The sequence below is a fragment of the Polypterus senegalus genome, chromosome 5, assembly GCF_016835505.1.
Source record: "Polypterus senegalus isolate Bchr_013 chromosome 5, ASM1683550v1, whole genome shotgun sequence".
NCBI lineage: Eukaryota > Metazoa > Chordata > Cladistia > Polypteriformes > Polypteridae > Polypterus > Polypterus senegalus.
The window spans coordinates 199,758,034-199,902,212 of NC_053158.1; the positions used below are offsets into that span (position 1 = coordinate 199,758,034).

At 37.6% G+C, this 144,179-nt stretch overlaps 1 long non-coding RNA gene across 3 annotated transcripts; it reads left to right on the top strand.

Moving 5' to 3' along the window:
• The first annotated feature begins 13,819 nt into the window (after positions 1-13,819).
• On the top strand, positions 13,820-118,353 carry LOC120529803. Of its 3 annotated transcripts, none has more exons than XR_005633808.1 (6): positions 13,820-13,996; positions 80,966-81,131; positions 83,955-84,066; positions 85,282-85,455; positions 116,108-116,207; positions 118,194-118,353. It is a non-coding gene; the product is annotated as an uncharacterized LOC120529803 (long non-coding RNA). The 3 variants fall into 3 exon arrangements; XR_005633807.1 differs by lacking the exon at positions 80,966-81,131 and adding an exon at positions 101,690-101,759 and having other exon boundaries at positions 13,821-13,996; positions 118,194-118,350; XR_005633806.1 differs by lacking the exon at positions 80,966-81,131 and having other exon boundaries at positions 13,823-13,996; positions 118,194-118,346.
• The last annotated feature ends 25,826 nt before the right edge of the window (positions 118,354-144,179 follow it).

The following is a 144,179-nucleotide window of genomic DNA, read 5'->3' on the forward strand; positions in this document are numbered from 1 at the left end:
TTGGTCTGGGTGTGAAGGGGGAATGTACACATTTATATATATATAGTAATATAGAGAGAAATTTTAAGAGTGTGCCGTATTTCTAATTTTCTAATCTGGCAACCCTAGCTCAAATACATCAAAAACTTAGTAGAAAGTAATTGTAGAACCACAGCCAGATAGTAGAAAAGGAGACAGACAAGCCAGACACAGTCAGAGTAGTGGACACCTCGGCCAACAAGCCGCCTCCCCTCTATTGGCCAATCTACAGCTGAGTCAGCTGGAGTCAGTGCTGGGCCGGCCAATCAGATGAAAGGACCCTTCTACTAGATAAGTGTGCAAGGGGAGGTGTGAAATGCTGATAAGGCAGGGCAAGTATAAATGCAGATATTGGCAGTGGGATTTCTTTCTACATAAGCAATGCAGATTTTAAACTTAGGAAACAATCAAAATGTAAACATAGAGGTGCAGACTTAGGGGATCTTGCCTTGCACCCACTGCTTGGTGGGATAGGCACCAACTTCCACGCAACCCAGCTCAGGATAAGCAGGTTTGAAAATGGATGGATGGACTTTCAGGAGCATGAGTGATGCAAAAGAAAGGTTCCAGGAAATCTCCCACATCGTAATTTCTAAAGGAGCGTTTCTGGCTTAGCAAGAAAAGGGTGCATACGAGTTTTACCCTGAGTTGTATTACATATGGCATTGGGACAGGCTCAGTGAAAATGGAACATTCACTACAGCTATAAATAACTGAGATTAGAAAGTTGTGTCGTGAGGCGACAGAGGCTGAGACAGTTTTAGTATATGGGGGAAAGGGCAGACAATGACTAGCTGGAGAGTTACACTATGATAGATTCTGAGGAGGGAAAATCATTAAGAAAGCAGAATCAAATGTCAAAGGAATTGATTGCAGATGTAATGAAAAGAATATGTCTCACCCTTATGCATTCCCAAGAACTGAGGAAAAAAGGGCAATTTTGGTGTTATGGAGTTTGATTTTTTTAATATTCTATATTTACAGTTAATACTGTATTACAGGGTGGCGCAGTGGTACCGCTGCTGCCTCGCAGTAGGGAGACCTGGGTTCGCTTCCCGGGTCCTCCCTGCGTGGAGTTTGCATGTTCTCCCAGTGTCTGCGTGGGTTTCCTCCCAAAGTCCAAAGACATGCAGGTTAGGTGCATTGGCGATCCTAAATTGTGCCTAGTGTACGCTTGGTGTATGTGTGTGTGTGTGTGCCCTGCCCGGGATTTGTTCCTGCCTTGCGCCCTGTGTTGGCTGGGATTGGCTCCAGCAGACCCCCGTCATCCTGTAGTTAGGATATAGCGGGTTATATAATGGATTGATTTTAAGACTCTTTTTCTCTTTGATTACAATTGCTCCGTATGATTTAAATGTTTGTATTTTAGTTTTGTTTATAACTAGTGGGCTCCGCCCCCCGGTTTGCTTCGCTCGCCCACCCCCAGGTTTGGTTTCCCGGATATACAATTTAAAGAGATTGTTAGTTTCATGGGAATTGTTACATATCCATTATTTTCACTTTTATTTTAAAACTTTTGTAAAAACAATACTTTATTTCCAGCTCCGGGCGTGGTTACATCTGCTTCTCGCAGGACGTATAACGCTGGTCGCGTTGTGAAGGGGGTGCGGCTGAACGCACGCTAAGGAGTTGCCGTCGGATCATCTGCTGTCTTTCTATGGCTGGCGAGCTGCCTGTTCTGCTTGTCTCGCTGCCCGATCATTTTAAAGCCTGTACAGCAGCTGTCCTTTTGCCAATTCGCATCTTTTTTGCTATCGTCGTTTGGGGGGGGCGAGGGTTAGTTTGGCTGAACACACACTAAGGAGAAGCAGTCTGATCATCTGCAGGCTTTTTGCTGCTGGCGAGCTGCCTCTTTTGCTTGTTGCTTGTCGTTGTTTTAAGAGCTGGGAGCACATGAAGCGTGTCTGCCAACAGCAATCCAACAACTGCTAGGTTAGATGTCTGTGGACTTGTTTTAAATGATGTTAAATGACGGTAGGGACTTTCAAAACTCGACTTGATGTTTTCTTGGAGGATACAAGTGGATAGGACTGGCGAGCTTTGTTGGGCTGAATGGCCTGTTCTCGTCTAGATTGTTCTAATGTTCTAATTTGATGTCAGGTGCCTAATTCCAAAATCCATGTTTTTGGATTTTGATGGTTTCCCCACCATACCTTTATGATATTAGTGCCTTACTATCTCTTTCTGGTGTGGCTGACTCTTTAAGTGAACACCCTTGAATCTCATTACACTAGTTGAAGCTGCTATGTGGCAAACATCTAATGTAAAGAATCAGAAATGTGTATTTACTTACATGGAATTAACTTAACATCAAATTACAGCAGCTCATAACTGACAGATATCACTTTTGTATACTTTGTATGTCTCACTGCCTTGTCTCGCGTGACGTTGTAAAAACAACACTTGTCCTTTATTTCCGGCCCGGGGCGTGGTTAAATCTCAGGACGTAAAATGCTGCTGGCGTTGTCGGGAAGGGGGGGTGAGGTAAACACATGCTAAGGAGGTGCCGTCGGATCATCTGTTGTCGCGCTGCTGCTGTCGCGCTGCTATCAGTCTTCCGTGCTGTACTCTGCCTCCCTTAATCGGACCTCACAGTCACTTAAAATAAACCTGGCTGGGAAGCTACAATACTTTCGAATTTTACTGCTTTCATATTCTTTACCTTTCTCTGCATGTGTATCGTGCCATCATCTGTTTGAGCCTTTCGAATTCCACTGCTTATCTTCCTTTTTTTTTCTCTCCAACGCTTTTGAGTCTCTTTTCTCTGCGCTGCTTTTTCTTCTTTGCTTAGTCGTTGACATTTCATCTAGAACGTATCGTCCTCATGCGCTTTATATGTGCTGAGAGCACAGGATCTGTGTGTGCTACATGCCTTTACACGATTGAGTGTTATTTGATATTGTGTGCGTCTCGAGGGTCTTTTAAGTGTCTTCCGAGAACTTCCGAGAAGATCACGTGTCGTCTCCCTCCTGGATTTGTTTTTATTATAGAGAGAAGAGATGTGTGTTTCATCTACACTGAAAAAAGTATAACATTGATGTTGTTCATTCAATGTAAATTTTCTCTTTCAAGCAACTTAAGATTAGTCATTTAGTGTTGCAGCTTGAAATATTTGGTTTCAGATCTCAATCAAAGTAAAAAAAATTGTACCAAATTAAGTTATGGTGGAGGGAATAAACGTAAAAATCCTATTTCATTTAACTTAATATTTTAGGTTGTTCATGTGCTGTGTTTGAGGGGCCGTTCTGTATATTCTTTTGGTCGAAATTTCCAGTTTGATGGCTTTCCAACTGCCAAAAATGAAGAACTTAAAAAATAGATTTACTTCAGTAAAAAAAAAAACCAAGTGAATCGCACCCAATCACTGTAAATGATTTGCCTCAACTTAAAAATTGTGGGATCAATAAGCTAAAAAGAATTATATTGGGTTCAGATTGAAAATATTAAGTGTGAATTATCACATTTTTTTTTTCAGTGTATTGTTCGGTGTCCTTGAGTGTTTAGAAAGGCGCCTACGAATAAATAAAATGTCTTATTATTATTATTATTATTAGTTTTATTATTATGAAAACTATATAAATGTCTTTGTCATACAGAATATGGTACAGAACACTACACATATATTTTTCTTCCTGCTCCACATAAGCGCTATCTTTTTCTACTTTTAAAAATATCTTTCACTTTAATGTGTTTTATGTAGCGCTATAACATTTTTCATTGAAGTCTGTATTTTAAACACTGGCAGCTAAAATTAAAATTGGAAAATACAGTATGACCCAGAAGACTAAAATGTTAACAGCTGCACATTTTGGCTTTAGCTTCCATGAAAATATCTTGACTCACTACATGTGTCAACTGCAGTCTGTCTGGTTACTTAAAGTTATTTAAAGAAGGAAATTTACATGTCCAAAGTTGAGAAGGAAATGACCAATGATTCAAAACAAGCCACTGACACATTTACATTTTTCTGTTAACACTATTATAAACCTTTATAACCCAATAGTACTATGAAAAAGCGGCAGCTAACTGTTACTTGCATTGGACTTGTGAGTGCCAGCGCTCTAAAATGCACAATGATTCTGTAAAGAATCAAAAATAAGATGCTTTATCATTCACAGCAACTCAGCCACTCATGACTCATTTGTGTCAAAGGACTGAAATGCAGTTTCTCCTGAGAAAGTGGCAGCATCCTCATTTTCGCTGTACTTGGTCTATGACCTGAGATTTTTCCAGTTAGGAGGTAATGAAGTTACACTCCCTAATCACGGCACTGGAGAGCAGGACTTGCTGCTAGTTGGTTTGCACATGAATGAACAATTTCACTGTACTCTACATTTGTGAAAATAATGACCAAATAAAGCTATAATACAGAATGATTGTATAAAGAGGTGCATTGTTTATACATTTAAAAATTACAAAAATATGTATGTATTTCCTCCTAACATTTAACTTGGGTGTTATGATGTGACTTATGTATCTCAACCATCCTTACAGCTATTTGAAAATACCGTATGTCATCTTGAAAGGATGACGTTACGGGAAAGATTAGTGGAAGCTCGGTTAAGAAGCTCGGTGATGATTAGTGAGCAGCAAGATGGTGTCATGCCAAGAAAGAGCACCACAGATGCCATGTTTGCTCTGAGGGTGTTGATGGAGAAGTATAGAGAAGGCCAGAAGGAGTTGCATTGTGTCTTTGTGGACCTGGAGAAAGCATATGACAGGGAGTCGGGAGTGGCAGAGAAGTATGTAAGAGTTGTACAGGGTATGTACGAGGGAAGTGTGACCATGAAGAGGTCTGTGGTAGGAGTGACGGATGCATTCAAGGTGTAGGTGAAATTACATCAGGGTTTGGCTCTGAACCCTTTATTATTTGCAATGGTGACGGGTTGACAAGTGAGATTAGACAGGAGTCCCCGTGGACTGTGATGTTTACTGATGACATTGTGATCCTGGAGAGGTGGAGATCTGCTCTAGAGAGGACAGGAATAAAGATCAGCAGGACCACCAAGACAGAATACATGTCTGTAAATGAGAGGGAGGTCAGTGGAATGGTGAGGATGCAGGGAGTAGAGTTGGCGAAGGTGGTTGAGTTTAGATACTTGGGATCAACAGTACAGAGTAACAGGGATTGTGGAAGAGAAGGTGAAAAAGAGTGCAGGCAGGGTGGAGTGGGTGGAGAAGAGTGTCAGGAGTGATTTGTGACAGACTGGTATCAGTAAGAGTGAAAGGGAAGGTCTACAGGATGGTAGTGAGACCAGCTAATGTTATATGGGTTGGAGACGGTGGCACTGACCAGAAAGCAGGAGACAGAGCTGGAGGTGGCAGAGTTAAAGATGTTAAGTTTTGCATTGGGTGCGACGAGGATAGACAGGAATAGAAATGAGGAGGCTCTGCTCGGGTGGGAGACAAAGTCAGAAAGGCGAGATTGTGTTGGTTTGGATATGTGCAGAGGAGAGATGCTGGGTATATTGGGAGAAGGGTGCTAAGGATAGAGCTGCCAGGTAAGAGGAAAAGAGGAAGGCCTAAGTGGAGGTTTATGGATGTGGTGAGAGAAGACATGCAGGTGATGGGGGTAATAGAACAAAATGATGAGGACAGGAAGATAGGGAACAAAATGATCTGCTGTGGTGACCTATAACAGAAGCAGCTGAAAAAAGAAAAGATTTACCATATATACCATAAGTCGGTTCTTGAAAATCGATCATAAAATCAGACCCCGACTTATACACCCGTTGAAAAATGCGACACTTACATTTTTTGAACGGTTGTAGATATAGCTTATGATTTTCCAATGGCAGCCATGAGGCAATGCCAGTTCGCAGAGCACACTTTGCCTCTTGCTTCCTCCAATCTCGCACCAGTTTTTCAGACGCATCGAATTTTGTTTGCAGCGGTGCAGTTACCAATTTCTTTCGCCATTTCAATGACTTTTAATTTAAAACCAGCTTCATATTTTCTTCTGATCGGACGATCCACCGTAGATAAGGGATGCTCTTACGATAAAGGTGTATGAGGGTGTGAGATATCAAAAACACAAAACAGTGCAAACATGGCTTCGGAATAGTTTGGGTATTACCGTGTGGTCACGTAGGCACAATACATAGAAGAAAAGGCCGTGTGCTCCATGGTTACTCTCTCAGGTGGGCGTTAGCATATCATAATCCCTTGGACCAATAGCGTGAGTTTTCCATGTTCGACTTATACAACTGACATTATAAAATACCGGAAATTATATGGTAAAATCGAGCCCTGACTTATACGCTGGAGAACTTACACATGAGTATACCCGGTAATAAAGAGGATGAGGCCAGTCAAGAAAAAGATTAAAAATGGTCTTCATGATAGTTTAGTTAAAATGATAAAAAGGATATTGTGATCCATTCCTGGAGCCAGCCGAAGAATAATGTTCACTAGTGAGTGTCTGGTAGTCAGGTGATTCATGTAGGTCAGTTTGGCTCAGTCCAAAAAACCTCCATGGTACTATGATATAACTCACCACCCACAAAGTAAGGGAGGTGTCATGCAAGACTAAAATGGACCCAGGCATGCCAGACCTTGGTGATGGAAGACTGGTTCTTGGTATGTGGAATGCAACTTCTCTGGTGGGTTGGGAAGCAGACCTTGTGCAGAAGGTTGAAAAATAATGGCTAGATGTGGTATGTACAGCACTGACTTGGTAACCAGATTTGATCAAGCACAGGCTTTCTCTTACTCTGGAACTGTCCGACAAGAGTCCAACAGGTAGATCTGGCTGGCTACCACACAGCTGGAGTTTGTTCCAGTAGTTGAAGGAAAACTTTAACTGTTATTTGAATGCTTGCATCAAACAACTTTTGAACTTGAGACCTGAGCTTTCCGAAATGGGGATCGTAACACCTTGGGGTGTCACAATATAGCCTGAGGGGTGTTGCAATTGTAATTTTGTAATTTGTTATAAATGTTGTATTTCAATTTCAACATTCAATGTATAACAAAACAAATCAGCAGTAGTGATGTCAAATTAGCAGAAAATTAAGATATGAATACTCATTTAAAAAATACAACTGGTGGATTACGTGTGTGGGACCAAGCATGGCTTAAAACTTTGCAGCATTGGATGCCAGTTTAGTGCTGCAGGCAGGGACCACCAGTCAATAAATGACATGCAGGGTTAACATTAACTTGGAACCCTTTTTGTCCTCTTTGACAGTGACAGTTAAAATGTAATTCAGGTGAGCTTAATATTTATTCTTCTGTTATAACAACAAAATATGAAAAATATGGTATTGTATGCAGACAATTAAACACAGAAAGATTAACAATTGTTTAAAGAAGAAATACAAGTTAACTTTCTTTAAAAATGTGTTCATAAATTTCAACATGGAGTTTGTTTCTCTCCACTTTCCTTTCAAAATCTAGGTACATATGTAAATATACGTGGATATTATACTGGGGTGTTGAGCAGAAACCTTGGAGGCCACCATGTAAAAAACTCAGAAAGTACTGACTTTGAGCGTTCGGCTTCCTTAGGGACATTAGAGAGGGGGCAAATTCCACTTTTACATCATAGGAACACTGGATTTGAACTCAGGATGCCAGATTTGTGAGGAAGCTGCAGTATTCACTAAAGGAAAAAGGTAAAGGTTAATTGAATGTTACACGGGTGAAATGCTGAGTCTCCAGCTCTCTTTTCTGTTTTTTCAGCATTGGAATGACTTTTACCTTTTTCTTTTTGCAGATACAGCCCTGAACTAGTGCTGTCCAGTCAATACACCATCTAGCTGCCAGAAATCAGAAATACAAATATTATATCATCTCTCTTTCACAATGGCTTATTACCTTCAGTCTGCTGCCATGTCACATACAGATAGGGGTGGTCTGACACCCAGGCAATGCATGCTTCACACCTGAACCCAGTGTTGTCACAACAGGCTCCAGCTGGATGTGCTGGTGAATGGGACATGCCTGTCATTGGAATTCAGTCTGGTGTCATTCCAGCCATCAAGACTGGAATGCAGAGCCACCAGAAATCTGAAATAAAAGAGAGATTGGACTGGACTGCCAATACTGATGCTCTGTGCAAGAGAGGACAGAGCCGACTATACTTCATTAGAAGGCTGGCGTCCTTCAACATCTACAATAAGATGCTGCAGAGGTTCTATCAGATGGTTGGGGTGAGTGCCCTCTTCTACGCGGTGGTGTGCTGGGGAGGCAGCATAAAGAAGAAGGACGCCTCACGCCTGGACAAACTGGTGAGGAAGGCAGGGAGCTGGACAGTTTGACATCCGTGGCAGAGCGACGGGCACTGAGCAGACTCCTGTCAATCATGGAGAATCCACTGCATCCACTGAACAGGATCATCTCCAGACAGAGGAGCAGCTTCAGAGACAGACTGCTGTCACCATCCTGCTCCACTAACAGACTGAGGAGACCCCACACTATGCGACTCTTCAATTCCACCTGGGGGGGTTAAACGTTAACATAATACAAAGTTATTGTCTGTTATACCTGCATTGTTATCACTCTTTAATATTGTTTTTTATCAATATGCTGCTACTGGAGTATGTGAATTTCCCCTTGGGATTAATAAAATATCTATCTATCTATCTATCTATCTATCTATCTATCTATCTATCTATCTAAAAGTGTCAAACCCAGAGCTCACTTGGCAGGGAAAGGTACAACATGAAATGACGATGGAGCCCACCTGACCTCTGGTCCACTGTTATGGCCACAAACAGCATCTGAAGATGGTGACACCAACAAGTGGCCTGCACAGTTCACAGCGCTCAATCCGGTATAGCGCCTTTAGGAGAACAGTGGACAAAGATAGATAGATAGATAGATTGAGTCTCCATTGGCAGGGGAGGAATAGAAACATCAATAAGGATGATGCAACTTATTTCTTTGGACAAATAACATGGATGAATTCCAATGGTCAGATTTCAATACCTGAATTACAATTTTTAATTTTAACTGTAATATGCTTCCATTTACACCTGAGGTGTCAAACTCCAGTCCTGGAGGGCCACGGTGGCTGCAGGTTTTCATTTTAACCATCTTCTTAATTACTGACCAGTTTTTTTTTTCTGTTAATTAACTTCTTTTGCTTTAGTTTTAATTAACTTGACTCTGGCCTCTTAGTTGTTTCGTTTTCCTTAATTAGCAACCAAACAATAATGAGACACAAAACAAACTGCCACATGACCAGCTCACCTGTGCCCATTACACAATATCTGAAAATAAAGAAAGGTGATTGTCTCTGTAAGGCTGATCTCTCAAGTCACCAAAACATTTTGACGGTGTTCTTAGTTAAAACAGAAAATCAACAGTTTTGGAAATGTCTACTGTGGCAGAATGAGAGCAGCAACAAGCTATGGATAATTAAATAATGAGTTTAATTCCCAGCAAGAATTGGCTTCTCATTAAGAAACTGGTTGGAGTGAAATTGGTTGGAGTTTAGCCCCAATTTAGCTGGTCATCTGTTGGCTTGTTTCACGTCTCCTTTCGGTTTGGCTGTCATTTAATAAAGAAAAGAATCAACTCAGAGGACTAAATCCTTAAAAACAGGGCTAAAATGAAGGGAAAATGAGTTAATTAGCAGTAAAACTTGATTAGGAAAAGGGTTAGAATGAAAACCTGTAGCCACTGTGGCCCACCAGGCCCGGAGTTTGACACCCATGAATACCATTCTTTATTTAAACAGATGATCAAACAACCTCCTGTCTTTTTTCCATGCTGTAGTGCATCTCTATCTGCTAAAATAAGATTAACTAACTCCATCAAGTATTAAAAGAGTGTCATGTATATTAGGTTTAAGCCATCTCCCTGTAATACATAAAATATTTTACTATTTATGTAAATGATATGTGTTCAATGAGCACATTATTAGGAATATGTATACACCTGCTTATCCATGCAATTATCTAATGTGGCAGCAGAGCAATGCCTAAAATCCTGCAGATACAGGTCAGGAGCTTCAGTTAATACTAACATTAAATACCAGAATAGGGAAAAATGTGATCTTAGTGATTTCAACCATGGCAGTGATTGTTGATGCTAGACAGGTTGGTTTGAGTATTTCTGTAAGTATTGAGTCTGTAAAGTTTACTCAGAATGATGAGAAAAAAAATTCAGTGAGTGGTTGTTCTGTGGACAGAAACATTTTGTTGATATGAGAGGTCAAAGAAGAACAGTGAGACTGATTTGAGCTACAACAACAACAACAACAACATTTATTTCTATAGCACATTTTCATACAAACAGTAGCTCAAAGTGCTTTACATATTAAAGAATAAAAAAATGAAAGACACAAATATAAAACAAAATAAATCAACAATAATTAACATCGAATAAGAGTAAGGTTCAATGGCCAGGGGGGACAGAAAAAACAAAAGAACTCCAGACGGCTGGAGAAAAAATAAAATCTGTAGGGATTCCAGACCATGAGACCACCCAGTCCCCTCTGGGCATTCTACCTAACATAAATGAAACAGTCCTCTTTGTATTTAGGGTTCTCACGGAAGGGCTTGATGATGATGATGGTCACGTAGACTTTTGCCTTTTAATCCGTCCATCATTGTTGGAGCATCATGAAGCTTTGAGTAGGTGGTGGTGGCGCAGGCCACCACCACAAAGAAACCGGAAAAAGAAACAGAAAAGAGAGTAGGGGTCAGTACGGATTTTAGAGCCACCATGAATAGTTGTTATGATGAATTGAACATATAGAGTATCGGGATTAAGTTAAATTAAGATTAAATTGAAGTTATAGAAAAGCCATGTTAAAGTAATGTGTTTTCAGCAGTGTTTTAAAGTGCTCTACTGTATCAGCCTGATGAATTCCTATTGACAGGCTATTTCAGATTTTAGGTGCATAGCAGCAGAAGGCCGCCTCACCACTTCTTTTAAGTTTTATTCTTGGAATTCTAAGGAGACACTCATTTGAGGATCTGAGGTTACGATTTGAAATATAGGCTGTCAGACATTCTGATATATAAGATGGGGCGAGATTATTTAAGGCTTTATAAACCATAAGCAGAATTTTAAAGTCAATTCTGAATGACACAGGTAACCAGTGTAGTGACATTAAAACTGGAGAAATGTTTTCGGATTTTCTTTTCCTAGTTAGGATTCTAGCAGCTGCATTCTGCACTAGTTGCAAACGATTGATGTCTTTTTTGGGTAGTCCTGAGAAGAGTGTTTTGCAGTAATCTAGTCGACTGAAAACAAACGCGTGAACTAGCTGACAGAAGGGCTAGAATAACTCAGAGAACCACTTTCTACAACTGTAAGGAGCAGAAATCTCAGAATTCACCGCATGTCAAGCCATGAGGCGGATGGGCTACAAGAGCAGAGGACCATGTCAGGTTCTACACCAGTAAGCCAAAAACAGAAAGGTGAGGTTGAAGTGGAAACAGGCTTACCAAAACTGAGGAACTAATGAGGAACACAGATGGTAGGTTCTGAATTTGGTGCCAACAACATGAATCCATGCATCCAAACTATCTTGTGTCAACAGTCCAGGCTGGTGGTGGTGGTGGTGGTAGTGTAATGGTGTAAAAAATGTTTTGTTTTCTTGGCACAGTAATGCCAATCAATCATCACTTGAATGCCAAGATCTATTCGAGCATTGTTACTGACCATGGACATCCCTTTATGGCCACAGTTTACCCATCTAGTGAGCACAGACATGAACCCTTGACACATATTTCGAGGACGTCACAGGGGACTGGGGAGATTCCGAAGGATTGGAAGGTGGCAAATATCATCTCATTATATAAAAATGGTGACTGGGCAGATCCAAGCAACTATAGGCCAGTAGGTGTAAGGTGCACCACAGTAAAATTAATGGAAGGAATTACAGTATTAAGGATAAGATTGAGCAGCACGTAGCAAGGACAGGTGTTTAACTGAACAGTCAGCATATTTTACTGACATGCTGGAGTTCTACGAGGAAGCAACAAAAGTTTATGATGTATATATAGAGAAACGCCAAGCAAAATGTATATACAGTATACTGTATATATATATATATATATACTGTATATATATATACTGTATATATATATATATAATTAAGCGAGATTAGAATATGAATGGATGGAGAGATGGATATAGTAATATAGTATAGCAGTATTACAGTTTTTCTCAGTTGCTTTGGTGCATTTCTCACAACAGACTTAACATTTGCATAACAGCGAGTGCATTACTCAAAACACTTAGTGCAAATGGCAAAACATCATGGATGACCAGCAAAAGCAGGTAACCTCTTCAAAATCCTTAATCCATGCCTCAAAAGCAAGTATTTACATCGCTGAATATGTCAGTGCCATCAAAATGCCAAGTCCATGAATCATCGTCCACGGACATGGCAGCCAAAATGTAAAGTCATGTTATCAATATAAAATTGGCACAATCTAAACATTTTCTGATGCACAAAACATCTGAATGACAAGGGCAAGAAATATAAAAATACAAAACACCGATTGCGGGAGACTGATTCAAGAAGAATATTTTTTTGATTGCACAGGTACTGTATATGGTGACATACCATGCACTGCACTTGGAGTCTAGCAAAAAAATGCATTTCAATACTTTATGCATAACATATGAAATAAAGGAAAGAAAATTACAACATCGAAAACAATATATACATACTGAAACTCTAAATGCTCTCTACAATTGCTGCTTATCCTGTATATTGGGCCACATGTTCTCATCCACATCACAACGGATATCTTCCTTTGCAGTGCAGCGTGGAAAGAACCTCCTAGAATGTCTTATCCAGCCTCTGCAGGCATCTGCTGTTGTATCCCCACACGCAGCTTCCATGGAAGCAAGCAGTGTCATTTGTGTATGTGAGTTACGCTCATATACCTTCCACCTCCAAGCTGAGAAGAACTCTTCAATTGGGTTGAGGAATGGGGAATATGGAGGTAGGAATTCCATCAGCATCCTGGGGTTCTTGGCAAACCATTGTCTGATTAGGTTGGAGTGATGGAAACTCACATTATCACAAATGATCACATACTGTGGTACATTTTCTTGACCAATCTCCTCTTCGGGAATGAGATCCCTGTAGAGGGTGTTCAAGAAGGTCAGCAGATGTTGGGTGTTGTATGGCCCCCACAAGAGGAATATGAGTGTGGACCCCATTGTCCGAAATAGCCTCACACATAGTGATGTTCCCACCCTGCTGGCCTGGCCAAAAAAAGTTTTGTAGAAACCTATAAAATACACTTGACAGCCAATGATATCTTGTTGAAAACTTTTGACTGCAATGACATACACAATGAAAAAATGACAAGCTTGTCTGGAGTGTAACACTATGCAAAAGCGGGCTACACAATGCATTTTGATCATCATGACAAGCAACCGCTGATGCATGATATAGCTGAGCATTGCACATAAGCATCTGCCTGAGTGAACTAAAGCAATTGCAAAATGACGAAAACACCCAGAAATTGCTGTTATAATGTGCACAACTGACTAAAGGTTGTGGGAATTGAACGAGCAGTTTTGAGAACTGCAATTCTGTTGTGAGAAATGCACCAAAGCAATTGAGAAAAACTGTAATATAACGTTTCTTTTGAACAAAACAATGTCTTTCTTTTTGTCAGTTAAAAGTCAAACACGTCACAGTACCTTTCTGTTGTATTTCCAGTCAAAACTCACATCATAATTAGCAAATAAAATTCGTCTCCAGTGTTAAGGTGCCATTGGACGTAAACTCCACGAAACAGCAACTGTAACTTCGGCAGTCGGCACCGCCCCGTCTAACTCCAGTGCGCGCGCGGTAAGCAGCCTCGGGCCGCGCGACTGTGACGTCACTATTGTGATTGACGCCAAGAGAAGCAGCGCGTGCTTCGAGCACATGGAAGAAACAAACGGATGCACGCAATTCCTTTCCACTCGCAATGGGATTTTAAAAATTCTCTTTTCGAAAAAATGGAATATAGGTACTGTATATGGAAACCAGGGTACGGAGGTATAGGAAAAGGTAAGCCGTTTATGTTGATTTTCGTTTCTTTTATTTTATTTATTTATTTTCCAAGAAGTTGCGTACCCCAATGCAGGAGAGCAGGCTTCAGAGTGAGATTTTTTTTTAGATGTGGAACAATAGTTTGCCTCGCACGGTCGAATTTAAACTTCTTTTTTTAGGAGTATATGGTAATTTAATGTTGAGAACACTTTGTCCGTGTGAAAATGGCGCAGAATCGGTGTCTTAACACAATATAACGCAAGGAGCTGTTCGAGTTTGGTGCTGCTCTCCATATTCAGGGTTCATGCTTGCGAGGGAGCCTTGCGTGCATTTATTAATTTTTGGCCTTGGGTTTTTGATACCACCTACACTGCTAAGCGTTCACTTTTCTGATTCGTTTCGTATACGTTCTCCCAACCAGATAATTTTATTTTAAGTTTTCCGAGTATTTTTGTGCAGTTCTGGTGAATATTTTTGACTAATATTTGCCATATCCTCAATACTTAAACCCCATTGATTGTAGTTTTTTATGTAAAATAGCAAGGTGGTTATGATATTCCTGAATCTTAGCAGAAACTAACAACTGTCAACTTATTTATCTAAATCTTGTCAGGCGCAGGCGCAAACGTTTCTCTCTCTGTCTTGTCAATAGCAGAGGAAAAGGCAGATGTGGCCCTGAATTGTGACAGTGGCTGCAGATTTGTTTTGGAACGAGTGTCTTCATGTTGTTAATATACACATTTGCTCAAATTGACAAACACTGTTTTTGATGGCCAAGAAAAAGGCAAGCAGAATGACACCATTTATTGGCTAAATGAGCAGATTACAACATGCAAGCTTTCAAGGCAGCTAAGGCCCTTTCTTTAGGCAAGATAAAGAATCAATAAACAACGTTTCACAGATTCCACTGCCTAAAATCAACATATTTTTGACATTAGCTAGTTCTAATTTACAATTATTGGCAAATAAAAATGTATATAGCTAACTTGCCTGCTGAAGTGTTTGTATGCAGCTTCAGTAGTCTGTCTTAAGGTTAGTAGAGACCATTTTAAAAGTACACTGTGTCCGAAGTTCTAGATTAATAAACAACTACAGAAATGTAGCTTTCAAATAATCTGTGGTAATATTATTTTATGACCATAAAGTATGTGTTATTTTGAATTGAGGCTGTGTCTGTCTGTAATGAGGCCAATTTGTTGACAAACGTCTGGGGCTGTGTGTTACTTTTTATGCTTTGAACAAGTGACGTAAATGGTGCTCCGGCCAAACCACTTTAAAAAAATCCCCTAGAGTTGCACATATACTCACATATGGGGATGGATATTTGAGGAGTAAACCGCAAGACAAGGATTATCCATCCATCCATCCATTATCCAACCCGCTATATCCTAACTACAGGGTCACGGGTGTCTGCCGGAGCCAATCCCAGCCAACACTGGGCGGAAGGCAGGAAACAAACCCCGGGCAGGGCACCGCAGAAGAAAAGAATTATATTTTTATATTATGTACATTAAAGAATCATCAACATCAAATCAAGTTAATGATATACTGAACAATTACTATAAGTAAAGTTGAATAAATCAGACTCAGCAGCTGCATGAATAAAGAATAAGTGCCACTTCCGGTTAGCGGAAATAGCCCAAAAATTGATATAAATACTTTTTTTTTTATGCAAAATTTGGTTGAACCAAGTGAAAGGGTACTCGGGTTATTGTGTTTACATATGGGCACACAGACATCCATCCATCCATTTTCTAACCCGCTGAATCCGAATACAGGGTCACGGGGGTCTGCTGGAGCCAATCCCAGCCAACACAGGGTACAAGGCAGGAACCAATCCTGGGTAGGGTGCCATCCCACCGCAGGACACACACAAACACACCCACACACCAAGCACACACTAGGGCCAATTTAGAAACGCCAATCCACCTAACCTGCATGTCTTTGGATTGTGGGAGGAAACCGGAGCGCCTGGAGGAAACCCACACAGAAACATGCAAACTCCACGCAGGGAGGACCCGGGAAGCGAACCCGGGTCTCCTAACTGCGAGGCAGCAGCGCAACCACTGCGCCACCGACACACAGACATAATTACAAAAAATTGTATTTTAGGACCTGGGGAGGTCTAAAACGTTGCGATTCATTAAAATCTCGAAATGGAAGTTTTGGAGGTTTCCAATACTTTCCCTATACTTTGTATACGAGAAAGTAAAAAGTTCCTGTTAATTTTGTTAGTGCTTGTGTGCACCGTGTAGTGTCGCATCATCTTGCAGCAATGGATGGATGGAAACTTCGATATGTGGGAGTATTTCTGCATATATAGTAGCAGGCACTAACAAAATGATCTGCTGTTGGCACAGAGGTCAGAGTCCAAATAATCTGCCGTCTTCTTAAAACGTAAAATCAAAGCAGAAGGGAGGGGAAATCTATTACAGTGGCATCATGCAGTGGTATGAGCAGTGTTGGCAGCTGCCAGTCTTGAGCATTTGTGGTGGATCGGTTTGTTGAGTTTTGGTCAACCAATTGAAAAGTGAATTTCCATCTCGGGAGAACATAGGATGCAATCTTGACTTGTAGAGTCCACCTCTCAAAGATGTATGTTATCTGAGCAAGACGCAGGTCATAAAGTGGTGAAGAAAAGTTGGATTAAAAAAGTCTAGGAAGCTTTACTAGTGTGGGAGCTGGACTTTATCAGCAGTGTGAATGAGACACTCACTTACTAAAGAAAATGATTAGTTGATCCGTAATGACATTGATGAAGCTGTTATGTAACAGTGTATAATGTGTGTGGTCGTATATATTATGTAAATACACTCACCTAAAGGATTATTAGGAACACCTGTTCAATTTCTCATTAATGCAATTATCTAATCAACCAATCACATGGCAGTTGCTTCAATGCATTTAGGGGTGTGTTCCTGGTCAAGACAATCTCCTGAACTCCAAACTGAATGTCAGAATGGCAAAGAAAGGGGATTTAAGCAATTTTGAGCGTGACATGGTTGTTGGTGCCAGACGGGCCGGTCTGAGTATTTCACAATCTGCTCAGTTACTGGGATTTTCATGCACAACCATTTATAGGGTTTACAAAGAATGGTGTGAAAAGGGAAAAACATCCAGTATGCGGCAGTCCTGTGGGCGACAATGCCTTGTTGATGCTAGAGGTCAGAGGAGAATGAATGGGCCGACTGATTCAAGCTGATAGAAGAGCAACTTTGACTGAAATAACCACTCGTTACAACCGAGGTATGCAGCAAAGCATTTGTGAAGCCACAACACACACAACCTTGAGGTGGATGGGCTACAACAGCAGAAGACCCCACCGGGTACCACTCATCTCCACTACAAATAGGAAAAAGAGGCTACAATTTGCACAAGCTCACCAAAATTGGACAGTTGAAGACTGGAAAAATGTTGCCTGGTCTGATGAGTCTCGATTTCTGTTGAGACATTCAAATGGTAGAGTCAGAATTTGACATAAACAGAATGAGAACATGGATCCATCATGCCTTGTTACCACTGTGCAGGCTGGTGGTGGTGGTGTAATGGTGTGGGGATGTTTTCTTGGCACACTTTAGGCCCCTTAGTGCCAATTGGGCATCGCTTAAATGCCACGGGCTACCTGAGCATTGTTTCTGACCATGTCCATCCCTTCATGACCACCATGTACCCATCCTCTGGCTACTTCCAGCAGGATAATGCACCATGTCACAAAGCTCGAATCATTTCAAATTGGTTTCTTGAACATGACAATGAGTTCACTGTACTAAAATGGCCCCCACAGTCACCAGATCTCAACCCAATAGAGCATCTTTGGGATGTGGTGGAACAGGAGCTTCGTGCCCTGGATGTGCATCCCACAAATCTCCATCAACTGCAAGATGCTATCCTATCAATACGGGCCAACATTTCTAAAGAATGCTTTCAGCACCTTGTTGAATCAATGGCACGTACAATTAAGGCAGTTCTGAAGGCGAAAGGGGTCAAACACCGTATTAGTATGGTGGTCCTAATAATCCTTTAGGTGAGTGTATATGTGTGTGTGTGTGTGTTCATATATATATATATATATATATATATATATATATATATATATATATATATAATTTGACATCACGTGAGACAACATTTAAAACAAGTTCACAGACATCTAACCTAGCAGTTGTTGAAATGATTTTGGAAGACATGCTTCATGTGCTCCCAGCTCTTAAAACAACAACAAACAATAAGCAGAAGACGCAGCATGCCAGCAAATGATCTGACTACTACTCCTTAGCATGCGTTCAGCCAAACACCCCCAACCCAAAAAAAGCGAGCGGCACAGACGCAAAGTGGCAAAAGGACAAGCAAAATATGCAGCTTGCCAGCAGATGATACAACCGCTTCTCCTTAGCGTGCGTTCAGCTGCCCCCCCCTTCACAACACAAGCGGTGTTATACGTCCTGTGAGAAAGAGATTTAACCAGGCCCAGGGCCAGAAATAATGGTCAAGTATTATTTTTACAAAAGTTTTAAAGTAAAAGTGAAAATAATGCATATGCAACATTTCCCATGAAAATAACCATCTCTTTAAATTGTATATCCAGTAAACCAAACCTGGGGGTGGGTGAGTGAAGCCCCCTAGTGTGTGTGTGTGTAATATACTGGTAGTCCACAAGTTACGGGCATCGGACCTACAACTTACAAACGGGGCCGCAGCTGCGACGCATGCGCCTCAGTAACTGCCGCTCCGCCATCTTCGGCCTGGGGACGCTGCAAGCGTAGGCTGGAGGGGGGCGATTTCGCTGCTCGCGCAGTATAATGTCCCTTTGGGCGGCTCCTGCCGGCAAGCGGTGACTCATGGTCCATAGTCACCGGGCCCAGAGCTATTGCTCGTGTGCAGGACGGAGGCTTGATGGGGCGGTTCGCTGCCCGCCCACCATGCCACTGCAGCTACTGCTCCTGACTGGACACGGTGTGGATGGAGTGGAGGGGGGCGTTTCACTGCCCGCCCACCACACATGGCTGCCCCGTTCATTCTCTGGTGACCCGGTTGTGGCTAAACGGAGGCCATTGTGGGTGAACGGAGGGGCGGGGAGTAGCATTGTAGTGTGCCTTGGATGGCTGCCATTTGAATGGGGGTGGTGGTGGGCGATTCACTATCCGCCTTTGGCCGCACCATGTTCGTTCTCGGTGGGCGGACGCTGCAGGCAGCATACTGTAGTGGAGGTGACTGTGTGGTGGGCAGGTGGTGAACCGCCCCTTGCCGCTCCCATTCATTCTCAATAACAAGCATGCTTATACTGTTATGCACATAGCAGCAGAGACGCAAAGTAGCAAAAGGACCGCTTCTGTACAAGCTTTTAAGTGATTGATGCAAAGCGCGACAAGCACAACACACAGCTGGCCAGCAGCAGCAGCAAGACACCAGCTGAACCAATCGTATGAATAAATCCGTGATGTAGCGGGGCCGCAATAGCTGAACTGCGATATAGTGTGGGATCACTGTAAGGGCTCATTTATACTTCACGCTCAGAACGCGTATGCGCCCGCATCATGGCTGCCACGTGTTCCCAGCGTTCATTTCACGCGTCCTCTGAGGCAGGTCCTCAGAAATTAACGTGACGCGTGTGTGAGTTGCAGTACCAGCAAAAAGTCGGGGGGCGCAGTGTGCTAAAAGTCGGAACGTGACGTCAGAGTCTCTGTTTACTATCTACATGTGACAGCAAGCCTCTATGGAGATCCTTCGGGATCGATGCGCGACTTTGCTGTTTGATGAATGGCTCAAATACAGCGCTATACATTATGTTGCCGATGTGAAGTTGCAAAAAAAAATAGACGGCACAAAAGATGGTATGTGAGACTTTTAAAATGTATCGTGTCATTTATATACAGTATGTCTTTTTTACTTTTTAATTTTTGCAACTTAACAACAGCAACATAATGTATAGCGTTATATTTGAGCCACTGAGAAAAAAATAAAGGACACGGTGAAAACGTGTACTTTGTGATTAAAGTGGAAATTTCGGCTTTAATCTCGAAATTTCTACTTTAACCTCGTAGTCTACTTTATCATTAAAGCAGACGGTCGTAAACATCCCAGTTTTTAATCGCTACGAGCTTCTTGGACCTGACAGCAGGTAAAGTAAAATAATAAAAAATAGACGGCACAAAAGATGGTATATGAGACTTTTAAAATGTATCGTGTCATTACGATCGGGAATATGCAACGCTTGAATATAAAAGCACCACGAATGCATCTGTATGTCGGCATTTTGCTTCAGCAGCGGAAAGCAGCTAAAGATCGCCAAACAGAACAAATTAAATGTGTGATATTCCAACTCTCTGCACATTTAGAATCTTTAGATTTATACTTGATATCACTTTCATGATGAAATGCATTAAAATGTGTATGTTACATTTTACATATAATTTCATTTAAATAATGAATACTGTTAATAAATACACACATGGGGGAATAATTACACACATGGGGGTGTCACGGTGGCGGAGCGATAGCACTGCTGTCTCGCAGGGAGTTATGTTGCTGGTATTCCACACTGTGCTCCGGTTTCCTTCCAAAGATATGCAGATTTGGGGATTTTGTGCCGCTAAAATGACGCTAGTGTATGCGAGTGCTTGTATTCACTTTGCGATGAGCTGAGGCCTCGTCAAGGGACTGTTTCTCACTCGTGCCCAATGCTTCCTGGAATGGACACATACATCCCTGGATTTAATCAATAAACATCCTTTTCAGAGATATTGCGGTAAGGTGTTATCGGAATTTAATAGGTGTTCTAGGCAATTCACAAAACAGAGAAGCCGAACATGTTCTCACCACGATAATATCTTGCACTGCCACCTGGTAGATTCCTCCAAATTTACGTAAAGAACGCGAGCAAGTATAAACAATACAACGCTTGCGTAGCGGGAGCGTCCGCTGCAGCATGCGTCGCGTCGCGTGAAGTATAACTCCGGCCTAATGATCATTCCAAATTGGCCTTTTGCGAGTTAGCAGATATGAGTATGTGGGACCTGCTTTAGACTGGTGTCTTAGTAAAGTTCTATCTATCCGTCAATCTGCCTAGAGCAGCTTTTCTTCTGGGATAGGCTTCCACACTTGTCCCTAAATTGGATTATGCAGTTTTGAGATTATTTTTGTTTTGTGGGATTGACATTTTAATGTTCTTTAATCGCATAGATGCATTTAGAAATAAGAAAAATACTAATCTTATATATAAATGTCTACATGTGGAAGTAAAGTGTGTGTGTGTTTGTGTCTGTTTGTCCGGCCCAGAAGTGCAAGGCTACAGCATGAAGCTCAAAGAAAGCCACTCTGTCACCAAAGTAAACCGCCAAGAAAAGAGCGAAACCTAGTTAGCCACTAATACACAAGCAAGATGAGCACATCGGCAAAACGGTATACCTTTTAGTTCTTCTCCCGCTGCTAATACACAAGCTAGGCGAGCATATCGGAAAAAGAAAACTCTGAAGAAAGAGATGCTCGCTTAGCTGCTAATACACAAGCGAGGCAACCATGTCAGCAAAACGAAACCTACTAGGAGAGAGATGCCCAGAGTAGTTCCTTTCAGTTACCTGACATCTCTACATTTCAGTTATTTTTTCTGATGATTTCAATAGTTTCTAGGACCCTGTGCTTTTTACAGCACGGGCTTACACAGCTAGTATTTTATAACAGGATGTTTTTGAGAGTGTAGGGTGTCCTTGTGTTTAGCTGCCACGAAATGAAACAGTACTAATGATCTTGGCCAGGGGTCCTCGGTCACGGTCCTGGAGGGCCACAGTGGCTGCAGGTTTTTGCTCCAACCCAGTTGCTTAATAAAAAGCACATATTGCTCAAGTAACACTTCTGCTTCACTTTAGTTGTCTTGCTCATTAAGATTTTGAATCCTTATTTCTTATTTGAGTCTTAAACAGCTGTATTATTGGTTTTTAATTTTTCCTAATTAGCAGTAACATGCAAATGACAAAAGACCAGCATTTCTCCATTTATCTTGTTACCTTTTTCACCTGTTTATTCATCATGCACTATTGGGTTTAATTAAATACTTGGAAGGAAAGTGAAGAGAAAAAGGTGAAGGACTGAGAATTACTCATCCATTTTAGCCTTCAAATTATTTGGATGATATCCTTAGAAAGGGGAAGAAAAGCCAGGATATGAGAATTACCTGACGTAGCAGAGTTAAAGCACTAACAAGCCATCCATCCATCCATCCATCCATCCATTTTCTAACCCGCTGAATCCGAATAGGGTCACGGGGGTCTGCTGGAGCCAATCCCAGCCAACACAGGGCACAAGGCAGGAACCAATCCTGGGCAGGTTGCCAACCCACCGCAGGACACACACAAACACACCCACACACCAAGCACACACTAGGGCCAATTTAGAATCGCCAATCCACCTAACCGGCATGTCTTTGGATTGTGGGAGGAAACCGGAGCGCCCGGAGGAAATCCACGCAGACACGGGGAGAACATGCAAACTCCACGCAGGGAGGACCCGGGAAGCGAACCCGGGTCTCCTAACTGCGAGGCAGCAACGCTAACACTGCGCCACCGTGCTGCCCTGCACTAACAAGCCATGAAATTAAATTATTGGCAAGGATTGGTTCCTAATTAAGCAACCGGGTTGAGGACCCCTGATCTAGGCTGTCGACTTCAGTTTCAAACTTTCCCTATCATCTGGTTTTCCCTACCCTTCGTGTTATTTTTTAAAGCACTATGTGTTCCGAAAGTCTCAACAATTAAGACGTCTTTCAAGCACTTTTATAAAATTATGAAAACCCAATCCTTTCTCTCCTCATCTGATACAGAAATGCTTTGTCACACCTTCATCGCCTTGTAACTGCGTTACTCCAACTCGCGTTCCGATGGTTTCACTGCTACAAGTATCAATATATACATAATATGTATGTGTGTGTATAATTTATGTACCGTATGTAATGAGTACATCACAGTCACTCTTCTGCTATCCTGCTTTTCTTCACAGTGTGTTATTATATTAAAAATAGTCCAACTGACTTACAAAGCTGCTACATTTATCAAACCAGGTTTCTTGTTTCTTTGTGCCTAAATTGTACCAACCAGCTAGACAACTGAGATTTTTTGAGGACAACCTTTTGGTTTTTACATAAATCGTAAAACAAAGAATATATATTGTGATGACTTATGGAGAAAGGATGCATGTCAAATCATTTTATTGATGAACCCAATGCCTTTATTGCTGATAGGTTAAGTTAAGTTAGGAGCACACACTGATACAGCGCATTGCCGCCCCCACCACATGACAAACCAACCCAGAATCCATATTAGGACCTGAGTGCAGCCATGCAATGGGTGACACCTCAGAACCACACTAGTTCAGATTGAATGGAACAATGTGACGTTTTTTTATGGTGGCTGGAGTACCAATTCTGCCACCAACCCCCAGACTTTTCTGATACAGAGAAATTAATTCATACATACAGTATGTAGATGCCTGCTTTAGAAATTATCTTAACTAACCTGAACTCTAGTCACATTAAATGCAAAAAAATGCTTGTACTGTAAAGGCAAGAGGCTCTATAATATACATAAACTTAATTGCAGATATACTTGTCACAACCACTTCACTATGCACTTCTATTTAAGGAAATACATGCAAAGTGTAATACATACCTTCTCAAAGACTGTTTAAGCAGCTCTTAGTGAAAACTATGCCACAGCTTTGTTCTCCCACTTTCTGGAACTCTCTCCTTTGGTCTGTTTGTGAAGCACCATTAGTGGAATCATTCATATATTTTTTTTAAAATGACATCACATTTCTGGAATGATCTGTTTTACCTGGCTATGTCTTCTGTACTGAGATCCTTATTTAACAACTTTATTTATGATTTTTGACTATTTTTATAAAGTATTTTCTGTTTAGTTCATTTAACTTATTCACAATTAAATTAGTTTAAACTAATTTTGAATAATATTGAAACTTCTTGTATTTTCTGTTTCCACTTTAAAATGTGTACTTGTTTGATTTAAACTGCTTGTTTTTAAGCAGTGTAGAACAGTGATTTCAGCAGTATTTTAACCATTTCATGCACTTACTAATAAACTCTCAAAAAATCTGAACTAATTGGCCATTTCTGCATCATGAAGTCAAAAACCAACTTCCATATCATTGAAAGTTTTTATGTCCCAAAGGAATGTCTATTGACAATAAGTTAAATTCAAAAAGCCAAACTTCCTTTTCAATAATTACAATTACTATGGGATAGTAGTTCCAAGATAGCAGTTGGAGGCGATCCGTCCTGAATGTGTGTAGTATCCTCTCTGCAGGCTCAGCCCAGTAGTCTTCCTGTTGAAAAGAACTGTCAAAATCCTCAGTAAATGGATACCATCACAACTGCTCCCTTTTGATGTGGACCTGTATCTGCTTTATATAGTTCCTTTTTAAATTGTTAATGTGCTGAGCCTGTTGTTTGAGAATAAGCCCATAAACCCTGTGGACGAGCCTCACGTACATACAGGTTTATTCTTTGAATTACTTTCTAATGCACAGAATAGGGGATTTGGCATCAGCATCACAAGTTGGTCAATCATGCAGCCGCCTTTTCCCTCAGTCATGAACAGGTCTCTAGGGTGTTTTCATTGTGCCTGTTGGGGCAGACAATTCATCTTGTATGCAGAGAGCAAGCAACTCTTCTCTATAAGAAAACTACATCCTAGAAAGTAGTTAGACGAAGCCATAACAACTCAAGTAAAACTCTGGCCAACACCTATTCTAACACATATTTCAAGTGTACTGGTCCCAGGCAGGAGGAGCTTCACCATGCTTATACCTTCCCTTATCCCCTAGTAGGTCAGCCCAGTTAAAGGTAATAATTATAACCAGCCCTCCCTAACGTAAATCTTATTTATTCTGGCCCATACCATTAGCATTAAGTTCTCAGCACAAAGATTCATCAAGCACATAATGGCACGATTTAAAGGAAATTCCTGTAAAGGTGAGAAAAAAGGTGCATGTAAACTTGTAAGGGCAGCAGAGCTGTTTTAAAGACTCTTAGAAACCAGCAGACCATGGTGAGGGCCATACTGTAATTTCCAAATGGGAAACATTTGGAAAAGTAGTGGATCTTTCCAGGAATTGTTGGTCAGCCAAAACAGACACAACCTGTCTGTGAAATCTCAAAAGAACCTAAATAACTACTGGCCTTGCCTCAAATAAAGTCAGAGTCTAAAATTCACAGTCAGCAAGACACTAAGAAAGTGAGTTTTATTAGAGAGTAGTGATGCAGAAGAGTCTGTGAACTTGGGCTGACAGATCATAGTACATGTACAGATGCATGTACATAATTTTCTTGTCTGTAACAGCGCATATGATCTGTGCAGGTACTCATTTTATAACATCCACCATCATAACAAGTATTGTATTTGTGGCTAGGGATCCAGTGTTCTTAACAGCTTTTTGAATCCTTCTTTCTCTGTGGTATAGATAGATACTTTACACTGCTGTCTCCAGGAAATAATTTGCAAAGGACCAGTTGAAATTCTTAGGAGGTTGCTGATTTTTGGGGTAAACTGAGCCATTTCAAATACCCATTGAAACTTTACTTTCATTTTCAATCCCAACAAACACTACAATAACAGACTTATATTTCATTAGTTGATATTTTATTATCCTGTTACTAACCTATGCTCACAAAGTAGTATGATTGTATATTCTACTTCCTCAAAAAATCTTAACTGATTGAAAGTTTACCAGGACAACGTATTTATAATTGTTAATGCAACAATAATGTGTTATACATTGAATATCCAATCGGTATGCTTAATTCATCCGTTAAACAAAATAACAGACTCAAAATGAAAATAAAATGGCCAGTAATGCAGTTTATGCCATATTTGAACATATAATTTATGCAAAAGAAAACTACGAAACATAGCACTCCCACAGTATAAACATCATTCCAACAGTTAAACGTATTATTGATGTGATGGTGTGGGAATGTTGTGCTGCTTTAAGAACTGGAATACTTGCTGTAATTGAAGGAACCAAGCATAAACTCTGCTATGAATCAGAAAATTCCTAAGGAGAATATTGTTTGATTATTATATGTAGTATATAGTATGTTATATTTGTAATTATAGTATTTTCCTTGTATAATGAACTCTGAAAAATGCCAAAAATTGTATTTAGCTTTTAGTTCTTTTTTACTTTGATGGCAGTTCCATGATAAAATGTCTGAAATTTTTAACTTAGTTCTTGTTTACCCTATTTTTATCGTTAAACATTATAATTCATGTTTGTGCTTTTTGTCATAGTAAAAAGATGATCAAAGAAAGTGACATAAATATACAGGTGCCGGTCATAAAATTAGAATATCCTGACAAATTTGATTTATTTCAGTAATTCCATTCAAAAAATGAAACATGTATATTAGATTCATTCATTACACACAGACTGATGTATTTCAAATGTTTATTTCTTTTAATTTTGATGATTATAACTGACAACTAATGAAAGACCCAAATTCAGTATCTCAGAAAATTTGAATATTGTGAAAAGGTTCAATATTGAAGACACCTGGTGCACACACTCTAATCAGCTAATTAACTCAAAACACCTGCAAAAGCCTTTAAATGGTCTCTCAGTCTAGTTCTGTAGGCTACACAATCATGGGGAAGACTGCTGACTTGACAGTTGTCCAAAAGACGACCATTGACACCTTGCACAAGGAGGGCAAGACACAAAAGGTCATTGCTAAAGAGGCTGGCTGTTCACAGAGCTCTGTGTCCAAGCACATTAATAGAGAGGCGAAGGGAAGGACAAGATGTGGTAGAAAAAAGTGTACAAGCAATAGGGATAACCACACCCTGGAGAGGACTGTGAAACAAAACCCATTCAAAACTGTGGGGGAGATTCACAAAGAGTGGACTGCAGCTGGAGTCAGTGCTTCAAGAACCACCACGCACAGACGTATGCAAGACGTGGGTTTCAGCTGTTGCATTCCTTGTGTCAAGCCACTCTTGAACAAGAGACAGTGTCAGAAGCGTCTCGACTGGACTGCTGCTGAGTGGTCCAAAGTTATGTTCTCTGATGAAAGTAAATTTTGCATTTCCTTTGGAAATCAAGGTCCCAGAGTCTGGAGGAAGAGAGGAGAGGCACAGAATCCACGTTGCTTGAGGTCCAGTGTAAAGTTTCCACAGTCAGTGATGGTTTGGGGTGCCATGTCATCTGCTGGTGTTGGTCCATTGTGTTTTCTGAGGTCCAAGGTCAAGCAGCCGTCTACCAGGAAGTTTTAGAGCACTTCATGCTTCCTGCTGCTGACAAACTTTATGGAGATGCAGATTTCATTTTCCAACAGGACCTGGCACCTGCACACAGTGCCAAAGCTACCAGTACCTGGTTTAAGGACCATGGTATCCCTGTTCTTGATTGGCCAGCAAACTCCCCTGACCTTAACCCCATAGAAAATCTATGGGGTATTGTGAAGAGGAAGATGCAATACGCCAGACCCAACAATTCAGAAGAGCTGAAGGCCACTATCAGAGCAACATGGGCTCTCATAACACCTGAGCAGTGCCACAGACTGATCGACTCCATGCCACGCCGCATTGCTGCAGTAATCCAGGCCAAAGGAGCCCCAACTAAATATTGAGTGCTGTACATGCTCATACTTTTCATGTTCATACCTTTCAGTTGGCCAACATTTCTAAAAATCCTTTTTTTGCATTGGTCTTAATTGATATTCTAATTTTCCGAGGTACTGAATTTGGGACTTTCATTAGTTGTCAGTTATAATCATCAAAATTAAAAGAAATAAACATTTGAAATACATCAGTCTGTGTGTAATGAATGAATCTAATATACAAGTTTTACTTTTTGAATGGAATTACTGAAATAAATCAACTTTGTCATGACATTCTAATTTTATGACCAGCACCTGTAATATAGCAGTATACCAATATAAATATACATAGTACAAAAGTATGACTTTAAAAGACATTTTAGAGTATGGATATTCTACCCATCTATGGCATGTGTGCCTTGCAAAAGACAAATATTATTCAATTTTCAAACAATTGCAAAGCCTTCTGCCAGACCAAGATAGGTGCAGTTCATTCTCTGATTTGAAAAAAAAATCATATAATATGCCATATGCCTCGCTAAGACCGAGGTAGTGCTTTGTATGTTTTTATATTTCAAGTTAAATCAAAAGAAATGATGCTGTACTGCACAACGAAAGTTTGGGTGTATTCTCAAATTCCTTCCACATTTACTCACAAACATAAAGAAGATTTAGAAAATAAAGCAGCTATTGAGCTGTTGTTTTTTTCTTTTCCTCTCCCTCTCCCTTTATGAATCTAGCAGTGTTACTCCTTCATAGGTTAAGATATGTAATCTGAAACTGATAAATATTTTTCTACTAATTCTCAAGTGTTGATAGGGATGTGACTCTGTCAGTGATTTTGAAATTCAAAATAAATTCTTTTGTCTTGTTTTGTCTTGAACCATGTTGTAATAATGCAGCTTAGTTAGAATTGCCACATCTTTCTTCTATGCAGTGTCAGTGCTCTTATTCATCTGCCTTTGTTGTATCAACAGCAGTCCAGTTTAAGAATTTTTTAATTCACATTTCAACTAATGTTTGTGCAGTAAAACCAAAGCTAAGGCAAGTTAAAATCTCAGAATCCTCGTGTAAGCAATGCGGTGTATGAATTCTTAAGTAGTATGAATAATTTCTGGAGAGTTGACTACTAAAAAGCATATTTTTTGTCCAGGTGGCATTTTGAGATATTCAGTGGTTTTTTTTTTTTTTTTTTCCTTCCCATAAAACAATTTAAGAATAGCATTTGTAAGATTTCAATCAGTGTTACTATTAAGAGGAAACCGGTGAATGTTATCCATATTTTGAGAGCAAGAGCCTGTTACATTTTTGAGAACAACATGCGATCTTATTTGAAATAATACAAATCCAGAGAAGGAAATTAAATGTCTTCCACAAAACATGAAGATTGAATCCACTGTAAAACCATACAGAAGCATTATTCTTTTGCAAACAAATGTTACATGCAGCATACAAGAACTATGAGCAGTATTTATGAAATTTGCGGAATTGCTACAGTAAAATTTTTACTTATGAGAGTTAGTTTTAAAGGAATCTTAGCAAAAATATGACGCAAGACTCTTCCATGTTTGGCCAGTTAACGTACATGAGTTGCACTTTAACTAGACTCTAAAGCAAGGGTGATCAGCGTTGTTCCTGGTGGGCCACAGTGCCTGCAGGTTTTTGTTCCAGCCTGTTAGAAAACAATCCTTTCCAGTAATCAGTCTTATTTAATATCATGACTTGCTATTGTTTTAACTTCAATGTCAGGTCATTCTTAAATCATAGAATTTTTCTTTCGTTCTAAGGATATCATCCTGATGATTTAAAGCCTGAAATGGGTGGGTAATTTCTCAGTTGTTTTCTTCTGAACACTTCATCAAACCAAATAGTGTGCAATGAATCCACACAGGTGTAAATGGAAACTAGTTGGAGAACTACTTGTTCCTTTGTCATTTGCATCTTATTGCTAATAATGAGAAATTAAAAAGGGTGAATGCAGCTGTGTAGATTAAAATAAACAAATAAGAGTTCAAAATCTTAACAAGCAAGACTACTAAAATGAAGCAGAAAAACATCAGATGAGCAATACATGCTTCATTAGTAGTAAATGACTTCTCATGAAGCAATTGGGTTGGAACAAAAATCTGCAGCTACTGTAGCCCTTTAGGACTGATGTTGCTCTCCCCTGATTTTAAAGGGTCTGAGTCTTAACTAGCAAATCAATCTAATAAGTTAATTAGTGGCAAAAACTGGTCACTAATTAAAGAAGTGATTAGAATGGAAACCTGTAGCTACTGTGGTCCTCCAGGATCAGAGTTGGGTTACTACCCCTGTTCTAATGCATACGTTATACAAATATGAATGGATTATGAAAAGAATTGCTTTTCTAAAAATAAAATTTGACTTAAAAAATAGTATTGTGCCATTTATTTTTTGTACAGTATGGTGTGTGTTTGTTTGAGTTAACAAGACAACAGAACAGTACTAATAAGGTAGGTATAGGCTTAAATCTTTTAGTCTTAATAATTCCCTTGCCAAAACTCTCATGACTTTGTAGTCACCACTGTAATGCATGCAGTTCTGTGCATAGAGCCTGTGTTGCATATGGTTGCATATAATGTGACCTTGAGGTAAATATTGGTGCTTATAATTTAGATCACACCATTTTTATTTAATGCTTTTTACAAATTATGCTGATGAATTGTGTATTTACCACCACTGATTAATTTTCCTACCCAAGGAAACTGATATACACATGCAAATATTTTAAAATAAGCCACTAAAGACTTGTGAAATGATTGGGCTATGCAAGTTGGTCCCACCTAGACTGTTCAGTACAGTAATCCCTCCTCGATCGCGGGGGTTGCGTTACAGAATCCCCCTTGATAGGTGAAAATCTGCGAAGTAGAAACCATATGTTTGTATGGTTATTTTTCTATATTTTAAGCCCTTATAAACTCTCCCACACTGTTAACATTATTAGAGCCCTCTAGGCATGAAATAACACCCTTTAGTCAAAAGTTTAAACTGTGCTACATGACAAGACAGAGATGACAGTTCTTTCTCACAATTAAAAGAATGCAAACATATCTTCTCTTCAAAGGAGCGCCGTCAGCAGCAGAGAATGTCAGAGAGAGCGTGACAGAAAAGCAAAAAATCAAAAAATCAATACGTGCTGTTGGACTTTTAAGTATGCGCACCGAGATAAAGCAGCCGCAAAGAAGGGAGCAAAGTGAAGGTAATCTTTCAGCATTTTTTAGAGTAGTGTCGGTATCTTCTAGGCAAACAGCCCCTCTGCTCACACCCCCTCCGTCAGGAGCAGAGCATGTCAGAGAGAGTGAGAGAGACCACAATCAGGCACCGCTCGGGAAGCACATCGTATATCATTGAGGAGTTTTATTTAATATGTAATACCTGCTCTGATTGGGTAGCTTCTAAGCCATCTGCCAATAGCGTCCCATGTATGAAATCAACTGGGCAAACAAACTGAGGAAGGCATATACTTTAAATTAAAAGACCCATTGTCCGCAGATATCCGCGAATCAGTGAAAAATCCGTGATAAATATTTAGATATGCTTACATTTAAAATCCGCGATGGAGTGAAGCCGCGAAAGTCGAAGCGCGATATAGCGAGGGATCACTGTATTCACCTAGAATTTCCACTTCTCTAGCAGATCTGCACAGGCTGTAAAATAATAAACTTTGGGTTATTCCATTTTAATTCAAATGATATTTTGGATAAAAATTTATGATTTTGATGAAGCTGGGCATATAAATAACACACACATTCCAGAGCTCAGAAATATTTTTTGTTTATTTAAAAAGTCCCCTTGAGAGAGAGGCCCTTTTTTTTTTCCAGATGAGGACAGCATAAAAATGATAATTTAGTGTTTTATTTTCTTCAGAGTGATTACATTTTCCTTTGGTCTGTAAAATAAACACAAGAACAATGTCAAAGGTTTGGGGATCCACCTTGTATATGGTAGAGTGTATGAAATACAATGAGGTTTTTACTGACTGGAGTCCCAAACAGAACTGAGAACAACAAAAATGGAGGTGATATATAAGGTTAGCGGGAGGCAAATGGCGTTCTGAAACCAGACGTGACATCAGGAGGAGGCAGGTTCTTGACGACTGGGACTGGAAGTGATGTTGAGGTTGTTGTCGGAGGACAGGAAGTGACTGTTAGATTGAGGATTCATCAGTTGTTCTGCAGGAACAGAGGAGAACCAGCGCCAACCCCTGATCCAGTGGGTACATACACTTATTTGAGCCTGTAAACTGTTTCCCAATCGCATGTGTGTGGCAGGGCAGCATGGTGGCGCAGCGGTAGCACTGTTGCCTCGCAGTTAGGAGACCTGGGTTCACTTCCCGGGTCCTTCCTGCGTGGAGTTTGCATGTTCTCCCTCTGTCTCCGTGATTTTCCTCCGTGTGCTCCGGTTTTCTCCCACAGTCCAAAGAAATGCAAGTTAGGTGCATTGGCGATCCTAAATTGTCCCTAGTTTGTGAGTGTGTTTGTGTGTGTGCACCCTGCGGTGGACTGGTGCCCTGCCCAGGGTTTGTTTCCTGCCTTTTGCCCTGTGTTGACCGTGACCCTATGTTAGGATATAGCGGGTTGGGTGATGGATGGGTGGATGTGTGTGGCAGTTGGTATAACCAAATATAACTTTCACATAAGTCTAGGCGATCCTTTTTCAACCTGATCAAGGTTGAAGTTCATCTTGTAACCAGAATGTAATTTTTGAGCCTCAAAATGGAAATGTGTGGGGACAGGGGTCACATTTTTTCCCCTAATTGCGAAGAAACTACTGTGCACCTGCATTCAAATGAAGCAAAAAATGCTGTTGCTTCTCAAAATAGTTTAGTACTTACAAGGGCTCCATAAAAAGCACTATATCATAAAAGGTCTTCTGGGGCATATAAAAATGATTCATATTTATTATTTTCCAGGGTCTGAATTTATAAAAAATGACTGAAACACCCTAATGTCACTTTCTTTTAATTCTCTTCATATCTCCAGTTTCTTTTCATACAGAGTAATAGGGATTGTGGAAGAGAGGTGAAAAAGAGAGTGCAGGCAGGGTGGAATGGGTGGAGAAGAGTGTAGGGAGTAATTTGTGGCAGACGGGTATCAGCAAGAGTGAAAGGAAATGTCTACAGGACGGTAGTGATTCCAGCTATGTTATATTGCCTGGAGACGGTGGCACTGAGCAGAAAGCAGGAGACAGAGCTGGAGGTGGCAGAGTTAAAGATTGCATTGGGTGTGATGAGGATGGACAGGATTAGAAATTAGGACATTAGAGGGTGAGCTTAGGTTGGACGGTTGGGAGTCAAAGTCAGAGAGGCGAGATTGCGTTGGTTTTGACATGTGCAGAGGAGAGATGCTGACTATATTGGGAGCAGGATGCTAAGGATAGAGCTGCCAGGTAAGAGAAAAACAGGAAGGCCTAAGAGAAGGTTTATGGATGTGGTGAGAGAAAACATGCAAGTGATGGGTGTGACAGATCAAGATGACAAGGACAGAAAGATATGGGAGAAGGTGATCCGCTGTGGCGACACCTAATGGGAGCAGTCGAAAGAAGATCTCCAGTTTCTTTTCAAAGTCCTTAAACTTCAGTTACTAAAACATTATAAACATGCTCACCAACAGCTCTGATTATAGCTATAGCACTGATTGAAGCATTGATACAGTAGTGATTAAATAGCTTCAGAGTTTAGTGCACTTTGGGTGTAGACAATAGAATATATCTGTAAGAATACCACAGAGAATTTGATAACCCAAAAAGATCTTCATGTAGGTAGGTCAAATTATCTCTCTATTCATCCATGTTCTTGACATAGTTGTTGACAAGGAACTTAACATTGGCACCTTTAAACATACAAGTTAAAAGAATATTCATTGAAAATGTAACATGGGCAAAAACTCCACACAGGCAGTTATAGGCTGGAAAACTGGAAGTCAGTGCTAACTGCAATGACAATGTCCAAGTGGGCCAGTTAGAACGTATTTATGTTGTGTTTGTCCTTGTTTATTTCTCATTGCCTTTGTTGGTAAGTTTCATGGGCAAGTTAACATAAATAAATATCACTCTTTGCTTGCCCTTGTACCAAGGCCAATACAAGGCACCACATCATACAAGGTCTTTTGGCCAGATAAAAATAATTTATATTTATTATTTTCCAGGGTCTGAAGTAATAAACTTGTTGAAAAAATGTTCTTCTCGTGTAAACATGTTTGTTAAGTTTCACAGTTTTTTTTATATGTTCTTTTTTTTTTTTAAAAAAAAAGCTGTGTTCAGTTGTTTAGAGAATACTTTAATATTTTAAAACAGGTTTTTGATTAGAGTTTAACAAATTTAAAATATTGCTACAGTAATTAAAAATTGCCAAAAGGTTGCTTGTTCGAGGCCAAGTCTGCAAGCTGCTATGATGATTTCATTGCAGGCGATTCCTCAACCTGTCTCCAGCTTTTAACTACATTGTTTAATTAGACTAGTGGTTTTTCTGTTTTGCTCTGGGTTTTTGAATTCAAATTATTCTTCTGTGTAAAAATCTAGCAAACGTGTGTCCTGCTGGGCACATACTCTTAGCAGCTTTCACTATTCCATTTTTTAAATATTGCTGTCTATTTCCAATTATTATTATCTATTCACTTACCTGTCATGTATGCATTTATCTATTTACAGCAAGTATAATTCCTTACTTATCTTGTGTTGATGTATATGTTGCACTGCATTCATGAGGAATGTTTTTTCGTACCACTGTATGCTGCAATACTGTGTATGACTGGTATGACAATAAAGCCACTTGCTTTGACTGACATGCTGTCTCTCGCAGTTTTGTTTAATTTATTTAGCATAGTTGTTTTATATATCCTTATTTTTAGTGAAAAGGTGGGGAGGATATATTTAAACTGATTGTTACACCTTATTAACAGTCAATTGTAAAAATTTATGGTAGACCTTATAAACTCTCATTTCTAGAGGGTTAGATCACTTTGATTAAGCAGCTCTGAGATTTTATTCACATCTAGCATTTTCAAAAGTAGGATAGTCCAATTGTGCTGTAACAGCTGTAGGCAGAGGCAGCATTTACAGATTGTTTTTTTGTTTCATATTTTTAACGATTTACTTTGCTTTACAAAATCAGTTGCAATGACACAAAACGTCTCAAAGGTTGTCGATTGGATTCAGGTCTGGGGAACTTGAGGACCTGTCGGTGGCATCAATGCCTTTGTCATTCAGGATCTGCCTAAACACTTTGGTCATATGAGGCTGGGCATTGTCCTGCGCCAGGAGGAACCCAGGGCCCACTGCACCAGTGTAAGGTTTGACAGTGGTTCTGAGGATTTTTATCTCGGTACCTAGCACATGGAGGTCTGTGGGACCTTCTGAGGTATGGCTCACAAGATCATCATTGACCCACCACTAAATTGGTCATGCCAGATGATGTTGCAGGCTGCATAACGTTCACCACGACATCTCCAGGCTCTTTTACGTCTGTCACATGTGCTCAGTGTGAACCTGCTCTTATCTTTGAAGAGAATGGGATGCCAATGGTGGAGCTTTAAGTTGTGTATTCTTCAATCGAGCTGCACACTAATGGGCTGTGAGCACAAGTCCCGCTAGAGCAGGTGTCACCAACTCCAGTCCTAGAGGACCACCGTGGCTACAGGTTTTCATTCCAACTCTTTACTTAATTAGTGACCTGATTTTGCTGCTAATTAACTTCTTTTGAATTAATTTTAGTTGACTTTTTTTTTTTTTTAAGATTTGTTCCCCTGAATTTCTTCATCATTCATTTCTTTCCTTAAATGGCACCCAAACAGAAATGAAATGTAAAATGAGTGAGCCAACAGAAGACCAACTAAGTCAGGGCCTCAAACTCCAACCAATTACACTCCAATCAGCTGCTTCATTAGGTGCCGGTTCTTGTTGTTAATTAAACTGGTTCTTTAATTTCATGGCTTGTTCCTGCTCTCATCGTGCAATAGCATGCATTTCTGAAACTGTTAATTTTCTCTTTTCTAAGAGCACTGTTAAAATATTTTGGTGACCTGAGTAGATCGACATTCCTAAGACCTTCATCTTTCATTATTTTCAGATATTTTATGATGGACACCAGTTGTTTTGGATCATTTTGTATCTGATTATTGTTTGGCAGCTAAATAAGGAAAAAGAAATAATTAAGGTGTCCGAGTCTTCAAGAGCAAGTCAATTACAATTAATTCAAAAGAAGTTAATTAGCAAAAGTAGGTCTCTCATTAAGAAAATGGTTAGAATGAAAATCTGCAGCCGCTGTGGTCCTCCAGAACCAGAGTTGGGGACCCCCTTCACTAGTGGACATCGGGCACTCATACCACCCTCATGCAGTCTGTTTTTGACAGTTTTGTCAGAAACCTACACACCAGTAGGCAGATGTAGGTCATTTTGTAAGGCTTTGGCAGTTCCTCCATGTACTAAGTAGCAGATACTGGTCCTGCTGCTGGGTTGATGTCTTTCTACAGCCCTGTCCAGCTCTCCTCGTGTAACGGCCTGTCTCCTGGCAAAATTCCCTCTGTGCTGAGGAGACGGCAAACCTTCTTGTGACGGCACATATGGATGTGCCCTTCTGGAGGAACTGGACTACCTGTGCAACCTGAATTTGATGCAGGTACTGCCCCATGCAACCAGCAGTGACAGGAACACTAGCAAACGCAAAAAACAATAATTTTGTATCTGTAAGAAATAAACACTAACTATTGTGTCACTATGCCACCCTCCATTGTATTTAGTTGAGTAAAAAATGTACTTTATACATTAGAATATCATTTTAATATATGGATAAGAATTTGTCAAATTAGTAACATGTACTTTGTGGATGCAGGGTAGCTATCAATCAATTTTTTTTCTAAATTATTTATGTAGTTTCAGGGGTTTGAGGTTTATGCACAGTGTTTCATTGTAATTTAGTTAACAGGTAAGCCCAGTTATCAGTGAACATTCCTCCTCCTGTAGCTGTGTAGAAATGGATTATAATTAGTAATGGTCTGATCAATTAGCCAATGATCGGAATCTGACAAATTGCACTCCAAATGACTCATTATGGACCTCTCAAATTGCTGATCTCAAAAAATCATTTTCTTTAGGTCCTGCTTTTCTAAGCGTTATAGTAGTGATGATGTAGTGCTCCTTTGGGCAAAGTATTATGGTACTGGAGCAAGTGTACATGTATTTCTGTTACTGGAAAGTGGCCTGTAACAAGAGAGGAGCTGGACAGAGTTGAGGAGAGAGAGGAGTGAAGTATTGGATTTCACATTAAAGAAAATGGAGCAATAAACTTGAGATCTAGGAATCTGAGGAGCCGTCCTGTGCATAGTGAAGGAGGGCATATTAATATTGTAAAAGCACGGTCTCTTAACACCAAGTTTGGGGGGGAAGGGGGTTGTAGGGGCTTGATTTGTACAAGAAATAAGAAAAGGAACAACTTCAGGTCTGGAAATAACAGTATGAGTTGGCAGATTGTTATTCGAATGAGCAGCTTCAATGCCAACCTTGGGGCCTGTAAAAGGTTAATCTACCACAACCACCACACTGTCACCATTTAGGTGTGGCATATATGGTTCTTTTTAACAACAGCATTTATTTATATAGCACATCTTCATACAACAGTGTAGCTCAAAGTGCTTTACAAGATGACAAAAAGAAAGTTACAAGAAAAGAAAAACAATTAAGATTAGGCAATAATAATAAAGAATTAGTAACAATAAAACAAGGTAAGGTCAGATGGCCAGGAGGACAGAAGAAACAAACAAACAAACAAATAAAAAAGAACCTCCAGGAAACAATAACTAAATCTGCAGGGGTTCCAAGGCCAAAAGACAAGAGCCCCCCACTTGGCATTTTACCTAACATAAAACTGGGAACTGGCAACCTAACATAAAACAGGACAACTGTTGCGGAAAATACTTATTAGATAAAGATGAGACTTAATTCATTGTTGTATATGAAATCCAAACACAGCTGTCCCTAATTTACACCAGCTGGGAGAGTCCCAACATATTTTGTTTAATGTAAAATGACAGACTATGAAAATCTAACAAAAAGCTTCCTTTAATCAGCGACAGGTTCATATCCATGTAATGACTACAGAGCATTTCAAGCACCAATTGACATACAAATAAATGGTTTAATCCAGAAACACACCTCTGCATTAAGTATTATGTAAAGTCCCAAAATAATTAATAATTAAGGGTCATGGGAGAATACATGGTAAAAAATCGGGAGTGGTCTCCCCTAGACTTTCTCATATACTCAGATATATGGGGGTGGATATTTGGGGAGTAAACTGCAAGATGGTGATTCTATTTCTATATTCATTAAAAATCCATCAATAACAAATCAAATTAATAATATATTGAACAATTATTATAAAAGTAAAGTTGAATAAATTGGACTCTGCAGCTGCATGAATAAACAGTAAAGTACCACTTCCGGTTAGTGGAATTACCCCAAAAGTTGATAGAAGTGTATGTTTTGTACCTAATACTTGCAAGCAAAATTTGTTTGACTTAAGTGAAAGTGTACTCAAGTTATCATGCTTACACACACACACACACACAAACACTGAGGCATAATTCAAAAAATGGTATTTTCGGACTCGGGTTGGTCTAAAATGTCGAGATTCTTCAAAATATGGAAATGGATTTTTTTGGAGGATTACAATACTTTCCCTTCACTTTGTATAGGAGAAAGTCTGGAAGGTCTAACACGTCAAGATTCATCAAAATCTCGACATCAGATTTTTGGACGATTACAATACTTTCCCTATACTTTGTATATGAGAAAGTAAAACGGGCGACTTATATGTAAACTTTCATTAGAAAATTAAATAGTAAGTTAAATGTTGTTTATTATCTTATTTTCTAATTTGAAAATGCTGGTACAAGTTTCAGGATGTCCTAGTTAAACAGGCAGGTAGTTTTAAGTAGGTATTTTCTCTGGCCCAACAAACTAATAAAAGAGAAAAATGAGCACAGCACTGCAATAAGTTGTCTGGCTGAACTTAGAGAACAAAAGAATACCACAACTGATTGAAATAGAACCAATAAACAGAGAAAATGGTCTCCCACTAAAATGAAAAGGTCTGAAATCATTAAAGCAACTTCTATTTTAGTTTTGACCTTAATTTAAAAATGACATTGCTTGCGGAAGTGAGAATAGCAAATATGCTTATGTTAAGTAAAAAAAAAAAATCACATTCTGATTTTGGGGAGGAACAGACTGTAGTAGTAGTAGTAGTAGTAGTAATGTCCAATACACAATCAAGAAAATACAGAGATACTCGTACAGTATTGATAAATTAAAATCTGCTGTTGCTGCTCAGTAAATGATAGGCTTGTTAGTTTGAAGGCTAAAATAGGCTGCTTTAATGTCAACATTTTAAGCTTGTTAGCCTTGTATTTTCTCGGTAAACATCTTCTGTACATTTTATTTATTAAAATTGGTAGTTGTATTTAAGATGAGCCTTTTATTATGTTTTAGTTTCTTTGTAAATGATATTTCTTGTACAAAATGTGTATTATGGATAAATGTTTTTAATATAGATTTCATTAGTAAAAATTAATTTAAAGAATTTTGTTTATTTAGTTAAAAGTTTTATTTAGTGTTTGCTGAATAAGTCTGCAATTTTTATTGTTTAAAATTTGAAAAAATGTCACAGTCTACTAATTAATTTTCATTTTAAAAATACCAAGGATAACCCTTTTTAAAATAGAACATGAAGCTTATACAAAAATGTGTTATGCGGGACTAGGTGTTAACAAGAAAAGGAAAAAAAAAAAAAAAAAGTATTGACCAATTCCGATATGGGATCAGTGATCATTACAGCTCTAAAAACCTGATCAGAGTATCCCTAGTTATAATTGATGTCATAAAGACAAGCAAGAGAAAATGGATGGTGCCGCTCTAGTAACAACTACTCTTACTGAAGCTTGACAAAACTATCTAGAGAGTTGACATCATAAATTACTTTCTAATTTCTTAAGAAAAACAACAGCATAAGAACTTACAATGATCTAAATTATTCCATCTGTCAATCTATTTCCTAAGCACGTCTTGCGTGGAGTGGCATTTCAGAGCAAGTCAATGTAAAGTACACACTCCGAGATAACCAATGCAGACATTCCAATCAATCCAACAAATACAGTCCAGATTTATGAAGCAACAGAACTAACCACTATACCAGTTGGTTTACATACTTTTTTTCTACCATCAGGCTAATTGATTTTGTAACACATTTGCACCCACAACAACTGGAGGCAGTATTGTGGTTTAAAGTCAAACGATTTGACCACTAGTGGACCACAACACTTTCAATGTACAAATCACAAGTGTGTTGAATAATTGCTCCCACACGTGTACACTGGCATTAGTACTGTCAGGTAAATTGACTCTTTCTGGGTCACCCCGTTAGTCAGGGATGTGTGTTGAAGTAGTAACCTTGTGGTTTAGAGTCCAATATCTTAATCACTAGACCGCATAAACCCTGGGAGAACACAAACACTTCACACAAAAGAGACACCAGTCAGACTTTGAACAACACCAGGCACGGTATTGGTATGACACTGAAGTATATAAGTGGCATAGTACAGTATAGGTTTATTGGGTCATTATTGTCACATGGACAGAGTGAATGTCATACTTGCATGTAATAATCAACATGTAATACATTGCCATTCTCTGGCACCATGATTTAATGAGTGAAACTACCACAAAGGCACTTGGAAAGAGACCAAACTGTTGTAGCACTTGTGCAATAAGTTAACATTACTGTTCTGATTTGACCAAAATTTTCAATTCAGGTAGGAAACCATTCAGTCCTGGAAGCTCATTTGGTTAACAAATAGTTAATCTGTCTCAGTTTTGCCTCCACATCTTTCTAAAAAGCCTTAAGGGTTTCTACATCAACTATTAGACTTTTAGGTTTAAAGCAAGGTTGAGGAGGACAGTTTATTTACCCAATAATGTACTTTTAGTGGTAATATACAGACAACTGTCTCATAAAACATTTGAATACAGAATCAGTGAAAATTAATACTTTAACTGTTTAAAAAGTGTCACCAGTGATACAAGCTTAATATTTATGTTATGTGTAAAAATGGATTTATTGCTGCTGATTGCAGAAAGCTGTTTGCCTTGAAATTAATTAAAATTACAATTCTGGTTGATCAAAAAGTTTCCAAACTTTGTTTCTAAGCTATTTTTGTGAGACAGCCCACTGAGAGTCTGCAACATTTTAGCTCTTGGTCATGTGGTTCAGTTTGGTGATGCTGTTGACATTTCAGATTGTGTATGACTTACTACTACAACCAAGGCACTATATATATATATATATATATATATATATATATATATATATATATATATATATATATATATATGAATCATGAAGAATCCACTGCATCCACTTAACAGGATCATCTCCAGGCAGAGGAGTAGCTTCAGTGACAGACTTTTGTCACCGTCCTGTTCCACTGACAGACTGAGGAGATCGTTCCTCCCCCACACTATGCGACTCTTCAATTCCACCCGGGGGAGTAAATGCGAACATTAATTTTATTTTAATTCTTTTCATTTTTATTACTATTTAATTTAATATTGTATCTTTGTATCAGTATACTGCTGCTGGATTATGTGAATTTCCCCTTGGGATTAATAAAGTGTGTGTCTGTCTGTCTGTCTGTCTATCTATCTATCTTTACACTAAAGGACAGTCTTGATTTATTCATTTGTGTATTTATTTTGAGGGCAAAAGGTAATTTCACTCCACAATGCTTTTTTTTGGTGAACAGTAATCCCATAAATGCCAGGAGTGACTCTACCCTGTTGGGCCCTTGAGCAAGGCCCATAACCTACCATTGCTTTGTCCTGGGTTTGACGTTAACCTGCATCTAGCCCTGAAAGCAGGTCCTCCAACTTTCAGGGAAAACTCTGGGGTTGATGGCAGAATTGGCACTCCAGCCACTGTTAAGAACCTCACACTGTTCAGTGTGGTGCTGAGGTGTCTCCATTGCATGGCCTCACTCGGGTCCCAGTTAGTTTGTTGTGGGTTGGGGGCAGCAACGTGCTGTAATTGGCACAATCTCCCAACCTATATCAGATAGAGCTGTTCATAATTGGTTAGAGAGTTATGATTGGCGGAATGCTTGGCCATGCTGTTAACCTCGACCACTGATGAGAAGTGGGAAGATTTCTGTCACTTGCAGAGAAGTAACAGCAGTGAGATACAACTGAATTCAGGTTATTTTTGTATAGTGCTTTTCACATTACACCTTATAGAAGTTATTGATTATAAAGTAAAAAAAATGGGTTGTCATTGGCTTTGCACTCAGACTTTTTTTTTTATTATTAAGGGCACTCTGATATTCAGACTGTTAGCATAACTGACAGACAAGGAGGCAATACTGAGAACTAATGAAATTGAAATAAACACTTTTGAAATGTAAAGTGCATAAACAATATGAAGAATCCTCATTAAAGAGTCTGACTATTTTAATTGTGTGTATTTAACTAGGTGCCCAACTAAAATTCTAGACTATTGGGGAAAAAAAATATATTTTTTAAAACAAAATGGAACAATTAAACTTTAAATATTCCCTGTTTCTCCTCCATGATAGGAGTGTCTCCACTGGAAAAACATTCTTCTTTCATGTTTCTATAAGGAGTAGAGTGGGATGCCAGCTTGCAAAAGACAAACTTCATGCAGTATCAATTTGAATTAGTCAAATGTGCACCTGGTTACTTCTCCAGCTAAACCAACGTGGAAGAAATATTAAAATTATAAAAAGTTATAACTGTGATAATTATGCAAATACTTTTGAGTTTTAGATGTAAAGCTAACAAAAACATTTACAGTGCAACCAAACCTTTTATCCTGCATCTTTGAGTTTGGTAGGAATGAGTACTACTGCGTTCATTCATATTTTATAGCTAGTACCACTCAGTAATTTGTTGTTTTTAATTTTGGCTTTTTCCTTTTTTTTTTTTTTTTTTTAAGTTCAGTGGAAGCCCTTACTATAGCTGGGTCAGTACTTTCCAATAGTAAACGGCTCATGTAAAAATGTGATTTAAATATCCTGGAACCCTTTGGCTTGCCTGTGTTTTGTATTCAGTGTATTAAAGGTAGTGTATAAACTGGATTATAAAAAAGCAATGTTGAAAGATGTGCAGATGTGTTCATGCATCATAGTGTTTACATGGCAAAGAATGAAAAACAGTGTTGGCACATTTTAGGAATATCAGTGTGATGACTGAGGGCGGCTGCTTCTCATACAAAGATTGCTGATTGCAGACTTCACAAAAACATAAAAAGTGCAGGCTCATTCTAGCTTTTGTCTCACATATCTGCATCTAAAACAAAGAAGTTAAGTGCAAAATAGAGCATTCTGGGAGAAGGAATGAAGACTTGCATTCAAACTGCTAGAGAGAAAATTTAAGTTTTCCTAAATCTTAAGCCGCTAAAGGAGTACAGAAATTACAGTGGATCTCAAAAGTCATCACATCCTTTACTGAAAATTCAGTTTTTTTAGTGTAAAGGGTGAAATCAAAGCAAATCATCATGTCAGATCTTTTTTCTGTGTTCAGTAAAACCATGTATACATTGGATTTTAAGTTAAAAACACAGATCAATACTTTTAAAGATGCATAATAACAGATAAAATCATTTGTTTAGTATTCGAGTGGTGGTATTCTCTGCACATTCCTACAATGTTTTTTTGGTTAAACAAGATGAGTGTAGAGAATATCAGTATAAAAATAAGTTTTAATAGGAAGCGAGAAAAGGAATATACCTTTTAATGCAATATTAGTGTCTCTTGAGTTGCTTTGGAATCTATGTGGCAAACATTTTTTAATTGATTAAGAAAAGAGCCAATCAGAGCTTATTAAAGTTTAAGCGTTAAATTACATTTCTCTCCATTTTTAAGGAGTCCTATTTAGTGTGCTAATGTTTCTTTAAACTGAGGTCTCTTCAGTCCTTTCGCACCTTCATCCTTGTGAGTGTTTGGCCTTTACTTATTTATCTATTTATTTAATTTTAAGCAGCTCCTCTCAATTTACAAATAAGATATATGAATGTATTTGTTTCTTCACACAAGTGTCAGAAAAGGTAATCTGTACAAAACTCAAAAAGTGGAAAATAAACATTTCATCTCTTAAATTGAAATTCTTAAACTAAATGGAAATTTGGAAATGTCTGTGGAATTACACAGTCCTTAAAGCGGAAGCCTTTTGTTCCCGTTTCATTAACTTAATCATGTGTTCAGAGAAGTTATTTTCATTTATAGTGTGCTTACACAGCCATCCATCTATTGGAAAATTTCTAGTATGCCTTATGCATGTGATAATAAACTTGATCTTAAATTTGGAAAAAAGCCTATTTTTCCATTTAATGACCATCTGGCTTATGTGTTGAAATAAGCATGAAATCAATTTTTATTTATATTTTATTTTTAAAATGTTAGTGAGAAAAATTGTTATTTGCAGTTTAGATGGGATAAGCCAAATCACTGAAGGTTAGTACAGTTCAGTTTACTTTACTCTTATGTAGATATCTCTTCTGATGTAAGAAGGGAGATAAATTTGCACAACTGTCATCAATATAAAGATTTCTATGAAACAATTGCAGGAGCAAACTTTATCAATATGAAGTTGAGCTATTGGTAGCAGTAGGAAGAAAAATGAAAATTCAAATTAACAATACTGTATTTCTATGGAATATGAATTAATCTCGAGGGACCATAAATCCTTTAGATTAAGTAAAGACAGGTTCTTACTGATTTATACAAATGGCATCTCTTCTCTGTTCAAGGCGTACTATAAAAGATACAGCATACTTAAGTTCTGTATTTATGGTGCAACTGTACAGTTGTCTAATGTTGCTTCTGTACCTGTTGATCTCAGAGCTGTTCAACCTTTTCAATCCCTTTTTTCTTGGCCAAGAGGACTATTTTAATCAATATAGTATTAACACTAAATGCCACTGCAGGATACTAATAGAATGATTTTCTAACAGTAATTCATTAAGATTACATCAGTTTATCTTAAATAAATAACTAATAGATGTTTTAACAATAAGAAACTTCTGAGTCAGCACCCTTAATTAGAGTATGTTGTCTTTAGCCTGCGTTTGTGCTGTTACTGGCTTTTCACTTTAGTTCATTTTGCCCCTAACAACAACAACAACATTTATTTATATAGCACATTTTCATACAAACAGTAGCTCACAGTGCTTTACATATTAAAGAATAGAAAAATGAAAGACACAATTATAAAACAAAGTAAATCAACATTAATTAACATTGAATAAGAGTAAGGTTCAATGGCCAGGGGGGACAGAAAAAACAAAAAAACTCCAGACGGCTGGAGAAAAAATAATCTGTAGGGATTCCAGACCATGAGACCGCCCAGTCCCCTCTGGTCATTCTACCTCACATAAATGAAACAGTCCCCTTTAGATTTAGGGTTCTCACGGAAGGGCTTGATGATGATGATGATGGTCACGTTGACTTCTGCCTTTAAATCCGTCCATCATTGTTGGAGCATCATGAAGCTTTGAGTAGGTGGTGGTGGAAAAAGAAACAGAAAAGAGAGTAGGGGTCAGTACGGATTTTAGAGCCACCATGAATAGTTATTTTGAGGAAATTGAACATATAGAGTATCAGGATTAAGTTAAATTAAGATTAAAATGAAGTTATAAAAAGGCCATGTTAAAGTAATATGTTTTCAGCAGTGTTTTAAAGTGCTCTACTGTATCAGTCTGGCGAATTCCTATTGGCAGGCTATTCCAGATTTTAGGTGCATAGCAGCAGAAGGCCGCCTCACCACTTCTTTCCTAAAATGCAGTTCCCCACAAGCACCGTGCAATGTTCACTTTTACACTTACTGTGAAGTAGAATAAAACACAATTTTGAGCACAGAAACTCCATGTAGTTTATAGGTTTGTTTATATTAGGAAGACTTTAAATGCTCCAGTTGTAAATTTGTTTGCAGCAGGAATGAACAAACATACAAACATTGTCCTGCAGATCCTATTACATAGTTTATTTTATTGTATCCTGACCCCACACTTAGGATTTGCCCAGATAGTGTTCATTAAGATCTCTGCAGCCATTAAAACTCAAAATACTGGCAATACTGAGGTTTGGAAATATAAATCTATATCTTGATTGCAATATTTGAAACTTTAAAAGTGGTGCATCTGCCTGAATTGGGTTGCCCAAATTACAAGCCATGCTTGTGACACAGCCTATGAAAACTTCTGCAGACCAATACTTTTCCCATTCATTTAAAGGTTTTTATACTGTTCGTGTTCTTAATGTTAACATTCAGAAGCAAGCATTGAAAATGTAAAGTTCAATGAAAGAGAAAAAACAAAGAAATTGTCTCTTATTATAAACAGTGCAAGTTGTAATTGAACGCCAAGGTGGAAACTTAAAGACAGGAGCTGTGAGGTCATACTACTTCTAGTGACATTCATTGTGGCAGCAATGCTTATAAACTGCATGGAGGGATGGAATCACTTGATCAGCCTGGGAGCAAATGGTTAATGAAGTCAAGGCTTGTATTTACGGGTGACAGATTTACTACGTTACAGCAGCTGCTGAGTCATTGGGCTTGCCATAGCTTTTCTGTTCTTTGTGCAAAAGGCATTTCATTGCTAAGATAAATGGATGTCTTTCGAGAACAGGTGGATTGTAACAGTGTCCTTTTCCTTAAGGTATCTTCTGTTCTGTAGCTGTTGTTTTTTTCTTCAGTGCTTGTTTGTTTTTGTTTTAGTATAATTTGGGTGCCACTTGCTATTGCATCACAAGACAAGGCTGCTAAAGTTGATATATGCAGCTGGCCCAACAGTTGCTGAGACTGAACTAAATTAGTGCTTAGGACTCTTGTAGAAATGTCAACTGTTCATTAAACTGTAGTGTGTGTGAAAGAGCACTGGATGATATGCATTAAGTGTTATTATAGTGTATTTATGTTTTATCAAGATGTGGTATGCAGCTAGACAGTGTACCAGTAGAATAATGCAATTTAAGGCAAGCTGCAGAGCTATAGAAGATGTATTGGTAAAATTATCAGAGGTTAATCACTCGCGTTCTTAATCCAGAAAAAGCACAATCCAAACAGAAACAGGCATGTGGTCATTAGTCTGTCATCAGTCAGTAATTTTCCATTCCGCTATATCCTAACACAAGGTCACAGGGGGTCTGCTGGAGCAAATCCCAGCCAACAACAGGGCACAAGGGAGGAACAAATCCCCGGGCAGGGTACCAGCCCACCACCGGGCACACACACACAAGCATCAAGCACACACTAGGGACAATTTAGGATCGCCAATGCACCAAACCTGCATGTCTTTGGACTGGAATCTAAACAAGAACCAAAAAATTAAGCAAATCAAAACAAAAAAAAAGCAAGGGTCAAAAACACAACACTAAAAACAATGAAAATAAATTGCTTTCCAAGGTGAGGTTGGATTTGGCACAACAAGAGCATATAATGCTTGAGTAAAAGCACTGTCCTTGGTTCCCTAGTTCATATCTCCAGTTCCTGCATTGTAGCATACCAGTGGAGTAATATGCTGCACAGTAGGAAATGCTGAAGGTGGAGGCCTGGACCATTCCTGCCACACAGAAGCTATACCATCAAAAAATTATTAGGCAAACCCTTGAGTTGATACGTGGTACAGGATAATGAATTGAATAATTCCAAATTATTTCAGTGTGTCTTGCAGAATGATGAAATTAGAAAAGGTAAAGAAAGTTTGTATACATTTAGTTTTCAGTTTTACATTAAACAGGACTATTTTTCATAGATTTGAAAAATATCTGACTAGTGAAAGTCTTTCTGACAGCCTTTACAGATTTTTGATCTTCACAAATGAGTGGTTGCCAAAAATACTTTTTACAGTGACATGTAACACAGTGAGTTAGTTGCTAACCATTGGTTAACTGTAAAAGGATGAATGTGTGTTCCTGTCTACACACACAAGATGGGTAGAGAAGAAGGCAAAAAAGAATCCAAGGGTCACAGTCACAGAGCTTTAGTGTATGGTTTTTATGTTGTCATTACCAGCAATTAGGTGGCATGCCCAAGGTGTTGGGTTGCCTGGAAGAGATTAAAAAAAAAAAAAAAACGCAAATCAACGCTACCTACATGTTATGTTTTTGGTAATGCAGGTCAAAGAACGCATCTTTTTATAGTGCCTACCCTGCATGCACCAAACATGAAAGAAATATTGCTTAATTTCTTGTGCATAATTACAAAGGACAAAAGAAAAAGGAATCTATTTTGCATTTAGTTGAATGTATATAACCCACATAACGTAAATATTCATTAATGCAATTATTAGATTAAAAGTAAATAATTGAACATAAGGAAGTTCAAAGTTAAAGTTAAATAGCACATTTTGTCTTATTTGTCTTACCTGTTCATTTCATTTCTGCTTTAGTTCTGTCTTTTTGGTTGTGAATGTGGTGTGACAGCTGAGAATATTCTTGTAAAGGACAAGAACGTTTGGTTTGGAAAATTAATATGGATTAGGGCTTAGTCTTAGGACTGTACGTACTTTATGCCTTCTTGAGGAATTAACATGTTTCTAGAAGAAAAACTTCAAAGAGAGTGAAAATTGAATTTGGAAAATTTAAACTGCTGTGTGTGTTCTTCTTGAAACGCAGCATCCAGTGGAAGGATTAATGTTTCATTCTTCTGTGATCATAGAGGTTTTAACCCACTCACTCCTACAAAATACCCTGTGCTGTTAACATTTGTCAGTTCTGAGGGGTAAAATGCCAATAAATTCCTCTTGCTTAACAGAGTGGCCTTTTGAAGCCTTTTGTTAAATTTCACTCAAGCTGGCACTTGTCTGTTGGGGATAGAGGGAATTTTTTTCACCATTGTAGGGTAAACATGGATTTTGCTGTAATATACAATGTTTGGAATGTCTTTTATAAATCTCAGGCTAGAAAATGGCCATTTTGGACTTTTGTAAATTCACGTTTTAGGTATTCCAGTGCTACCCTCCAAATCAATAGACCCACTTTTAGCATGAGCCATCAAATATCTGTTATGCTGTTAGTGATCCTATTAAGGTCAGTGGCATACCAAACTCATGCTTGATGTTTTAAAGACATTATTATTTGGCAAATATGGATAAAGCTAAGTTTCATAGCTGTTAGTGAACAGCTTTCATAATTTCTTTATTTTTACTTTGTGGTTAGATGTGGACTCCAACTCGGATTACTTCCAAAATTAGCATGTTCAAAGAAAAATGCTGATTATTAAAAATCAAATCAACCAATGAAACTGTTTAGAATATTGGTGCTGGTCCTGCTAATGTTTTTAATCAAGCAAAATGTCTACAAAGTTGCTCTTGGCCTTTAATGGCCTATAGTCACTCATCTTAGGTCAGTCTTTTCCCACCTTTAAATATTAGTTCTTATTTTTGGTCAACATATGTCTTTGTCATGCTTGAGTAAACCTGGTCTTTAACTATATTTCTCATCTGATATTGTGGTTTGCATTTTAACATGAACATGGCTCAAATTTCCAGTTGTTTTTGTCTTTCATTTAATTTATAATGTGAGTCAATGTTCCTAAAATTTTGTGTTCAAATTTATCAACACAAGTATCCCACATGTCAGTATGCTGAGCCCCATGTTGTATTCGTTGTTCACCTCTGACTTCTGTGGCCAGACACCCTCATTAAATTTGCAGATTAGGGACTTTTCATCTCTCTCTCTCTCTCTCTAATATATATATATATATATATATATATATATATATATATATATATATATATATATATATATATATATAAACTGCTCAAAAAATTAAAGGAACACTTTGAAAACACATCAGATCTCAATGGGAAAAAGAAATCCTCCTGGATATCTATACTGATATAGACTGGGTAATGTGTTAGGAGCGAAAGGATGCCACATCGTTTGATGGAAATGAAAATAATCAACCTACAGAGCCCTGAATTCAAAGACGCCCCAAAAATCAGAGTGAAAAATGATGTGGCAGGCTAGTCCATTTTGCCAAAATTTAATTGCAGCAACTCAAATTGTACGCAGCACTTTGTATGGCCCCTGTGTTCTTGTATACATGCCTGACAACATCAGTGCATGCTTCTAATGAGATGACAGATGGTGTTGTGGGGATCTCCTCCCAGATCTGGACCAGGGCATCACTGAGCTCCTGGACAGTCTGAGGTGCAACCTGGTGGCATTGGATGGACCAAAACATAATGTCCCAGAGGTGTTCTATTGGATTTAGGTCAGGAAAGTGTGGTGGCCAGTCAATGGTATCAATTCCTTCATCCTCCAGGAACTGCCTGCATACTCTCACCACATGAGGCCAGGAATTGTCGTGCACCAGGAGCCACTGTACCAGCATAGGGTCTGACAATGGGTCCAAGGATTTCATCCTGATACCTAATGGCAGCCAAGGTGCCTTTGTCAAGCCTGTAGCGGTCTGTGTGACCCTCCATGGATATGCCTCCCCAGACAATCATTAACCCACCACCAAACTGCTCATGCTGAATGATGTTACAGGCAGCATAATGTTCTCCATGGCTTCTCCAGACCCTTTCACTTCTGTCACTTGCTCAGGGTGAACCTGCTCTCATCTGTAAAAAGCACAGGGCACCAGTGGTGCATCTGCCAATTCTGGTATTCTATGGCGAATGCCAATCGAGCTGCATGCTGCTGGGCAGTGAGCTCAGGGCCCATTAGAGGACATGGGGCCCTTGGGTCACCCTCATGAAGTCTTTCTGGTTGTTTAGTCAGAGACATTCACACCAGTGGCCTGCTGGAGGTCATTTTGTAGGGCTCTGGCAGTGCTCATCCTGTTCCTCCTTGCCCAAAGGAGCAGATACTGGTCCTGCTGATGGGTTATGGACCTTCTATGGCCCTCTCCAGCTCTCCTAGAGTAACTGCTTGTCTCCTAGAATCTCCTCCATGCCCTTGAGACTGTGCAGGAGACACAGCAAACCTTCTGGCAATGACAGGTATTGATGTGCCATCCTGGAGAAGTTGGACTACCTGTGCAACCTCTGTAGGGTCCAGGTATCGCCTCATGCTACCAGTAGTGACACTGACTGTAGCCAAATTCAAAACTAGTGAAGAAACAGTCAGAAAAGATGAGGAGGGAAAAATGTCAGTGGCCTCCACCTGTTAAACCATTCCTGTTTTGGGGATCATCTCATTGTTGCCCCTCTAGTGCATCTGTTGTTAATTTCATTAACACCACAGCAGCTGAAACTGATTAACAACCCCTCTGCTACTTAACTGACCAGATTAATATCCCATAAGTTTCATTGACTTTATGCTATACTCTGATTAAAAAGTGTTCCTTTAATTCTTTTGAGCAGTATATATATATATATATATATATATATATATATATATATATATATATATATATATATATATATATATATATATATATATATATATATAAAAATCCTAGAATGGAAAAGCACATGATGATCTCGGAAGTTCTCGAAAGACATTTTAATGACCCGTGAGATAAAAAAAGACTGGCCACGGAGTATCTCGCAGGGACCGTAAAGATGAGACTTGGTGCCAAGAGATTGTCCCAGGGCAGTCTCGCGGAGACGTGGAACATAAGATTCTTGCAAGACACGCCCTTCTTATCAAATAAGAGCCCGGACAGCCAGCAAAACATTCAGTCATGTAAAGTCACGTGGCACACACAGATCCTGTGCTCTCAGCAAAGAAGAAAGAGCAGCGCGGAGAAAAGAGACCCAAGGTGCGATACATATGCAGAGAAAGGTACAGAATATGAAAACAATAACAAGCGAAAGTATTGTAGCGTCCCAGTCAAGCTGAAGCCTTTTTTGTTTTATGTGACTGTTGGGTCCGATCAAGGGAGGGCAGAGTGCAGCACGGAAGACTGATAGCTGGGTGCTGATTGTTGCAGTAAGGGGGAGGTGAGACCTGTTGGAGAAGGTGCTAGAAAGTTGTGTTTTGGTTACGCAGTCGGCGATTTTAGTAGAAGTAGAACTTTTGTGACACTTTATTACATCAGTCACTACAGTATCAAAAAAAAAGATAGCACAGATTGCATTGACGCAAACAAAAGGAAATTAGTTTAAGTCGGAGAATTTCAAAAACTGGCTTTAACTCGCATGCTTTTATTGGTTACTTGGCAAAAAAAAAAATATTAACTGCTGCTGATGTGGATCGTTTTGTCTGTGCTGAAATTCCAAACAGAGAAACCTATCCTGAATTATTTTACAAAAATCATTAAACACAAGTCTCACAGACCTCATTTAAAAGATTCAGCATACTGAAATAAAAGTGAAACTAATGAAATAGCAACAATTCAAAGAAATAAAAAATCTTACAAGTGTGTATCTGGAAAACCAAACACGGGGGTTTGGTGAGCAAAGCGAGCAGGGGGCAAAGCCCCCTAGTACATTTCAAACAAAAAAACTGGAGGCAGGACACGCAGGTCTTTGCAGGGATTTATAATATACTGGAGAGGGTCAGAAGCTTTTTCTTGTAGTTCCCATAAGTGGAAACCTAAAGTTAGACTAAATACACTTCGGCTATCATCAAGAAGGCTCTCCCATCCTATTTACTGTACTTCACAGACGTATGTGTAAAGCCGAAATATCTCCCTCTATGTTTTGCCAGGTTTTATAAATGTGTAGTGGAGTCTGTCCCCACTGTCTGTATAATAATCCTAGTAGGGCATCTGTTCAGCCCAGGACAGAAAATCACTACAGAGCAGGAGTAAAAAGTTGAAACACAATATTGCTGGTCCACAGCTGCTTTCTGTGAAAGGCATATACAGTGGGACACACTCTGCCTTAGAACGACGCACAGTATCATTCAAAACCTCAGCCATCCTAAACAGTGACCTTTCTCTGGCCATTCAGGTAAATGTTTCAGGCCCATTTGCACTAGCTTCAGGTACATTTTTATGATAGGTGATGAGGCTACTCAATGACCACTCATACTAACGTCTGCACGAGTGTTTCTTGTAAATATTCATCTGATTTTTGAATTCATTTATGTTGTTATATTCATTGTCTGCCTTCTACTGTCGCTAGTCCTGTGAGAGATATGTAACTAAATATGCATGTAAGAGTTTCATTGTACTATGAAACATGACAGTAAATTTACGCTTTTATTTAATTGCACGTGGGTTGAAATAATCTTAGTCCCGTATGTTTTGTATTAAGCATCACATAATTATTTTTCAAAACGATGATTAAGTAACCAAAATCTTCCCTTTTCAATCTCCACAAACTAAAAAAAAACACATTTCTGTGCTAAATGTTCTAACAATGAAGTTTGAAATGTTAGGTGTTTTAGAATTTGTATACTAGAATAAAACATCAGAAAGGTTCAATTCCGCAAAAGTAAAAACAAGGACCGTCCTGATTAAGAAATCTGTTATATTGACAAGCTGCAGGCGTAATGTTCCCTTAGGACAAGGATGTGAAAAACACTTCCTTCTTAAATTATTCATTACAAAAGTATTTTAGTCATTCAGTACTCGGTATAAATGATTATCCTGTGAAGTGCATTTTTGTAGTGTTACAAAAACACAAAGTAATTACAATAGACCATCTCCTCACATACACAGAAAATATGAAATTCTTTTTGCCTGATGTATCTTATGCTAGCATAAGTAGCATAAGCTTATATAAGTCATGTTTTTTTAATTATGCTGTGAGACATATAACGTCATTTTTCTTGTAAACGAAATACTAGCTGAATTGTAAAAGTGTGGGAGTCTTTGGAGAAACTGGCAAACGTTGTGCTTTCTCATTTCTTGTAATGGTCATTTATAGTTATTTTTATTGGCATATGGTTTAGACTTTTTTTTTTTCTACCATGAGATTTTAAAGTCAATTTCTGGTATTTGCAGTGTGTGAAGAAATCTTGGTTAGTTAGGCATACAGTATATGCAAAATGATAGTGTATAGGAGTCTGGAATTTACATTGAACTTCGGGGGTCCGCACAGTGAGTGGCTTTTAATCTGACATGTTGTATATGTGCCAAGGGAAAGAAAGCAATCTTTTTTTTTTTTTTTTGCCCTGTCTTCCATTGCTGTACCTGTACCTCTTTTATTGCCTTATCTGTTTGTGGACTGTAACTCAATCTTGCTCATTTTTTATTTTGGCTTTGACAATAAACTATAGCAGCACAATAGCCAGTTCCGCTACTGAAGTGCCGCTTATCCCTGGAGAGGTGTCTGATTACCTTTGTGGATCTCCAAAAAAGAAAAGAAGATTGCTTGCCATATGCTTGAAATGATACTGAGCCTGAATCGTACTCTCTTAAGTGATTGCCAGGATGTTTGAGTTCCTAGATTCAAATATCTGCCTGGGTGCTGTTTTTATGTGGGGTTTTATATTATCTCTCTCGCTGTATCTCTCTTATTCAAGTGCCTCCTTTTCCTCCCATTTGTATATGTCTGTTTGGTGGGTCTGTACTGGCTTGCTGTAGTGGGTATGTTTGCATTAAAGTACCTTGGAATGGACTGATACCCATCCCGAATGATTCCTGCCCTATATGCAATAATTCTGAGGTAATATATAGCTCCAGGACTTTTATCTAGAAGTGGCGCATTTGAACTTATGTAACCTTCATCAATACAGTTTCACAATTCACTATCTCACAACATCAGCCAAAATATTCCAAAAGTTCAGGACTACATACACATTTTAAATTACAAAAGCCATACCCACAATTTTTATTATACAGTGCATCCGGAAAGAATTCACAGCGCGCATCACTTTTTCCACATTTTGTTATGTCACAGCCTTATTCCAAAATGAATTAAATTTGTTTTTTTCCTCAGAATTCTACACACAACACCCCATAATGACAACGTGAAAAAAGTCACACCAAAGAGTTCAATCTTTGTCTCATCAGACCAGAGAATTTTCTTTCTCATGGTCTGAGAGTCCTTCAGGTGCCTTTTGGCAAACTCCAGGCAGGCTGCCATGTGCCTTTTACTAAGGAGTGGCTTCCATCTGGCCACTCTACCATACAGGCCTGATTGGTGAATTGCTGCAGAGATGGTTGTCCTTCTGGAAGGTTCTCCTCTCTCCACAGATGACCACTGGAGCTCTGACAGAGTGACCATCAGGTTCTTGGTCACCTCCCCGACTAAGGCCCTTCTCCCCCGATCGCTCAGTTTAGATGGCCGGCCAGCTCTAGGAAGAGTCCTGATGGTTTCGAATTTCTTCCACTTACGGATGATGGAGGCCACTGTGCCCATTGGGACCTTGAAAGCAGCAGAAATTTTTCTGTAACCTTCCCCAGATTTGTGCCTTGAGACAATCCTGTCTCGGAGGTCTGCAGTGAATTCCTTTGACTTCATGCTTGGTTTGTGCTCTGACATGAACTGTCGACTGTGGGACCTTCTATAGACAGGTGTGTGCCTTTCCAAATCATGTCCAGTCAACTGAATTGACCACAGGTGGACTGCAATGAAGCTGCAGAAACATCTCAAGGATGATCAGGGGAGACAGGATGGACCTGAGCTCAATTTGGAGCTTCATGGCAAAGGCTGTGAATACTTATGTACATGTGATTTTTTTAGTTTTTTTTATTTTTAATAAATTAGCAAAAACCTCAAACTTTTTTTCACGTTGTCATTATGGGGTGTTGTGTGTAGAATTCTGAGGGAAAAAATGAATTGAATCCATTTTGGAATAAGGCTGTAACATAACAAAATGTGGAAAAAGTGATGTGCTGTGAATACTTTCTGGATGTACTGTAAGTTACATTTTTTAAAGGGGGTAGGAATTTTGTGGGAATGTATTTTCTTTGAGGATGATGGGAGAGCATATTATTGTCCAAAGACAGTGTCTGATTTATGACTCGAAACAACTCCCAATAATTTCCAGACAGCATGTCACATTTAAGTTCTACAGTTACTAAAATCTTGTCACTTCTTGGTCGCTGTCACCTTAAAGGAATCGCAGAGCATGACTAAATAAAGGATTGTTGCAGAGTTTTCAAGTGATGTATTGTGCTGTGCGTATGGTGCATGGTGAGATTCATTTTGGCGACCCATCAAAGTAAAGAACACCTGAATAAGAAAATAAACACCATGCAAATGTAAAGAAACAAACATCAAAGACAACTGTGCGCCCTTTGAAAATACTCAGTGAGTTAATAAATTCATTTTTCTGCTAGATTGGATGTCTAGTTGTCTTTACATAATATTCCTAATACTTTCTCCACCCCATGAGCAACTCCATTTCATTGTTAGAAGAAATGCAGGCTGTCCGCGGGTTATGTACAAGATAGGGGCTGTATACTGTAATACTGTTTGTATTTTACTTGAATTTGTATGTAAGTCGGAACAGGTCCATTATTTTAATAAATGCTATTGTTGACCAACTGTAACCAAGTGCTGCCAATGAAGGATGGAGTTTCACCTCTCTCTGACCTTTTTATTATTTCTACTTTATTTTCAATGGTGATGGTTTTTCTCTTCTTTACTGTATCACCAGCACTTGCATCAGATTTGTGTTTCAGAGACATTGTTGAAAGGTGAAGACAGAAGGTTAAAATGAGCTCCTCTGCACAGCACTGTACACGCGATCACAGCAGGAAGGCACCCCTTATCAACACGTCTGGTGTACTGACAAGAGACAACTTCCTGCTATGTGCGTAACAGTACAAGCAGGCTTGCTATTGAGTATGAATGGGGGTGGTGAGGGGCGATTCAACATTCGCCCACCACACAGTCATCTCCACTTGCATGCATTATGCTGCCTGCAGCGTCTGCCCACCAAGAATGAACAGGGTACGGCCAAAAGCAGGTAGTGAATCACCCACCACCGCCCCCATTCAACAGGCAGCCACCGCTTGCAGCATCACCAGTCGCCCACCAAGAACGAATGGGGCAGTCAGGAGCAGTAGCGTGTTGGGTGGGCAGCGAACCGTCCCATCAAGCCTCCACCCTGCACACGAGCGGTAGCTATGGCCTTGGCGACTATGGACCCCGGGTCCCTGCTTGCTGTGCACCCAGCCGGCCACTGAGAATGAATGGGGTGTGGCTCCCACCGCCCCATTCATCAACCGGAGCTGATTGTAGCATCCCCTGGTCGAAGATGACGGAGCGGCAGTTACTGAGGAGCCTGTGTCACGTCCCCCAGACAGATGGAGCAACTGCGGCCCCATTCGTAAATTGTATGTCGGATGTCTGTAACTTGGGGAATACCCGTACTCTCTAAATTGATATAAGCTTTTGTTATGATTATTTTAATCACTTTTCATAGAATGCAAAGCAGGATGCTTTCCATGCACATGTTTTTATTAGATGTTCTCTAGCTACAGTATATCTTTTTTTTTTTTTAAAGAGGGGAGATTCCCCTTGGTAAACTGCTATAAGAATTTCCACGAAGAGGTGGAAGGGCTAAAGTCTGACATTTTATTACTTTCTGTCCTACTTCCACTTATTTTTGTTACCCTTGTAGTAGATGGTTGGCAGCATGGTGTGGCGGTAAAAGCATGTGTGTATGGATTGGTTTCTTAGTGGTTAGAAACTGGTGACTGGGGTGTGAGGTTAATGTGGGTGGGGTGGCCCCACCCAGACTCCTGTTGTGTTTCAATTTATGTATTCATTTGTTCTTATTGTTATTTCTCAAGTAAGAACAATACATAAATAAATAACCACAAAACAAATATATGAATTTCATTTAGCTCATCTTGGAATTTGGTGTCAAAGGAATTAAATTTATTGTTTGGGATTGTCTTCTGGCCCTTTGAAATTCAGCATGAACTTGTGTCCTCAAATTGTGTTTATTTTGACATTGTATACTTTTTTTTTTTAACTGTTCAATAAACACAAGAGCCGCACAGGCAAATTTGTCATTTGATTCAGATTGTCAGTTAATTGTGTTTTTGTGTTTAAAACTGTACAAATAAAAATAATTGTCCATAACTGTGAGATCCAGCAATCGCTAATGAGTAATGATCAGGATTGACTTCTAGTTTAGTTTAAAAAAAACAAAACAAAAACAATTATGTTCATATAACATTATCAAATACTTGGTACATTCTAATAAAAAATTAGAAAACTTAGTTTTGTAATTTCTATATTGACCCCAAAAAACAGAAACCGGGAAATAACTTGATTAATTGGGCTAGGGCTATAAAGAGAAGTTGCTTAGAATAATTGTGTATAGCCACATGTGGGTTCCTAGGACTTGAAGAAGAATTATGTCTTTTTTTCACTGTTTTTATTTTAGTTTACTGGCTGAAGAAACACAGTTCACATTTAAAGAATAGATTTGGGTTCTTCCAGTATCTGTTCCACTTATATGGGAAAATATGTTGTTAATGACTAGTTAGTTTGCTATTGAGAATTGGAAAACACGCACAGTCATAAGTGCCTTTCATGTGGTACTAATAAGGTCAGTATTGAACAAAATGATTCACTAAACTAACATCAAGGTAACAGAGGCTATGTTTGAAATGTTTGTGTGTAAGATTTGATGATTGAGAGCCATGACATTCTTTCCAATTGTTGGATATAGTTTCAATCCCAGACCCAGGCAATGCCTGTTTATTTGAAATGTACACGTTCTGCCCATGTCTTTACAAGGGTTCATCTCGAGCATCCTCAAGGCTTGTGTGTTAGGTAGATTGGCTACAATAAATTGACTGGGGTATGTGAGTTAAGCAAGTGTGGGTATATGCTTTTGAAAGCCCTACAATATACTGATGCAGTGTCCAGGATTGGTTCCAGCCTCGTGCCTACTGCCGCCTTGTTGGTCTGTGGAACCCCATGATTCTGAACTGGATTAAATAAATTCATTAATTGATGAATCTAGATGGGCATATGAATGCAGTAACTATAGCCCTTCAGTTACACACTCTTAAGATTGACTTTTCTAATCTATTTCTGAATTATTATTTATATTCCCTTAGTATGTTTTATTTGTACCTGCACTAAGTAGTTTGTCATAAGTATACATACCGAATTAGAGAGCTGACATTTCTATAAATTCACTCTGATGCTTATTATGTGTTGCCAACAGTAGTTTCTTTGTCATTTCATTCATTTTCTCAAATCCAGTAATCCAAGTCAAGGTCAAGGGGCAGGAACCATCCATCAGGGCACATATGTGCATTTATAAAATAAAAAATAAAGGAACTCGCCTCAAGTTGTATTTATTTGTTTATTTATACATCTTAGAGTGCTCAGTTAAGTAATGAAAGTAACAGGCTTTTATTTTGTTTCTTATTGGATGTCTTACAATAGTAATTTATTTTTTTAACGCATTTGGTTTATTTACATTAGATAAACTGTGACTGCCATGTCAGAAGAATTCTTTATTTTTAAATTTTCTTTTAGTCATTCTGGTGTATGTTCAGACCATAGTGTGTGTCAAAAATCTTTTTCTGTGCAAGTTAAAAATAGGCTGTTTTAATCAGTTTTCACTTATGTAAATTAAAAAGGAAGTCAGAATTGTTATTTCCCATCCTGTTGATTATGCACTTACGTAGATTTCAGGGAAATTTGTTTAACAGGGAAAAATGTGTATTACTAATGTTTAAAGGAGCATGAACTGTAGCTGACTCAGACTAACTGAATTTTACATTGCAAGTATCTTTTCCACCTAGTCCTAAAGTGGAAAACATGTTTGTGTGACATGGGGAGAAAAATGCTGAAATATATGTTTTTGTTTTTTTTTTTAACTTCAGAGGAAAAAGTTTAATGATAACATCAAACTGGCAACAAAATTATAAAAGAGGCTCACTCAGCTGTTAATTCTAAACTGACCGTTTATCAGCTGTAGAGTAACAGTCATGCTACAATGGAATGGTCTTCTGGCAGAGCTTTTTACAGACTGTGACCAAGTTCAAAAACAGCAGTCCACTCAACACGCCAGGGCGGAGCTGTCATTATATCCTGTTACTCAGTGCGCTACAGCAGATGGTCATTGTGTTCAATTATATTTGTCTGAACAGAACAGCATGTGTTTCCGACAGCTGATCTGTCCCTGGAGGATAGTGAAAAACTATTGGAGCAGAGCTGGCTGTCTGTCAGATAAATGACTGTACAGGCGTCTTTCCATTAGATACTGTGGCATCATAGGATGGTGTACAGTAGATGCTATTTAGAAAACCAACTTATGTATTACAAAAGACACTAGCTGCCTTGTGCAATCTAACTTTTGCTCACTTATATCTTTAGTCTTATGTGTTTTAGAAAAAACAATGTTTAGCTTATATGTTCTTCCATATTAGTCTTTGTGTGCACTGCAATTAATTGGTTTGCCATTTTGGGCTTTGATATACCTTTCATTTCTACTGCTAGAATAAAATGTAGAAACCTTTTAATGTAGGATATTATCAATTACAGTGTGTTCAGTTGTATACATTCTGTGCATCTCTGTTGTATTTCTGTGTAAAGCACCTGATTGCTCTCACCACCGGTCATGTTCTTAAAAAATGTAGAGACATATTTCAGTATGTGATTGAACTAATGGGATTGTGTGTATCCTGTAGTGACAACATTTGTTTCATGAAAGTATCAAACATAAAACATTTTTTGATTTTTATCCATTTGGAATGTGTCTAAGCAATGTGTTCTTTCACTTTAAGATGATTTTCAAAAAATTGTGACCCTGTACCTTCACCGTCTACTACTTATATACAGGTATGTATGTGTTAAAGTTTGTAAACTTTAGCTGGGGTGTATTTCAAATACCTCTTTATCTTATGGTGTCCAATTTTCTTGCACAAAGGGTATGTAGGTTGCTTGAAAGGTTATTTGTTGTATATTTGCTTCAAAATTTACTTAGACTTAAACAAAAGGACTTTTTGTTACATTTGCTACATAAGTATTAACCCACACAGTATGTAGCCTCCTCATATAGCTGTCAAAAATAGAAGCTAAGACCAATGCCAAAGTTTATTCCAGTACTGCTCCAGTAAAAAAGCAGTATATTACACCTTAGAAAGCCTCAGAGGTGCATGGGAAAAATAATTAAAAATGTCAAATAAACTAAGTATTTAAGCAAATAAATAAATAAACTGATTGCTTCAGGTATAGGTAAATACAAGCTGCATGTCTAATTATCTTATGATAGTTCGGATGTACTTCAAGCATTAGGTGAACGAAAGACTAAATTCTTGGGTAGGATGGTATCTTACCAGTAGTGCTGAATGAAGTGAAAGATGTTATTTATAAAATAACTAAGTGCACATATTCCATCAGTCACTTCAGATGGAAGGAACTACTTGATAACTGGAAAGCTGCACATGAAGGGAGGCAAAATTGATCACACTGTTTATGTTGTGCACGAGTCTGTATAAGATTATGGAAGGCTCCTTGCATGAAATTAGAAAGAAATGCCAATGGAAGATCTGTTAGACTTTTTTGAACTGCAGACTGGGCTAGAAGACATACTAAGACATACAGTGTATAAAATCACCTGACTTCCAAAAAGCGCATGATATATGACAGTTAGAGTTTTATGTTTGTATGTGCACACTAAATGCGCAGTACAAATTGCCTGAATTAAATAATATTAAAAATGTAAAAATAATCTGTTTTTCTCTGGTACCCCAGAGCAGAGCGAAATAGTATTTTGAAGTTTCCACAGTTCCCGCTATACTTGTGGCATACAGTTCCTATGAGGCTAAAACACTGAGACTTTTCTTAATGTAACTGCATTTGTGCTTCTCTTAACACCATCACCGTTTCTAAGTAATGTTGAATGCTACTTGGTTTTTGTTTGTTTACTATTATTTCCAACACACACAAAAAAAATTAAATTTGTGAACTTTCTAAGGAAAGGAAACTTGGTGGGAAATTGACTTGCTGAGTGAAATTGATTTAGCCTTTTGGCATTTTACGTTTGAGTAATCAATACTAATTAATAAGAATTATTGTTTTTGTTAAATGAGTAACTGAATTATAATATACAGGAAATTGCAATATCTGAGATTTTAGTCAGTTAAATGACACATACATAAATAACTGACAATGTTTATATTTTCTGAAGTAAACAATCTTCAGATGAGAGCTAATAAACATAAGACCTGTCACTTAACTGTACGTGATGTAAAATGACCACTGAATATTAGAACACTGATTATTTTTTGCTGATATTATTCTTGACCTGCTATACTATACAAAAACTCAAGTTCAGCAGTTTTTGTGAATAAGCAGGTGAAACTAAATTAAATAAATAGTATTTGTTTTGTAGATTGAGTTTCATTTTAATCCATGATTTCTGGTGCAGCTACATACTCAAGGTAGGCTGATGCTGTCTCTGCCACTCCATGTCTTTGCATTAGATTAAGCAGATTCGACAGAGTTAACAATGTATTTATTTTTTTATGCTGGTGTTTTGAAACTGAGGGAGAAAGTGAGAAACATAGAATACTAAGAGCATGTTTTGTCTTGTGTTTGCATGGTGGAACTGTGGGTGACTGTGTAAGTCCGTGAGAAAGAAAGCAGCTTTGATTGTATCTGTTCAAGTAGGAGAGGTGAATACTTGCTATTAATTTGAGCAGCAGAGCAGTCGTTAACCATTTTTGATAAATAGGAGATGTGTCTGTGTACACAATTATACCTTATTACATTCGTTGTTTGTTAAAAAAATAATACATTATATTGCTTTCTACTGAAACTATCAGAATTGTTCATTATACTGTGATATGGAGTTTTGGCCATACCGCCCACTCATAGTATGCATTTACAATGATGCACATGAATGGGATATGTGAACTTGAAGCACAGGAAAACCAAGTAACACTGTTTTTTTGCTTTTTCATAAAAATGACTAGACAGATGGACTCTAAACAACATTTTCCATCACAGGTTAACTCTTTGAGGGCTGAATATTTTTTCCAAAAGACAGAGGTTTCTGAAAAGCAATGATTTCACACAGAAATCAACGTAAAACGTCTGTTGCTGCATGCTGTGGCTGCCAGTTTGCCAAGATTGTGCAGCAGCCTTGCTGCCAGGCTGTCATCGTGTGGCTGAGGCAGCAGCAGCAGTGATCACGGTCACAGTGCATTGCAATCTGGTTTCTATCTCTTATCATAGGTAAGTGGCAGTCCAACCTGGCGAACATTGTCAACACCACGATTAGCTGGGGACCAATCAGCTGAAGCTAGAACCTCACATTCATTTCCGATCACTTGTATCAAAATCGGAATTTCGGCAAGTCATAGTCCAATTTGGAGAGAAGAGGTGATACATCGACCACAGAGTATTTTGCTTTATGCATTTGCTTTGATATCTCGCCAGATGCCCGTCCCATTTTTGCCGTTGTTTGCTCCTTACTACTCACACGAGCACAGGAAATCTCAGTCAAACCAGCTAACTTTCTTTCTAGCAATGAGAGTCCAACTAAAACATAACAGTTGGTTTTGTCACAGTTTACAGTTGATTACCATCATCAACTCCCCCTTTTGACAAAAGTCGACATCAGCCCTGAAAGAGTTAATGTACAAAACACTATAGCTTTTTTGCTAGGTTCAGTCATGAGTAACATCTTTAATCAATGTGGTCATCTGTACAGCAGTAGCAGTAGTGATCAATATTCTTTAAACAGATATCTGCAATGTTTTTGTTGTGTAGCCTCAAGGGGCCAGATGTGACACTCAAACAAGGAAACCTCTCCGGGGACAACTTGTTAAAAAGTGAGTTGAATATTGATGAAATCCATCTCTGAAAAAGGCTGCACCCACAGGGTTTCCTCCTAAAAACCCTCCCCAGTTCTTCCAGTCAATGCACTTTAAACCACCAGGGTTTCAGGTAAAAGGCAAAAGAAGCTGAACAAAGACCTGAAGATGGGGGAAAGTATAAAGCTAAAATTGCTGCTATCTGTTTAGCAGCTCAGTTAATTAATAATAATTATTAATGAATTATTCAGTTACTTACTCAGTTAATTAATAATTATTTTTTACATTATAATGAGCGTGGAAACATTAGAGACAGACAAACGCACATATATAGACCAATGCATGTACTTGTCTCTACACATTTCAGAAGTGCTTTTGTCTGCCATTATATCTGACATTTTGACTGTTGTAGCAGTATATCCAACAACCGCAAGTAGATTTTGGAGAAGCATTGTGGTCTATGTTTATACTATGTGTTAAAACACTGCAGCTGTATTCTAGCGTGGCGTTGTTGCATCTTCATTTGGACAGTAATGTTAACTTACTTTAGTTATTAATTTAGATATGAAGTCAGAAGGTGTCTGCTGCGCCACCTTGTCCGTGATTCTTCTTGTGTTGTAGGTACATTTAATGATTCAAGTGTTTTGAGTACTGAAATATGCATCTTCTACAGCTCTTCATTATCAACTCTCTTAATTGGCAGTCATTTTCACCTCCTTTTGACAGGGTGTGATCCACTGTTTACTTAGAGTGAATATTTTGCAATCCATATTTTTATGAACATAGCTGATAATTCTCTCAAAGTTTCCATGATACCAACATTATTATTGTTTTAATACGGCTGAACAACTAAGAACACACAGTTCTTAGTGATATGATATAATTTGCCTTTTTCACTAGCCCATTGATGACTTTGAATGCCAGTGTATAATCTGATGTTACATAAAGGTTTTTCCCTTGCAACAGGTTATGTTTATTTTTAACACATATGATATGCTCTCTGCACATATAACCCGCATTTATATGTTTAATAGATGTCTTTTAGGAAAGTTTTCTATTGTAGACATTTCATCGTAATTAGAAGCTTGCTTTCTATCAGACCAAGGTAAGAAGAGCACCGGTACCCTTTGAAGCGCAAAACCCCTGCTCCTGCTTTGAGTGCTGCCTTCTTGAGGCAGTGGATTGGTTCAAAAACATGACACTCCGTCAGCCGTCTAATTATCCCCACCCAGTTTTAAGCAAAATTCACTCACGGTTCTCTCCAGACATATATCATTTATACTTCTGGCTCACCGAGATTAACACAAAGTTAACTCTACAGTACATGGTACTGTTAGTCGTGCTCAAGTAATTTATTTATTTTGTGAGACTTAGGTGTTTAATAAAATAGGTGATGGGCTCCAGAGAAAAAGTTGTACAGATTATCTATTCTTGTATATTCTTTTTATATGGATGTAAAATGTGGATGTTCACATCAGCAGCGAAGAGGAAGCTGTTCAGCTTTGGTATGTATTTTACATACAACACAAGTGATAAATAAGGAGATACAGAAGACAACAGCAATTACTCCTGTTATATGCATGGTGTTTAAAGCACAATCTATACCTGTTTGTAAAATTTTACAGAGTACTAACAAGGAAGGACTATACGTGTCGCCATCAGTAAACTTCCAGCATAGTGCAAGTGCCAAAGTAGACCAAGCCACACATGGACCAGAATGGGGTTGAGCTGCATATGCCTTGGAGTAAAACACCAGGACAGAGTCAGGTACTATCATTTTATGAATACATCAGCATTCTAATGGGTACACCAAAAGCAGAAGAATATATTTATTGGGGGCTGGACAGTCTCTTGGCCTTGGAACCCCAGCAGATTTTTTTTTCTCCAGTGGATCTGGAATTTTTATTTGTGTGTGTATATATAGGACCACAACCCTAAATGCATTGAAGCAACTGCCATGTGATTGGTTGATTAGATAATTACATTAATGAGAAATTGAACAGGTGTTTCTAATAATCCTTTAGGTGAGTATGTATGTATGTATGTATGTATATATATATATATATATATATACTCACCTAAAGGATTATTAGAAACACCTGTTCAATTTCTCATTAATGTAATTATCTAATCAACCAATCACATGGCAGTTGCTTCAATGCATTTAGGGTTGTGGTCCTGGTCAGGACAATCTCTTGAACTCCAAACTGAATGTCAGAATGGGAAAGAAAGGTGATTTAAGCAATTTTGAGCATGGCATGGTTGTTGGTGCCAGGCGGGCCGGTCTGAGTATTTCACAATCTGCTCAGTTACTGGGATTTTCACGCACAACCATTTCTAGGGTTTACAAAGAATGGTGTGAAAAGGGAAAAACATCCAGTATGCGGCAGTCCTGTGGGCGAAAATGCCTTGTTGATGCTAGAGGTCAGAGGAGAATGGGCCGACTGATTCAAGCTGATAGAAAAGCAACTTTGACTGAAATAACCACTCGTTACAACCGAGGTATGCAGCAAAGCATTTGTGAAGCCACAACACGCACAACCTTGAGGCGGATGGGCTACAACAGCAGAAGACCCCACCGGGTACCACTCATCTCCACTACAAATAGGAAAAAGAGGCTACAATTTGCACAAGCTCACCAAAATTGGACAGTTGAAGACTGGAAAAATGTTGCCTGGTCTGATGAGTCTCGATTTCTGTTGAGACATTCAAATGGTAGAGTCAGAATTTGGCGTAAACAGAATGAGAACATGGATCCATCATGCCTTGTTACCACTGTGCAGGCTGGTGGTGGTGGTGTAATGGTGTGGGGGATGTTTTCATGATACACTTTAGGCCCCTTAGTGCCAATTGGGCATCGTTTAAATGCCACGGGCTACCTGAGCATTGTTTCTGACCATGTCCATCTCTTCATGACCACCATGTACCCATCCTCTAATGGCTACTTCCAGCAGGATAATGCACCATGTCACAAAGCTCGAATCATTTCAAATTGGTTTCTTGAACATGACAATGAGTTCACTGTACTAAAATGGCCCCCACAGTCACCAGATCTCAACCCAATAGAGCATCTTTGGGATGTGGTGGAACGGGAGCTTCGTGCCCTGGATGTGCATCCCACAAATCTCCATCAACTGCAAGATGCTATCCTATCAATACGGGCCAACATTTCTAAAGAATGCTTTCAGCACCTTGTTGAATCAATGCCACGTAGAATTAAGGCAGTTCTGAAGGCGAAAGGGGGTCAAACACCGTATTAGTATGGTGTTCCTAATAATCCTTTAGGTGAGTGTATATATGTATATATTATTATATGGCGGTTGGCTCCCTTTTAAACCGGACCCAGGAATGCTTCCGGTGCCATGACATCCTCCAGGAAGCAGTTTCAGTCTATAAAGAAAGTAGGGAGTTTCTCCCCCGACAGCACCTATCAACACCTAGGGACCCTGACAGGGCTGCACTTCTGGACTCCAACTTCCAAGCACTCTTGCAGGTGTCCTGACTTGATTGCCACACGAGGACCACTGCCACAGCATATGGGGGTGGAACAACTCCTGATCTTCAGCTTCTGTTAGTCCATCCGCTAAATGATACCAGCTGTCCCACTGGCCAAATTTGTTTGACATTCTGCTCTGGCCTGCCATCCGGGTAATAAATCCTCCCCCTTCCTAGCCTAGATGCCCATTCTCCATTTTAGACAAAAAAAAAAAATATATATATATTCCACATAAGAAAAAAAATGTTTTTAAAACTCATCTTGAAAAGAGTTCCCGAGTAGTTTTTTTTTCCCGGAGTCAAAAATTCCCAGTTACAACTTGTTTCTTTTTCTAGATCCTATTGCCTACAGTTTATTTGGCTGAATTTCAGCAGACATGCTGGCTTATGCTTTAAAAGTTGGCTAATGTGTTCTGGTCAACTGTACGTCACAACTGCTTCTGTGTCAATTGCCGCCTTCCCCCCATACTTTAATTATGTCTTTAGTGTCTTGGCCATAAGCCTAGAACATTCTGCAAACGCAAAGAACTTGCCGTCTGGAATAACACTTACAATTTTAAATAAACATGGCTTGTCTCTAGTAAATATTGTAAAGAATGAATTTAGTGTTATGTTTCAAGTAAGCATACACTCTTGTTTTCTTGTGGAAATTTCATAGTAGAAATAATCTGCACCAGATCCTAAGTAATCCTTTGATTGTAAAAATTTGGTAGTCTTAACTATCTTTCAGCTGTTTGTAATTTACTTTCATAGTGGTTATTGAATATTTTTGCATGTTTTCAAAATAGAATTTTTAGGCTTTAAGAAATATAAAGCTAAAATATCTACCAATTTGGAATATTTATTGCCATATCATAAGTGTGACCTTAATATTTTAAGGAATATTTATATAACTAAGAAAGCTATGTTCAGAAATGTTTTTTATTCATTAGTTGTGTTCCCCTTGTTTTCCTATACACTTTCTCTACTTGTCTTCAAGTCTCTTAATACTGATGCTCTATGTAAGAAAGCTCAGAGCAGACTATACTTTCTGAGAAGGTTGGCATCCTTCAACATCTGCAGTAAGATGCTGCAGATGTTCTACCAGACGGTTGTGGCGAGTGCCCTCTTCTACGCGGTGGTGTGCTGGGGTGGCAGCATTATGATGAAAGACGCCTCACGCCTGGACAAACTTGTTAAGAAGGCAGGCTCCATTTTAGGATTAAAGTTGGACAGTTTAACATCTGTGGCAGAGCGACGGGCACTAAGCAAACTCCTGTCAATCATGAAAAATCCACTGCATCCACTGAACAGTGGCATCTCCAGGCAGAGGCGTAGCTTCAGTGACAGACTTTTGTCACTGTCCTGTTCCACTGACAGACTGAGGAGATCGTTCCTCCCCCACACTATGCGACTCTTCAATTCCACCTGGGGAGTAAATGCGAACATAAATTTTATTTTAATTTTTTTCATTTTATTACTATTTAATTTAATATTGTTTCTTTGTATCAGTATACAGCTGCTGGATTATGTGAATTTCCCCTTGGTATTAATAAAGTATCTATCGATCTATCGATCGATCTATCTATCGATCTATCTAATTCACACAGAGTGAAATGTTTATAGGTATTCCTTAAGGCATTTCCATAATTTTATAATTTCCTTTTTTATTGTTTTTTTTTTTTTAGAGGCAGATTGGATGAGTGTTAACGTAAGTAAGACAAACTAGTCATACTTTGCGTTAGATGGACATGTTCTTGTCATGTCATGTCATGAGATTGGTCTATTGAGTTTAGTTCTTCAGTTTCATTTTCTCCCCACAGTCCAAACCTTCCATCTGGATGATTTTTTTATGTCAGCTTGTTTACTCTAGAAAACAATAATAACAATCATATGCATTTTTGACTAATATGCTCATCTTCATATGGATGATGATGACATTGTAGGTTTAAGTCTTTGGTTTTGGAAGCACACTTCTTTGTCAGTTTTTGTTAGATCTTCACATTGTGTGTGTGTTTTATAAAGTGAGCATAGAAACCTGTCTCCTTGCTGGTCTATTATTTCCATTGTATTTAGTCCAGATACATTTGTTGCTCAAATAAGGAAATTTTCTCCTTCATAGGGCAGTGTTGTGAATCACTGCCTCATTAGTCACTGTAAATGAATAGGTATATGCACACTATCTACTATACATTGCTAATGCAGTGGACAACAGCAAAAACAAACCGGACACCACATATACAATATTTATGTGGCTCTGCCACAGGATTCGTGCCATTTACTCATAGTCTGATGAAGGGTACTTTACTGTCAGAGGTTTAAGAGTTTGCATCTTTTTAATGAATTTTCAAAAGCCAATTGGTTACAGGCATTCAAAACAGTAGTGTCCTGATTCCTTTTCTGTTCTGGCTTGCTAAGTTTGTGATGTGCAATGACTTTTTTCTTTTAATATCATTCTCAATATACCTTAGTATTTGGACATGGTTCTGTTAACCTATAAGACATAATTTGAAACTACACATAGACATAATTTGTGCATAACTGCTTGAGCAATGAACCAGTTCTTTCAAGAGATAGCATATCTCAAAGAAGTTGTGAGATGCCATTCATCCACACAGCTGAGATTACACACTCCTTTATGACTAATAGACTTTATAAAGGGAAGAAGTGAGTACATCAAAGTAGGATATTTTCCTGTAGTCACATAATAATAATTCCAAGAAATACTTGGCAGCTAGTTTTGGTTGCCAAATGAACTGATGGGATGTTTAAGTGAATTAGCTCATGGCGGCTGACTGCTTATAGTGCAAGTGATCACTTATATTTTTTAACCTGTTTAAAAAAAACAATCTGTAATCCACTTAATCCAGTTTAAGGTCATGTGGATCCAGATTCTAATCTGTTAGCGAAAGACACAAGGTATAATCAACCCTAGTCAGATAACAGTCCTTTGCAAGCCACACTTGCATATATACTCGTATGCACACAGGGTCGTCTTGTAATTTCCAATCAATCAACATATACATTGTTGGTATTTCTCACCCTATTCAGTAGTGTAATCTGAATTTTTTTTCACTGAATTGTGCATAGGCTAGATTGTCATTTTGTTAAGTTTGTGATAAGCGCTAGAATGATGGACACACAACACACAGGACTTTTCCTGGCAGTGTCACTTTTATTTAATCTTCCTGCAGCCATGATTCTTTTGACACCCAAAATCACAAAACAAAAGATCTGTAGATCCCTGTGATCTGTTTTTACTAGAATTTTTCAGGCTGTCCCAGTACTCTCCTACTGTTTCTTCATTTTGATGATTGCTTTCTGTTTCCTGGTCCTGTACTTATTCAGATCTTCTGAACAAGACCACACTGTACTGCTCATTTTATTCGCCCAGTAGTGTCATCTAAGGATTCTGTATTCAATCAATCAATCAATCAATCAATCAACATTTATTTATATAGCACATATTCATACAAAAAAAATGTAGCTCAAAGTGCTTTACAAAATGAATAGAAAAATAGAAGACACAATAAAAAATAAACATAAGTCAACATTAATTAAAATAGAATAAGAGTAAGGTCCGATGGCCAGGGTGGACAGAAAAAACAAAAAAAAAAACTCCAAAGGCTGGAGAAAAAAAAAAAAAAATATTGATGTGTCTGTGCTGTGATGAAGCTCATCCAGGTCTGTCTAGATGGCTTACAGTGTTCTAAATAAGAAAGAAGCTTATTTAATAATAATAAACAACACTCGGGGCTAATTGTTAAATAAATAATCTCAAACACTTTCCAATTTTAACTAGGAGAGTTCAGGTACAGAAAATGGTTAAATGTATCTTGTTCAAATTGGTACTGGTAATTGGTTAGATATGATAGTAATGTGTATTTTTCTGTCGAGGTAGTTACTCCTTTACTTTGGTTAGTAACCTATCTCCTGTAGATGAAGAATCAGGCATGTTTCTATTCTTCATTTAAAATGTGCAATGGGTGACACCTCAGCACCACGTATGGAATGAAATATTGTGGGTTTTTTTTTTTAATATATATACAGTGGCTGGAGTCCCTGCCACTGACTCCTAAATGTTCCCTTGGAAGTTGATAATGGATGGATGGAAGTTGGAGAGCCTGGATGCAGGTTAGTGTCATACCCAGGACAAATCAATTACACATTAAGGGCCTTGCTCAGGGGCCCTATGGAGTGGAATCACTTCTGGCATTTACGAGATTCGAACTGGCAACCTTCTGATTGAGGCAAGGGATCTCTGCTGGCATTGTCACAACTCCATCCTATTTTGTTAGATATCGGTAAATAATTTATGATTCCACAAATAAATACCAGAGGTTTCTTTTGCATTTTATGTTAACAGAGGTGTGGTGAACAAGTGTCTTCAGAAATAAAATACAGTTTGCTACTAGTTTAAATTGGAATGAAGTATTTATTTTCTAAACTCAATTTGGTTGGATTTGAGCGGTCTTTTACTCTGATATTTTCGTTGAATCTTCTACAATACGGTTTTCTTCATTATGTCGGTACCATATAGAGGGTGAGTCAAAATTATGCTTACACTAATGGTACTGATATGTATATACTTAAATACAATTTTGTAGACAATTTATGTGCCACATATGGTACCTGTGTTGAACATGATGGCAAACAGGTTGAGATGTTCCTGTAAATCATCTTGCACATGTGAAGTATGTTTTGTGAATAAATTGTTTCCGCCATTCAAATATTAACAGAATTTTGACTCACCCTGTATAGGTAACTTTATTTTAAATTGTTGCAGATTTGCAATATAGTTTTAGATTTTCTTATATAAGATTGTTAATTTTGAAAACAAGGTGTTTTTCTTCAATATTCTCCTCAAACGTGATCTCAACCCAACAGTGTAATGTTATGTTAAATTTTTGACAACTTCTACCAATCTTCTATGTAAGGGAGGTTGAGTTTTGATTTTATATTCTGTTAGGTGCTTGGAACATAGAGTACTTTGTGAGCTTTTTACTTTCCTTAATTGATATCAAATCATTATAATTTTACTAACTGTCTTGTCAGAATTTCAATGTACTCAGCTCTTGTCTTTTCTTTCCACAATACATAATGAAAATATTTTATTCTTTAATACAGTGAGAAGTCAAACAAAATAAAAACAAGCTTTCAAGGCACCTCAGGCCCCTTCCTCAGGCAAGAAGTATTTCATACACAGCGCTAACTAAAATCAAAAATGCAGGGTCTGCTCCGAAAGAGCTGTAACCAATATATTGACAGGCCTTATGGGGAAAAAAGTGTCCAAGAATTCTTCCAAGGTAGTGTACACCAACACATACAGTAATATTATGCAATAATCTTTACAGTAAAATCCTCCAATATCAGTCTTATTAATTTCATAACAGACTTCAGTTCAGAACTAAACTAGACTGTGCTTAGTGTTATAAAGATGTGAAGTAGGAACTGGCATTTTAAACCGATTTCTGCAAACAAATATACAACCGGCAAATTCAGGAGTTACTGTTGCTAAAAACAGAGTGATATGAAAAAAGTTCTGAAGCTTTGACTGACTTCTGACTGAACTTTTTCTCAAAGGTCACTTTAGAGTCAAGATCTGACTGAACTGACTATGTCTCATTACAGTATGCCACCCCGCCGCCCTGACTTCTCCGTTCTTTTCTTCCCTGTAATCTTACAACGCAGAAGTTTTTTTTTTTTTTTTTCCTTGCCCAAGAAAGTAGCACACATGGTGTGTGGGCTGAAGTCCATAATTGTCATTTTCACTTTGTTTATATCAAATGGATTTTGGGAATGTGCTTGAAAAGTATAGACGAAAAGGTGTAAATCTCATTTGCTTGTTTCATTTTTTTAATATTATCGCATGCATTATGACATGTTTTGTTTAATTATTAAATTGTGATATTCTCCATCTCTACCACACCTTTTGTTTTTTTTTTGTTTTTTTTTTTTAAGAATGCTACATAAATCTATGTCATCAGCTTTATCTGCAACATGACTTAAGTCAAGATAACTCTTCCCCCAACCCACTGAGGAGGTTGTCGCTTTATATTATATGTGACAACACCTGGGTGCACTGCAGTATGGTTAAGATTAGGACTGGGGAGAGTTATCTGACTTAAGTCAAGTAAACCAAGTGACAAAAGCCAATAATTCAATTGGCTGCCAAGCGGAGCTACTGAATCACAGAGTTCCAGACCCATCTCCAGGAACCCTTATTACATTAAATTGACTTTTCCAGGTTTAAATTTCTTATGCGTTTGAATACTTTAATGTGTGTGTGTTTTTTTTTTTTTTAATTGACTGTATTTACAGCATTTTGGGCTTACTAAAACACAACATTTTGTATATATTAAGATTTCTAAAGGACAGTTTAAGTTATTGCACTACTTAAAATAAAAAGTAGCGGGTGCAGACACAGACACAAGCAGCCTGTTTGCAAAGCCATTACTAAAATTATTACTTTTACTATGGACATTTCACTGTGTTGGGACACGGCAGTTACCAGGAAGAACTACAGAATCTGCTGTTTACAAAGAATATAGATTTCTCTTACAACTTGTTTATGTTCTGTGTCTCTCCGGAGAAATCTCTGCTATAAAGTATAGCCCCTCTTCTCAATGTATAGCTTTACAGATGCACTTATTTATTGTATTTTATTATTATTATTATTATTATTATGGATTGGTCATAGTTATCGAGACAGTTCAATTTTTATGTGAAAACGATGAAGCTGCACTTTCCAAGAAAAAGTGCAGCACTTGTATGTGTGCCGCATCAAAGAAATGAGGAATTTCCATTGATGTCACACTTAATTCCCGAACATTTATTTACTACAAATGAGCTTTATATGCTGAATACAAAAAAGATTCAAATTCTGAGTAATACCAACCATTCTCTGCTTTAATAATGTTTAACATTTGCATGTACATTCAGCAGCACTCCTTGGCAGTGGCAGATTACTGGTAGTATGAAGAAATCAGGATTGGTTGGTTTGGTTGTTTGGTTGATGTCGTTACCAGCTATTCAATGAGCTGTTTTCAGCTTACTGGAAATGTTTTTGTTCAATCAGAAGATGAAGTAGTTTTGGACTGAGGACTGAGGGTTGTGCCAGCTGGTATAGCTATGTCAGGACCATGTTTGCCTATATATTTGTTCAGAGTGGTTTACTGTTAGCAAAACTACTACAATAATAAACTTTACAACAGCAGCAGACCCGAAAATGCTTTTGTTAGGCAATGAGCAGAGATGGTATGCTTTGCTGATGTAAAGATTGATATCTTGGATGTGGGTGATGTATAAGTTGTTTTTGTGTTAGATTACCCATATTTATTAGCTTACGTTTTGCTGTTTTTATGTGTTTTTCAGTTTATTTTCCTGTGTAGAGTTTTTGTAAAGTTGTCCTGTGTCTGTAAACAGCTACGTCAGGGCTCAGAATTGGTATCCTGTTGTGCCTGTTGAGTCATCCTCCATGGCTGTGCCCTTGGGTAAAATGAAATGAGTGTTGTGATATAGAATTATAATATACAACCATATGTTAGTTACAGTATGTAGAGCACTTTACATGTTCTAATCTAAAAGTAAGGAACAGTACTATAGGAGGTGGGCTTCTATTAATAAGTAAAGGCAGCACAGACTCACCAAAACATTTTCAGTTTAAAAAGTGGTTCATTTTTATTTTATTTATTAACTATGGGGCTGTGCCCCCTGCTTGTTTTGCTCACCCACCCCTCCGAGATGGTCACGTCTCGACCCAAGCTTTTTTTGTGTAATAGAGAGATTTAATCTGCCTATATTTAACATTTTAACATTTAGTTCCAATTTTGTCTGTATTGTCTATCTGCACACTGTTTTCCCCATTATAAATTGTCAATGTATCCTAATTTTATTTTACATAGTTCCTGACATGAAAGGAAAGATTCATTTGTGATGAATCAGTGGGCATAAAATATTTAGCGATAGTGTAGTCAATCACTGCTTTATAGTCAAATACAAGCAAAATGACACCTTTTATTGGCTAACTAAAAAGATTACAATATGCAACTCAGGCCCCTTCTTCAGGCAAGATGTGCTTACATATTGTAATCTTTTTAGTTAGTTAATAAAAGGTGTCATTTTGCTTGGCTTTTCTCTACATTCATAATGGCTAACATGGTACAACACCCTAGTACTACAGTCAAATACAAGAATATTCTTTGGACATAATGACATAGACTTATAGTAAGTTTCTGTGTGTTCTCATTGTGTTTACAATAAGTATCTAAATTAATTTTGTCCCCCCACCCCTGTCATAGCTTTCATGATTTTACATTATAACTGCTACTTATAGCTGACATAACTGGAATGCTGAATTTATACTGAATCAGGGCACATAAGAAACTTGTTGATAGGATGAAATATCACTACTTTTCAGTCAGAAATTCCAAGATCCCCTGGCACATTTTCTTGGCTTAGGACAGAAAGGGTTACTAGACGTTTTTTGTTTTAGAATAAACTGACATAGCGGTACAGGGTTGTGAAACATGGAGACCTAGTGTGAGATTATTGGACACAATGGAGGAACCAGTCCTGCATATTTGAGACCAATCAGTTACTTGCAGACTCTCGGTGGTAGAAGAAATTTAAGTTGCTTGAGAACATAAGAGCATGTCTTTGGATTCTGAAAAACATAGAAACATATGGGTAATTTGTAATCGATATACAGAAAGCACCCCAGCTGTAAGTAGACACACCACGTTCCAGAAGGTTTAAGGCAGGAATGATATCCGCAATGCCGTGTGAGATTTGAGGATTGTTTTTTTTTTTTAATTTGTTGTTCATATTAAGTAAAGTGACAGTTTGTGTGTTGTGTACACAAAAACCTTCATTATGTAGCTAAATTACATTTTTGTGAAAAATGGTGCTTGTAAAATAAGTGTTTACTTCATTTTTGCACTCTATCTGTAGACTTTACTGATCTTAAATGATATTTATTAAGATTTTAAACATATAATACAAACAGCTGATTTAACCTAAAAATTTTCTTAGAAAGACCAAACAAAAATCTAACACATAAGATTTACCTTTTTACATCAAAGAGCAGTTTCTTAAAGCTCTTAAACAAATAGTATAATGATGTCAGTGAAAGTTCACAATGAAAAATCTTCCTAGCATAAACAAAGCTATTTTGCCTATACAGTATAGTATTTTGTAACTTTGAAAAGAACAAAAATGTGAAAAATACAGCACATTAATTTTGTCTTTGGCAGTTTATGAAACTTTTTACCATTTTTTTTTTTTTTTTTACATGATTTACCTCTAGATGGACAGTGAGCAATAAATATTTGAGACAAGTGTTGTTGACCGAGGGAACACACTGGTCACAGAACAAATGATGGGGCACCAACTGGGTCGCCCCATTTTAATATTTACAAAATCCAAAAATTAACAAGTGCTTGATGGCGCATTAAATAATAGCAAAATGTAAAGCAGTGCAGCAGCAGAAATTAACAAGAAGATTCAAGGTTCTTTAGAGTGGTTAGTACTCTGGTGGGAGCTCCGTTCTTCAGTCTACTCTCTCAAGAATGAGACGACCCTTGCCATGAGCACCTTGTGGTAGTTCTTTCCTCCATTGACCCAAGAAGGCAAATCTCAGACATGTATACATGACGCAAGTTAAATAATTTCTGGAAAATTATATTTCCCGATATTTTTCTGTCAGATGATATTTGAGGAATTTTAGCTTCACAAACCCTTCTCATGCACAAAACTTTGTTTTATATGGACAAATGTATTAAAGAGGATGTATTTAGTTATAGCTGTGCCAGCTTTGCTAATGTAAATGAACTCTCAGCATCAAAGGGCAGAAAGCCAGTTAATCTCAAGAGATTTACACTGACACAGCACATTTCACTGTTTATGTTGCCATTACACCTAACAGCATGTCTTTGGACAAAGGGAAGAAAATAATGTACTTGGAGGAACCCCAAAAAAACACAAACACAACATAAAAATTACAAAATTTAGTCTTTCAATTTGACAAATTTAAAAAAGTCCATCATTCAGAACATCTTGAATCTTTTGTAGAGTAGTTTCTATTGTAGTTTTACCATAGCCTTAGACATATACCCTAGAGGTCTGAGTAATCTTTCACTCTCAAATAAAAGGTATTATTTATAGAAGTTACTCAAATCCCTGTTTCTTAAGAAATTCTTCCTTAAGAATGTTTTGCTGATATTTCACATTCGTAGTATTATGTATTTGTCCTGTGCCTTTTTGTTTAATTCAGGTTCCATTCTTATGTAGTTAGCATATAGGAGTCACCTTTTTATGAAATTCCTGGAAATCATGTTTTACAAGAAAATATAACCTAGTTTAGATGATCATTTGTGACAGATTGTTGGCATTCTTGTGTGTATCGTTTAAACTCTCAAAGACCTAATAATATATTGAAGAACTGACACCTTTAAGAAATAAAATTCTATCCACTGTTTATAAATTCTGCTTTACATGCCTTCTTTCTTGCTGGCTGGGCAGAGGAAGCACATATCTTCTTCAATGCCTTTTTTGTGGTCTATTGTTATCAGTTTGTGAAAGCAATAAGAAACTTTTTTATAACCATTCCTGCCTATAATTGCTTCCAGCACTGTACAGATTTAGACAAGCAATTAAATCACTCCTTTCAAAAGTTATAAATACATCTAAAGTGTACTTACTCTTTATCAGCAAATCCATTGAATTACAAAAAATAACTTTAATGTGATATTAAACTGAGTAAATTTGTTCTACCCGTTTGTTAGTTGATCTGTTACTTAATATTAGGGAAAATAAGAGATTTGTGATTGCTGGCCTTTCAATAAGTGATTCTATCAGTATGCTGTTACAAGATTCTCACTAAGCAGTCCTGTGTCCCACACAGTTGTTAGTAAAACAGTTATTTTTTGTTTATTTATATTTCATAAGTTTGTGAAATAATAAACGCCCACACAAGGAAGGTTAATTGAATGAAGCTTGCGAAGACAGTACACAACTTTGAATATGTGTGCGCCCAGTTAAGGATTTTTATACATGCAGGTATACTTTTCTAACCAGGTATCAAAGAATCTCTGCTTACTCTTTACTATGCATCCTCTGTAGTATTAGGGTGTTATACTGTGTTAGCCATTATGAATGTAGTGAGAAGTCAAGCAAAATGACACCTTTTATTGGCTAACTAAAAAGATTACGATATGTAAGCTTTCGAGGCAACTCTGGCCCTTTCTTCAGGCAAGAAGGGGCATGAGTTGCCTCAAAAGCTTGCATATCGTAATCTTTTTAGTTAGCCAATAAAAGGTGTCATTTTGCTTGACTTCTCACTATGTATCCTCAAAACACTCCCCTGCTTTCAAAATCACCTCACATCATCTAAAACTGGTCTCGGTGGCAGTAGGTGCAGCAGGTCAGCCCAGACTTGCCTGTCACCAGCTACAGGATCCAATTCTTCCTGGGAAATTCCCAAGTTTTCCAATGCCAGCTGAGAAATGTAATCTCTCCAGCATGTCCTTGGGCTGTTGAAGGGTCTCAGCCCAGTGGGATGTGCCCATAGCAGCTCCAGGGGGAATCCTTGTGACATGTCCAAACCACCTCAACTGGCCTGTCTTGATTTAGAGGAGGAGTGATTCGCCACTGAGGCTCTCCTGATTTTCTGAATGTCTTACCCTATCATGGAATGTCAACCCAGCCACCCTGCAAAGAAACACCACTTGTACTGCCTGAACTTGTGATTTTCATTTTTTTGGCCTTGATTACAGGTGTGGACAGGGATATAGAGTGACCAGTAACACAAGAGTTTTGCCTTTAGTCTCAGCTCCACTTTCAAACTCATAGTGCAGACAATCTCAAACCCATTCAAACTTTGCCAACTTTTTAGTTCCCGCCGCAGTTAACTCTGGCAGTGGACATATTTATTATTAGTATGGATTGGATTATTATTTTGCTTTTAGACTTGTATGCAAACATAAACTGTGAAAGTGCTGGTTTTGAAAGTATTGATCATACAGTTCTACTAAACAGACTTGATGATTCTGTCTATCAGTCACTGTTTTTTGCTGGTTTATTCATGTTCATTAAACATTTTTCACTATTTTCTTAAAAGGTACTTCCTCTGTCCCTTTTACAACTACACATGATGTCCCTTAGGTTTCAACACTGTAACCAATTCTGTTTTCTCTGTGATTGGGGGTGTAATTTAGAAATGATATTAACATTCAGGGCTGTGGAGTCGGTAGATAAATGTTTCTACTCCGACTCCTTAGTTGCTGGTACTTCTGACTTCGACTCCTCTGCATTTAATATGCTAATGTATTTTCCATGTTGATTAAAGGAGAGCAACATACACGTCATTTAACCACAGAACTACTGGTTAGGAATTTGACTCTCTATCGTATTGGCCAGTTTAAACAAAAGACAAGAACCCCTGAACACACATCAGGCCATAGCACACACCTACACTTACACTTGTTTACACTCAAATGAACTTGTTAAGCACATTATATCGGAAATAAAATGAAAACACTTGTAATGTACCATAATCCAGATTACAATATGTGAATGTCAGGTTGTATAATAGTTCATCTGAACTTCATACTAGTAGTAACACAACTATGCACTGGGCTTTATTCTTACATCAGATAAATACTTTATTATGACTATTGTTTGTGAAGTGGGACAATTAAACTTGCTGTATTTTTTTTTTCATTACAATTTAAATTTATTAGGAGTCGGTACCATTTTTGCCGACTCTAGGTACCCAAAATTGTCTCCGACTGCACTTCCACAGCCCTGTTAACATTCATATGCTGATAATCTGTTTATTTATCACTTAAATCAAATGCTTCAGTTAATCAACTGTTTTAATAATAGAAGTAAATGTATTATTTATTTTGTAAATACAGAGGTTCCTTATGAACAGTAAGGTAATACCAAATAATCAAGTCAAAAGGTTTGAATTTTAGTTTGGCTGAATCCATCTGAAATGGAGGTGTTATACTTGAAACACATTCAGCCTTCACTTGCCATACGTTTGTGCTTTCAATAACCTGCTTTCTACAAGTTTTAAATACTGAAGAATTATGTATGGCTGTTTTAGCCACAGGATCTTGAAAAGCTTGTTCGTTTATTAGTCACCAGTAGAAAGGGCCTGTGTAATTATTTATGGACAGGATATTTTAATCATTCACTTACTACTCTACAGCAAGGATCGTAATTAAAATGAAGAAGAATGACTACACAAGCCCAGTGTTTCAATCACTTCACTGGCTTCCATTTAAAATTAAAGCAGATTTTTAAATACTGAATTAGATGAAGGGATTGTCTTAATGAATTATAATTAACTCATTATAATGCAGTCATCAAAATCTGTTAAATTTCAAAAACTCCTCCTAATTATATATCCAGTTGTAAATTGTTTTATTTCAGAAATGAGTAGTGCATATGCTGTAGGGGCAGTGTGTCCACTTTTTTTTTTATTTTTAATTTTGGTCCTACATGGTAGAGGATCAGATACAATATGAAGTGTGCTTTTGTAACAGAAAATTAAATATTATGACCAGCTTTACATGAAATGACCCATATAAGCATTAAACAACATATTACTGTATATCACATCTCTAGTACTTTCCCATACATGGCATATTTACCTAAGGCACATGCTGATATGCTTAGTGCTCACATTCACAGTTCACTGGCTCTGAGCACATGCTCCCACACAGCAGACATAATGGTAGAGCAAACAAGACATTATGTTCAAGTAATTAAATATAATATAGACTGTATTGGTTACAAACAGTATGAAACAGTATCCATGATCAATAACAGTCTCAACAATATAATTTTAAAATCAAGTAAATAAAAACAACATTACAAAACAAATAACCAATAAGTCAAATGTACAACTCATCTGATAAACAATTAAAGAACTGGGGTTACAGAGAAAAGAAGAGGTAAGTGGGTGCAACATGTAAGCAGGGCAGGAGAGACTGCAGCATAACAAGTAACTATAGTGGTGAATTTAGCATTTACAGTACGAGTGGCCAGAGTATCAGTGGTTGGCTCACCCAGAGTTCCTTTAGCAACATCAGGGAGTACAGTATTCATCTAATACCTGGAAAGCTAACGGTACTGAAGACTTCTTCTTTCTGCTGTGTGGGAATGGAAACCAATGGACAACAAAACAAATCTGTTTGAATTCATTCATTATCTTTGCTTATTTACAGGGTGCCAAACTGTGCTCATAAGTACATAATCATGCGTATAGCAAATGGAACAGCATAAAGCATTACAAAGAAAAGGAAAGTGGATGCTGAAAATAGTGGCTTTCAAGAAAAGATAAACTTTAAGTCGCAATGCCTCGTTTGTGCACAAACGATATCAGTATGCAAGGTATGTAATATTAAAAGGCATCATACAGCAGTGTACAAAAAAAATTACAAATACGCACTTGATGCGAGAGAGACTATAATGAAGGATTTAAACAGCCAGCGGAGTAAGCATAAAAGTGCATATACAACAGTTCAAAAGGCAGCTGCATAAGCCTTATTTCTTGTAGCAGAAGAAATTTCAAGAAGTAAATACCAATTTAACAATGGGACTCTAATTAAAGGTGTGTGTTTAATGTTGCTGAGGGTTTTAAAATGAGAATATGGCAAAAACGTGAAATTCATACCATTGTTTGGCAAGAATTAAGGACTTGCTGGGCTGTTAAAGAATTAAAGTATTGACTACCCAAAGTTCCACTGCATCATGCATCGAGAGACTTTGTGGTGCATCACAAAAAATGTCTATTTTGGGCACAGTGACTACCTGAAAAGGTCACCAACTTAATTAGCAGTGGTAACTGTGCTCTGACACACAAAGTTAAAGAGTTTTCATGAAGAGCTGAATGCTGCAGATGGGATTTACAGTTGCATACAAATATCAGGTGGCTAAGTGCAGAATAATATCTTTAGAAAGTTTGTACTCTTAGAAAAGAAACTATTTTGTAAATAACCAAAATTAAATGAGATTCTACATAACCTAAAGGTCTGACTGTTGTGAATTTTATAAATTTCCTTGCATTCTTGACTGACATCACATAGCTTTTTAAAATGCTCTTTAGCCATTTTTCAGCATTAAGGAATAAACGTAACTTGAAGACCTTTTTGAGCAATAATATCTTTAACTCAGTATGATAGTTGCACAGAGCTGTTTCAGGAGATGAAGGAAAATGGCCATAATTTAAACTTTTGTCAGTTTGTCCCTGACATAGACATCTGTGTTGAAACTATTAAGACCATGTTTCAGGAATGTAAGGGAATGGAGTCAGACTTCAAAAGTTTTTTAACAACTCTCTTAAGATAGATATTACAATTGAAAAAGTAAAATATCACATGGAACTGTGTAAGTTGCAGGCAGATCAAATTCTTTGTTCATTTTCAGAGGGAAAACAGGTGCCTGTCTCACAAGGTCAAGTGTTTTGGGAATTGCTCAACACTCGGACCAATCATTTTATTTGAAAGTTTTGCGTATCTTTCAGACTGCATCAGATCTAATATCATCCACTCCCCGTCTTTTAACAGCAGTATTCTGAGTAATACCAGGTGTGGTAGCTTTACTTAGGACATTTTTTTTGTATTGTTCTGTACTATACTACTTGCATGAAGACCTCTCAACTGGGAAAATCCTAGTCCACCTACCATAACTCAGTTTGAAAGTGATTGTATTGTATTTTTTAAAGTGGGGGAAAAGTCATTCTCTCTGCAAGACTTTCTTTTTAATATTTGGCAAGAATTTTTTTGTGATAATTTAAAATAAACATTCTTTGCCATTGCCAAATGTTTATGCTGTTTTAATACACTGTATATGAGGAACAACTTTGAACCTGGCTGTGTTGTATCATGTAGCTGTTATGATCCAAGCCTTTTAAAAAATATTTTCCCTGATGTTTTACTGCAGTAGTCATGGTAGGTTTTGCATTTATGTATTGTTTTTAGGTGGAAAGTTTTAATTGTTTTCAATTACATTGTATTTTACCAGATGTTAAAATTATTTTGCATCTGTCCACAACACCATTATTTCTATGTACTGAGTGCTACTGTTATATAATATTTTTTGTTTGCGATAGATCTGTTATGAAGTATGTGACATCACCATAGCTTGAATAATAATAATAAAAAAAGTTGCCATGTTTTCTTTTTCTAAATACTGACTTTATGCTATGAGTTTTTAACTACATCTTAGGATTCTGATAATTAGATTTAATAAAAATGGAAAATTAGTACATTAGAAAAGCTGTGACAAGAACAGACCATTCACCTGGATTGTCTAAAAAAAAAGCACCAAGTCAAGATCTGAAGATCCCTAAAGTCCTACTTTTCACCACACTACCTGGTAATTTATTCCATGTGTCTATGGTTCTTTGCATAAGGAAAAACTTTCTATCAAAATCTGTCTTTAACAACAATGGTGGCCCTGTGTTCTTGTTGCATAATTTATTTTTAGAATAAAAGCTGGGTTCTAGTGTACCAATTCCTTCTTACAATATGCTCAGATTACAGGTTTGTCTCATTTTACATATTACAGATTTATCTCATATTCTGATCCATTTTATTATAACTACTTTTTCTTCAGCAGTACAGCTTTCAACACTTTGAAGGGTAAGGAGGTTGTGTTTTCGGTTTTTTGAAATTTTATTAACATAATTTCTACATTTTTGTATTATCTATATTAATGTGTTTTTGAATGGGTATCATTTTTTGTGTTCTCCTAATTAAAAAAAAAAATGTTACAGTTCAGAATGCCCTCTACAGTCTTTTTGCTGATAGTTTAGCTAATATAGTTAATGATGAGTTACTCATATTGTTACATGCTAGAAAAGCATAAATGACTATAATTATTCTTATACTCAATACTGAATCAAACTGTGAAGTGCAAAGGTAAATTCCCTGTGTGAGTTCTCGTTTGACTCTTTAACCAAAAGCAGTATTCTGAAAAGAAAAAAATATATAATTTTGAACGTATTCTTGTTTTGATATGTATTTTCCAAGTTATAAGAATGTATGGTTTTTTTTTCAGTAAATCTTTGACATCATATTGCATTGTATTATATTGAAAGTGACTGTTTCAAATTGAATAACTTTCAAAGGAATGTGTGGAAATTTTCTTTGGATGCTCAAAAAGGTTAGCTGAAATAAATTTTTATTCTCCTCTTCCTTCTATATGAACCAGAAAATGTGAATGTAAAAGAACACTATAGTGAAAATCCCAAGAAGTATGGAACACATTGCACAGACTAATAACAAAGGACATTGCAAGATTCACAAAGATGAGCACCTAAAGTGTAAGTATAATTTAATGTTTTTCCTTAAATAGTATTTGTTAAGGTTGAGTATATTACAGGATCAATGTAATTTAGATTTTGAATCTAGTTTTGATTTGTTAATATATGACTTTTTGTGAACAAGTGTTTTTAAAAATGAAAAAAGATATGTTAAAACTATGAATATACTATTGCCTTGTTTCCCACAAAAACCTGATCAGGCAGTGGGGGTACCTTGTGGGCTGTCAGTCTTGGATAATGTCACTGTTTTGGTCACATGACTATTTCTGTTGGTTAGTTCACATATGTTTAAATCGGTCATTAATGGTTATGATTAATAGTAACTCTTTTGCTTAGTTCTACATGGGGTAATTAAAAAAAAACTTTGCAAATTATTTTAAAAATGAATAATAAGCTAACATGAAATAATTAATAATACACAAACACAAAAAAGAATGTGTCAGTTAAAATGAATGACTAAAGTGAATGCACTAGTAGCCAGCCGTTCTGTTGTACTATGTAGCACACTGACACACTTTTCTATTTCATGGGTAATGCTAAATTGCAACTTCAAATTATCACTTAGAAAAGTATTTTGTTGATGATGCTTATCCAGCTCCGAAATCAAATCTGAATTTGCTGAGGTATTTTGCATAAATACCTTACTTCAGAATTGTAGCTACAGTGGTGCACAAAAACATGAGTAAAATGTGGCTGCATATTCAAAGAACAGTTATTCTTTGCATTTTCGCAAATTTTAGACTTATTTTACTGAAATTAACACTTGTCACTGGCGTAATATGTACAGTACACAATGGGCATGTCTGCTAATTGCACAGCATGTTGAAAAGCTGCAGCAAAGTAAGCTAAGCTTCCACTTTAATAAAATACTGTACTAATAAGTCACAGTGTCTTTTTTTCCTTTCTTGTTACAAACCCACATCATACACAATAAAAACAAGGCGGTTTAATGGGCATCGTGGGAGGAGCAATGTTAAGATAAAACAATGAAATAAAGTTACAGTGGGATTCTATTTAAAAAAAAAACATGCAGTACCTGAAAATTTCCCTTCCAAAAAGAGTCTGTCTATGAATAAAGTTTTTATGGCATGAACTTCTAAAAGTACTAAGTGCAATGTAGGAAATGGTTATTGATTTTCATTATTTATATGAGTTTGTCACAGCAACTGTGGAAATTTTCCAGTGGTGGCCCACCCCTACATTTTCTATTTGCAGGAAATGCAGCACTGCTGCCAGTTGGCAGAAAAAAGATGTTCAACGTAAAGATAAATGCAAGAAATTCCCCACCCCATTACTTCGTCCAGACTTGCCATGCATTGTCAGAGAGTGAAATCTAAGAGGTTGAAGAGAATCTGCAGAAGAATACCCACAGGAAGTGGGAGGACCTGGGTAAAGTATACTAGGTTTACCCCAGGCCAGTTATTTTTAGGTAGAAATCTGTTTTATCATTCAGTCCTCTGCTAAGGGCTATTTTTTTAATGTTATCTACAAAAGCACAATTGAATTTCATGGCAGACAGCTCAAGGAGCATTAGATTATAAAAAGAGGATTTAAAGGAAATTATATAGGGGAATTGGATGCCCTCCAGCATGAACAAGAGCATGTTTAGCCATAGTGCTACCTAACGATACAATTCTCTGCTGGAGTCAATGTAAGAGAAAGACTGAAGAGATCGAAAAGAAGGAAAGTATTTGGAGAAAGAAGAATGCAATTAGCCAGAAAGGATGAAATATATTTTGCAATATAGGTCTGGTATTTAAAGATAGAGCTGCAGTCCCAAAACAAATGGAGAAAAGTGCCATGACCATATGATAGAACTAACAAAAATGGCTCGTAGACCTACCCCTTGCAAAGCACCTAAAAGGTATAATGTAAAGTCTATGTACAGATTTCAGTTTTGAATGCTAGTGGTTGGTATTGTTTGAATGGGACGTGATATTTCTAAAGATGACATTCTACATAAAGGGGATCTTGTGTGAAAGGTCACTTTGCTAGATTGAACATACTGTATAGGAATTTGTTTGTAATAAGATTTGAATAAAGCAATTTATACAGCGGATAAATAATTTCCAAAAGAAAAGGATCAGGAAAAGATAAGAGCATGTTGTAAGTTGTGCTATAACAATGGTGTTTACCCATGTTTGAAGTGTGTGTGTGTGTTGTTATTTTTACAGATTGGTGGAAATAATCTCATGGTGTGGTGCTTACCTTGAGTATTTGAAGGGGGTATTATAAGAACTTGGGTATAGTGAGAAACTATGAGGCAGCTGCATAAGTGTGTGCATTCCACACTAAAGCAACGGGTGTGAGTGCTACTCTATTCCACCCCAATCAGGATTTGTGGAGGCATCAGTACGCGAGGTACCAAGTTACAAATGAAATAGATGAAAAGTTAGCAAAGCTGTTTCATTGTGAAAAAAGCACCAAAGTGAGATGGCCAGAAAATGATTACTTGCTTGTAGAGTATTTGGGAGTTAGAGTGTCCGTGGTACGAGAACAAACTACGTACAATCATGTTTGGTAATTGGAAGAAGTCAGGGACATGTCCTTCTGGATTGGGTGAAGGAATTTGTGGTGTATAAAAAGAGAAGATTAACAGCAGAGGTCATCTTTGTTGGCAGTCAAGTCTGTTGGTAGTGGAGGGTGTATTACGTAATCCCTGAGGAGCTTGAGAAAAGATGGGAGGGTGTGCACTTCTCTTATTTATCCCCTAGAAGCAGGAGTGAGCAACATTGATCCCGGATAGCCAAAAAGTCACTGAAGGTTTTTAGTTCAACCCAGTTGCTTAGTTCGAAATTAATCTTTGCCCATTTCAGACATTAATTTTATGGCTTATTATTGTGTTAACCCTGTCGGATCATATTTATATTTTTTCATTTTCCAAGGCCTAAAATGCACAAATGATTCTCTGTCCTTCACTTTTTTTCTCATCAGTTTCTTTTCAAATATTTTACTAAACCAGATCATTTACGATGAATGCCCTCAGGTGTAAATGGAGACAAGTCAGTTGGAGATCTGCTGGTTGTTTTATCATTTGCAGCTTACTGCTAATAACGAGCAGTTAAAACTTGCACCCATTGTGGCCCTCCAGGACCAATGTTGGTCACCCTGGCCCTAAGCATCTAAAGTAGAGCATACAGGAGGCAAGAGTTTTTTGTTTCTTTTGTGTGTGGAAGAAACCTTTTGTTTCTTGGAGCAGCCTGAAAGAAGGTGGAAGAAAAAGGACCATGATTTTTTATTTATTTTTTTATTTTTATTAAGCTTTGTTTTAGAGTCTGAAATTCCTTGATCGTCCTTCTCATATTTGAAATGTGAATTTTAATTGATTTGTTGGTGTTTTTCATGTACAGAACTCACTTTATTTCAACCTTTGAAAAGTGCAGATATTTATATAAAGAACTGTTTTATTTTTTAACACCTTGTCTGTATCTCTCTCAGTTTCCCCTTTTTACCCTTGGTACGGCTACTTGATGCTCCAAAGTTGAACCCTTGTAATGGACATGGTGGGTATGGAGCATCACAGAGCACGAAGAGGAGAGGAAACTGAAATTCCAAATGCTCAGACAACTGACCTTAACTGAAGAAAGAAACGGTTAAGGAAGGAATAGAGAACACAGATATAAGGGATTGAAATTTTTGGAACCTCAAGTCATTAAATACTTAATCCAAAGAGGCAATACCCAGGTTCACCAACTTTTGAAAAAGAGACAAAAAAACACCAATATAAAGAGCCTCACTGAGGAAAAATTGGTGTCTCTGAGTGCCATTTAGTGCAAGATCCTCGGAGCAGTTTCTTTTGGTATAAGTTATGGGGAGTGACTATAGTTCACAGGTGAAACAGGATGGAAGGGTGTCCATGGACAATACTGGACATATGATGGAAGCACAATGGAAAGCTCATGATGGGGAAGGTAATATACCCCATTCTTTATATTTCAACAGGACCTGGAAATTTCCAGGTTCTTATGGAGAACCCTGAGTTCTGTAAATGTAAGTGAATAGTCAAGTGAAAAAGCATAGTCTTGACTAAGCCTGGGAAGTGCAAGACCTTCCAAAGGAAAATTAATATCAGAAATGGAGAGTTTATGAAGATTAGCAAAAATGAATGAAAAATTGTAAAGCGTTTATTGACTTCACTAGGTTTGTTGATTATAAGTCCAGAACGTTTTTTAATGGAAGGGATTTGTAGAGTAGTAATTCTGGTATACAACAAAACTATTATAATGAGAGCATTTTAAACTGATACTTGCCCTTAATATAAACAAAATATGAATCCAAAGGAAATAAAATACTAATCATAATTGAAATCCAAGGCATGAGCATTGGTGTGGATAAACATAAACTGCTCTGCTGTAAGGTGAATTGTGTAGCATATAAGTAAGAGCAAATAGCATTTGTAAACAAGTTCTGTCATATATTGCATAAAGGTAAAAAACTCCAAACATATAACATTTTAAACAAATCAAACCTTCTTCAAATTGTATCCAATACTGCAAAAAGAAATCAGAAAATGTAAAAGAATTATAAAATTGTACTGAGGAAGCTTCAAGTGAGACAAAAAACACCAGTCTGTTCACAGCATTTGGCTTCAGAGCAGCATGGTTATATGTTACAATATTTTCTTCAATGCTCAAAGCTCTCTCAGAAGTGCTGCTTAGAGCAGGGATTCACAGGTACATTTTTGCAAGTTTCCCCAGTTTGGGGAAATGTACTACTTGTGTTTTCCACCACTCAGGTGGTTTTACATCACTATCCACCTCAGTTATCCTCAAGTAGCTCTTGATCTCTTTTTCAATGGCAGTGGGCAGAAACTTGCCTACTCTGAATCCCCACCCCACTCCAGCCAAGATGGATTTGAAATTAAACACGCTTGATAGGCATATGTTTCATACGGATAAAAAATAATCTGTTTTAATGACTTAATTTGTTTGAACTGATTTTTTTTTTTTTTGGCCTAACACCTACAGGACTCTGTACTATATCAATTTCACTTCACAGATGGTGAAACAAGTTAGATGTCAGGCTGTCTTTAACGGTAAATGATTTCTGACATTGTTTACAGATTGCCGCCTTTTAAGCAACAAGAGTCTTTTCAAAACCAAACCACCTCCACACGAGTGTGGATGACCCACGTCTTGAAATTTAATCTAACGACATAGACTGCAAGGCTGTTTATCCCCAGGCTCTGTTTGCTCGGTTAGTTTTAGGCAGCTATGCTAGCTTTACTTGTGGTGCGCTCACCATGTGTGCATGCGCAGTAGTCAATCCGGTTAGGTTACATGAGACAGTGAATGCGTGGACTCTCAAAGCATATTTTTGATTGTCTTTTGCAAAGTGAGTGACATGCTCTAATTTCACCATGCCCATTGTTAAAACAACAATTAAGATATTATCATAGACAATACATGTCGCACATTCCTAGTGACTGGAAAAAAAATACCAGTGGTAGACTGAACAGAGGAAGATGTTACGTTGCATCTGATACCCATTCTATGTGTGTCAGAATGAACTCTACAGGGTTCCTCCTACCTTGATATCAAATTGCCCCTTGTGACCACATTTGCCTGCCTTGTGCATCAGGTGAAATGGAAAGATACCAGTTACCACAAAGCTACCAGTCAGTTCTGACAGCAGCTTCAGGTTAACAACTGTTTGAGGCATGCGAGATAAAGGAGAAATGGCTGCAGTGTGACCTAACACGACTTCTTAATTCCTGGATTCATCATTTTGCATTGGTTCAATGTAACTGGAGGGAAATCTTGGAATATGTGAATTAAGTGATCCTTAAAAAGGGTCTTTGGTGGCCTGAACTTTTGTTAGAAGTATATATCCTTTGGCAGTGCTGAATCACTTGACAGAAGGGTAGCTAGAAGTTCTTGACCACAGATTTTTAAGAACTACAACACAGCAGTCACCTTTTGAATTTTCTGGAATGTTTATAAGTTGGACGTTGTTTCTTCAAGTTCGTGGCCCGCCAATTTAAGTGATAGATGTTCCACCTGACATTTCAAGGACTGAATTTTATCCTACTCCAACATCTTGTTGTCTTACTAAATACAGGCATGAACTCTGTTCTTTGTCATTTTGTATGTCTTTTACTTCCACAATTTCATGATGGGTTAAGTTTAGTTTTGAGCTATGTTATTTTTAAGTCTTGCCAGGAAATATCAGTACCAGGCGAAAAGGTAAGGAATTTCCAGAAGCAGGACACACACACATACACCCTCTGCCATCTAGAGTCTTTATTAAAGTTTGACTAAGCACATTGTACTTTTATTTGTTCTTGCTTTGTGTGTATCAATGACAGTGTGTAATATAAACAGTATGCACACATCCATTAGCAACAAGCACAACCTAGATCAATGTTTATTAGGGACAGCACATATACAGTAAATGGTAGTTTAGCTTCCTAAAACTTGATGTTGCATTTACTCAATGCTGGATCCAGATCAAAAGATATTTGTTAAATACAGCCACATTTTTAGTACTGTAATCCTAAAGGATTTACCTGATTTATATTTACTGCAAAAAGTTTTCATTCTCTACAAAACAAAACAGTGTTCAATTAAAATTAATAAGTTAATGAATCTACCCTAGCCTGGTTCATCAAACTGTGATAAAACCAGAAAAGCACTGGCTATGTCTGTATGTATATGTCTGAAGTTTCTCAGAGTACTGGTGTATTTTTCTTGTTCTGTTTTGGCTTTTGACTCTAGCTGTTAACTTACAATAGGGTCATAGCGAAAAAGGGTGATTTGTATAGATACTATATTAATTTGGAACAGTCTGATAGAGGTGAGTAATTAATTCATAAATAAGTGTCCAGGATGAAACAGTTGAGTCAGAAAATTGAATCAATAGCCATTGTTTATACTGGCGTATGCTATGATAAATGCTTTCTGTCTGACAGTATAGTTGGACTTAACTGCCATGTGCTTTTGAACAATCCTGTATATATAGTGCTGTATGTATTGTAAGATGTTTCTTTGTGTTTGTTTATACTATATTTGTAACTATAGTGCAGTGTGTGTATAAGTGGAAGCGTGATTATTTAGAATAATGTTTTATAACTTGAGGGGTGGAAGCTGGAAAACTATGGGTGTGTATTTAATCTAATTTGTATATTTAATCTGACTTGTATTTTTATGCATGTTCATCATGCAGTTGGTATTATAGTTGTAAGCTTGTTAATGCCTGAGTCTGCATTTGGTGGGGAGCATTCTGAAAAAATTAATTGAATTGAATTCATAGTTTACATGTCAGATACAATTTGGTTGAGTGTGTGTTGCCGTCTGAGATCAACTGTTAATGTTTTAGACTGAACAGAACAGTGGGTTGTACTAAATTTAAGACATCTTGATTAAACAGTACTGGTAACATTTTGTCTGGAATGATTGTGTATTGTAATAAGTCATTACTATTAATTCTTGCAGTGCTTTGTATAGTGGTCTGCCAAAATGACTGTATATACTGTATAATCTGCAAATGGTACAAAGTTCAGGTGCACATGTTTTGATCTGTACTAAGGCTTGTACTTAGTACTTGTGTTGTCTTCCAGTTGATAAATGTATTTTCCTACAGATTTTATTTTTTATTTTTTCTCCAGCCGTCTGGAGTTTTTTTGTTTTTTCTATCCCCCCTGGCCATTGAACCTTACTCTTATTCGATGCTAATTAATGTTGATTAATTTTGTTTTCTTATTGTGTCTTTTATTTTTCTATTCTTTATTATGTAAAGCACTTTGAGCTACTGTTTGTATGAAAATGTGCTATATAAATAAATGTTGTTGTAAAATTATGCTTTAATCTTTAAATAACTTTACTATTAATGTCCATCCCTCATGTTTTTCAAATTTGATAAACCACTACATGCCAAACAGAGTCATTTGCTCTGCTGGCACTCATCTTCTTGAGGTTCCAAAACACTCAAGGCTCAAGCCTACAGCTATTGCTCCTTAACTTTTGAATTCACCATTGATCAGCATTTGGCGGTTACAGTGTTTATAAACGTTTAAATCAAGACTTAAGGTTTTTTTTAGTTGAGCAAGCTTTTAATTCCTGGTTAGATATTTAGGTATTTTTATGTTAATTTATTATTTTATATTTTTACTTCTTGTTCTGTTTTATGTAGTTATACTTTTATTAACTCTTGTCTTTTTCTGTATTTTTATTGCAAGTGCTTTTATGATGTAAAGTGTGTTAGATGCTTTTGTGTAAATGAGCACTGAAATTAAATCTTTGAATCCGTTATAACTACTAACACTAACTCACAAATGCCTCTGTCCAAGAAGGTCGAGACATCCATAATCTTCAATTACACAAAGTAGAATGACATATTTTAGCTCAACTCCCTTGGTATAAAATAACTTGTTTTAATCAATTGCATTATTGGCTGAATGGTAGCTGTTTTAAAGTACATTTTGCATCAAAGTCACTATCACCTTGTGTGCTTTTGGCAAGTCAAAAGTAATCCTACTTCCTACTTCAGATTTTGAGGCATTTTAACACTGTACTAAGAAAGAGAGCTCCACTTTTCTTTAGTTACACTTCCCAATATAGGGGACATCAGTTCACCTTGGTTGTACATATTTGGAAATGCTTCCTCTTGTGAACTAAAGGCCATGTATGTTATTGCTGGTGCAGGTTCAACCTCTGACTTGATCAGCTGGCTTCACCTATTCATGCTGCAGTTGAAATGCATATACGTTAATACTTTACAAATAGCTCAAGATGCTACCATTAAATTATATTAGTGCTCCAAGAGAGCACCTCCTGGAGGGTATGGAGGGGATTTTTCATGATGGCATCCAATTTTGACATCATCCTCTTTTCCACAGCAGCAACCAGTGCGTTTAGGGCTTCTACTGTGATGGAGTAGGCTTTCCTGATCAATATAAAATTTGCTCAGGCATGGTGCATCTTTTGAACTCGAGCTGCTTCCTCAGGAAAGTGATGGGACATTTCCAGCAGCTTGTTGCATACATCAGAAGACCAGAGTCGCCTTAGGTAGTGCAGTCTGCTTTGGCCCATCTTGTATAGTGCCACATGGTATGGTGTTCACATTAAAACTGTGCTACATCAAATAATATAAATATATACCTTGCAACCCATTCTCTAAGCAACAGGTCACTACTCCTGATTGAGTCTGTGCACATTAAAAGTTGATTAACATTATAACTTGGGGTATAAAGGAGCCTTGGAGGGGGTAGAACTAAGCTGATTCTCTGCCTTGTGTCAAGTAGGTCCAGCCTCCACAGTCATTTGAAGAAGGGGATGAACAGTTTTGAGAATGAGTCAGTGGAAGATTTAAAATTATTACATTTTCCCCTTTCCTTGATACATTCTCTGTACGGTCATGAAACAGTTATGAAATTGGTTTTATTCAAGTTTAAATATTTGCATGTCATTCAGTATACCTTGGAATCCTTATTTATGTCTCTTCATCTATTAATCACTAAGTAAGCAGCAAGAATGAAGCAAATGAACAAAATGCAATAAATATAAAGCAATACACTGTTGCATACAACTGTATGCAATATGCAATGCAAAAAGAAGAGTCATTGTGATAATGGACAGCAAACAATTGATGCACTCTTTGCTGTTTGTGATAAGTACCTTCTGAAGATAAAAGCTGTTTCAGAGCCTGGTAGTCCAAAGATTAGTGCTACTATGTTGCTTGCAGGACTATGAAGATAAAAAGGGTGAATGGAATCCTTTTATATAGCGAAGGGCTTTTTGCATGTTTACAGGCAAAATTGGGTCCTGTCAGGGTTCCCTATATAGTGTTTGCTCAAAAGACAGTATTACCACTAAGGGGGCAGTACAGTTTGTTGGAGTGGTGAATGTGGAATTGCCTCCTAACCTTTTGACTTAAAGTGTGAGCATTAACTAACAATCCATCATTTTAAAATATTATAATGAGTGGCTGTTGAAGCTATGGATATGCCACACTTGCTGCTTCTTAAAGGGCATTGCTATTTCTTTTTCTTTTCTGCCGTTTACCTTACTCTCCGAGCAATGCTACTGCAAGGTGCATGCAAATGTGATGGAGAGTGGGACTTTATTTGTTATTTTTGACAATCTAGGTGAATTAGATGGACAACTGTGTTGTGATGAAAAGCCTGTTCTTGTCACAATTGTTCTAATGTTCTAGACCAGACTGGTGAGATGTCCTTTGGCTTGCAAATAATATAGATCAGTAAAATTAGGATGAACAACATATTACAACTCTTGTCAACTGATGGCTGCTAATGACTGCTCCTGCTTCCTCAGTACTTTGTTTTGCTGCCTATATGGGACTAGGAATTTATCTCAAAGTCACTACTGAAGAGTACAACAGATGATTTGGAAGTGCTATCTCAAACAGGCTAGATGGAACAGAGATTTTCATAGGGATACTGTTAATATTCTGTGCCTTTTAGGAGTTATATGAACCAGGGAGTTAGGAATAAATAGCATTGACCTGTAGCAGCTGGCTGCTAGAGCTTAAATAAAGCATATTCTTTTTCTGAGGCAGCTAAGATTACATTTTTGACTAAGGTATGGGCTCCTCTTTTCTTCTCAGTTGTCTAGTCTTTTAGTAATGGGAATGCTTTTGCTTTCTTTTAAACCTCATTCAGTAAAAATCAAATGCAGTTTATGTTGCTATGCTCTTGTCTAAAAGAGTATAGAATTTCTAAGTTAGCCTTTTTTTTACACAAATGAAACATTTTCAAGAATTGTGCCAAGTCATTTTCAATTTTTAAATTAGCCTACTGTTCTTTCCCACTTATGCATCCCCAATCTGTATATTTTGCTATTCATTTTTTTTGTCTTTGTGATGTGCTATTGAGATGGACAGATAGCCGTTTGATATGTATTCCATGTTCCTTTACTTAGTTTTAGCTTGTTTGTCTTGGAAATATACATGTCATTTTATTTTGCCCCTAAAAATACTGAAAAACTATTCCTTAAGAATGTTGTAATGAATAATTTGAAAATTGAGAGGGCTTGCTTAAAGCTATGTACACTTTTCTACTGAATTTCATAGTTTTGTTATAATTACAATTTCTAAAGATGTTTTTTGATGATGAATATTGCTAAGAGGAGCAAATATTTAAAAAATACTTTGACTAAGTGCAGTGAAGCACAGGAAATTGTTGGTGTTGTACTAAATGCACCATTTCATTTTGATTTTTTTACATATTTAATAGTTGAATGTAAATGTATTACTGAAAACAAAAGTACCTCATATTTACAGATTTAAAACCCTGATAAACTGATTACTGAGTATGCAGAACGTTCCATTGGCTGCATTTATCTGTTATTATCTGCTTCATCTTTCTTCTCTTCTGCCCTGTCATCTGTATTTACTTAGTGTATGGCTGAACGTAATTATTTCTTTTATTTATTTGTTAATAAAAATCATTTAATATTACTTTTGTCCTTTTTAAACTCTTAAATGAAATAAAAATGTATGATTATGCAAGTTGCATAACAGTTGATAATCTTCAAATTGCTTTATTTCAGATTAAGGTTTAGTAATATATGGTCCCTGATTTTGCTGTCATACTTCATGCGTCTGTCTTTAAAAATCCCTGCTTCTAGAACAAGCTGGTGGAAGATTTTTTTTTTATTGATGTAAAGAGTGTAGATTGTGTGCTAACATCTTAAAGGAATACTCCACCGCAAAATGATAAATTATTTTTATTCATTACTTACTCCATGTTGTTTATAGCAATGGCCAAGGAACATTCTTTAATCTTATGAACAGAGATATAAAAAAAAAGTTCTTGAAACAAGTAATTGATGAAGGGGCTCCAATGAACCACTTCTGGAAGATCTGTTCATGAACGAAGGTGGAGTGCTGTCAAACTAGTGCAATCATAGACGCAGGTCATAGCTGAAAAAAGTGTTTGCTTAAACTGCCCACGGTGGCCAATCTCAAGACGCCCTGCAAACCATATGCAACTCTTTTCCATTGAGTAAATTGTTAATCACGACTCTGCACAACCCAAATTCAGACAACACACGACCCATAGTTTAAGAACCTATGGTCAAGGAGAACATTTTGCAAAACAAGTGTTACAAGACAAGGGTACAATTGAACATCAATAGCAAAGTGCTCAGAAACCAAATACAAGCTAAATGCAATTCCTCGATTACAAAACCTAACAGATAATGTCATTTAGATAGAAATTCACCAAACACGAGAGCCTTGAAATGCTTCTTAAACACTTTGAGGTAGTCCACATTTTACATACACTTGGCCAGCTCGTTCCACTAACCAGGAACTCAGTCTGGACTGAGATTTGACACAGCACAGAAGTGATCTCTTTTCAAAAGAAGACCTGCCTGCTCAAGGACGACCATAGGACATCAGAGGTGCCTCCATATATATGAGTTCAGACCCCCTGACTACTCCATAGGCAAGCTTCAAGGATTTGAACTTAACTTGTGAAGGTACGGGAAGCCAGTTTAGAGATCTGAAAAGAGAAGAGACATGTTCCTGCTACGGCTGCTGCATTTTGAATCCTCCGCAGTGGCATGGTGTCAAGACCAAATCAGAGGTTGTGCTGCATTTTATGTTAGATATGGTCTGATCTTACCGATAATGTACAGAGAAAATCTGCATGACAGACCATACCAGCATGGTTGCTGAAGGACAGCTGGTCGTCAGTCACCACCCCAAGTCTGAATACTAAATTGGCAGGTGTTAGAAATAGTGAGCCAACCTGAACAGAGATGGGGTGTTGAATAGGCTGATAAGCTGGGATAACAAGAAGGCCCATATTTAACAGGTTGAACTGGAGATGGTGTCTTTTTATCCAGTTTGCAATATTAATGAGACATGCAGAAATTATGACCTATACAGTGTGGTTCTTTGGGGGGCACAGCAGGTACAACTGTGTATCATCAATGTGGTACTGATTAGAAAAATAATGGGACTGGATGATAAGACCTAGTGAGGAAGTGGAGAGGTCCCAGCACTGAACTTTGGGTCACCCCATTGCTGGCCTGGTGCACCTTGGACATCTTTTCATACCAGAACACGCAGTATTCATAATCTAATATCTGTGCTTTGACCAGGCCAGTCCATTACTCTTCATTTACTTTTATTGTGGCCAAACAACTCTATCTTTGATTCATCTGTCCAGAGTATATTGTTCCAGAAAACCTGGTCTTTACATTTTTCCATTGAACATACATGCAATCTTGCTCTAATGCTCTTTTTGGGCAGCAAAGGCTTTTTTCAGGCACATGTCACATGTAGGTCACATTTGTGCAGTCTGTTTCTGTTTGTAGATGTATGCACTTTGACAACAACTTTTGCAAGAGTTACTGGAAGATCCTGCATTGAAAGTTTGGGGTTCATAGAAACTTATATTAGTATCACCCAGTCAGGTTGCGGAGCTGGGCCAGTCCTGGACATATCGGAGTTGATTGAGGTCTGTACCACTTGTAGATAATTTTTCTTACAGTGGAGTTATTGATTTCAAATAATACTTTTTAAATCTCTTGCCAGACTCCTAGGCATCCACAACCTTCTTTCTCATGGCCTTAAAGAGCTCTTTAAATAAATTAAATCTGTGTCAACCTGCATATTTATAGAGATTCTAATAGTTGGTATCTTTTTGACACCTGATTCAAATTTTATTGTTTTGAAGTGGTGATAAATTTGGGGATATGCTTACATTTTTCCACATTACAAATTGGTATTTTTGTTAATTTAGATTTTGAGAATAAATATGCCATGTCATTTCATGTGACATTTATTCAGGTATATTACCTTTATTGGAAGGCACTGTTTTCATGAAGATCTAATGTTTGCCTTTTCAAATATGTTAAAAAACCTCAAGTTTCCATGGGTGTACTTAAACGTTTTTGCATTACCATGTATGGGATGTTGAGCGCGTAAAATTGGATACTTAATATTTAGATTATACAACAAAATTTTTTCATGGACATTAAGTCAAGTTTATTGTCTTATACATAATACAATACAGAAATAAAAAGTACACTGGGCATACAACATGTATACTGTATACATTTGCAATGAATATACAGTATATTTATACATACTTATGTTACAGTATTTGAATTCTTATGATTGGCTGTTAAACAACCTTATGATTTGTGCATAGAAGCTATCCCTGAATCTACTTGTGCAAATGCCAATGGTCCTTAGCCTATTTCCATAAGGGAGGACTGAAAAAAGGGTCAGAGCGCAATAGCTGAAGTCTTTAATTATGCCATTTGCCATTCTAAGGCATCAAGTGTTGTAGAGTATATGCCCTGAAAAGAAAAACAACTGGATGCTGGTTATATTCTTTGCTGCCTTCATCACCCTCTGCAGTGCATTTACACTATTGAGTTGAGCAGGTGACATAGTGGGATCTGATGCACCCAGTGGGAATGGGCTCTTTGTTTGCTGCTGTTCAGTGTTGGTCCCTTATGAAATACACTGTGCCGGTGGTTGTTATTTATGCTCCCCTTGAAAAGTAGAGATTAAAAGCATCCATAAAACCTATAGCATTGTTAAGGACTGCACCAACCCCTTCCACAATCTCTTTGTTCTAATTCTATCTGGCAAAAGGTACTGTAACATCTGAACCAGTTCTGCCAGGTTCTACAGCAGCTTCTACTTCTTGGCTGTCCAGACTCTGTACTTTGTACTTTGTGCTTCCCTCCGCCCTCAGATCTGCTCAGAATATGCAGTATGTTTGTTACATTTGTCAGTACTGTTACTTTATTAGTTTATTATTATATATTACTGCCTAATTCAAATTATTACTATCTGTTCACTTACTGATTATTTATCTGTTTCTAGTATAGTACCTGTCTTGCACTTGTTCTTTGTCAATGAATAGATTGCATTGCAGTCCTAGGGAACGCTATTTCATGCCGGTTTATTCTACAGTACAATGCATGGATGCTATGACAATAAAGTCAAGTCATTTGACTTGACGTTTCCCTGGATGTCACAACAAGCAGCATGGTATAAGTAATAGATAAAAAATATATAATTTTTAGTTGAAATATTCATTTAATGTTTGTTTTAGTGTGCTTGTGCTCTCATTGTACAAGTATATATTGTTTACTAGCATTTGCTTCAAAAACAAGATAAGGTGCTCTGCCTGGCATTATAGTGGAAAGGAAGAGGCAGGGAGGCTTATTTATTATTTTTCTTTAAACTGTTGCTACTAAAGTAATTAAAGCTGAAGTTAGATATCTAGAGAGAAGTAAAAATGGGTATTGCAAGTGGGTTTTTCCCAGGCTAATACATTTATCCAATCCGCTATATCCTAACTACAGGGTCACGGGGTCTGCTGGAGCCAATCCCAGCCAACACAGGGCGCAAGGCAGGAAATAAACCCGGGGCAGGGCGCCAGCCCACCGCAGGGCACACGCACACACACACTGGGACAATTTAGAATCGCCAGCACACCTAACCTGCATGTCTTTGAACTGTGGGAAGAAACCGGAGCACCCGGAGGAAACCCATGCAGACACGGGGAGAACATGCAAACTCCATGCAGGGAGGACCCGGGAAGTGAACCTGGGTCCCCTGACTGTGCTGCCAGCTAATACATTTATTTTCACTTAATCTAGAGAGTTTGAGAAGGCAAGAATGATAATCCACACTAATAGCGTATGAGGAAAAAACAAAAACCATAATAGTCCTGAAGATTTCTTCCTCTAGTGTAAGAAATGCATATTGGTTAACTTAATGACCTTCTGTCAATGCCAGTAGGCTGTTGAAGCCTATGTAGAACATTGGTCAGTAGGCAGCTGATTAAATTTGTTTGTTACATAAAGTATACAAAAGTCTTAACAGCACCTGTGTGAGATTTAAGTAGTAGAAAGACAAGTGATAAATAACTGTTTCAATGTTTAAATTATGTTAAGTTTATCATTCCTATGAGGGTAGCTTCAACTAAAAAGATGTAATACCTAGGCCAGTTTCAGGTTTTCTTGATGTTTAGTTTCATTAAAGCAAGCTTCTTGAATGCCATTTTCTGGAGTTTTGGTTCAGTGAACTTGACAAGGAGTTGGCTAGCTTCAGCTGCACAAGAATAAAGGAGGAAATTGCCCAGGTGTTTTCCAGGGAGGTAGCTTTTGCCCCTGAAGTGACATGAGAGAAGTATGCAGGCCAAAAAGAGAGAATACTGTATAAGGGGTGGTAGCACATAATGTCAAGGGGCATCCGTTCCAAAGTTAAGAGCTCAGGTGATTCATCTTTAAATAACTCCCCCAGAAACGGGGCAGCTGTAATAGTAGGATACTAGAGGGAAAAACCTATCCTCCTGCTGAAGTGAATGTATCATGTACAGTCTTATCTTTTTAGGAAACATGTATCAGAACTCATCAGATCTGGAGTGGATCCAAGTGTTACTTTCCATATCCCATGACACCTGGAGTGTGTTATAAACTGTTTGAATACGGAAAGAAGTCTCATGTAACAGCTTTAACCTGGTATAAAAAGCACCAAAGAGTGAAGAAGCACATTTACTCTTTAATTTTCTGTAATACCAATTTAGAATTTATTGTTAAAAATAAGATAGCGAAGTGGTTAGCACTCCTGCTTCACAGTGCCAAGACCTGTAATTCAGATTCCAGCTAAGTTCCTCTGTGGATTCATTCTCTTCACTACTCCAGTTTTCTTCCCATATTCCATGTTAAATAAGCAGGTGACTCTAAAATGGCCCAGTATGTGTGGTGAGTGTACCTTGTAGGTGGCCTGACAGTGGTTGCAGGATTGATTAATTTTCCCAGTGCTGCAGAAATAATCTCTGGCCCCTGCCTATGTATAAGCTTTGTTTAAGGGAGCTTTTTAAAATGGATAGAGAGTTGAATGAACAATTAATATTTGTGATAATACGCTTCTCAGTGTTTCAGCAAATTCAGAAAACACGACTACATATATGTTCAGCAAGACAAATTTCAAACAGATGCAAAAAAGTCTTAAAGAAATAAACTAGGAGTGAACCTTTAGTTGTGGTTACGGTTGAGGAGCAATGAGGTAGATTTAAAAAATTCTTTGCTCAGTGCAGGACAAGTTCACCCTAAAATTTGTAGCAATAGGAAACTTAATTACTACGTAAATGGAGAAGAAGATAAGAAAAAAAAAATATGAAGGAAAAGACTATTCAATGCCTACAAGGTAAATAACTCCAGAATTAACCATAGAACTTATGTGCATATCAAGGGCAAAGTGACTTTGTTATTCATAAATAGAAAATTCATATGAATTGTAATTCATGCGAATAATAATTTAATAATTTAAATATGTGTGATTAATGGTAAAAAAATAAGTTGAAAAACTCAAAAAAATAATTAGAGGAGAATATTGTTGAAAATACAATGATAGAGTTCTTTGTTTTTTATTTTTATTATCTTTAAATTATTTATTTTTAGTCATCTATAATAGGTTATTTCAGTATTTTAGCAGTAAAAGAATGGTCAGTGACAAAGAGGAGAATAGTGTCTGTACCAGCTGCAACAGCAAGGAATAAAATATGTGGAAAAGTAAATGGCCAATGGTCCTAATTTATATTCTTTTTTTTTTTTTAATTAATATGTCATAAACCCGTAACTACTTTCAGGAATTATTATTTACATTTGTATTTTTATGTTTTTAACAGTGAATAACATTACAGTCAGCCAAAATTACAATCTGCTCTGTATTCTGTACATTTATGGAACACATAAAAGGTATGTCATTGGAAACTATATTGCATTTTTACATTTATGTGCTAAATCAATAGTTTCTCACAGTGCCCAAATTCTGTAAAGGAAAGAACAATTTGGATAACATGTCGGCTAATGTAAGATTCAGTGGTTTGTGGCAGAACCTAACTAGGTTGCATATTTATCTTTATTCATCTCATTGTACTAAATCTACAAAGTTTATGAACTTAGAGTGCCAAAGCTACAATGGATTTCAGCAGTTGTAGCCCTCATCTTATCTAGACATTCCAGCATTTATTAATATCATTTCTGGATTTTTAGACTTGTCAGTTAGCCTAATGCATGTGCATTTGGCACATGGGTAGAAATCCAAGTACCAGGAGAAAAACCTATGCAAGAATATCGTTATAAAAATACTAACTTTTAAAATACTAAACCTCACATACAGTGCATCCACATTTTGTTATGATACAGCCTTATTCCAAAATGGATTAAATTCATTTTTTTCTCAGAATTCTACACAGAACACCCCATAATGACAACATGAAAAATGTTTACTTGAGGATTTTGCAAATTTATTAAAAATAAAAAAAAAAAACCTGAGAAATCACATGTACATAAGTATTCACAGCCTTTGCTCAATACTTTGTCGATGCACCTTTGGCAAAAGTCTTTTTGAATATGATGCCACAAGCTTGGCACACCTATCCTTGGCCAGTTTTGCCCATTCCTCTTTGCAGCCTCTTTGGGGTGTTGTGTGTAGACTTCTGAGGAAAAAAATGAATTTAATTCATGGATTTTGTCAGTTTCTTTTTGAAACACATTCTAGTCTCTCTTAAAATGTTTGAGTCAGTGTCTAAGTAGCTACTAAATGTGGAATGTTCAGGTCACATGCCTCACTGTCAAGTGACCTGCTTTTAAACTGTCCCAATTCACTGCTCTTAAGAGGTTTGCAGTTAGTTTGCTGAGAATGTTGTTCTGGTTTGCATTTCTTTTCAGGGGTTATGTACTGTGATTTCAGGAGCCCTTACTGCTCTTGTGCTTTGTTCTCTTTGGGTGATTTAGCAAGGTATAACGGATAGTTTTCTTCACTTTTGTGCTTTTTAATTTTATTCATGTACATCTAAATTCTTTTTAATGATTTTTTTAACATATGAACAGTAGTGTGGTTTTATATGGAATTAAAAATCAGAAAGCTTCAAATTTCCATACTTTTAATTAGCAAAGAGTATACAGCTTGAATTTCCACTGTGGCAGAGAGATGGATGAATCTGTTCCCCCACTCCCCCTTGAGACAACAAATGGGGTCAACTTCTTGACTTGATGGTTCCATTTAGGATTTATAAACATGACATTATCATCACAGACTGCTTTATTTACCTTGTGCACATACTAAATTTGTTCATTTACAGTTTCTCTCCAACAATTAAAATATTGATTGATTGACCCACTTCATTTGAAAAAAAATATATAAATTTACACATAAATACTGCTTTTAAAAAAGAAAGGTGGTAGATAAGTCAGAATATTTTAATTTACACAAACACTTTAACGCTTTTTTTAATGACACATTTTTCATATCAGTTTTGTCAGAAAATCACTTTGTCAGGTTTGTGACATTTGCCATTGTGAGACTGTTATCAGTATATGGAGGAGATATTTGATTTTTAATAACGTTTACTAAGGAGTACAGTTCAATGGACAAGTCAAATTAGTTCACACTTCAAATGTTGCTCACCTGATGTATTAATTTAACAAATCTTTCCTGCCTTTTTTTAAAATATGTCCCAACTTTAGGGCTATCTTTGTAAAATCAGACTTCTCAATTTAAGAATATTAATTGCTATAAAAAAGCTTTTTTTCTGTCAGTTTCAAGCTACCTTATGTAAGTGATGACGCCTTACTGTTTTTTATGCTTATGTATTAATGCACAATTAGTTATTGACTGACTAAGATGAAATTAATACCAACTGGAGATGGCATTGTTTTTGCTCATATACCATTCAAAATGTGACGTTTATGCTTTAGTCAAATTTTAGTTGTTGTACTGAAACTAATCAGCATTACTTTGGTTTTGAAAAAACTTACTAACAATATAAATTTGTGTTTTGTGATTTGTTTTCAGGAATTAATTATGCCATTTCAGTAGTACCACTAATTGCGTATCTCTGAGATTATGCACACTCATTATTGTCAACTATTGTGAAATATAATGTGCATATGTAATATGTTTAATTCATGGGTGTTTTGATTGTCTGTGTAGATTTTATATGTTCTTCCTGTGTTTTCCTAAATGTTAATGTTCACAATGCCGTTAGGCTAGAATTCACCTGCTAAGGGAAATTTCAGTTTGCATAGTATCATTTTATTTTTCTTTTAATATTATAGTTATCAAGCTACAAGCAACAACCAAAGAACAGGGAGATAAAGAACAAGCCATACAAATATTACAAAAAATAGAAATTAAGTTGACTTTAATGCTGGTTTAACTTCATAATGTATATTAACAGTTGTAAAGACAATTTGCATATCACCATCAGAAAAAGAATCTCTGGTCCAGTTGTGAAAACAGGAGAACAGGCAAGTCAGATCTGTTTGTGTGTTCTTGACTCTTCAGCGGTGTTTGTGTGACTTTGTATCGGAGCAAGATGTCCAAAGGTTGGATGGGGTTCTAGCAGCCTGGTTTTGATGGCTACTTGACATGAGAATTCCCATGGACCCCACAATAGTGCACATTATAAAACCAGTACTTAAGTCACAGTACAACATTATTGTTTTTTTTTTTTCTTATACTATGTTTTAAAATATTAAGTATTACAAATTCAATGCTTCATCATATTACAGTTTGTTTAAATTTGACTGAAGTTAAAGTGGAACTCATATAACTAATGTGATTACATGTGGTTAAGAAATCCATTCCCGGGCTCCTGATTACTGGGAGCCTGGGATTCCCTGACATTTTTCATTCCCGGAAACTGGTGTAAATTTCCCGGGAACGGCCAAGCTCGCATATATAATGTGTAAAAGTGTAAAAATCGATCCAGAAATAACAGAGTTATAGTTGAAAATAATTAAGTGGCACAGTTTTTCGGCCCACGGGGTAGTGTGTTGCCGGTTAATTGAGTCAACAACAGACCAGCAGTAGTCATCAGTCTCCCGGCTCCCACTAAGACTGAGCACAGTGAACTGGGAGGAGTCTGCACTCTGCAGCTCACGAATGCTGGGACGGGGCAGACTTCATTGACGTCTGTCAGACAACAGCTTTGAACAGCAACTTGAAATAGCACTGCGTCAGTCTGTTGCTTTCGCATTATCTGTGCCAAGAAACTTGCCATCACAGAATGATGACAAGAAACTGGATGCATCAGTAAAAGCTGAAATGGCGGTGTTTCAGAGCAACAGCAAGCGTGGGCGTTGTTTAGAACAAGTGTATCAGTATCTGATGACTGTGCCGCCTACTTCAGGGAAGGCAGAGCGTGCTTTCTCAGCAGCTGGCGTACTCTACATGAAGGTGCGCTTTCGGCTGGACGACCGCACGCTGGACACGTTGTGCTTTCTACGCTCTTATTACCACAACTAACTAGATCAGGAGTGCCCAATACGTCGATCACGATCGACCTGTAGATCGGAAAGGTAGTGCAGATAGATCGCGTTGCATTCAAAAAAAAAAAAATTTAATGTTAGTCTATCATATATCCTCCCTATGGCATTTTCCACTTGATTGACATACAGGGTGGCCAGTCTGAGATCTCTTCTATTCTAACACACTGGTCATCCCACATGCACCCATACAATCAGATTGTGATTCAGACTGTGAATGCCATGAATGTAATTACCCTGATCTATATGCTGTCAAATAAACGAACCACACGCCCTGGCTTCGCCTCTGACGCTGATGTCTGAGGTTCGATCCCCAAGAGGGGGTGCAGTGAGTGTGTACGCCTGATGAGCCCAGAATTAGGGCGAAACATGTGTCGCGTAATCTTTGCATTATTTGACAGTAAAACTATGCAATATTCTATGATCTGCTTCTCACAACTGAAGAGGGCACCGTGGCGGATGTTTGCCGACTTGCAGACCAACCACAAGCGTTATCTAGTAGGTAACCACCTATACAATCAGATTGTGATTCAGACTACGAATGCCATGAATGTAATTACCCTGATGTACATGCTGTCAAATAAACGAACCACACGCCGTGGCGCAACGTAAAGAGGCTTCGACGCTGACGTCTGAGGTTCGATCCACGAGAGGGGGTGCAGTGAGTGTGTACGCCTGATGAGCCCAGAATTAGGGTGAAACACATGTTAACACATATAATATATCATTTTTAATGTAGGTAGATCATTTCGACCTGGTCATTGTAAAAGTAGCTCGCAAGCCGAAAAAGTGTGGGCACCCCTGAACTCGATACATGTACTTATATGACAGCATAAACTGCTTGTAGATGAGGTTAGTCTTTTATTGGTGTCAACATATTGCAGTAGTTTTATTAAAAATAAGTGTTGGTCATTCTAAAACTGTTCACATGTGAGATGCCCGTGCACTGTGTCATCCCCGGGAGCCCGGGATCCCCTGGAATGACATACAGGATTCCCAAATTCCCGGGAATGGATTCCCTACATGTGATTTTATTACATACCATCATCACAGTTTAATGGGTAAGTGCTATACAGTAACATCTCAGAAATATCCATAGTAATAATGGAAATGCTCCATTATAGTACGTTACACACAAATTAGTAAATTGTCTGGATTGAATTATTGTGAATTCTTTATGGTTTAGAATAGCTGTCAGACAATCTTTAAAAGTATAATGTTCCATATTTAAAATATTTTGTCAGTATATACAAATGTGCATTTAAAATGTTTGAAGGTATATAAATATACTTTACCATGAGGTATATAATTACTTTCACATTAAATAATTAAAATTTAAATCAAAACATTAAAATAAAAAAAAAAATTATTAAATAATTCATTTTAAATTAAATGAATAAAATCAAACTTAAATAAACTCCATATAGAAGTAAAAGATTTTGAACAGTAGGATTTCTGAAACACTGATGAAATTATTAACACTTGGGAAAAATATCCCCATTATACTGTACTTTGTATGCCCTTGTTTAGGATATTATACAGTACATATTTTCTTTTTCTAGCAAAATTTCTTGGCAGCTCACTCAAAGATGAACTGGGCCAATAAGGACGAACACATACTGTTCAATGCATTCGCAGGAACTTGTGAATATCACAGTCAAATATAACAAGCTATTTGAACCAAGGGCCTTCTCATTTTCCACTTTTATTGTATCAGTTTTTTAATTCTTAAATTTGTATAATCAAAAGGATTTGGAGAGACAGTACTAGTTTGTGGAATGCCTGAGGAGTGTATTTTGATATAACAAACCTTATTAATTGAATATTTAATACTAGGCTGTTTTCTTTGATATAACACTGTGAAAACCAAAATGAACTGAAACATCTTAAGTGTAGTTGGAGCCTTTGGTACAGGAATCTCTGCAGTAGAGCAAAAAAATCTGCTCCTTATCTATTATTTAATGCATTGTATCATATTAATGAAAAGAGGTTTTGCTAATAAAATCCAAGTACTTTTATAAAAAGTTGAACTAAACCCCTCTATATGTGTATATGTAAATTTAGCAAAAGCAGACCATGTATGCTTGTAAAGCTATTTAAAATGCAAAATACATGTTGTATGTTATTACTGACATACATTGGCTACTTTCTATAGGTTGCTGTTTTACCAATTCACTATTGTTATGCCTTTTTATTTAAGATTGGCATAAAGGATTATGAAATTGCGCATATCCATGGTTTGTTAAACATTACCTCTTTAAGTAATATTCAGATAATTAATTTAACTGCTGACAAATGTACTTCTATCATCATAGTTTGAACATAATTTATTTTAATCATTCATAATGATACATTTACTTAGATTTAGAAAATAATTAATTGCCACATATTCTTGTGTTCTTAAAAGGAATAAACACTTTTGTTATATTTGGCTGCCATTGGAATGTTATTAAAGACAGTAATAAAACCAATTGTTTTTTTATGTTTTGAATACTTAAGATTTTATTCAAACACACAATTGTCTGCTCTGAAACTTTTGTTTACTGTTTTATAGAATGTACATGAAAATGTATGCATCTTGGTTAACCTGTTATTTAAAATATTTTCAATTTTAACTTTGGCTCAGTAATCAAGTTGTCATTCTGCTGCGTTACAAAAATAGCATTTGTGTTTTGACTGGTAGCTGCTGTGAAATGAAAATCAGTTACTGGACTAAAAATAAAGATAGTGAGGCCGTTCATATACCTCATATGATTGAAAGGGGAATTCCTCCTTCATCATCTAAAGCTGAGTTGCTGCTATTAGATTAGTAAATCTTTTTCCCAGAATCACATTTAAGAATTAATTGATATCTAGAAACAAATATATCTTAGTGAAAATGATACAAGCTCCAGTAGTCTTTATTTCTACCCCCAAAGATATTCATACACTAGCTAAGCTGTGAAGCTTTTGAAAAAGGTGCTGTAGAATACAGAAGACAAAGTAGAAAACATTATAAACATAAATAGTGTTTACAGTCAGTCATGTGAGAAAAATCACACAGCCACTTTTTAAAGCCCTTTCCCTTGGGAACTAAGGCAAAGTGTTTTTTTTTCTGGCAAATGGTAAAGCAAATGACTATGAAAAGAGTTTAACATGAATTATCTTATTGGACTTTTTGTGTTCATACATTTAATAGTAACAGTACATGACTCATTCATCAACAGTTTAGTATACCTTACTAATTCTATTAGCATTTTTAAAAACAATTTCCAAGTCAGTTTCTTAGACAGAATTTTGGAAAATCAGATTCCTTTTTTTTAAGAATACAGTAGAACAGGACAATCTTTTTGCACTTAATTTTCTGTTTTAATCTAATATTTTTGGTTTGTTTTTCCACTTATAAACGTATGCATGTTTCTATAATCTTTCTTTCCTAATCTGTATGCATCAGCAGAAAAGTAGGCTGTAAATTATATTTTAAAATGTTTGAATTTTCATCCAGTCATGTTAAAAGTTTTTCATAATTAAGTTTGGGTGCTTGTCTGTATCTGTATGTCAGTACTTTTGACTTGTACCATTCCCATCTCATTTTCTATCTAGTTTTTTCATACAGATAAGTAATGACACATTATTCTATGATAAACAACTGTTTCCGAGTTGAAAGAAAGATTGTGGGTGACCATATTTTTGACAGATATTACAAAATAATTTCAAAGGTATTCAGGTCATTTCCCACTATGATTAAAGGTTGTGTTTGCTAATCATGGTGCTGAGAGTGACAACATATTACTTGTTGGCCAGGAATCCAAGTAGGAATTCCTCTCTTCTTTGTAATGTGAAAATTACCTTGATCTTGGATTATTTCTAGTAGTAAAAATACACTAACAGTGCAGCATAGGCAAGCCATTTCATCGTCATTAGTTAGCTCACTTACTGAACAGTAGATGAAGGCAGTTTCCAAGAACCCCAAGTTGAGATCAAGAGATCTAAAAGTATATTAACTGCAATCGGTTTACAAATGCATGAATGCACAAACATGGTCTTTATGGAATTTTCAGGAAGGAAAGAAGCATTGGCTCTCAGAAGACAATGTTAAATGCCTGACTAAAGATTACTTGACATCATTTGCCACAGTGTGTTTTGGGCTGAAGAGTCATAGTTGAAGATATTTAGCTAAATTCAATGACAAACATCATGTTTTCCACAGGCTATAAACTTTCTTTGAATAGAACCATCTAAATCACCTGTAAAACATGGCTGAGAAAACCTGATAACTTTGTGGCTGTTTTCTGTTGTTGAGTCAATCACAGTGTAACAAAAAATACTTGAAGTAGTTATCCAGAACACTTGGACACATCCAATATGGACGTTTTGTTGCCCCTTTAATGACCAAGTCAAAATACAGATCTAAATCTTTTTATGGGTTACGTAAATTAAGCTGTACCTGAAGAAAGCCCTGAAAAGCAGCTCTTTGTGGCAGAGTGGGAGAAAAATTCCTCTTCTATACTAATAAAAGGCAAATCCCTCACTGACTGACTGACTCATCACTGACTCATCACTAATTCTCCAGCTTCCCGTGTAGGTAGAAGGCTGAAATTTGACAGGCTCATTCCTTACAGCTTACTTACAAAAGTTAAGCAGGTTTCATTTAGAAATTGTATGCGTAACAGTCATAACGGTCGACAACGTCCGCCATTTTAAACTTTATTTATGGCCCCATCTTCACAAAATTTGGTAGGCGGCTTCCCTGCGCTAACCGAAACCGATGTATATACTTATTTTGGTGGTATGGCGCCACTGTCGGACGTCATTTTGAACTTTCCAACGGTTTTTGTTACCTATGGGCCCGTCTTCAAGAAATTTGGTATGCAGGTTCCCAACACTAACTGAATCCTACTTGCGTACATATATATGTCCATAGCCTGCAGCTCAGTCACCGTGTGAAGCTCCGTTAGGTCCCCCATCCCCACGCCTCCCACGTTGTTGGCTGCCTACCTATATAAGGCCGTCCGTCTCTTCGGTCTCTTCATTCCCTTCCTTGCTTCACCACGGTATTCACATCTACCTGCTATTAACTGCAGCATTTTTATTTAATCCACAGCTTCTCCGCTGTTTTATTGTTCGTTTATTACGATTATAGTTATTGCATCGGTATTTTAGACTTAGTTTACATTGTTCAGGTACCCATTTCCTTTATTGTTCCAACCGTACCCCCATTAACATATCTATCGAGTTGATCACCATCGATCAAAGAACTGTCACTTACTGAGTGGTTTCCATGTCCGGAGATGGCGCCTGCCTTTTCCATTCTCTTTGTTACATATTGCACGGCCATATCAGGTTCACTCTTGATATCCGGAGGAACATTGTGTCTTATGTATTGAATGACTGGGACAGGTTCAAGGTGTGGACTGATGACGGTACAGGAGATAATTAGACTACACAGGAGCACTAGAAGAGTGAAATGCTTAAGCCCTTCACCTATGGATCTGCATGTGAGTTGATGGCTGCCGCTGAATTGTTCGGTTGTCGCTTTCAAGTGTACCAAAATGGCCAAATATTTTACACCTTTGGACAACTGCCAATGCCTCTTAAACATCTTAGATTCACAGGTGACGATTTGAGTAGTGGACACTTTGGTGTTTATGAATGTTTAAACTCTCAAAAGTTGGATGCGAAGTTATCGATGAAACCGGTTGTATGCTTACAACGCTTGACAGATGCTGAATGTCTCTTCAACACAACAAGTCCTGCAAATACTAACGTAATTGAAACAAACCATGAAACTCAAACCGATTATGACAGCAGCAATCCAAACTGAGAGATTTGAAACAAGATTACTGTTCACATGGCCAACTGTACGTTGCATACTCAAGAGTAAGCTCAGCGCACAGCTTGGTCATCTTACAACTGGAGGGCCGAACTGACAACTTGGCTTACAAAGAGATCCTTAACAAATAATTATTGGTATATTTTCCCTCAGTTTAAAAAGGTTTAATTTTCTTCTTAATAAAAATTTTAAGGCAGTACTTCGCCGTTGCAAAGCGTGGGTGTTTTGCTAGTAGCTAATGAAGGCAACTGGTTTGTTTTGCCTGTTGATCTGTATAAGGGGTTTACGTTAGTTTCAGATTCCAAGTAACTTTTTAAACACTAATGCTCAGTAACTGACAGGTTAACATTTGTACAGCTGGTGAAATTAGTCGTGTCGCCTTCACCTGTTGCACGTCTTCATTTTATATGACACTTAAAAAACAAAACACCTGCAGGTGTTAGCGTCTGTAAAAGGATGAGTCTCCTACTGAGAAATTGGAATTTTCTGATTGGCTTTGTGTCCTATCTGTGACCTGTGCAAGAGCTAGAGTGAGTTTGGCTTTTGCTGTTCTCTGGCTTGCCCTGCGGTGGACTGATGCCCTGTGTTGGCTGGGATTGGCTCCAGCAGACCCCCATGACCCTGTAGTCAGGATATGGCGGGTTGGATAATGGATGGATGTTGTCTGGCTGAAATGTTTTTGACACATTCCTGAAGACTTTTTTTCTTCCTGCTGTTGTAGCAAGAGGGAAATATATGTGGCGATGATTGCTCCCAGTTTTCCATGGAATTCTCACTTCAGCTTTTGTCTCTCAAGTAAACCAGGTCACCCAGCTCCACAATCTACCTGTGGCAGGCCAGGTTTTAATGAGACTGAGGGAAGAGATTCGTAAAATGTACTGTACTAGGTGCATGTAGCAATGGGTGTGTTTTTTTCATTGACTGCTGAAGAATACAGAGAAGATTTAGTTTGTTAAACTGGAGTTTGCTCAGTATATGATAGTGACTTTTTTTATGTAATAATTTGTTTCTGTATTATATTTATGGCAGCACATTAAATACAAATAGGTCTTCATAGCTTGCTTTTTGAAATTGCTTTATCCATTGCATATTTCTTTTTCACTTTTAGTTTGTGGATCCCTTGTCACCATGGTACCATTCTTGATGGTGGAGGGGCACACCAATTTTTTTGTCTCTGTTTTTACTGGCCTGCACATAATCCTTACAAGCATAAATCGAAAAATGACACAGCAATGTCTAGATTTGTATGACCCTTACCTTCCTTAATTATGTATTTACAAAAGTTATGCTAATGAAAATGTTCTGCTACTGGTATATTTTATTTTCACAATATGATGATTGAATATCTGCAGGGTATATATGCTTATTTAAAGGAATTAACTTGGCTTTTTCACTCAAAATATATGTACATATTCAAATAAAGCATGATGTTAATCCCATATCCGCTCTGTTTAAGATTATCAACAATTTCCTCGCAGTTCTGCCTTGAGCAATTCTAAATGCAAAACCAGTTCCACTTACTGTACTTTAAAGTTTAAATACATCCTGCTTTTCTTTACGGTAGAATTATGAGAACACTTGCTTAAACATTGACTAGAAAAGCTGTTTTCTGAAAACATTTGCACTATTTTGGAAGTGGGTGTCATGCTGGCATAGTGGCTAACACTATAGTCTCATAGGTCCAATTTCCTCAGTTTAAATCCTGTGTCTGATCTTTATCTGTAAGGCGCTTGCACATTTTTCCCATGTTTGTATGAATTTTCCTAATGGTTTTCAAGTTTTTTCCCACATCTGTAAAAAGATATGTGGCAGGTTTGAGAATGTTATGTTATTCCTAAAGATTTGTGAATACTTTTTGTGACATATATAATATTTCTAGTCACATTAGACTGATGCATTTCACTTTGTGCTTTCTTGTGCCTCTCTCCTCTACAGCATTCAGTATGACCAATGTTCATCAAGATTGTTTCATAATGTAGAAATTTTAGTTAAGCAAACCCTCCTTGAACCCAAAGGATTGTGTTGCAAAAAATGCATATTTTATAGAGTTTATGCATGTATGGAGTATGTATGTATATGTATGTATGGAGTTTTTCTTTTAAGGAAGGGAAAAAAAATGGTCATCCCAAGTTTGGATTGATAATTCTGAGGATTGAACATTTGTGGTAATCCTATATCTTAAACAATTTTGCTGAAAAGAATAGTCTAATACTAGGCTCACCTGCCTTTTAAGGTGACCGACTTTTAAGTTGACCACTTCTTAAGGCAATTCAATATGTAGATCAATTTGATATTTTATACAAACTCATTAATTTGGTTATATTGCATTTGAGCGGTATTACTTTATTACTCATAGTTTATTTTTGTGATGAAATTTAAACTTTTTTTCTATATTGAGGTCGCCCTTTTGAACCCCCCTGATATTTACTACGCTGTGAGACATTTGTACTCCATCAACATTAATTATTTCCAGAGACATAATTATGTCTATTTTTCCAGTGCATCGCGCACAAAAGCAAGAGAACGATGGGAGCACCAGAACTCTGCTCACATCATGTCGCCGCACCGTAAGTCTGTGATAAGCGGAATACGCACGCTTTCCACTCACGGGACGGAAGGACAATCCCGACCGCTTTTATATAGTAAGAAAGAAGAAGAAGATATCGAACAGTCTGGAGTAGAAAATCATCTTTACCTGGAAAAACGAAACTACAAATCCCATCGTGCATTGCAATGGACGGGCGTGTGAAACTCCACGCCTGCATAGCACTCACGGGACGGAAGGACAATCCCGACCGTTTTTATATAGAAGGATTGCACATGTTTATGTATATATTGTACCTAAAATAGAGACCCGTAAAGATTAAACTACTGTAATTCACTTCTGCCATGTTTTGAACCAAGGCAACAACAATATTTATTTATAGAGCACATTTTCATACAAACAGTGTAGCTTAAAGTGCTTTACAGGATGTCAAAGAGAAAGTTACTAGAAAAGAAAAACACATAAGATTAGGCAAGAATATTTATGAATAAGTAACAAAAAATCTATACAATTTTATAAAACAGATATATAACTGTTAGAAGAATATCATCCTTATATACAATATCATAATGTAGATCTCCAAAGATGAGTCAGGTGAAGTCTTTATATTTTAGAACTCTTCTAGTAATAACATAACATAACTCATGTAATGTAAATAAAGAGTTTGGGAGCTGGGGCTTATCCAATCAGTCCTGAGCACGAGACAAGAACCAACTCATGAACAACCACGCTGAGACAATTTGAGATCACCAGTTAACCTAATGTGCATTTTTGGAGTATGGAGGGAAATCTGGACCAGTTTGCAATATTAATTTTCATACATTTTCTATTGGGTGTTAGTTCTATAGATAAAAAGAAAAATATTTAACCATGCTGCAAATTTATTTTGTATAACAGCCTAAAAATAGACCAGTTTGACTGTATATGTCAATAAGTTCATCAGTTGACTGTATCCCTTCTAATCATTGTAATTAATTGTATAATTGTGATTTTTTTTTTTTTCATGTCAACTGTTCTCAAGTTTTCTTCATTTTCAACATTTAGAATTTATTTTATGTTTCACCCCACTTTTTTTATTATCAACAGATGGTTCCTTCTGTAAACATGTTGGTGTTGATTGTTTATAAATGACCAACTTTCCAGTCTGTTAAAGATGCATGTATGTTATAGTGGAATTTCCTCCATAACAGCATAGGTGTTTAAAATAACATTGTATTTCCTATCACCATGACATACATGCTTAGATGTGGTAGTAAGGGGCTTGTCATTTTCTAAGCCTTCCTGTGTAAGCTTGTACGTTGCAGCTTTCATCAGCCCACACCTAGGGTCTGTTTGAAAATGTAATTTTTTTTTTTTTTATTCTTGTTTACAAGTTTGCCCCATTAAGAAGAAAATTACCATTTTATCCTTTTAACTTTTTGTCTTTGCCTTTTATTTTCTACTGACTGTCATCAGTACAGTAAATGGAATTCATTGGAGGATTTGCTGAAGATAATCACTGAGTATGGAATGCCTTCTTGTTTCCAGCTCTACCTCTGGGGTGAAAAAAAATTTAAAAAGTCACAAATTTCAGGAGTAATAGTAACACTTAAATGATTATGAATTGAAGATGATTGTGCACTTGAGCCTGTGAAATGTGTGTATAACTGTGGACAGGTTTTACATTGATCATTCTTAAGTGTTAGATTTTATGTCCATTTGTTAGGAAGGACAATTATTATTCGATTGTTTTTCATTTGTATCTTCATGCTTGTTTTGAGAAGACAGGTTAGCATTACATAGCAAATCTGCAGTAACATCTGTCAGTTTATCCTCTTAACCATTAAACAGTTTATGTGGTTTTACAAAATATAAGTTCATGTTAATAGTGATCATTACAAGTACAAAAACAGCAGTGGTATCATGCAAGATACAGAATAAAACATGTGCAATTTCAGGTTAGAACAGTTTAAATTGTTTATTCATTTGAGTAAAAAGATTCCAACCTTCGATTAGTTTATCAACTATCAAAGGATTTTCACAATAATAAAGTACAATGCAAACTGGGTCAGGTACAAAAACTATGACCACTGCATTCTTTTCTGTCAGGTACTGTATAATATTCATAAATGAGCATACTAACTGATAAATAATCAAGTGAGGAAACTCAATGTTGCATTTCTCATCCCCACTGCAGTGTTAATTTTGTAGATAAAAACTAAAATGAAAAATACTCCTCAATGACATTTTTTCTGTGACAAAATTGAAATGAAAACTAAATACAAACGTGCCTTTAATGATGAAAACTAAGACAAATGCTTTTAAAATCATTGTTGACAAAAACTAAAGAAAACAAAAATGTTAAAAACAGACAAAAGTGGTCAGAAATATGAACCAACTTTAATTACAACTTCTTCTTCTTTCTGCTGGCTACAGGGGGTCCTTGGGTTACAACGTCTCGACATACAACGTTTCGATTTTACAACGCTCTCTTCCATAAAAACTTAAAGCAATTGAGACATGGGAAGGAATAAAGGTAAGGACTTTTTTTACACTCATTTTTTCTGCTACTACACTACAGTGTACAGTGTATTTATGTCCTTTTTCTGTGGCTTAGTTGTGTTTTTATGTTCTAGATTATGATTTTGCAAATGTGTTAGGATAGATAAGTGACTTAGGCTAGGGTGTTCTTGGACTTACACCAAAATTCGGGTTACATCACTGTTGTAGGAACGGAACTGTGTCGTAACCCGAGGACCCCGTGTATTTGACTTGCCCACATCATTGATGAAATCATCTCCATTTGTTAATACTAACATAAAATGTATTTAGGATTTCAGTACTTGAAGTGCTTAGAGTGCATTTCCCAATTAATACAATACGTACATGTACAGTTACAACTAATTGACTACAGGTAAATTTTGTAAAGCCGGATTTGCACACAGGCTAAGCAGTAGCAAAGTTTGATCTCTCATGTGGGACACTTTGGAAACAGCACAGCAAGTCAGCAAAGGCTCTTTTACAAGAGTTCCGAAATATTGGATTAACGTAAAAAATTTGAGTCATCTGTTAGATGTTACTCTTTAATGAGTTTTTTAACAAGCTATTAATGTAAATATAAATCTTACAATAGCAAATGTTGCAAACCTAACAGTGTGACAAACCAGATTTTAAAAGTATTTTGTTATAAAAACAGTTTTTAAGGGTTTAAGTATCCTAAATTTTTTTGAAATTCTCTATTCAACAGTACAGATGTAATAATGTTTACATTTTTATTTTTAGCAGCATTTTTCATTTGCTGAAGATAAAATATAAATTTAGAATGTGCACATAGTCAGATAAATTACATAGTCCACTCTTTATAAACCTGAAATGCCCCCCAAGATTATAACATCAGCCTATTTATTGTTATACTAGGTGGATCACTATGACTTATCACATATTAAAATTCAAGAATGTCAATACTAGTTTACATAGATGACAGTTGGGTAACTGCTTGACGGATATAGCACTATTTTAAATCTGCTGTTATCTTTAGCGTTTAAAACTATTGTTGTGCTCTCACTGTCATAGTTTTTGAAAGTGAAAAAAATCATTTACTGTCATAGCTTTGTGCTGTATGAAAGATGTATTTTCTACATTAAAAAATGGTTAAAACGTATTTTCTGGACGGTTCATTTTTGTTGTAAGACCTTGTCTTTTTCTATGAAAAAGATTAAATGTGTGCTGCTTGGTCTAGCCTTTTTTTTTTGGTAAAATCTTATAGAAGGGTGACTAAGGCAGGATGAAGGCCAGAAAACTGTGATGACAGACTAGAGCTGCCATTCTCTGACCAAAATCTTTGGAATAAATCTTTTCTATACCTACTCTTCATTTTATGTTCAGTAATCAGTACATGGGGTTTGGTTTATTAGTATACGTGTTAGCATAATAGTTTAGAGGTAACAGTATATTCTTTGCGTATTCAAATGTTAAACAAGATACCCATCTGTTTTTGACTGACTAATTTACTTTTAGTTGACTAATACCAATTTACTTTTTCTTTACTAAAATTAATTTACTTTTTGTCAACTAAAACTAACTATAATTAAATGACTAAAATGTAGCCAAAACTAAAATGCAATTTAGTCACAAGACTAAGACTAAAATTAAATCAAAATATCTTGTCAAAATGAACACTGCCCCACTGTATGTCAGGTGTCTAGGAAAAACTGAGAATTGTTCATTTGTTGTTGTGATAGTAAGTAAGTGGTACAATTTTTCAAAAAGCTTGTGGTTATAATACAAATGAATGTCGATTTTGAAATGTAAAAAAGTGAAATATCTGTTTTTATATAACAACATATTTGGTTTGTTATAGCATGAATAGTAATGTTAGGTTCCCTCACACAAATGTACAGTATTTTCATGCAAACAAATGAGGATACATAATATGACCCTGGAAAGTGGGTAGGTTTATACAGAAGCTTGATATATGTTTATGTTCACAATGTGAAATCAAAAATATATTTTTATTTTTTAGGTTGGTATCACTGGGAAGATCGACAACAGAAGTTATGATGGATGGTAAAGGTTCAAATCTCCAAATCTGTAAAGACTGCTAAGATAATTAAAAAAATATATTTTTATCATTGTGCTGAAATAGTTTGTTGTATTTTAGAAAACAACTTGTTTCCTTTTTTAACTACATTTTCAATTTCTTATTGCATTTTTTACATTAAATGTTTAATTTAGAATTCATGAAATAAAGTTTATTTTCTCTTTGTATATTGTAGACTGTATATATATTTAGAGCAGTTCCCTTCTCTCTGTGTTTATATATGTACAATAAAAATACTTAAGGGATGTCAGTCGAACATTCTTCAACAGCCAGCAATAATCTACAGGTGATCCTTCAGTGTCTTACAAATTATTTTGTTACAACTTAAAAAGAAATTAACTTTAGTGTGTTCATGCTTATTTAGTTTGTTAATAATACAATTCATATTATGCTGAAGTTGTCTATGTATGTACAGAATACACACCTCCAAGAGCTTGTTTAGCCATCATCACTTTTTTCAGACTACAGTTCCATAATCTTGAAGTTTCAGGAGATTAGACAGGACAATGTTATATGTGAATTGCACATTTTTCTTCAGAGTTCTGGTCTCATAAAGGAACAGCACAAAACCAAAAATAAAGGAGGAAAAACTTAAGGAACCTTCAAATATTTAGCCTCATGGGAGAATACTTGGTTGAACTCCTTGTGACCACTGAAATGACCAGTAGTCTATTAAATTTACACATCAGAGTGGAGAAATATTTGTTCCTCATTCATGTAGAATTGCTCTAGTTGTGCCAGGCTGCTTGAACAATGGTAATTGCTTGCATTTGGAACCCTTTTCACAGGTTTCTCCAAAAAGGTTAACGCAAGGACTCATAATGGGTTGTTCATTGATGTATGTTCTTAATTTAAAGTCACTACATGCAGTAGTTTCTCCAAGGACGTCAGCGCATAAGTGCGTACACCTGAAGTGCCCCAATTGGGGTGAAAAACGTGTTAGGTACTTTTTGTATTATTTGTCAGGTATTATATATCATATACTCTATATACAGTGGGCAGGTATGACCTAGCTGGTGAACAGTTCATGATTTTCTCCACACATACTGCACAGCATATAAGGCAAGGTTTCTACCATTCTGTTGGGCATTAACCATGAAGGATTGCATCTTCACTGATAATTTTAATGCTGATTAAAATGCTAATTTGCCACACAGTTGGAATCCTTCAAGTTTTGTGATGTGTTTGCTACAAAATAAACTTAAAAATTAAACATTTCTTCACATGGGCAAGTTATTACAGCATATAATATATTTCATAAATCCTTTCATATATTTAGGTTTCAAGAGGAGCAATATTACAGTGTTTTGTGTTGAATTTTAAATGTGTATCCTGCAATAAGACTTCATTTTTTTTTCCAAATACTGATATTATTGCAGCCTTTGCAGTTGAGTACTGCATTATTGATTATCTTCTGTTATAACCAATGATGAAAAAAAATTCATATTTAACGTTTTTTTTTAATAACAAATGTTTTTTGCAAATATATACTTGTGTGTGTTTGTAGAACATTTCATTTTAGAAACTGCCAACCCTTGCTGTCTTTTCTAATGTGCACATTTCAGATGCATATATCTGTGCATTTAGCTCTCTGATTCATTAAATTTTACTGAATCCCACTATAAAACATATATAATTATCTACTTAACAGTTGTTTCTTCATGTCATTAGGCTTCCTGAATGCAGTATGTTAATTATTTCACATTCTCTATTTCCCTTTGTATAAACTTTAAACGGATTTCAATTATTTCCTACATGTTGTGGCATAGTTTTTGGTTTTGTAATATTCATCTTTGGGCCTGATTCTGCATTACATTTATTTATGGAAGCTTGACTATGGACTTTCTAAAATCATTTCATGAGCTGAATCAATTTTATCAGTAATTTTTATATAATTTTCTAGCAGTCCATGAACTTGACTGAGTGTATTCCTTTCTTCAAGATCAGAGGTATTCTGTTACAGTCCTGTGATGTCCACAGTAGCTGTAGGTTTTCACTTCAACCAATTTCTTAAGTAGAAGCCATTTATTTACTAATAAAGTGGTATTTTGGGGGGCTAAAGTTTAGTTTTAATGTGCTTCATTTAGGTTTGTATTGTTGCCTGTTTTCATAACCAGACATCGGTTAATAATGAGGTGCAAGTGACGCGGGAACCACCAGCCCTCCTGCTAATAACCTTCCATTTAACCCTTGTATACATGGGACTTTCAACAAACACTATTATATACCATGGGTTTTTAGAGACCTGATATATATTTTGTATAAATCAAGCCACAAATAACCATACCATACTGTCCAACCTTTTATTAAAACCTCTTAAATGAACACTTTGCTTTTTTAAACTAATTTATAATACTTCATTACTTTTAATTTTTAAATTTTACAGTATATATAATTACACAATCATAGCCTATTACTCAGCACAGTAATCACAGGCCTCAGGTACAGTTTTGTGATCATTAGTGTGGCTCCTGAACTTTTTTCCGTCCAATAATACTAAACATATATGGCACCTTCTTCGGTTTTTGTCCACTTTTGCTTCTGTAAGAAGTTGTGTCAAGTGATGTGACTTGTGCTGTTTCACTCTGCGTAGCTCTGCTACAGGTGCCTGCTTCTTTTACTTTCAACCTTCTGCTCTCCTCATTTGAACTTTGCCACTCTATAATCACCTGCCCAGAACATTCAGGATCTGATGGCATCAGGTGTCACTCTGTACTGCCTTACTCTGCTGTTAATAATTTGTATCCCTGCTGCATGCCTCTCAGTTTCTCTCATTCGTCATCTGCCATCAACAACAGGGAATCTTTCATGAGATTTCTTTGCTTATAGGCATCCATTTCACTTCTTTTCTTATTTCTCTAAACTCACAAATACTTAAATAATGAGCAACATGATAGAAACATAGCTGCAATTACACCTTCTGTGTTTTTGACCACTTTTGCTGCTGTAAGAATCTGCATCACGTGATGTGACTTGTGCTGTTTCACTCTGTACAGCTGTTTTGCCCCCTTTATCTTAATTCCCCTCCTGTATGTCTGAGCTCTGCCCCTCAACAATTTCCTGCCCACAGTATTCATAATCTAATGGCATCAGAAATTTCTGACTCGTAATCTGCTGTCAAGGGCTTGCTTTACTAATAAACTTGGCATTTCTTTTCTTATTTGTTACCGCACTAAACTCATCAATGCTTGCGTAAAATGTTATAAAGTACAGCTGAAATGAACATACAGATACACAGAAATACTGAGGAAAGCATGTTTTGTTTAAGTGCTGCTTGTAAACAGAGCACTTAAAATGCACATGTAAAATACTGACACTGTACCGCATTCAGGGTCATTAGCGATCCTGTACGTTTTAGGCAAATAAATAATCATAAAGAAAATAATTTGAAAATACTTTGTCACGTTTGGCAGTAAATTGTTGCAGATTGAATGAATGAAATATACATGGGGAACTGTGTCCACAATGTGTCATTTAACCACGTGATACCTGAAAACATGACCTCACGGTTGCTAGTGACTTGAGGGATATATATAACGGTTAAACCTGTGTACATGCAGTGTGAAGTATGTGTTAATACAATTTTTTTTAAATAAATGAGAGAGAAGGGAAGGGCCAGAAAACATATGGATAAACCTCTGAAAACTAAAAATGCACAATTTTTGCCTTGGAAGAGTGAAAGTCCTAACCAGCCATATAATTAAATCCCAGTTTCATTATCTGCTAGGTCTGGCTTTTAATTAGAAAACTGGTTGGAAAGAAAACCTGCAGCCACTGTGGATCTCCAGGACTGTAACTGAGTATTCTTCTTCTAGGCTTTATGTCATTTTATGTTCCAAGTACAGTATACAATGAAGCTCATTAGCCATCTTGCTTTATTTCTGTCATCATCAAGCAAACAGGTAACTTTGACTAGAGTTGATGCCAATAAAGTTTTTTTTTTTTTTTAGGACACCATCTTCTTTATCTTTATTTTAGAAGGTATTATTACAGTACATGTTTAATAACTTGAAGAAGTCAAAGAAACAGTTTTATGTAGTTTTCCCTGTTCTCTTTTATTACAGTTGTGTATCTTTTTTCAATCCTCCTCACAGTTATAATTAAGGCATGAGCAGTGATTTCAGCCTTTCCATTAGAACTGACCTCTTCACTTTGATTTAAGTTTTACTAGCAATATGCATCAGTGATACCTTCATGTATAGTGCATCCCGGGTTGAAACTTCACACCTAGTAATTGGCTGAATAGATTTTACATATCTTTGTTGTTTCTTCATGGGTCTGTGACAAAGTACTCTGGTGTTCCATGTCACTAAACATTTGCTCATTAGGTTTATTATTATGTATGAGGTGTGAAAAAAAGGGGTTGCTGTACTGTTCAGGATTGTTCCCCACCTTGCACCAATACTGTTGGGATAGGCTGTTGTTAACCTGAACTATATTAAGTAAGGTATGGTAGGCCTTATTAATGAATATACTGTAGCTATCTATTGGCAGCATAGCCTCGTGTTTATTCTAAGTAAGGTCATCTAAGATCAAAGGTTCATATATTGTTGGCCAGGAAGAGTTAAGAGATGATGTAGAACCTTGGCCAAATCTAGAAATACACCCTGACAGTTGGAGTACACCCCTTTGCAGAAACAGCTTGCTCAAGTGTGGTAAGTCCCACATATGCCATTGGTGAAATTGTCAGAGGGCATTGGGGTGAGTGAGAGACAGCAATAGAAACCCTTGAAAGAATGCCAGATGGCCATTAAAATCCCTCCAGGATGGCAGGTGGCAGCAGACAACTTGGAAGTTTGACCTTACTGCTCACCCTGAGATCTGCAGGGGTGCACTCCAATAGACAGTGCTGAATCTACAGTATAGAGGGGCATCTCTGACCCCAGAAGTGATTTTGACGTATGTCCCTCAAGAGAACATCAACAAGTAACAACTAATGCCAGCCGGTAACGGGCCAGGACAGAGAAAAAGAGGAACAGAGAGATTAAGATTGTAGATGAGAATTAAAAGAAAAGCAATTTCTAGAGAAGTGGAAGTGCCTTGTCACCTGACAGAAAGCCTGTGAAGGTAGGACCAGTGGAACAGCATTAACATTGGGGATGGCTGTCAACTCTGAATGCTGTATTCTTTGTTGTGATTTTAACAACTGGACTGGCCACTGGATTAAATTTGATGTTATTATCCATTAGCCAACTGTAACAGCATCATCTTTTTTTTTTTTTTTTGTTGATAAGTTTTTTTTTAGTCAGCTGAAATACGCAATGTGTGGCATAATATAAAAGTTAAGCCTCCTTCAACACCATTCTTATATGTACTGTAGTTAACGGTTGACTGACTGTAATCTCTCTGTTGTTCTGCATAAATTTGCAGAATGCACATCCACTTATAAACAGTAAAAACTGTAGGACAATATGAATTTGGACTTATACATGTACGTTTAGGTGTGTATATATAAGCATATTTTTGTACATATTACATGTACAAACGTGTTTTTTTTCTCAATATTATATTTGTGGAAGCTAACAATTTTGAGTTTAACTGAAAATATGTGTTTCTTATAGACTAAATTACCACCCAGTATCAAAGCTCTTTAACTGGATTTTTGATTGTCTAACTCGGAGACTGGAGTCTGTAAAAATTGACTGTAATAATGACTCTCAACTCAAGATATCCTGATCTCCTCACTGGCTTTGTGCTAAACACCCCACTTTACATGGCATTGTGGCATTATGACTATCATCTCCCTCTTAACATTTACAGCATAAGAAACACGGAATTGCCATTTCTTTCATTTAAGTCAATTGAGGATGTTCCACGGATATCAAGCAGTTTTACGTTTTTAGCACTCCTTCCACAATAGCGGGGTAACCTGGTTCAAACATGTAACTCTGGCACACATTTACACATACTTTGCATATTCCAAAAATGTGCAACAGTGAACGTAATAGCACACAATGGTTGGTGATGACAGAGCATGCTGTTGTAGGAGTTTGGGGCTTACAAGAATTGAACATGTGCAAGGTCAGCTGCCTCAAAATGCACATAATCAGATGCTGTTGTCTCCCAGGTGTTATTTTTTTTTTCTCTTTCCCTAACCTTCAGCAAGTGATACAAGAATAAAGGAACCCACACCACCAAAACATAAAAACAGTTTTTTTCCCCTCAGGCAAATAAAACTTTTGAATGGCAGTTCATTACTGCTCGGTATGCTGTTGTGAAACTTGCATTTATGCAAACATTTGTAACAGTTGGTCTGGGAAATTTATGAAACATTTGTGAAACTCTTGAATGCTATTGTTATTTCATAACTTTATTTTATTGTTTATGCTTTATGTAGAAACACAAATGTAAGCATTTCACTGTACTGCTGTTTATAGAACAAACTTAAAGAAACTAAATTATCTTTGATAATTATCTTTGCTGTTGACCAGATGGTTTTTAAGTGGTTCCCTATTCTCAGACACCAGTGACGATATCCTGTGTGAATATCCCAGAAAATTGCTGTTCCTGATTGCACATGCTGCTACATCTGGCATCCACTACAATACTGTATTCATTCATTCATATATATGTCTTAATATATACGGGGTAGGCAAAAGTAGGTTTACAGCTGATTGTAGCTAAAAAGATATGCAGGTTATGATTAATACAGTAGCTTTATTAACTATCAACTCAAAAGAATGTCAAAATGGCACAGTACATTTAATAAAAGAATACATGTTTTGCATACTCACAACTGTAAACCTCCTTAAAAATATTTTATCCAGGATAGTGTCACGGGATGGTTGGGTCCTATCTTAGCCACTCAAGGCAGGAAACAACTTTGGCCAGGGTGCCATTGAATCTCAGGGCAATGAGACGTTCAGCATTTTGAATTCTGGACAAATGTGAATTGCTGGTACCATGGATTATCTGCACAGATCATGCTGTACTGATTAGGCAGTCAGTTATTTGGAAAGAGAAGCTGGACTTGAATAGGAGTTACTCAGTGTATGTATAGCTTTGTCTGTGCTTTCCTTAGGCATTAAGGAAGTGAAGTGAAAACTTGCATGTAATTTGGATTCATAGAAAAAATGAGGCAAACACGACATACAGATTGAATATCTTTAAAATTTGATTTTATAGCTTTGTAAATAATATGTTTCTTTGATATTAGTTTGGCAATTGGCCTTGTTAGTCTTAGTTTAAACAAGCAGTATATCAAGAACAATTTCACATGGTTACATTTTTTGTTGCTGTTTGATTTATTTATTTTTTTTTCTGACAGCTGAAACTCCACAAGCTATAAAAGAAAAAAATGAAAATGAATACAACTGAATTTCACGCTGCTGAATGAGTCAGTTTTCACCTGAATCTAAGGGACCTCCCCTGTTTGAAAAGTACAGTGTAAATAGGCTGTGCACAGTCATTTTAAAAATTTCCAGTCACAGTTCATGTAAAACGGTGTATCATAAGGTGTTCATTCTCAGGGTCTGAATTTTTTTCTTCTTTTGTTCAGAATAACAATTGTTACTACATATAAAATTAACAATGGCCTATAATCTCATCTGAGCAACTGTAAAAGTTTAAAACACCACAAGGAAACCCAAAGCCTTTTACTATACATCCTGGGGGTGGGTGGGTGTGTGTTTGTAATTAATAATTGACTTTTTTTTTTTGCTTTTGTATATTTTTATGTAATAGTTGCATTTTTGGATAAGAAACTTGATGTACAAATGTATATAAAAATGAGAAAAATAGAAAATTAATATTGACTAACAAGTTTAAATAGACTAGTACTACATTGTCAATTATTATTGTAATCCTTAACTTTCTTGAAATTTCCAAGATGAAAGTTATTTCCTTTTTTTTTTTTTTGTTGCCTACATGTTCCACCCTTGCTAGAATGAATAACACGCTCGGGGTCACTATGAATCAGTAATTGAGAGCCTGAAACCTGTTGATTTTAATCTCATCATTTTAGGCAGTAGGCCACAGTGCCCAATCAATCTTTAATCTGATTTATTTGTCAACATTAATTAGGTTTGATTAGATAAACTTTATTAATCCCATGGGGAATTTCAGATGCAAGAGGCAACAGAAACATAAAAACAAGAATACATGTTCACAGTCTATCATTCAATTGATAATATATATATATATGTATATGTATGTATGTGTGTGTGAGTGTGTGTGTATATATATATGTATATATATATATATATATATATATATATATATATATATATGTGTGTATGTATATGTGTATGTATATGTGTATGTATATATACTGTATGTATTATGCAGATATTTCAAAATGAACTTAGTGAATGCCCTGGCGTTGAATTGCCTGATAATAGTGTTAGGTTAATTGTCAATGTTATTCTTTATTAGGTTAATCTATAGTTTTATTTATTTTAACTACCATAAGGCCAGTATTGCATATCTTTTTTTTTCTTGCACTTAGCCTTCTAGCTAGAGCAATGAGGCACAAGAGTGTTTTCCCTATTAAGCTTGTGCTGCCAAATTTCAGTTCTTACTGTTTTTTCCATTTTGACTCAGTTATAACCTGAAAATAAAAATAAAGCACAAACAACAATACGAATTGAAAATGAGTGCTACACTTGTAGTTCATGACCCTCTAATTACATTTATTAGGAATTAAGTAGCAGCAGCACTGGGAAAGTAAGCAACTTAGACAGGTGTGTCCCACATACTTGGGACTATATCACAATCTTTCAGTATTGCTGCTCTTTTTTAATCATCATTACTGGAAGCAGTTGATTTCTATTGAGATATTTCCATCCATCCTTTCTTTTGCATAATGAGTACATATCATGGAAAGACCTTGCAAATGATGTTAGCAACAAGTAGATTGTTGTAACCAACCCAGATGGATCATCATCTCACTGTAAGGCACACACTCAAGCCAATCGATTTTAGAGGTGCCGGTCTGCCTGATGTCTTGCTTTTAGGCTATAAGAGGCAATCCAAATGAACCAAGGGGCATATGCAAATTAACACAGGATACACCCCAGCCTAAAGAAAAGTACAAGAATGCAGCTGTGCTACCTAACTGAAGTGTTGTACTGCTGTACATTTTAACATTTGAAAAGTTTACTGCTTGTTGATTTTATCTTTCTGTTTTCAGTACCCAGTTGCTCCAAATCAACATTGCAAGGAGGTCCCAGGACTGCTAGTCTGTCACAGGACATGTTTGGTGTAAGTGCTAACCTTTCAAGGGTTAGTTGTTCCACATTTGTCCTTATTTCACCATATCTTCAATCAGTGTCCATTGTTCAACTTTCAAGAAGGTTAAGCAGGCTATGTGCATCATACAGTTACCAGGCACCCACCACGGAACAATTGTGATAAAGCCTGGTATGCCCATTTCAGAAAGAGGGTCTTATTTTCTGAAATTTGACTGTCATGTTTTTGTTAATGTTTTTCTGTCAAAAACATGAACAAAGCACAGAATACAAATGCCTGTTTTTTTAAATAAACATTTATTTTCTTGCTCCCTTTGTACATCCAGAACATAAGCATACCCCAGCATTAAATAGGAGGAGAAAGTCAGGTGACCTGTACATTTCAGAGAGAGTGTTATAAGGTTTATTTATCAAAATGGCTGTCAACTGCAGTGTAATAAAGATGTGAACCTTTTTAATTTTGTTATTGGAATATTTGGAGTATACCTTAACATAATGTAATCATTTTAGTGATGGTCTGATAATAACTGAGGGGTATAGGATCATGAATAGTAAGCTTCTTTGACCTTTTAACTCTGCAAATTCTTCTACACCTCCCTGTGCTCTCTTGTCTCAGGATTTCACCAATACTTTCACATCACATAAAATGATATTTTTATCTATCTATTATATAGTGCCTCTCCTATCTATCTATCTATCTATCTATCTATCAGTGCATTACATATCTATTATATAGTACCTATACTGTAGATGCGTCTTTTCTGGGTTCCCAAAGTCAAACTGCTACTGAGTTGGCAAGGTAGGAGACAAAAGAAATTTCTCAGTTTAGCAAGTTCATTTTAAAAAGGTTTAGTGAAAATTTAATAAAGGAGCAAATCACAAAAATTAAAAAAAAAAAAAAGTTATTACACAGAATAAAAGGAAAAAAAGGTTTCTTCTCTATTTCATTACAATCTTAGCTTTCTGCTGTTAAACGTGATATTTTCTATACTTAAAAGTTGTTAATTTTCTATGGGAAATTTACTGCGCATAGGCATCATCTTAGTACCTCGGTATATTCAATAAATTCATCATGTTCAATAGGTTCTATATGATTTGAACCGTTTGCCCCCATGTCTTACCAACTGCAAGGCAGATCCTAAACAGAACTATTCTATAGTCAGAATGATACAAAATAATTAGAACATCCTGTTTACAATTCAGCTTGCAGGGGTTATAATAAAACCTTCGTTGACTGTGCACTAATACCGTCATATGAAAAAGTTTGGGAGCCTCTCATAATTCTTTGGATTTTTGTTTCTCATTGGCTGAGCTTTCAAAGTAGCAACTTCCTTTTAATATCTGACATGCCTTATGGAAACAGTAGGATTTCAGCATTGACATTAAGTTTATTGGATTAACAGAAAATATGCAACATGCATCATAATACAATTAGACAGATGCATAAATGTGGGCACCCAACAGAGATATGACATCAATACTTAGTTGAGCCTCCTTTTGCAAATATAACAGCCTCTAGACGCTGTCCTCCTATAGCCTGTGATGAGTGTCTGGATTTTGGATGGAGGTATTGTTGACCATTCTTCCATACAAAATCTCTCCAGTTTAGTTAAATTTGATGGCTGCCAAGCATGGACAGCTTGCTTCAAATCAGCCCATAGATTTTCGATGATATTCAAGTCAGGGGACTGTGATGGCCTTTCCAGAACATTGTACTACTCCCTCCGCATGAATGGCTTTGTAGATTTTGAACTATGTTTTGGGTCATTGTCTTGTTGGAATATCCAACCCCTGCGTAATTTCAACTTTGTGACTGATACTTGAACATTATCCTGAAGAATTTGTTGATATTGGGTCATCCGACCCTCGACTTTAACAAGGGCCCCAGTCCCTGAACTGGCCACACGGCCCCACAGCCTGATGGGACCTCCACCAAACTTGACAGCAGGTAGCAGGTGTTTTTGTTGGAATGCGGTGATCTTCTTCCGCCATGCAAAGTGCATTTTGTTATGACCAGATAACTCTTTCTCATCAGTCTAAATCACTTTGTTCCAAAATGAATTCGGCTTGTCTAAATGAGCATTGGCATACAACAAGTGACTCTGTTTGTGACGTGAGTGCAGAAAGGGCTTCTTTGTCATCACCCTGCCTTTTAGATGTTCTTTGTGCAAATTGCACTGAATTGTAGAACGATGTACAGATACACCATCTGCAGCAAGATGTTCTTGCAGCTCTTTGGAGGTGATCCGTTGGTTGTCATTCTCACAATTCTGCGCATATGCCGCTCCTGTATTTTTCTTGGCCTGCCAGACCTGAGGTTGGTTTAACAGCAACTGTGCCTGTGGCCTTCCATTTCCTGATGACATTCCTTACAGTTTAAACCTCTGAGATGGCTTTTTGTAGCCTTCCCTTAAACCAGGAGACTGAACAATCTTTGTTTTTAGATCTTTTGAGAGTTGCTTTGAGGATCCCATGCTGTCTGTCACTCTTCAGAGGAGAGTCAGGAAAGGGAAGGAAGCACAACTTGCGATTGACCACCTTAAATACCTTTTACCACTCATGATTGTACACACCTGTCTATGAAGTTCAAGGCTTAATGAGCTAATCCAACCAATTTGGTGTTGCAAGTCATCAGCATTGAGCAGTGACATGAATTCAAATCAGCAAAATTACAAGGGGGCCCACATTTGATTTAATTTCATACAACTAAAAATCTTTGTTCGAAAAACACCCCAGTACTCCGATGTACCCATGAAATGACATACTACTGTTATCATTTTTGTTGAAAGTAGAGTCAGTTACGCAGGCTGAGCAGGGTTCCCAAACTTTTTCATATGACTGTATATCTGTATATGGGGAAACATTCAAACATAAACTAAGAAAATACAGTACATCTCTCAATATAACCTAACTAACACATGTCATTTATAGCTCCTTTTATCTACTATATTGGCCTTCATAGCGGTCTTATTTTAAGTAATGTATGTGAAATACATTACAAATTCTATATAGTTCGGTGAATAATTTTTTTTTATTTCATTCATTATATATTTTTGTATCTTATTCTTTTGTATACAATTTTATTTTCTGTTGATTTTGTCTTTTAGTATGTTTTGTATTTCATAGGTGTTTTATACTGTGCCTTAGACGGTGTCAATGTGTAAATTGGCACTGAAATAAAACCCTTGAATCCTGAACAAAATATGTTGGCTTGAATGGCCAGTTCTCATCAAATCTTTTCTTTCATTTCTTTCTTTTCATTTAATGTAAGACATTCACTCTTGCAGATCTGACTCGATTCTTAAATCTCATCCTGTTGATAAGTGGACCAGCTTTTTTAACTAGCATATTGACACAGATTTGCCTTTGTTGTAATGGTGAAACAGACTCCAGTAAGTATCATCCTAATACAAATAAGGTAGAGTGCACTCACATTTCATAATGGCTAAACTCTGTCTTATAGGCTACCTGCCTCTTTTACACTTTTGTTTTTATTTTTTTATTTTTTATTTTTTGCCATGGTTAAGCACTTTATTATTGTGCTAACTGTGAAAGATGGTATTTAAAATAGATTAATAAATTACAAGACATTCCTCTTCCTAATCCAGGCATTTTATGCAGATTTGCATTCCATTCATTGTCAAACCCAGTTAGCCCAGTTCAGGGTCATGGAGGAACAGAGTCTATCCTAACCCAACCCATGAGGGTTTGTCAGTCTATCACTGGGCACATGCAGCTACCCACACTCATTTATACCAGGTTACGTACCTAATATTTTTAATCATATATAATTTTTCAATTTTCTGACATTCCATCACATTATATGGCTTTTCTTTATTAATAGTAATTAATTATTTACTTTTTTCCTTGCAAGTTTAAAAAAAAAAACAGGTGTAACTGAAGAGTCACCCAGGGATTTCCCACAAGATTTATACATAATAGGAAACTAGATACATCAGTGATGATAAAAAGAGGCGGGTGAATGAGTAACTGATCTTAAAATATCTTGAACCGTATTTCAAAATGATTATGCTGAATTTCTACATTTGACTTTGGGTTTTATTTTTCCGCCTCCTCTAAATGTTATCTAAAGTTTTTTTTATTTAATGCAAAACAAAAACTTTGTAGAAGGTTTTCAGTAAAATGCCTGCATGCGCAAATTGTCTTCAATTATGTGTATGTATATACTGTATATATATATATATATATATATAGATAGATAGATATATATAGATAGATAGATAGATAGATAGATATAGTGTGTGTATAGATAGATACATATATAGATATAATAGAGAGAGGTTTATTGATATATAAATTCTTTTTTCTTCACCACTTAGTCTCTCTTCTTTAGGTTGTTATAAAGAACATTAGGGAAGTTCAAGTGCTAGACTTTTCTAGATAACTGTCTCTCCATCTTCTTCAGTGACTCGGTGTGTTTCGATTATGTTTTTGTGTTCTCATGTGGCAGGTGTTCAGAGTGAAAGTACTGGAAGAAATTAATTCATCCTTTCCTCCAGGAAAGGACATCTTTGAGCCTGCAAAGTCTTATTTCCAGTGACTTGGGGAGAGATCCTGAATAACATTTTGAACTTTGATGCTTTATAGAGTGATTTCCCCTGGTGACCGCTATCCACGTGTTAGCATTGCGGTTACTAGTTAAAAGACACCATGTTGTCAATAACTGTGGAGTGCCATAATGCCACAGGCTGGTTTTGGCTTGCAGCATTTGGTGGTTAAATACAGCAGATGGTACATAAGCTTTCAATAAGACTGTAATAGATAGATAGAAGGAACTTTATTTGTCCTCAGGAGTGAAATTTGGCTTTACACAGCTCATTAAATAAATAATTAGATAGATAAATACACACACACTATGGTTGGCACACAAACCCCAGCATGACTAAAACGAAAGAAAACCCTCTTACTTGTCTGTTCCAGTCCCAGTCAGGCACTATACAGGCGTATTGCTATAGGTATAAAGGAGCCTCGGTCATGTTTCTTGACGCACATTTGCTGAACAATTCTTTGGCTAAAAGTCATCATTGTTAGTGGGTCACAGACAGAGAATGTGCAGCATTGTTCATAGTGGCACTCGGTTTTGTTTTAATTCTCTCCTCCTCCACTCAGGAGGTCAGATTGTGTCCTATAACTGAATCTCCTCTTTTCATTACTTTGCTAATTTGGTGGGCTCCTCTTGAAGCAAAAACAGTAGAAAATTGCACTGACCATCACAGGAGTTGTTGAGGGTGGATGTCACTACCCACATTTAAAGAACACAGTCTCCTTAGAACCAAGAGCTACTCTTCCCTTTCTTTAATAGTTTCCCTGTTGTGAGACCAGTCCAGCCTGTCATTCATGTGGGACCCCCAAGTTATAGGAGTCCACAACCTCTGCATCCACTCCTTTAACAGTGACCAGACCATAGATGCTCAGGGGTGCAGCAAAAGTCAATAACCAGTTCCTTAGTTATGCTGATGTTAAGTTACAGACTGTTGCTAAAGTTCTACATCTGACTCCTCTCTCTCATCTGCCTTATCAATAGACCCCATAAATGTAGAATCATCTGAGAATTTCTGCAAGTGATACGACTGACTGTTCTGTTTGTAGTCGGAGGTGTAAAGAGTGAAGAGAAAAGCAGACAGGCCTGTACCTTGTGCTGGTCCCATATTGGCTCACACAGTCCTTGAATCTCACAAACTTTGGTTTGCCTGACAGTCCATTATCCAGGACACCATTGGCTCAACCACCTGCATATTTCAGAGGTGACCCCTTAAGAAGGATGACTGGATGTTATCAAAGTCATTGGAGCAATCAAAGCACAGAAACCTCACAGTGCTGCCAGCTTTGTCCAGCCTTGTGGAGTAGATAATTACATCCTCCTCTCCAGTCTTTCCAATAGGCAAACTGTAGTAGGTCCAGGTGGTCTTCCACAAGAGGACTCGTATAGTCCAGGACCAGCCTCTCAAAGGTCTTCATGATATGATATTGTCACACACATGTGAGTAGGAGACACCTAAAGGGCCTGAGCTAATATAATTCCCGGGGTGGCGGGGTGCACTGATTGTCTCTCTCAGTTCCTTGCAGACCATTTTTGGGAAATCCCGCCAGGTCCCGGCACCTCAGATGACATCACTTCTATTTCCGGCCCCAATGATGATGTCACTACCTGTACTGGCCTTTAAAGCCGCCATCTTGCCTCCAAACAATCAGTTCTGTCTTGGACACGGATCAGTAAACATCTCTGTTCTATTTTGCAGCTGTGGAACAATATATGGGTGGCTGCCCCAAACCTTTACGATGTCTTTGTCTCATCCTTATCACAGTACATATAGGTAACCTTTGACCTTTCACAAAAATTCCTCCACAATTTTCTATTTGACTTTCTGATTTCCGGCAAACAGGTTGGTAAAATACAACAGTGAGTTGGAGAAGGTATGGGTGTTTTGAGATAGCATGGCCTCATATACACAAATCCAAATCGGCCAGGGTGGCAGCTTAGGAAAACGGCTACACATAATGTGCAGGGATGTTTGTAATTACCTGCTGTCAGTGTGAATCACAATGAGGAAAATGAAAAAGCAAGTTCAGATTCGGTTGTCGCCCCTAAAGCTACCAGTCAGCTTCACTACGATAAATTAGTTCAAGTCCTCCTTGACAAACTAGATGGAATGGATTTTGTTTCTGACTCAGAACCATATTGTCTCTGTGCCCACCCAGTTGCTGGGAGCATAAACACACGTTTTATATGCAGTTGCTTCAGAAAGTGCTTGGATTCCTTCACTTTTTTCATATTTTATTAGGTTGCAGCCTTATGCTAAAATCATTTCAATAGTTTTTTTTCTTCATCAGCCAAAACTGAATACCAAAGAATGACAAAGTGAAAACTGGATTTTACGAATGTTGCAAATTTGTTGAAAATATAAAGCTGAAATATCCCGTTGACACGACTTTTCAGACCTTTTTCTATGACGCTTGAAATTTGTCTCCGATGTATCCCATTTAAATGACCATCATTGAGGTGTTGTTAGAGTTTGTTGGCAGTCCACGTGTGGTCAGTCCAGTTGGTTGGACCGATTAGGAAAGACACACACACAGGGCCGGATTAAGGTGGGTGCTATTGATGCTGCAGCATTAGGCTCATTCCTGAAATAGGCCCAGATGAAAACAGACAAGAATTTTCCGGAAGCTGAACAGTTTTCCTTTGCTACATTAACCTCAAAATAATTCTAAGAATGAAATTTGGAGTCTGACTTTTGGACGCCTAGACACAGCGTTACGTATTATACAGTTAACTGTTGTTGTTTGTGCTGTGACGTAACTATAATGTCGTGTTTATTGTTAACCGATGATTTCAAGTTAATGCTATTCATTTTACGTTAAACAGTTTACTTAGTAATTTTTGCAATTATCGTTCAGTAAGTGCCACGTAGTAAATTTTTCACCTTGAAAGTCAGTTTTACAATAAAAATCGATGGCTGTTTAAATGGTTATCTGTAAAGGTAAAACTAAAAGCAGCCCGGCCCGGCATGGATGTTTAGAATTTTAAAATCTTGACAGGATTCTGGTCTATTATGAAATTTAAATCGTGGACAAATTTTTACCCTCAAGTGCCTGAACTGAGTCACTTTGACCCAATGTCTCTGCAAATTCATTTTTTCTATCACTGTTTCGTAAGAGAGTTGTGAAATTTTGTGTCTGGGGACGCCCCTTTGAAAAGTGTGAAGTGAATAGCGGCGAAATCCGGTGCTGCAAAGGCCACACCCACAGGGCTTCTTTCTAAAAAACCCCGCCCAGCACCACCCCCAAAGCCAATTTCTCCAGTCCGTGTGTTTTAAACCACCACCGGGGTTTCTGGGAGAGAGCAAAAAATACTCAACAAAAGATGACACTGAGAGGAAAATAAAAAGCTAAAATTGGTGTTTTCCATTCAGGAGCTCAGCAGCACAAGGAAACTGAAGCTTCATTATTAATTTGAACGTTGAGATGAGGGCTGTGACAGTGAAGACAGAATGATGTAGACCACTGCAACTACTGGGCTCCACATGTTTGATGAGCGCTCTGTCTGCTATAATATCTTTCTGTCATTTTAACTATTGCATCACTATATGACAAGACGCCAGCACATATAGGATGAGGATATGATGTATTAAAACGCTACTATTTTGTCACCCCAATTAGTAATGCTCAGTGTTAATGTTAATTTCACACTGGCTTTGCTATCTAATAAATTAAGGCACACATTACGTAATTTTTACAGCAATTTGTAGACCTCATTTACAGGAACAGTCGCACCACATTTCTGTGACCTAACGAGTGATCCAGCACAAATTGTCTGTGACTTGTCCTTTAACCAGTGTCAACACACGTGTGCATGGGGGGCAGCTAAAGGGTACGAATGAGGTTAATTCCTCACCAGACCAGTGGGTGGTGGAGTGCACTAACTCTTTTTCTCTTTCTGCTGAAGACCATTTACCGGAAAATTCCACCTGGCCCAGATGACATCACTTCAGGTATTCGTCACAATGACCTTGTCACTACCCAATCTGCGCGCCTGCGTGCGTATTGAAAGCCTGACATGCCGTAAAGTATTAACACATGCGTGTGCACTGATGTAGCCTTTTAATACACATGCATGCACGGGGGGGATCAGGCTGGCATTGGGGACCGGGTAGTGACACACACGCCACATGCGCTAAATTAAAAAAAAAAAAATCCACTTTACTGCACGGCCTGAACTGATCTGTGCATGCCGATTCACAACTGACAGTACCATATATTCATTTTAGTTCCATATTAGTTGACCATAATGATAATATTCACCCTGCAAAATAAATGAAGCAGCCTTCATGGCACAACCTCGGAGGTTTTGCCTGAGGCACTGATGTCCAAGGTTCGATCCCCGTAAGGGACAGCACACCCTTTATGAGCCCCAATTAGGGTGAAATGCTTGTGGTGTACTCTTTGTATTATTTGGCACACTATATATACTGCGTATATATATATATATATATATATATATATATATATATATATAGGGCTGGGGCTGCTACCCAGCCAGGAGGACCAGAGAAGGGCTTGCGCCTCCTTCAGACCACGAGGGGAGGACCGTCCTGCTGGCTTTGGGGACTGCAGGGGGGCGCTCCAATGCCTGAGGAGACCTGATCCTCTGCACTTCCACCACACTCGGAGGTTCTGGGGGGAAGAAGACCAGGGACACCCGGAGTGCTTCAGGGTGTGCAGCTGGTACTTCCACCACACTGGGGAGTGTCGGCGGAGGCTTATCAGGAAGCACTTGGAGCTCATCCGGGTGTGGATAAAAGGGGCTGCCTCCCTCCATTCGTTGGCTGGAGTCGGGAAAGGAGAAGGACAGAGCTCGGGACGAGAGACAAAGAGGCAGCCTAAAGAAAGAGAGAGGCAGTGTGAGGCCTGGACTTTGGGGGAGTTTGTGGGTTGTGTGGCACTTTATTTGTAAATATTAGTGTAAATAAACGTGTGGTGGAGCTTTTCAACATGTCTGCCTGTCTGTGTCCGGGGCTCATCCCACTATATATACAGTGGTGTGAAAAACTATTTTTTTTATCCTTAAATAATAAAAACCATCATTTAAAAACTGCATTTTGTGTTTACTTGTGTTATATTTGACTAATGGTTAAATGTGTTTGATGATCAGAAACATTTTGTGTGACAAACATGCAAAAGAATAAGAAATCAGGAAGGGGGCAAATAGTTTTTCACACCACTGCATATATATATACTGTCACACACGTGCGCTTAGGAGGCAATCCACAGGTCCTGAGGTGAGTGAAGGGTTACAAGATGGGGGGTTGTATGACGGTGCTAATGCCTCTCTCTCTAATCCTACAGAACTAAAGAAGAGAAATAAGTGTCACATACCCACTTCATACCCGCATCAGACACTTTCCCATTCACAACCTCACCTCTGGGTACCTTTGATGACATGACTTCCGGTCCCACTATGCTGACTTCACCTTCTGGTTCATGCGGATGACGTCACTTCCGGTCCAGCCATGATGATGTCACTTCCGGCTCCTGGGGATGACGTAATTTCCTGTCGCCATCTTTTTAAGATATAAAATGCCGACATAAACTCCATCTCATTTGTCGAATGTCTGATATCTTTTGATAATCATCTTGACCATCTTTTCTTGCACAACAATATAAGGGGCCAATTCCCAAACCTTTACAATCGTAATTTGTGATTTATTTCATCACAATACATAAATATAAAAGTATGTATAATTTTTATTATTCCAGTCACTTAATGAATTATATAAAGTCCTCTTTCCATTTTGATCTTTTGTTGCAATTTCCCTTTATGGACAAATTGTGTTTGTTTAAGTTAAGGGCTGAATATTTGTTTCTAAAAAATGATGCTCACACAGAAATCCACATAAAACATCTGTTGCTGCATGCTGTAGCTGCCAGTTTGCCAAGAATGAGCGGCAGGCTTGCTGCCAGGCAGTCTTCGTGTGGCTCGGACCGCAGCGGTGGCGGTCACGGTTGCAGTGCATTACAATCTGGATTCTACCTCTTGGCATTGTTAAGTGTCAGTTCCACCCTGGCGAACATTGCCAGTACCATGACTAGCTGGGGACCAATCAGCTGAAGCTGGAACCTCACATTCGTTTTTGATCACTTGTATCAAAATCTGAGTCCAGTTCAGAGATAATATGCAAAACGTTGATCTCGGAGTATTTTGCTTTTCGCATTCACTTTGACCTCTTGCCAGATGTCAGTGCCATTTTTGCCGTTATGTGGGCGTTGCTATTCACGTGAGTGCAGGGAATCTCAGTCAAACCAATGAATCTAACTTTCCTTCTAGCAACGAGAGTTCAATGCAACGATTGGGTTTGTCATAGTTTGCAGTTGATTACCACCATCAACTCCTCCAACATCAGCCCTGAAAGAGTTAAATATATCTTCAGGTGTTAATTATTAATAATAAAATTGCCATTTGTCTTAAGGCATCAGGTTTACAAAACCTAATGTAACCAACCAGTTTTTTTAAGAAATAAATGGTCCTTTTTCAACACGGTGTCGCGTGGCATCGTGCGGACTGTCCCCCTTAGTGTTAGCTGTGACTGTCCTCGTGTTAAGATTCTTTAATCCATTCTCAGTTGTTGCCATCAGGTCAGATGCTGAAGGAATCAAGAGTGTAAAGCCACAGATTTAAATCTTCCTATTAATCTTACAAAAAAGTTAAAGAAGTCCACTTATAGACGGAGATAAACAGCAATACAAAAATGACTCATAAGTGCAATTCAAATCTGACGAGTGACGTGTGTCGTAAAACATTAGACATGCACAATACAAATCGGGCAGCGTCGTGAAAGTAATTTTTATTAAGAGAGACAAATCGGATGGGGACTCATGTCGCAGAATAAAGAAACGCGGATCGGGCGCGGTCTAATAGTAAAGTACTGCGCTTGTGTGCATGGCTCGGTTTGTCTTTGTGTGCATGCGCGCGCAGATTGGGTAGTGACAGACCTCCAGATCTGGCCCTGCTGACCCCACTTCCTCTGCCAGACTTTAAAACTGCCATTTTGTGTCATGTAAATCAGTTCTGTCTGGAACTCAGTATGGAAAAAGCGATTTCTCTACTTTTCCTGAACCCAGCTTACAATATATACGGGTTGGCTACCCCAATCTTTTTTGTGACATTTATCCTTCCTTTTGAGACCAGGTTTGATTTTTCTTTTTTGGTGAAACCAATGACTTGCACACAAACGTGTCAATGTGCGCATGCGTGCCGTTTCAGAGGACTGATGCATTGAGTGTGAACCGACTATCAAGCAAAAGATCGAAATTGAGCATTGAGGCTTGTAATGTGACCGTAGCCTTTGCCCCGGATTTCAATGGTCATGCTGATGACACAAGGCGTGATGTCGTGCTACGCAACCGGGAGCCATGTGCTGGTAACGGGAATAATAATTTGTCAGTCAGTCATCGTCCAACCCACTATATCCTAACACAGGGTCACGGGGATCTGCTAGAGCCAATCTCAGCCAGTGCAGGGCGTAAGGCAGGAACAAACCCCCGGGCAGGGTGCCAGCCCACTGCAGGGCACACACACACACTAGGATCGCCAATGCACCTCTAACCTGCATATCTTTGGACTGTGGGAGGAAACCTACGGAAACGCAGACATGGGGAGAACATGCAAACTCCACACAGTGAGGATCCGGATGCGAACTCGGGTCTCCTCACTGCGAGGCAGCAGCGCTACCACTGCGCCACCCTAGTATGTTGTTTTAAAAAAAAAAAATATTTTAAGTGAGAAAAAGCAATTCTCAAAGTGCACATTTCAAAAAACCATTCAACAGCTTTTGTAACTCTTGAGTTTCTGAACTGGATTCAGTGGATTTGAAGATGGATTGATGGATGGTGTGGTCACTCACGCTGGTGTTTTCTTCATGATGTCTCTGTGCTAACAGACAAAACAAAAAGTCGCACTTAACCAACCTGTCATTCTGCACATGCAGTCCAAAGCTCCGTTCATTTAAAGGTTGCTTATTTTGGAGGCTCTGATTTGATAAGAAGGCTTCTGCACGGCACACTTAACCTGATTATTTGCGCCTGCCTTCTCTCTCCTGCTCTGCTTTCTTCTAATTTATTTAAATGACACGATTCTTCTTCTTATTCTTATTTTCAACAAGGTTATATTTTCACCAGGGTGGCATGTTGGCAGACCTTTAAACTCAATCTTTACGTATTTGCGACCCGAGTTTTCATAACAGTTTTAATCGCGTCCCCCTAACGGTTTTTTGAAAGGAGCCCACTAATACCAATTTGTTCTTTTTTAATTAATGATATATCATAGATGCATATTTTATTATACCTACTTAACTTTTATCGACATTCGTCTAACTCTATATTTATTTTTCTAGTATCAGACTGTAGTTTAAGTTAATTTGTTTTGGTTTTAATAGATGTATTTTTCAGAATTTCTATTCTTTTCTTTTTTTCCACATCTTCGTGCCCCCCTTTTTGTTACTTCCCACCCCTCTAGGGGGGCCTGCCCCACAGATCGAGAACCACTGCCTTATCTGATGCCCCAGACAAAAGTAGTCGGTCTTCATCTTGAGACTGATGGAGGCAGTCAATCCATAGTTGGAGGGTCAAGTGAATGAAGGACCTTCTCCCACCCCTTAATAATTTAATTTATCTTGGAAAGTAAAATACGTGAATATTGTCAACTGAGAAAATCACTGCAGTATTTGGGGTGCTAACCTGGGCACAACCCCATTTACCCTCCTTGGCATAACATTCTGTCACATAAAACCACGTAAAAAGTGTTTTTGTAACCCTAGAAAGTGCGACTTATTGGAATAAAACTAGGAGACTCAAAAAAGAACTAGAGTGGATTATGGCCTTAGACAGGCCTTAGTCCCTAATGGACTTAATGAGAGATAAGGAATTAAGGAGTCAGATTTCTAATTGTTAGTAGGATTTTAATGAATTAGGTGTGATGATTATGTGATTGGGATTTAAATAAAAAGAACTGAAAACTAGATGTGCATTGTGAACCGTGCGTGCCAGCTCGCTGGCATCCCCTACCCTAATCCTAACCCTAACCCTAACGCTGTAAAATGTGCAAAACACTAAGTCAGAATTGTAGAGAGTGTAATAATCATACAAATGACAATAATGAATACTAATAAGATGAACCGCACACTGCATGTGTGTGTGAGCGTCACTTTCAGATTCACCAGAATCTTTTTTCGGTTTCACTGCCCGTTTCAATTTCACTGCCTGATGAAGACCAATTTCAGTTCGTCATCACTGCTGATGAGAAGCATTTCTTATGAGACACCATTATGAGGCTAGATGGAGATGTGTCTACAAACACCATGGCTTGGGTCACACTCAGGCCTGAGGCTTAGGCAAGGCACGCCTGTACCGGTCGGCCCTAACATTGTTGGCTATTAAACAGCAAGTGAAGAAGACCCACAAGAGATGGATGGATGACCTCAAAGAATGGCTAGAGAGAAGGTGAACAGAACACCAATAAATATGGCTAAGGAAAAGAATGAAAAGCACCAGTGGGCCCCATGGATCCCTAGATGGACTACAGAAGATCTCTGGATTTGGTGTCTCATGTTGATCGTCATTGAGATGTTTCTGCACCTTATTTGGACTCCACCTTTACTTCAATTGAGACTGGACGTGATTAGAATGGAACACACCTCCCTTTATAGAAGGTCTACCAAGTTGAGCAAAAACCAAGCCATGAGGTCAAAAGAATTGCCTGCAGAGCTCAGAGACCTGATTTGTGTCGAGGAGGCAGATCTGGGGAAGGCTACGAGAAAATTCCTGCAACATCGAAGGTTCCTAAGATCTACAGTTCTTAAATAGAAGCCATTTGTACCCACCATGACCGTTCAATGGCCAAACTGAGCAATCGTGACAGAAGGGCATTTTAGTAAGTGAGGTGACCAAGAACCCAATGGTCCCCAGTGGCTGAGCTCCAGATAAAAACCCGTGTGGAGATTGGAAGAAGCTTCCAGAAGGACGACCACCTCCACTGCAGCTCTCCACCGATCTGGGCTTTATGACAGAGTGGGCAGAAAAATGGACTTTGTAAAAAAGGCACCTAAAAGGGACTCACAGGCAATAAGAAGATACAAGATACAAAGCAAATATGTCAGCCACGGTGGGCGCCATAGTGACACCAATGAATTCTGAAAAGTGTTTGAGCTGAGCGTCACGTCTGGAGGAAACCAGGATCCGCTCGTCACCTTCATGATGCCATTTCAGCACAGTGGTGGCAGCCTCAGGGACCGAGAGACTGGTCAGGGTTGAGGGAAAGCTGAATGGAACAAAGCGCAGAAATAACCGAAGTGAAGACCTTCTGTAGAAGGTTCAAAGCTTTATGGAAGGGCGGCCACATGGAAGAGTTTACAAAAGAGACCCTTAACGCACTCTTACGAGTGTAAGAAGCAAGATGAACTTGTCTGGCCACCATTCCAATCGTGACGTCTGGAGGAAACCAGGCAGTGCTCAGTACCCACTCCAATGCCATTCCAGTGGTGAAAGATGGTGATGGCAGCATTGTGCCACAGGGCTGAGAGCAGGAGTACCAGTCGGGTTTGAGGTAAAGCTGAAGAGAGCAAAAGTACAGAGAGATCCGTAATGAAGACCTCCTCCAGAGCTCTGTGGACCACACGCTCAGCCGATGCTTCACCCTTCAAACCGGACAAAGCGAAGACAACACAGGAGTGGCTTTGGGTCAACTCTGTGAATAATACAATACAATTTATTTTTGTAGAGCCCAAAATCACACAAGAAGTGCCACGATGGGCTTTAACAGGCCCCGCCTCTTGACAGCCCCCCAGCCTTGAAGACAAGAAAATAAAACCCTTGTAGGGAAAAAATGGAAGAAACCTCAGGAAAGGCAGTTCAAAGAGAGACCCCCTTTCCTGGTTGGTTGGGCGTGCAGTGGGTGTCACAAAGAAGGGGGTCAATACAATACAATACAATACAATACACAGAACAGAACAAATCCTCAATACAGTATAAAAATAAAAATGTTACAAGTACGGAACAGAATTTAACAGTAGATGATATCCCATAATATGATTTGGATTTGTTTAGAGTCCTGGAGACCTTGGCCTTCCATCTGCCTCCCCCTATTGGCCATTCCACAGCAGGGTCAGCGCAGGGTCCGATGAAAGGACGCCTCTACTTGACGATTCCTGCGATCCTCCATCAGAGACGACTTTACCTTTGGCAGGCAAAACAACTTGAAAGGCGGGCACCAAGTGGCACATTTGAGTACCGAGAAGAGAATCCGAATAGGTGAGGGTGAGTAAGAAATTCTAATTATCATATTGCTTATGTTTTAGCGCTAATAACTAACAACAGAGATGCAGTCTACACAGTTAATCAGCAGCTCTAGTCAGGGTGTGCTGAACTGAAGTAGTGAGTCTTCAGCCGGGATTCATCCAGAGGATGAGGCCTTCAATGTGTTCATTGGACCCTGTGCTAAAAGCTAATGTATCACATATAAGCCCTCTCACTGCGGATATCATTAATCACTCTCTCCAGAGCGGCTTAGTCCCATTGGCCTTGAAAACCACAAAAATTAGACCTCATCCATATAATAAAAGCCCAGCGCGGTGTCCGTGTCCAGGTCCGCGTTCCTTTTGGCTGTAGAAAAGCCCCAGTCCGTCCCCTCTCAGAATTCCTGCTTACCCCCCTCCGTTCTTTCCCCTTTGCTTTTATTTTTCCTGTTCCCGAAAATCTTTTCAAAACAAAAGTAAAGAAATAGACAGAGCGTCACATTAACGTCTTCTCCCCTCTGCCTTAATAAATAATCAATAAAATGAAATAAAAAAATCACGAAAGAAACAGAAACCACAACCTACCCTTACAGCGTCCACCGCGCTTCTGGCGTTAGTTACAGCCAAACACGTGGTGTATGCATGTTATGAGGTGTGACGCTAATTAACGCCCGTACTACAACAGATTGTATTGTTGATATGCTATTAACTATTTACAGGGATCAACTCTTTTGGGGAAGTTCATAACAAAAAAAAAAATTAAATTATAAATAACATGTGCACTTGAGTATTTCGAGCCCAGCGTCTGAGTCGGATGGTTCCCCTGGGCACCAATTCGTGTGTTTCACTATGCCCACTATGCCTTTCCATCTTCAGCTATCCATGTGCACTTGTACGGAGGAGACCTTACGGAA